We start from the raw sequence: 144,179 nt of genomic DNA, 5'->3' as shown, positions 1-144,179 counted from the left end.
GACAGGGCAGTCCTGCTAATAACAACCAGGTCTAGAGAGAGAGACAGGGCAGTCCTGCTAATAACAACCAGGTCTAGAGAGAGAGACAGGGCAGTCCTGCTCTCTGTACAATACAATCAGTAAAGTATTTAAAAGTCTACTAATTTAACAAAGCAAGATATTCTCTATAAAATAATAAAGGATAGGATTCAATAAATGAATTCAAGACATAACAATGATTGAATTAAACATGAGTAAAAACAACAACAACAACAACAACAACAACAACAACGAATAATGATTCACCATAATCAATATACCCAAACTATGATTTGTTCAACCCAGTGTGTCAAACCTGTATCTTTTGATGAGTCTGTAAACTCTGTTATGAAGTTCTGGCCAAAGGAGATTACCAGGGGATGTTTCCATCCCCCTTTTCCAGTCACTATATTCCTGATACAGCATTGGCTCTTCTACCTTTATTGCTGCATTACAAAGTAAACATCTGCAGTCTATTCAATGTATTGTCATGTGTCTGATGAAAACCATTTTCATTTCTTTTATATGTATATTGGTGGAACATTTCATGACTCTAGGACAACTAAAATGCAAGATACAAGATATCTTCAGTAGTTTTGAAATGTAATGTTTGTTTAATGGGTAAAATATGGCCGTTTTTTTCCCTTCAATATCCTAAAAAGTGTGTTTCAGAGACCAGAGGTTTTCACCCGACAGCGATGATATGTGATACCGTGGCTTTCCTAAATAATATGGGCACATCACCATATCCCTCTATAGCTTACGTCTACAGTTGCAAATAAGCGAAGGGGAAGGCGGGTAGCCTAGAGGTTAGAGTGTTGCAACTGAAAGGTCACTGGTTCAAATACTAAAGGTGCTCCAGGGTGCTGTACTACTATGGCTGACCCTGTAAAACAATCCATTTCACTGCACATATCTGCTGTGTGTGTGACAATAAAAGCATTATTTTTATTTATTTAAATGTCCTAAAGCTGCTTCCCGACACACAGCCGCCCTAACTTCTGTTAAAACACAGCTCAGCATCTCAATCCGATCCTTGATGTACCTACACTTATTTCAATGATCAATTTCTGCATCTCATCTCTTTTACGACTTCGTGATATTGTCTTCCATATTCCGTCAAGGATATCAGAGTATCCAGGCGGCAATGTGGCCGTCACCTCGATGATAAGACGTGCAATGAGCTCAAACAGATGTGGGTTTTCCATGGCAACATCGGTGAATCTTGACAACATTTGAACATCGTTTGTCTCCACCAAGTAGACCAATACGTTTTCTAGAATGGTCCTGAGAGGGATTGCATATTCAATCACACTCTGAGTTTCAAGAGTTTCCTTACATTTGTACAAAAAGCCACCAGTATGCATGGCAATCACCTGGCAGCCATATACTGGGATGCCATTAATTACTTGACAATGACTGGGATTTATAACGGAGACCCAGAGGCTCCATTAAAGCAGAAGGTGTTATAGGTCAGCACATTCAGATTCCCTGCATTATCTGCTCATTAAACTCTTTGTCCAACTCATCACCCAAAATGCTTTCTTTGATTGACATGATGGAGCTCTCGTTCTCTCCTAAATGTTTGATCTCAGCTGCATTTCTTTGTTCCACCTCTATTATGGTCGTGGAGTCCATCTTTTTAACGCCTCCATCTGGATGGCCAACGATGTAGATCCCACCTGTCTGAGGGACTGGGCCATACTTCTGAAGGACACCTGGAGGCAACTTATAGCCTTTTAATGGGGTACTCAACTCCAGTATGGCATAGTCAACCTGACGCCTCCACCTATCAACTCCATATTGGAGGGCAACCACTTCTGGTTTAACATTTACCTTCCACTGACCTGATCCAAGTGGGTTGTCAAAATTAAACGTGACAGTTGTGGGAACCGACAGTCTCTTTCCCTGAAGTACACCTTCATCCTTGAACAAATGACCATTTGTCAGGATGAAGTTATCGAACAGCAGGAAACCTGTTCCTTCGATGAATTCGTGCTCGACCTTACAGACTGAGGTGGTCACTTCTGCCAGCTCTGTTAACCTGTACACTTCAGTAAAACTCTCCGGTTTCTTACCAAATTCCTCCCTCATCAACTCTATCACTTCAGACTCAGATTTCTCCTGTGGATACCTACTCTTCATGTGATCTTGTAAACGTTTAAACTGGTCGCATAAGATCTGATGAATTTCCCTAGAATCTGGCATGGGAATGTATTTTTGTTTCTTATTTGCCTGTATTTCCTGTCGCTCCTGTGTCATATTTCCCACAGAGGGCCCCTCCTCCGATTTTGCACTTGAGTTGGACTGAGAGGGCCCCTCCTCCGATTTTGCACTTGAGTTGGACTGAGAGGGTTGTGTGGTGTCACCCTCAGATTTGAATCTTGTGTCAGAAATCTTTGATTTTGTGGTGCCAAGCACTTCTCTGTTTGTTGGTTCCTTTAGAAAAATTTGAAATCTGCGATCTTTTAGCTTGTTTACTACAGTGGACATAGTAATATTTGTTTGTTTTTGGGGTTCCTCACAAAGTGTACATGTTTCTGCAAACACTATGTCTGAGAAACGCCCATCTGCTTCCAGAGCTGACTTGACTGTATCCCCACATTTTGCATAGATACACAGAGGGCTAAAATGCTTATGTTTTGGGTGTTTAAGTACCTCCTTGCTTGTGATATTTTTCCCACCTGTTACCCCAACACAGAAAGTGACAAATGAGGATTTTTGCTGTTGCTCTTTTCCCTGTGCAAGTTCCCTTTTCTCATCTATGGCCGGTGTTTTAGATTTAGGGAAAGTGAATATAACGAGGAGCTCATCTTTCTTAATTAAGCAACATGGAAAGTGCTCCGCTATGGCCCCTTTTTCATTCACAATGACAACTTCTCTCCCCTTCACCTTTTTCATTAATTTACAGAAGATCTCATTTCTTCTGAGAACTTCTATTATGTTGCCAGGTTCGGTACAGGTGATTTCCCCTTTATCTGTTCGGCCTGAGTCTCCGCTAGAAAAGGACAATCGGTGACAGTGTTCTTCCTGTAGAGAAATTTATAAAGAATGTTAATAATCTTTATAGATATTATGTTTGTCTGGTTAAATTCTAATAAATTGTGCCCCCATAACATATTCAGAGGACTCTTAGGCATGTTAAAGCTTATCAAAACCAGTTAGTCATTATCAATATACTAAATATACTAAACAAATATTTCATGATGGAGTAGAAATGTGTTATCAACATTATCCTGACCTTGGTATTATGAGGTTCAGACATTTTCATTTTTTTGTTATTTGAAGCCATTTGATCTGGCGATGGACCGCTCTGACGATGGACCGCTCTGGCGATGGACCGCTCTGACGATGGACCGCTCTGACGATGGACCGCTCTGACGATGGACCGCTCTGACGATGGACCGCTCTGACGATGGACCGCTCTGACGATGGACCGCTCTGACGATGGACCGCTCTGACGATGGACCGCTCTGACAATGGACCGCTCTGGCAATGGACCGCTCTGACGATGGACCGCTCTGGCGATGGACCGCTCTGGCGATGGACCGCTCTGGCGATGGACCGCTCTGACGATGGACCGCTCTGGCAATGGACCGCTCTGGCAATGGACCGCTCTGACGATGGACCGCTCTGGCGATGGACCGCTCTGGCGATGGACCGCTCTGGCGATGGACCGCTCTGGCGATGGACCGCTCTGACGATGGACCGCTCTGGCGATGGCGATACAGTATGACAGAGTAGATGAAATGGTCAAACTATCTGACGTAAGACAATGGCTCACTGTTTGTTGCTAACAGCTACAAGCCTTCATTGGTAACACTTTAGGATAGTCTATCTGTGGATGTTTGACAAAACACCATTCGTGTTCTGCTGTTGTGTTCACCTGCACATCGTCATGTCCCACCGGGGCGGCAGGGTAGCCTTGTGGTTAGAGCGTTGGACTAGTAACCGAAAGGTTGCAAGTTCATATCTCCGAGCTGACATGGTACAAATCTGTCGTTCTGCCCCTGAACAGGCAGTTAACCCACTGTTCCCAGGCCGTCATTGAAAATAAGAATCTGTTCTTAACTGACTTGCCTGGTTAAATAAAGGTAAAATAAATAACAAATAAACCAACCGGTTTCAGTCTATTCAATTCAAATAGTTTTCTAAACATAGAATAATCATGCTAGATTACATTCCTTTTTTATTTATTTTTATTTAAACTTTATTTAACCAGGTAGGCAAGTGGATCTGCACCACAGATGAAGAACATTCCTTAGCTAAGAATATGTGCACAGGGGTTAAAACAAGAGAGGAGAACCCCCAACAGGATGCAACATTAATTCATGGACTCAACTTAAAGCCCCCCAAACAGGATGCAACATTAATTCATGGACTCAACTTAAAGCCCCCCAACAGGATGCAACATTAATTCATGGACTCAACTTAAAGCCCCCCAACAGGATGCAACATTAATTCATGGACTCAACTTAAAGCCCCCCAACAGGATTCAACATTAATTAATGGACTCAACTTAAAGCCCCCCAACAGGATGCAACATTAATTCATGGACTCAACTTAAAGCCCCCCAAACAGGATTCAACATTAATTCATGGACTCAACTTAAAGCCCCCCAAACAGGATTCAACATTAATTCATGGACTCAACTTAAAGCCCCCAAACAGGATTCAACATTAATTCATGGACTCAACTTAAAGCCCCCAACAGGATTCAACATTAAGTCATGGACTCAACTTAAAGCCCCCCACAACAGGAGTCAACATTAATTCATGCTCGACTAACAGCCCCCCAACATGATTAAACATTAATTCATGGACTCAATTTAACAAAAGTGCTCAGTTTGAACAAAAATAAACATGACACCAAATCAATTATAACATGCGTTCTCACCTCACTAGTTTTCACTTGTCATGATTGGTCCAATGTGATTTGAATGGGGACCACAGTTGGTATTATGTCTTCCTCTTTGTTTAGGAACATTTAATCAAACACACTTTTATCCCTGAACCTGTTTCATATTATCATGGATAGATTATCGCGTCCGAATAGAGCTACTGACTCTTCTGTCTCACCATTCACTCCACCCTGCCTACATCACAACAAGATGGGGGGGGGGGGGCGGAAGAAGAACACCAAGGCGGAAGAAGAACACCAAGGCGGAAGAAGAACACATCACAAGCCCACTACAGATTACCTTCACCGACTCAACTCATTTTACACCCACACTGAAACTACAAATGGACCCGCCAAAAAGGCCAGGATCTTACTCTCCAAAAATGTCCCTCCTACTGGACCAGATACTTCTTTAACATGTCCGTTTATGTGAGGCTCCGGTTCCCGAGCTGCTCACTACACCTCCCACTTCACGTAACTCGTCCTCACTCATTTCCATTTCATTTCCAGCCCTCGACATTGTGTTTCTACTTGACGCCAGTCTCCTCCCCCACCCACTTTCGCAATAACTCGCCTACAAGTCCGGAAAACGAAGCCTTGTTCTATTCGGTTATATTAACCAGTACACACTTCACAACTCCTATACAGACTCGTCTACATTTAGCTAACCTTGTCCAATTACTATTTTGTGACATTGTGTGTTTGTTAATAGTACCAACCTGTAAAACAGGAGACAAGATGCGGCAGGATAACGTTTGCGTCTGTCCCGTTAGGCTTCTCTCAGAAGAATGAGGAAGTTACAGCATTTCATTTTTTTTTAAGTGACCAGGTGTGAAGACAAAACGTACTATTTGCCTCCGACTCCTGGCAACAATAGGTATAAATGCATTTCAATAGGAAACCACTGGGAGATATATTCCTCTTAAAAATGAAAGAAAAACACAAATGTGACCATAGATTTTACTTGTATCAAAAATGCAATTGATATCTGCAATTGTTCTGTGCAGTGTAGGCTACTCTTCACTGATAAACTGTGTTCTGTATAGTGTAGGCTACTCTTCACTGATAAACTGTGTTCTGTATAGTGTAGGCTACTCTCCACTGATAAACTGTGTTCTGTATAGTGTAGGCTACTCTTCACTGATAAACTGTGTTCTGTATAGTGTAGGCTACTCTCCACTGATAAACTGTGTTCTGTATAGTGTAGGCTACTCTTCACTGATAAACTGTGTTCTGTATAGTGTAGGCTACTCTCCACTGATAAACTGTGTTCTGTACAGTGTAGGCTACTCTCCACTGATAAACTGTGTTCTGTATAGTGTAGGCTACTCTTCACTGATAAACTGTGTTCTGTATAGTGTAGGCTACTCTCCACTGATAAACTGTGTTCTGTATAGTGTAGGCTACTCTCCACTGATAAACTGTGTTCTGTATAGTGTAGGCTACTCTTCACTGATAAACTGTGTTCTGTATAGTGTAGGCTACTCTCCACTGATAAACTGTGTTCTGTACAGTGTAGGCTACTCTTCACTGATAAACTGTGTTCTGTATAGTGTAGGCTACCATCCACTGATAAACTGTGTTCTGTATAGTGTAGGCTACTCTTCACTGATAAACTGTGTTCTGTATAGTGTAGGCTACCCTTCACTGATAAACTGTGTTCTGTATAGTGTAGGCTACTCTTCACTGATAAACTGTGTTCTGTATAGTGTAGGCTACCCTTCACTGATAAACTGTGTTCTGTACAGTGTAGGCTACTCTTCACTGATAAACTGTGTTCTGTATAGTGTAGGCTACCCTTCACTGATAAACTGTGTTCTGTATAGTGTAGGCTACTCTTCACTGATAAACTGTGTTCTGTATAGTGTAGGCTACTCTCCACTGATAAACTGTGTTCTGTATAGTGTAGGCTACTCTCCACTGATAAACTATGTTCTGTATAGTGTAGGCTACTCTCCACTGATAAACTATGTTCTGTATAGTGTAGGCTACTCTCCACTGATAAACTATGTTCTGTATAGTGTAGGCTACTCTCCACTGATAAACTGTGTTCTGTATAGTGTAGGCTACTCTCCACTGATATACTGTGTTCTGTATAGTGTAGGCTACTCTTCACTGATAAACTGTGTTCTGTGCAGTGTAGGCTACCCTTCACTGATAAACTGTGTTCTGTACAGTGTAGGCTACCCTTCACTGATAAACTGTGTTCTGTACAGTGTAGGCTACTCTTCATTGATGAACTGTGTTCTGTACAGTGCAGGCTACTCTTCACTGGTTGAAGTGTTTATTGTGTACTAGATCGTATGGGTTGAAGTGTTTATTGTGTACTAGATCATATGGGTTGAAGTGTTTATTGTGTACTAGATCATATGGGTTGAAGTGTTTATTGTGGACTAGATCGTATGGGTTGAAGTGTTTATTGTGTACTAGATCATAAGGGTTGAAGTGTTTATGTACTAGATCATAAGGGTTGAAGTGTTTATTGTGTACTAGATCATATGGGTTGAAGTGTTTATTATGTACTAGATCATAAGGGTTGAAGTGTTTATGTACTAGATCATAAGGGTTGAAGTGTTTATTGTGTACTAGATCGTATGGGTTGAGGTGTTTATGTACTAGATCATAAGGGTTGAAGTGTTTATTGTGTACTAGATCATATGGGTTGAAGTGTTTATTGTGTACTAGATCATATGGGTTGAAGTGTTTATGTACTAGATCATATGGGTTGAAGTGTTTATGTACTAGATCATATGGGTTGAAGTGTTTATGTACTAGATCATAAGGGTTGAAGTGTTTATGTACTAGATCATATGGGTTGAAGTGTTTATTGTGTACTAGATCATAAGGGTTGAAGTGTTTATGTACTAGATCATATGGGTTGAAGTGTTTATGTACTAGATCATATGGGTTGAAGTGTTTATTGTGTACTAGATCATAAGGGTTGAAGTGTTTATGTACTAGATCATAAGGGTTGAAGTGTTTATGTACTAGATCATAAGGGTTGAAGTGTTTATGTACTAGATCATATGGGTTTAAGTGTTTATGTACTAGATCATAAGGGTTGAAGTGTGTTTATTGTGTACTAGATCATATGGGTTGAAGTGTTTATGTACTAGATCATATTGGTTGAAACGTGTTTTATTTCTCAGTGCATTTGGAAAGTATTCAGACCCCTTGACTTTTTACACATTTTGTTACGTTACAAAATGTTTCCCCCCCTCACCAATCTACACACAATACCCCACTTTGACAAAAACGGTTTTTTTGTTGACATTTTTACAAATGTATTAAAACAAAAAACCTCCATAATTCTTCAATGGAAGAAGTTTCAAACCACCATGACTCTTTCTAGAGCTGGCCGCCCGGCCAAGCTGAGCAATCGGGGGAAAGGGGCATGGTCAGGGAGTTGACCAAGAACCCGATGGTCACTGACAGAGCTCCAGAGTTCCTCTGTGGAGATGGGAGAACCTTCCAGAAGGACAACTACCTTTACAGCACTCCACCAATCAGGCCCTTATGGTAGAGTGGCCAGACGGATGCCACGCCTCAGTATAAGGCACATGACAGCCTGCTTGGAGTTTTCCAAAAGGCACCTAAAGGACTAACAGACCATGAGAAACAAGATTATCTGGTCTGATGAAACCAAGATAATACTCTTTGGACTGAATACCAAGCGTCAGTCACATCTGTAGGAAACCTGGCACCATCCCTACAGTGAAGCATGGTGGTGGCAGCATCATGCTGTGGGGATGTTTTTCAGCAGCAGGGCCTGGGAGACTAGTCAGGATCGAGGCAAAGATGAACGGAGCAAAGTACAAAGAGAATCTTGATGAAAACCTGCTCCAGAGCGCTCAGGACCTCAGACTGGGGTGAAGGTTCACCTTCCAACAGGACAACGACCCTAAGCACACAGACAAGACAACACAGGAATGGCTTTGGGACAAGTCTCTGAATGTCCTTGATTGGCCCAGTCAGAGCCCAGACTTCAACCCGACCTAACATCTCTGGAGACACCTGAAAATATCTGTGCAGCTCCCCATCCAACCTGACAGAGCTTGAGAGGATCCGCAGAGAAGAATGTGAGAAACACCCCAAATACAGGTGTGCCAAGCTTGTAGAGTCATACCCAAGAAGACTGGAGGCTGTAATCACTGCCAAAGGTGCTTCAACAAAGTACTGAGTAAAAGGTCTGAATACTTATGTAAATGTGATGTTTCAGTTGATTTATATATATTCTTTTTACCTGTTTTTGCTTTGTCATCATGAGGTATTTTGTGTCGATTGTTGAGGATTTTTGTAATCCATTTTTAAACAAGGCTGTAACGTAACAAAGTGTGGAAAAAGTCAAGTGGTCTGAATACTTCCCGAATGCCCTGTATATGAGTCCTTTTTCAGATAATGCACGTCATAAAGATGTCCTAGCGCTTCAAGCCTCCTCCTCAACCCTCTCTCGCTCTCTCCCCACCCGCAAAATTTCAGTCACATGCCTTCCCAGATATAATTTGTTGACCTCTTGTGTTTTCTTTGGAAAGATGGGCCTAGCTGAGAATAGAACATTCGGTTTTCTGCCTCAGTGTGGCGCTGTTCACCGTAATTTTATGGGTTTTATTGTGACCAGAAGAAAACGACTGATTTTACTCAACTAGAGATTTAAATAAATGGTGTTTCTTTAAAAAAAATATGTGCCTGGCTGACATCAAAGCATCCTTCACTCATGCTGCCAAACATACCCTTGTAAAACTGACCATCCTACCAATCCTCGACTTTGGCGATGTCATTTACAAAATAGTCTCCAATACCCTACTCAACAAATTGGATGCAGTCTATCACAGTGCAATCCGTTTTGTCACCAAAGCCCCATATACTACCCACCATTGCGACCTGTACGCTCTCGTTGGCTGGCCCTCGCTTCATACTCGTCGCCAAACCCACTGGCTCCATGTCATCTACAAGACCCTGCTAGGTAAAGTCCTCCCTTATCTCAGCTCGCTGGTCACCATAGCATCTCCCACCTGTAGCACACGCTCCAGCAGGTATATCTCTCTGGTCACCCCCAAAACCAATTCTTTCTTTGGCCGCCTCTCCTTCCAATTCTCTGCTGCCAATGACTGGAACGAACTGCAAAAATCTCTGAAACTGGAAACACTTATCTCCCTCACTAGCTTTAAGCACCAACTGTCAGAGCATCTTACAGATTACTGCACCTGTACATAGCCCACCTATAATTTAGCCCAAACAACTACCTCTTTCCCAACTGTATTTAATTTATTTATTTATTTTGCTCCTTTGCACCCCATTATTTTTATGTCTACTTTGCACATTCTTCCATTGCAAAACTACCATTCCAGTGTTTTACTTGCTATATTGTATTTACTTTGCCACCATGGCCTTTTTTGCCTTTACCTCCCTTCTCACCTCATTTGCTCACATTGTATATAGACTTGTTTATACTGTATTATTGACTGTATGTTTGTTTTACTCCATGTGTAACTCTGTGTCGTTGTATCTGTCGAACTGCTTTGCTTTATCTTGGCCAGGTCGCAATTGTAAATGAGAACTTGTTCTCAACTTGCCTACCTGGTTAAATAAAGGTGAAATAAAATAAAAATAAAAATAAAAAATACATTAAAGGCACATCTCTTTATTTACAATGTCCGGTTGCCTTGGTTAACACAAACACAGGACAGTATGGCAGACAGACACATCTCTTTATTTACAATGTCCGGTTGCCATGGTTAATACAAACGCAGGACAGTATGGCAGACAGACACATCTCTTTATTTACAATGTCCGGTTGCCTTGGTTAACACAAACACAGGACAGTATGGCAGACAGACACATCTCTTTATTTACAATGTCCGGTTGCCATGGTTAACACAAACACAGGACAGTATGGCAGACAGACACATCTCTTTATTTACAATGTCCGGTTGCCATGGTTAATACAAACGCAGGACAGTATGGCAGACAGACACATCTCTTTATTTACAATGTCCGGTTGCCATGGTTAACACAAACACAGGACAGTATGGCAGACAGACACATCTCTTTATTTACAATGTCCGGTTGCCATGGTTAACACAAACACAGGACAGTATGGCAGCCAGACACATCTCTTTATTTACAATGTCCGGTTGCCATGGTTAACACAAACACAGGACAGTATGGCAGACAGACACATCTCTTTATTTACAATGTCCGGTTGCCATGGTTAACACAAACGCAGGACAGTATGGCAGCCAGACACATCTCTTTATTTACAATGTCCGGTTGCCATGGTTAACACAAACGCAGGACAGTATGGCAGACAGACACATCTCTTTATTTACAATGTCCGGTTGCCATGGTTAACACAAACGCAGGACAGTATGGCAGACAGACACATCTCTTTATTTACAATGTCCGGTTGCCATGGTTAACACAAACACATGACAGTATGGCAGACAGACACATCTCTTTATTTACAATGTCCGGTTGCCATGGTTAACACAAACGCAGGACAGTATGGCAGACAGACACATCTCTTTATTTACAATGTCCGGTTGCCATGGTTAACACAAACGCAGGACAGTATGGCAGACAGACACATCTCTTTATTTACAATGTCCGGTTGCCATGGTAAACACAAACACAGGACAGTATGGCAGCCAGACACATCTCTTTATTTACAATGTCCGGTTGCCATGGTTAACACAAACACAGGACAGTATGGCAGACAAACATATCTCTTTATTTACAATGTCCGGTTGCCATGGTTAACACAAACGCAGGACAGTATGGCAGACAGACACATCTCTTTATTTACAATGTCCGGTTGCCATGGTTAACACAAGAACAGGACAGTATGGCAGACAGACACATCTCTTTATTTACAATGTCCGGTTGCCATGGTTAACACAAACACAGGACAGTATGGCAGACAGACACATCTCTTTATTTACAATGTCCGGTTGCCATGGTTAACACAAACACAGGACAGTATGGCAGACAGACACATCTCTTTATTTACAATGTCCGGTTGCCATGGTTAACACAAACACAGGACAGTATGGCAGACAGACACATCTCTTTATTTACAATGTCCGGTTGCCATGGTTAACACAAACGCAGGACAGTATGGCAGACAGACACATCTCTTTATTTACAATGTCCGGTTGCCATGGTTAACACAAGAACAGGACAGTATGGCAGACAGACACATCTCTTTATTTACAATGTCCGGTTGCCATGGTTAACACAAACACAGGACAGTATGGCAGACAGACACATCTCTTTATTTACAATGTCCGGTTGCCATGGTTAACACAAACACAGGACAGTATGGCAGACAGACACATCTCTTTATTTACAATGTCCGGTTGCCATGGTTAACACAAACACAGGACAGTATGGCAGACAGACACATCTCTTTATTTACAATGTCCGGTTGCCATGGTTAACACAAACGGCAGGACAGTATGGCAGACAGACACATCTCTTTATTTACAATGTACGGTTGCCATGGTTAACACAAACACAGGACAGTATGGCAGACAGACACATCTCTTTATTTACAATGTCCGGTTGCCATGGTTAACACAAACGGCAGGACAGTATGGTAGACAGACACATCTCTTTATTTACAATGTACGGTTGCCATGGTTAACACAAACACAGGACAGTATGGCAGCCAGACACATCTCTTTATTTACAATGTCCGGTTGCCATGGTTAACACAAACACAGGACAGTATGGCAGCCAGACACATCTCTTTATTTACAATGTCCGGTTGCCATGGTTAACACAAACACAGGACAGTATGGCAGACAGACACATCTCTTTATTTACAATGTCCGGTTGCCATGGTTAACACAAACGGCAGGACAGTATGGCAGACAGACACATCTCTTTATTTACAATGTCCGGTTGCCATGGTAAACACAAACGGCAGGACAGTATGGCAGCCAGACACATCTCTTTATTTACAATGTCCGGTTGCCATGGTTAACACAAACACAGGACAGTATGGCAGACAGACACATCTCTTTATTTACAATGTACGGTTGCCATGGTTAACACAAACACAGGACAGTATGGCAGCCAGACACATCTCTTTATTTACAATGTCCGGTTGCCATGGTTAACACAAACACAGGACAGTATGGCAGACAGACACATCTCTTTATTTACAATGTACGGTTGCCATGGTTAACACAAACACAGGACAGTATGGCAGACAGACACATCTCTTTATTTACAATGTACGGTTGCCATGGTTAACACAAACACAGGACAGTATGGCAGACAGACACATCTCTTTATTTACAATGTACGGTTGCCATGGTTAACACAAACACAGGACAGTATGGCAGACAGACACATCTCTTTATTTACAATGTCCGGTTGCCATGGTTAACACAAACGGCAGGACAGTATGGCAGACAGACACATCTCTTTATTTACAATGTCCGGTTGCCATGGTTAACACAAACACAGGACAGTATGGCAGACAGACACATCTCTTTATTTACAATGTCCGGTTGCCATGGTTAACACAAACGGCAGGACAGTATGGCAGACAGACACATCTCTTTATTTACAATTTCCGGTTGCCATGGTTAACACAAACGCAGGACAGTATGGCAGACAGACACATCTCTTTATTTACAATGTCCGGTTGCCATGGTTAACACAAACGCAGGACCGTATGGCAGACAGACACATCTCTTTATTTACAATGTACGGTTGCCATGGTTAACACAAACGCAGGACAGTATGGCAGACAGACACATCTCTTTATTTACAATGTCCGGTTGCCATGGTAAACACAAACGGCAGGACAGTATGGCAGACAGACACATCTCTTTATTTACAATGTCCGGTTGCCATGGTTAACACAAACACAGGACAGTATGGCAGACAGACACATCTCTTTATTTACAATGTCCGGTTGCCATGGTAAACACAAACGGCAGGACAGTATGGCAGCCAGACACATCTCTTTATTTACAATGTCCGGTTGCCATGGTTAACACAAACGGCAGGACAGTATGGCAGACAGACACATCTCTTTATTTACAATGTCCGGTTGCCATGGTTAACACAAACACAGGACAGTATGGCAGACAACATTGTAAATAAAGAGATGTGTCTGTCTGCCATACTGTCCTGTGTTTGTGTTAACCATGGCAACCGGACATTGTAAATAAAGAGATGTCCAGAAAGATAATCAGCCTCTGTGTCTGTGGATCCTTTCCCATTAATGTAGTTGTAATGTCAGTCAGGCACATCTTCTTTAAGAAACACCATTTATTTAAACCTGTAGTTGAGTACGGAGGCTACTGCTTCAGCCCTTGTATAGTTACCTGGTTAATAACCAACAACCATGGGACGACCACATGGAGAATAACGTGAGGAAACAGTCGAGGTCAGTCAGGCACATCTTCTTTAAGAAACACCATTTATTTAAACCTGTAGTTGAGTACGGAGGCTACTGCTTCAGTCCTTGTATTAGTTACCTGGTTAATAACAAACAACCATGGGACGACCACATGGAGAATAACGTGAGGAAACAGTCGAGGTCAATCAGGCACATCTTCTTTAAGAAACACCATTTATTTAAACCTGTAGTTGAGTACGGAGGCTACTGCTTCAGTCCTTGTATTAGTTACCTGGTTAATAACCAACAACCATGGGACGACCACATGGAGAATAACGTGAGGAAACAGTCGAGGTCAGTCAGGCACATCTTCTTTAAGAAACACCATTTATTTAAACCTGTAGTTGAGTACGGAGGCTACTGCTTCAGCCGTTGTATAGTTACCTGGTTAATAACCAACAACCATGGGATGACCACATGGAGAATAACGTGAGGAAACAGTCGAGGTCAGTCAGGCACATCTTTAAGAAACACCATTTATAGGTACAGGTGTCTTCTTCTTCTTTAAGCCCATAACCGTGTGTGTGAGGTGGATACTTTAGTTTAAGTAGATGTGTTTAGGACGACCAAGAATCACTCTGTGTGACCCTGATTTAGCCCAATGTAAAAAATTAACATGGCAGTGTAACGGCTTTCTTCTATCTCTGACGAAGAGGTGTAGCAAGGATCGGGCCAAAATGCAGCGTGGTGGTTACTGATGTTCTTTAATGAAACAATGAACTATACATGAAATAACAAATATACAACACAACAAACGGAAAGTGCAAACCTATACAGCCTCTCTAGTGCAAACCTATACAGCCTCTCTAGTGCAAACCTATACAGCCTATCTAGTGAAAACCTATACAGCCTCTCTAGTGCAAACCTATACAGCCTCTCTAGTGCAAACCAACACTCTAGTGAAAACCTATACAGCCTCTCTAGTGCAAACCTATACAGCCTCTCTAGTGCAAACCTATACAGCCTCTCTAGTGCAAACCTATACAGCCTCTCTAGTGCAAACCTATACAGCCTCTCTAGTGCAAACCTATACAGCCTCTCTAGTGCAAACCTATACAGCCTCTCTAGTGCAAACCTATACAGCCTCTCTAGTGCAAACCTATACAGCCTCTCTAGTGCAAACCTATACAGCCTCTCTAGTGCAAACCTATACAGCCTCTCTAGTGCAAACCTATACAGCCTCTCTAGTGCAAACCTATACAGCCTCTCTAGTGCAAACCTATACAGCCTCTCTAGTGCAAACCTATACAGCCTCTCTAGTGCAAACCTATACAGCCTCTAGTGCAAACCTATACAGCCTCTCTAGTGCAAACCTATACAGCCTCTCTAGTGCAAACCTATACATGAACAAGCCTATCTCTAGTGCAAACCTATACAGCCTATCTAGTGCAAACCTATACAGCCTCTCTAGTGCAAACCTATACAGCCTCTCTAGTGCAAACCTATACAGCCTCTCTAGTGAAAACCTATACAGCCTATCTAGTGAAAACCTATACAGCCTATCTAGTGCAAACCTATACAGCCTCTAGTGCAAACCTATACAGCCTCTAGTGCAAACCTATACAGCCTCTCTAGTGCAAACCTATACAGCCTCTAGTGCAAACCTATACAGCCTCTCTAGTGCAAACCTATACAGCCTCTCTAGTGCAAACCTATACAGCCTCTCTAGTGCAAACCTATACAGCCTATCTAGTGCAAACCTATACAGCCTCTCTAGTGCAAACCTATACAGCCTCTCTAGTGCAAACCTATACAGCCTCTCTAGTGCAAACCTATACAGCCTCTCTAGTGCAAACCTATACAGCCTCTCTAGTGCAAACCTATACAGCCTCTCTAGTGCAAACCTATACAGCCTATCTAGTGCAAACCTATACAGCCTATCTAGTGCAAACCTATACAGCCTATCTAGTGCAAACCTATACAGCCTCTCTAGTGCAAACCTATACAGCCTCTCTAGTGCAAACCTATACAGCCTCTCTAGTGCAAACACAAAGACAGGAACAATCACCCATGAAACACTCAAAGAATATGGCTGCCTAAATATGGTTCCCAATCAGAGACAACGAAAATCACCTGCCTCTGATTAAGAACCGCCTCAAGGCAGCCATAGACTATTCTAGACAACCCTACTCAGTCACAATCCCAATACCTACTAAAAACCCCAATACAAAAACACACCACAAAATAAACCCATGGCACACCCTGGCCTGACCAAATAAATGAAGACAAAACATACATACTTCGACCAGGGCGTGACAGGCAGAGTGCGTTTATAACTGAAAGCAACAACAAAAACAATTTGGAGCTTGAAAAAACTGAAAGCTTTTGAAAAACTAAGAACACGGACAAAAAATGTCAAGTTTCAAGTTATAATAAAGATCCCAAAGTAGTGGATTATATAGTCCCAGAGGACTCTGGTCAAAAGTAGTGGATTATATAGTCCCATAGGGATCTGGTCAAAAGTAGTGGATTATATAGTCCCATAGGGATCTGGTCAAAAGTAGTGGATTATATAGTCCCAGAGGACTCTGGTCAAAAGTAGTGGATTATATAGTCCCATAGGGATCTGGTCAAAAGTAGTGGATTATATAGTCCCATAGGGATCTGGTCAAAAGTAGTGGATTATATAGTCCCATAGGGATCTGATCAAAAGTAGTGGATTATATAGTCCCATAGGGATCTGGTCAAAAGTAGTGGATTATATAGTCCCATAGGGATCTGGTCAAAAGTAGTGGATTATATAGTCCCATAGGGATCTGGTCAAAAGTAGTGGATTATATAGTCTCATAGGGATCTGGTCAAAAGTAGTGGATTATATAGTCCCATAGGGATCTGGTCAAAAGTAGTGGATTATATAGTGCCATAGGGATCTGGTCAAAAGTAGTGGATTATATAGTCCCATAGGGATCTGGTCAAAAGTAGTGGATTATATAGTCCCATAGGGATCTGGTCAAAAGTAGTGGATTATATAGTCCCATAGGGATCTGGTCAAAAGTAGTGGATTATATAGTCCCATAGGGATCTGGTCAAAAGTAGTGGATTATATAGTCCCATAGGGATCTGGTCAAAAGTAGTGGATTATATAGTGCCATAGGGATCTGGTCAAAAGTAGTGGATTATATAGTCCCATAGGGATCTGGTCAAAAGTAGTGGATTATATAGTCCCATAGGGATCTGGTCAAAAGTAGTGGATTATATAGTCCCATAGGGATCTGGTCAAAAGTAGTGGATTATATAGTCCCATAGGGATCTGGTCAAAAGTAGTGGATTATATAGTCCCATAGGACTCTGGTCAAAAGTAGTGGATTATAGGATTATATAGGCCCATAGGGATCTGGTCAAAAGTAGTGGATTATATAGTGCCATAGGGATCTGGTCAAAAGTAGTGGATTATATAGTCCCATAGGGATCTGGTCAAAAGTAGTGGATTATATAGTCCCATAGGGATCTGGTCAAAAGTAGTGGATTATATAGTCCCATAGGGATCTGGTCAAAAGTAGTGGATTATATAGTCCCATAGGGATCTGGTCAAAAGTAGTGGATTATATAGTCCCATAGGACTCTGGTCAAAAGTAGTGGATTATATAGTCCCATAGGGATCTGGTCAAAAGTAGTGGATTATATAGTCCCAGAGGGATCTGGTCAAAAGTAGTGGATTATATAGTCCCATAGGGATCTGGTCAAAAGTAGTGGATTATATAGTCCCATAGGGATCTGGTCAAAAGTAGTGGATTATATAGTCCCATAGGGATCTGGTCAAAAGTAGTGGATTATAGGATTATATAGGCCCATAGGGATCTGGTCAAAAGTAGTGGATTATATAGTGCCATAGGGATCTGGTCAAAAGTAGTGGATTATATAGTCCCATAGGGATCTGGTCAAAAGTAGTGGATTATATAGTCCCATAGGGATCTGGTCAAAAGTAGTGGATTATATAGTCCCATAGGGATCTGGTCAAAAGTAGTGGATTATATAGTCCCAGAGGGATCTGGTCAAAAGTAGTGGATTATATAGTCCCATAGGGATCTGGTCAAAAGTAGTGGATTATATAGTCCCATAGGGATCTGGTCAAAAGTAGTGGATTATATAGTCCCATAGGGATCTGGTCAAAAGTAGTGGATTATATAGTCCCATAGGGATCTGGTCAAAAGTAGTGGATTATAGGATTATATAGGCCCATAGGGTTCTGGTCAAAAGTAGTGGATTATATAGTGCCATAGGGATCTGGTCAAAAGTAGTGGATTATATAGTCCCATAGGGATCTGGTCAAAAGTAGTGGATTATATAGTCCCATAGGGATCTGGTCAAAAGTAGTGGATTATATAGTCCCATAGGGATCTGGTCAAAAGTAGTGGATTATATAGTCCCATAGGGATCTGGTCAAAAGTAGTGGATTATATAGTCCCATAGGGATCTGGTCAAAAGTAGTGGATTATATAGTCCCATAGGTCTCTAGTCAAAAGTAGTGGATTATATAGTGGGTTTCAGACTAGATCAGTAGAGCAGTATGAAGGAGAACAGAGTGATCTGCAGTCTGGGTTTCAGACTAGATCAGTAGAGCAGTGTGAAGGGGAACAGAGTGATGCTCAGGCTAGACCAGTAGAGCAGTATGAAGGGGAACAGAATGATGTGCAGTCTGGGTTTCAGACTAGACCAGTAGAGCAGTGTGAAGGGGAACAGAGTGATGCTCAGGCTAGACCAGTAGAGCAGTGTGAAGGAGAACAGAGTGATGCTCAGGCTAGACCAGTAGAGCAGTGTGAAGGGGAACAGAGTGATGCTCAGTCTGGGTTTCAGACTAGACCAGTAGAGCAGTGTGAAGGGGAACAGAGTGATGCTCAGTCTGGGTTTCAGACTAGACCAGTAGAGCAGTGTGAAGGGGAACAGAGTGATGCTCAGTCTGGGTTTCAGACTAGACCAGTAGAGCAGTGTGAAGGGGAACAGAGTGATGCTCAGTCTGGGTTTCAGACTAGACCAGTAGAGCAGTGTGAAGGGGAACAGAGTGATGCTCAGTCTGGGTTTCAGACTAGACCAGTAGAGCAGTGTGAAGGGGAACAGAGTGATGCTCAGTCTGGGTTTCAGACTAGACCAGTAGAGCAGTGTGAAGGGGAACAGAGTGATGCTCAGTCTGGGTTTCAGGCTAGACCAGTAGAGCAGTGTGAAGGAGAACAGAGTGATGCTCAGACTAGACCAGTAGAGCAGTGTGAAGGGGAACAGAGTGATGTTCAGTCTGGGTTTCAGACTAGACCAGTAGAGCAGTGTGAAGGAGAACAGAGTGATGCTCAGACTAGACCAGTAGAGCAGTGTGAAGGGGAACAGAGTGATGCTCAGTCTGGGTTTCAGACTAGACCAGTAGAGCAGTGTGAAGGGGAACAGAGTGATGCTCAGTCTGGGTTTCAGGCTAGACCAGTAGAGCAGTGTGAAGGAGAACAGAGTGATGCTCAGTCTGGGTTTCAGACTAGACCAGTAGATCAGTATGAAGGAGAACAGAGTGATGCTCAGTCTGGGTTTCAGACTAGACCAGTAGAGCAGTGTGAAGGAGAACAGAGTGATGCTCAGTCTGGGTTTCAGGCTAGACCAGTAGAGCAGTGTGAAGGAGAACAGAGTGATGCTCAGTCTGGGTTTCAGACTAGACCAGTAGAGCAGTGTGAAGGGGAACAGAGTGATGCTCAGTCTGGGTTTCAGACTAGACCAGTAGAGCAGTGTGAAGGGGAACAGAGTGATGCTCAGTCTGGGTTTCAGACTAGACCAGTAGAGCAGTGTGAAGGGGAACAGAGTGATGCTCAGTCTGGGTTTCAGGCTAGACCAGTAGACCTTACAGTGAAATGCTGACTTACAAGCCCTTAACCAACAATGCACTTTTAAGAAAAAAATAAGTGTTAAGTAAGGAATAGATAAGTAAAAAATAAAAGTAACAAATAAGGCAGGAGGAAGGACAACACACACACACACACACACACACACACACACACACACACACACACACACACACACACACACACACACACACACACACACACACACACACACACACACACACACACACACACACACACACTGTCTGTCTCTCTCTCTCTAAGGCACACACACACACACACACACACACACACACACACACACACACACACACACACACACACACACACACACACACACACACACACACACACACACACACACACACACACACACACACACACACACACACACACACACACACACTGTCTGTCTCTCTCTCTACACACACACACACACACACACACACACACACACACACACACACACACACACACACACACACACACACACACACACACACACACACACACACACACACACACACACACACACACACACACACTGTCTGTCTCTCTCTCTACACACACACACACACACACACACACACACACACACACACACACACACACACACACACACACACACACACACACACACACACACACACACACACACACACACACACACACACACACACACACTGTCTGTCTCTCTCTCACTACCACACACACACACACACACACACACACACACACACACACACACACACACACACACACACACACACACACACACACACACACACACACACACACACACACACACACACACACACACACACACACACACACACACACACACACACACACGTCATGGTGCCAATGAAAGAGAAAACACAGGCATGGCATGTGGTCTGGCCTGACGGTAATCCACTGATTAATTACAATGAAAGTTTGCAGAGATTCTGGATCCGGGAAGCAACAGGTATTCTAATGCAGTGGGAGCAATTCTGTCAAAAGCTAGGATTCCATCCAATCGGCGATCAGATTTTCATGCGAATATTCTAAAATCTGCATAAAGACAATATGCCCATTTCCCCACCAGTGGTGTGTCTCTACCAAACTGACTTGTTGTGGATAAACCTCAATGTGTGATGAGGTAATGCACCAAACTGACTTGTTGTGGATAAACCTCAGTGTGTGATGAGGTAATGCACCAAACTGACTTGTTGTGGATAAACCTCAGTGTGTGATGAGGTAATGCACCAAACTGACTTGTTGTGGATAAACCTCAGTGTGTGATGAGGTAATGCACCAAATGGATGGAGCCTGACGTGCTGATAGAGTCTCTCTGTTGTCCGCTTGTGAGACGGAGACATGCTGATCGAGTCTCTCTGTTGTCCGCTTGTGAGACGGAGCCTGACATGCTGATAGAGTCTCTCTGTTGTCCGCTTGTGAGACGGAGACATGCTGATCGAGTCTCTCTGTTGTCCGCTTGTGAGACGGAGACGTGCTGATAGAGTCTCTCTGTTGTCTGCTTGTGAGACGGAGACATGCTGATAGAGTCTCTCTGTTGTCTGCTTGTGAGATGGAGACATGCTGATAGAGTCTCTCTGTTGTCTACTTGTGAGACGGAGATGTGCTGATAGAGTCTCTCTGTTGTCTACTTGTGAGACGGAGCCTGACATGCTGATAGAGTCTCTCTGTTGTCTACTTGTGAGACGGAGCCTGACATGCTGATAGAGTCTCTCTGTTGTCTACTTGTCAGACGGAGCCTGACATGCTGATAGAGTCTCTCTGTTGTCTACTTGTGAGACGGAGACGTGCTGATAGAGTCTCTCTGTTGTCTACTTGTGAGACGGAGCCTGACATGCTGATAGAGTCTCTCTGTTGTCTGCTTGTGAGACGGAGACATGCTGATAGAGTCTCTCTGTTGTTCGCTTGTGAGACGGAGACATGCTGATAGAGTCTCTCTGTTTTCTGCTTGTGAGACGGAGACATGCTGATAGAGTCTCTCTGTTGTCCGCTTGTGAGACGGAGACATGCTGATAGAGTCTCTCTGTTGTCCGCTTGTGAGACGGAGCCTGACATGCTGATAGAGTCTCTCTGTTGTCTGCTTGTGAGACGGAGACATGCTGATAGAGTCTCTCTGTTGTCTGCTTGTGAGACGGAGACATGCTGATAGAGTCTCTCTGTTGTCCGCTTGTGAGACGGAGCCTGACATGCTGATAGAGTCTCTCTGTTGTCTGCTTGTGAGACGGAGACATGCTGATAGAGTCTCTCTGTTGTCCTCTTGTGAGACGGAGCCTGACATGCTGATAGACTCCTGGCTTCAACAATCTCTTTGATGTCAGGATCTTTGTCTTCAGTCTTCTTCTCATTAGTAGTTGTGCAAGCAGAGATACCTACTCCATCCAGGGGTGTTTTTCTGTACTCAAGGAGAGATACCTACTCCATCCAGGGGTGTGTTTCTGTACTCAAGGAGAGCTGTGTTAGGATCTCCGATGCTGTCTCTCGTGCGTTTGTTTTACAACCGGTTCTTCACGGTCTGAACTGCACTCTCAGCTTGGCCGTTTGACTGTGGAAATCTAGGGCTCGACGTGACATGTTTTGAACTCCCAGCTGGTAGAGATCTCTTGACTCAACCAACTGTCTTCCATTGTCGGAGCACAACACGTCGGTCACCCCGTGTTTGCTTGTTGTTCCACTGAGCTTGGAGATTTCTGGGTATTTGTGAGTAGTATATATTCTGTGTCGTTGTAATGGAAGAGGTCCACTCCAACTTTGGCTCAAACTCTCTCTGGGACTGGATGAGATATGAGCGGTTCTCTTTGATTGTTGTTTTTGTGTGTTGCAGACGGCACATTTTGTTACAACATCTTGGATCTGTTTAGCCTTGCCTGGCCAGAACAGATCATCCCTTGCTTGTTCTTTACATTTTTTACGATTCCCATGTGTGCTTCATTATTTCTTCTTCTCTCATTATCTGAGGAACGAGGACGTTTTGAACTTTTGAACAGCAGTCCATCTGAGTTTGTCAAGTCCTCCCTGCAGGTCCAGTAAGTGCTGTATTTTCTTTGCAACTGTTCCCTCTCGTGTCTCGCCATCCAACTGTGACCAGTTTTTAACTCTTTCATCTTCTTCTGTTTGCTGTTCTTGAATTGCTGCAATTCTGTTGCTCTTCTGAAACAGGAAGTTGATGAGCGATGTAGTTTTACATCCAGTTCACCATCCAACATCAGCGATCTGCATCTCGTTTTCTTGGTTTAATATGTCACATATAGACTGTATCTCTGTAGTCTCGTCAGCGATCTGTGCAGTCAGGCTGGTGCCTTCTGGAGCGACTTCTTGACGATTGTTTCCAAGGGTTTGTGGTCTGTGACTCCACCTGGATCTGGTTTCCATGGAAACAGGAAAGTACTGATGAAACTATCTAAACATTATCGCTAGACTAGATCTTTTTCCACTTGAGCGTATCTCTTTCGACGGTCTGTGAGGGATCTTGACTCGTATGCGATTGGCTGACCATCTTGCAGGATCACAGCTCCCAAGCCTTCTGAGCTGGCATCCAGAGAGAGTGGCAGTGTTTCAAGTTTCTGAAGATCTGTTCCTGTGCAAACTTCCAGTGCCACTGAATGTCTCTTTCTAGGGCAGTTGAGTCAGTGGTGTGCTGACATCTGAGAGATACTGCGATTGGCTGACCAATCATCTGAGAGATACTGCGATTGGCTGACCAATCATCTGAGAGATACTGCAACATTCCCATTAATCTCTGAAGCGCTTTGTCCTCTGGCTTGTATTTCTCGGGACCTTCTGGGAGTCTGGTTTCAGGCCTTCTTTGCCTAACACATATCCAATGTAGCGAATTTCTGTCATTCTGATTTTGCACTTGTCCTTATTCAGTTTCAAGTTAATGCTTCTCAGTCTGACTAGTATCTGTCTCAGTCTCCGGTCGTGCTGATCTGTGTCATCACCCCTGACAAGAATGTCATCCATGATGTTCACAGCACCTTCCAGACCTTCCAAATGCTGCGTCGAGGCACCTCTGGAACACCTCTGGAACACCTCTGGAGCACCTCTGGAACACCTCTTTAACACCTCTGGAGCACCTCTGGAACACCTCTGGAACACCTCTGGAACACCTCTGGAGCACCTCTGGAGCACCTCTGGAGCACCTCTGGAACACCTCTGGAGCACCTCTGGAGCACCTCTGGAACACCTCTGGAGCACCTCTGGAACACCTCTGGAGCACCTCTGGAGCACCTCTGGAGCACCTCTGGAGCACCTCTGGAGCACCTCTGGAGCACCTCTGGAACACCTCTGGAACACCTCTGGAGCACCTCTGGAGCACCTCTGGAACACCTCTGGAACACCTCTGGAGCACCTCTGGAACACCTCTGGAGCACCTCTGGAGCACCTCTGGAACACCTCTGGAACACCTCTGGAGCACCTCTGGAGCACCTCTGGAGCACCTCTGGAACACCTCTGGAACACCTCTGGAACACCTCTGGAGCACCTCTGGAACACCTCTGGAACACATCTGGAGCACCTCTGGAACACCCCTGGAACACCTCTGGAGCACCTCTGGAGCACCTCTGGAACACCTCTGGAGCACCTCTGGAGCACCTCTGGAGCACCTCTGGAACACCTCTGGAACACATCTGGAGCACCTCTGGAGCACCTCTGGAACACATCTGGAGCACCTCTGGAGCACCTCTGGAACACATCTGGAGCACCCCTGGAACACCTCTGGAGCACCTCTGGAACACCTCTGGAGCACATCTGGAACACCTCTGGAGCACCTCTGGAGCACCTCTGGAACACCTCTGGAGCACATCTGGAACACCTCTGGAACACCTCTGGAACACCTCTGGAGCACCTCTGGAACACCTCTGGAACACCTCTGGAGCACCTCTGGAGCACCTCTGGAGCACCTCTGGAGCACCTCTGGAACACCTCTGGAGCACATCTGGAACACCTCTGGAACACCTCTGGAACACCTCTGGAACACCTCTGGAGCACCTCTGGAGCACCTCTGGAGCACCTCTGGAGCACCTCTGGAACACCTCTGGAACACCTCTGGAACACCTCTGGAGCACCTCTGGAGCACCTCTGGAGCACCTCTGGAGCACCTCTGGAACACCTCTGGAGCACCTCTGGAGCACCTCTGGAGCACCTCTGGAACACCTCTGGAGCACCTCTGGAGCACCTCTGGAACACCTCTGGAGCACCTCTGGAGCACCTCTGGAGCACCTCTGGAGCACCTCTGGAGCACCTCTGGAACACCTCTGGAGCACCTCTGGAGCACCTCTGGAGCGGGACACGATTCCGAACGGCAGTCTCTTGAAAGAATACCTCCCAGACGGCGTATTGAAAGTGCAGAGTCAGGAGCTCTCTTCATCCAGTTGGATTTGACAGAATCCTTGGTTTGCATCAATTACTTGAAATACCTTGGCGTAAAGTATTTCAGCAACTACCTCTTCAATGGTACGTAAAGGATCATGTTCTCTCTTGATGGCTTTGTTTACATCCGGTGGTTCCATGCATATCCGTATTTTTAAATGTTGAGCTTCCTGATTGTCACCAAGTTGTTTACCCAATCAGGAAGCTCAATCTGCCTGACGACGACACCCATGTTTTTCATTGCGGTTCAGTTCCTTTTCCCAGTTTTTTAATCATTTTTAGTGCTACAGGTACTTTTCATGGGTGAACGAACCGCTGGTGTGACTTCTGGATCTGTTTGTATATGATGAACTCCTGGAGCACATCCAGGTCCACATGTTCATAAATGTCCGTCTCTGTCTTTTGTTCAAGATTGAATATTCTCTCTATTAATCCCGTTTCTTCCGAGGATCTACTGGTGCATCTTGTTCTATCACTTGAAATTCCAGTTCAAAACACTTTCTCTTTGTATCGACGTTTGAGCGTTTTCTTTTGCCTTTTTGGCGCCATCTGGTGGCCAGAATACGTCACTAGCTTTCGGTTGGATTTTTTTTGCATGGAATCGACACTCACTTTCACTTTCAGCGTTTTCAAGTCTCTCAAGGACAAAACGCTACGCTCAGCTCATGTATCCAGCTTAACAGGAAGTTTCTGGTTGTTTATTTTCAGTGTTTCTGTCCACTGCTCTTTCTCAGTGTTTTTTTCTCATTGACTAGCTGAGCTGCACACTTTACCTTCACTCTGTTTCACTACATTTGTCCCAATGTCCCAATGTCCCCATTTCCTGCTGTCCTCTCCCTGTCAAAGCCGTGAACCCTCCGGTTTTCTGTCCGTGTGTGAGGAGCACATTTTGGCATAATGATTTGTTTTCCTGTGCCATGCTTTTGCCGTATGCTGGACACTGTTGTTGATTTGTGTTTGTACCCACAACGTGAGCGTTCTCCCTGTGACCTTTCTTTTACTAGTTTGTTGCAAGGTCTTTGTCTTTTGTTGATTTGTGTTTGTACCCACAACGTGAGCATTCTCCCTGTGACCTTTCTTTTACTAGTTTGTTGCAAGGTCTTTGTCTTTTGTTGATTTGTGTTTGTACCCACAACGTGAGCATTCTCCCTGTGACCTTTCTTTTACTAGTTTGTTGCAAGGTCTTTGTCTTTTTTTTTAACCATTTCTGTGTTGTCTCTTGCTTATGCACCTTGTCAACGGGCACCTCGACTTCCTCATAGCTTAGCAGGAGATCTGGTTCTCTGAGTAATCTGCCTCACACTTGGTCATGTTTTGATTCCACATAGAATTCTGTCCCTTTGTCAATGACTCTGTAGGTTGTTGAAACTCAGTCTTTTGCTTTATGTTTTAAACCACATAAGCATCCATTGTTCTTACACTCTCCTAAAAAGATATGTCTCAGGTGCATCAGATTTCTTTCTTGGCTCAGAGTAAGTTCAGGAAAACATATTTTTTTAATACATCCAAGTCAAACGTATTGAATACCTTGATTAAATCATCTCTGGCTACGTGGCACATTTAACTTTTTCCCGGATTTCTCTGAGATGCCACTGGCTGATGGTATAAAGGGTGCATTTCTGGATCCGATTTCCCTCTAGGTTTCCCTCTAGGTTTCCCTCTAGGTTTCCCTCAAGGTTTCCCTCTCCGATTTCCCTCTAGGTTTCCCTCTAGGTTTCCCTCTAGGTTTCCCTCTCCGGTTTCCCTCTAGGTTTCCCTCTAGGTTTCCCTCTAGGTTTCCCTCTAGCTTCAGAGTAGTTGGTGGTCTCATTTGGGATAGATTTCCCTCTAGCTTCAGAGTAGTTGGTGGTCTCATTTGGGATAGATTTCCCTCTAGGTTTAGAGTAGTTGGTGGTCTCATTTGGGATAGGTTTCCCTCTAGGTTTCCCTCTAGGTTTCCCTCTCCGATTTCCCTCTAGGTTTCCCTCTAGGTTTCCCTCTAGGTTTCCCTCTAGGTTTCCCTCTAGGTTTCCCTCTAGGTTTCCCTCTAGCTTCAGAGTAGTTGGTGGTCTCATTTGGGATAGATTTCCCTCTAGCTTCAGAGTAGTTGGTGGTCTCATTTGGGATAGATTTCCCTCTAGATTCAGAGTAGTTGGTGGTCTCATTTGGGATAGATTTCCCTCTAGCTTCAGAGTAGTTGGTGGTCTCATTTGGGATAGATTTCCCTCTAGGTTTAGAGTAGTTGGTGGTCTCATTTGGGATAGGTTTCCCTCTAGGTTTCCCTCTAGGTTTCCCTCTAGGTTTCCCTCTAGCTTCAGAGTAGTTGGTGGTCTCATTTGGGATAGATTTCCCTCTAGCTTCAGAGTAGTTGGTGGTCTCATTTGGGATAGGTTTCCCTCTAGGTTTCCCTCTAGGTTTCCCTCTAGGTCCAGAGTAGTAGGAGGAGGTCTCAGTTGGGATAGATTTCCCTCTAGGTCCAGAGTAGTTGGTGGTCTCATTTGGGATAGATTTCCCTCTAGGTTTAGAGTAGTTGGTGGTCTCAGTTGGGATAGGTTTCCCTCTAGGTTTAGAGTAGTTGGTGGTCTCATTTGGGATAGATTTCCCTCTAGGTCCAGAGTAGTTGGAGGTCTCATTTCAGCTAGAATTCCCTCTAGGTTCAGAGTAGTTGGTGGTCTCATTTGGGATAGATTTTCTCTAGGTTTAGAGTAGTTGGTGGTCTCATTTGGGATAGATTTCCCTCTAGCTTCAGAGTAGTTGGTGGTCTCATTTGGGCTGCATTTCCCTCTAGGTTTCCCTCTAGGTTCAGAGTAGTTGGTGGTCTCAGTTGGGATAGATTTCCCTCTAGGTCCAGAGTAGTTGGTGGTCTCAGTTGGGCTGCATTTCCCTCTAGGTTTCCCTCTAGGTCCAGAGTAGTTGGTGGTCTCATTTTCGATGCATTTCCCTCTAGGTTTCCCTCTAGCTTCAGAGTAGTTGGTGGTCTCAGTTGGGATAGATTTCCCTCTAGCTTCAGAGTAGTTGGTGGTCTCAGTTGGGATAGATTTCCCTCTAGCTTCAGAGTAGTTGGTGGTCTCATTTGGGATAGATTTCCCTCTAGGTCCAGAGTAGTTGGTGGTCTCATTTGGGATAGATTTCCCTCTAGATTCAGAGTAGTTGGTGGTCTCAGTTGGGATAGATTTCCCCCTAGATTCAGAGTAGTTGGTGGTCTCATTTGGGATAGATTTCCCTCTAGATTCAGAGTAGTTGGTGGTCTCAGTTGGGATAGATTTCCCTCTAGATTCAGAGTAGTTGGTGGTCTCATTTGGGATAGATTTCCCTCTAGGTCCAGAGTAGTTGGTGGTCTCATTTGGGATAGATTTCCTTCTAGGTCCAGAGTAGTTGGTGGTCTCATTTGTTCCATGTTTCGTAATGTTGAGCTGTCCTTGTATAACCTTTTAACATATGACACCATGTAATATAATAGCCTGCTGAGGCAGGAATGCGGGTAGAAGAACCATGTTTATCAGATGTCATGGGTCAAGTGCAAGTACAGATGATCACATAAAGTAATTAGTAAACAGCGCCACCCTCAGGCACTCCAGGTAAGTACATGTACATACATACATACATACATACATACATACATACATACATACATACATACATACATACATACATACATACATACATACATACATACATACATACATACATACATACATACATACATACATACATACATACATACATACATACATACATACATACATACATACATACCATGTCGATGAAAACAGGAAGTAATGACATCACACCTAAAAAAAAATACCTTTTTCTTAAAAACCAACAGTGCAGAGTAAAAATGTATTGGTTGAAGTATTCACCAAAACGCATTTAGACAAATTGTGTATTAATAAATTGGCGACAGCCTGTATGTCCTCCAACCCCTGTTTCATGTCTAAGGTAGCCCTCGAAATATCAGCATTGATAGAATGCAATAATTGACAAGTGTTTGCCATATTGTAATAATTCTCATGTGCCCACGTGTCGCCAAGTTCCGTGGTCGCCATGGTGAAACTTGGACACGTATAGATCTGAAATAATTGGAATGACGAAAACTTTCCAGCCAATCAGAAAAGCAGATCGAAGCAATTCAGGTATTCTTGAAAGTCTGGACAATTCTTGTTCTGCAAATAAACATTATTGTTATAGTTGAAAACATTTATATTGCAAGATGTAGGCATTTAGTATGAAATGTGTAGTGGAGCATTATAGTGCCCCTCTTACCTTTAAAATGATTCCGCAATCATCATTTTAATTTTTTTTTTTTTAGAAAAACACAGTTTCCATCATCATTTGTTGCAATAAAGAAAGTTTGACCAAAGAAAAAATCCCCTCCTGTCAAATGGATCATTTTTGTTGTTGTCAATCCTTAGAAAAATTATGCAAAGTATGCAGAGTAGAAGTAGTTTTCATATACAAACGTCATACGTCCGAACTCAGAAACAAATACGCTTCCCCATAAATAACATGGTCGTTGTGGCAGAACGTTTATTTTGATTGGCTATTTTCTGCATTTACCAGAGTTCCATCAGGAAGCCTGATTTCAGACGTCTCCATGGAAACGAGATTATTAGGGGAGTTGTTATTTTTCAAAGCATGAAAACTGTTTTAATCGAACTATTATATTAATCAGACTATCCACAATAACCGCATTACTGTGTGCATGTAACCCTACTCATTGCTTTTGTCTAATAAACCTGGGTCAACGGTAACCTGCCTGGTGTCTCTGAATAAAAATATAGGATAATTAAATATATAAAAAATGACGTCTGGTAGAATTTGTTAGAATGCACCTATAAAGCTTTTATAGTTGTAGGCTAGATAATGTAGAGGTGTGTTTATTTATTTAGTAAGTGCACGTGATCTGGATAATCATGTTCTGTAGCCTGTTGATCAGCACCTTATCATGGAGAGAAAGGTAATGGTGTCAAAATCACACACCTGCAGGTGAAGCCCTCAGGGATCCCACCTTCTAGTCTCCCAAATGGCACCTTATTCGCAGTGGTAGACTATTTGTATATATATAAATATATGTATATAAAAATGTATATATATATATATATATATATATATATATATATAATAAACATTTTTTAAACCCTATCAAACCTTAACACTTACCTTAACTTCAACATTTGACAACTTCTACATTTGCATTTGGAGTAACTTCCAAATTGTACGTTGGGACAAATATGGATAAACGTCAAAATGGTAAAACCGTGAGATCATGTTGAGTTGAGAACTGCTTAGCTCCGCCTCGCCTCTGCTGGCTACTGTATAAAAACTTGCGGTGTGTGAATATAGTGATAATGCCATTCAGGGCGGTGTGCAGGCAGGCAGGGGACCCGACGGTGTAATGTGGTCGGGGGGAAGGTTGATCTGTCCACTAAGAACCATTCGAGCCATTTGGAACTTATAAACAGTTGTTATGAATGCGGTCGGACAGGCGAGGGTGACGGCGGTGTGACTGACTTCAAGAGACGTCTTCACAGAAGAAGTTGTGCGCACACAGCGAGCTGCAGGAAATATACATTTAGCAATAAGGTAATGTTGAATGTCATGTGAATAGGCTATAAACATTTTTTTTGTGAATTTAGTGTATTTTGATGTATTTTAGACATGTTTATTGATAGCCTAGCTTACACTTCTATAGACACGTTTTTATTCCGGCCTAAAAATAAGAATTGCTTGCAACATGTTGTCATTTAGATGGCTATAATTTGAGAGAAAATGCTAAACCTAGTGTATTGAGAACCGTAACGCCAGGTAACTGCACACTGGCGCTGCTCATTGACATTATTGCTGACTTCAGTGTCAAGTTGTGCGCGTGGCTACTATGTCCTCGTGAGATTTTTGGTTCATATTTGACGGTGTTGTATTTTATTTTAAATCTGCTTAACGTTTTTTTTTTTTCTTAAACTTGGTTTTTGTGGGTTAGGTTGTCACTGTCCCGTACGAGACGATGTTTCTTTTTGCGCTCTGCCTATACCTCGGGAAGTTGGTGTCGTCCGGTGTCAGCTTGGAGTTCCGTTATCACAACACCGTGGAGGTGGAGAGATACCTGCGGGACGTTAACAACACCTTCGACTTCACACACCTGCACAGTATTGGAAAGTCTGTTGAAGGTAAGAAGACCCCTCATATGTTGTCTTGAAATGTAAAATAGGAAATAGAAATTCACTCTTATTTTTCTTTTGTTTAGCCTAGATTTTGTCACAGGTGAGAGAGAGCCTAGGACATTTTCAAATTTGATACGATTTTTTGGGGGCTCTTTGTAAGCAGGTCACCCGTTTTGGAGACTTCTGGTATATCATCAAAATAAATCAATCACATAATTTTGGGGGGGGAATCATTCAGCAGTTTTTACCAGATTAAGTAAAATACGTTGGAAATGAATGTTGTGTCATGCAGGTGAAAGAGGACCCAAAAGCGACTTAACAGAAACAGAGTTTATTTAAGTCCAAACAGGGAATAACAGAAATCCTCTAGTCTGTAGAGGGGAATAACTGGAGAAGCGGCCACAGACTGCAGGTAAAGCCGGGTAGGCGCAGGCCGTAGTAGACAGAGACACCTGCTCACACGCAGCATCTGATGAAGGCAAAAAACACGACAGGACAGGGCGATACACAATCACAGCAAAAACACGACAGGACAGGGCGAAACGCAATCACAGCATGGTGAATACTAAACAAGGAACCGACGGGACAGGAACGGAACACAAAGGAATAAATAGGGACTCTAATCAGGGGAAAGGATCGGGAACAGGTGTGGGAAGACTAAATGATGATTAGGGGAATAGGAACAGCTGGGAGCAGGAACGGAACGATAGAGAGTGAGAGAGGGAGGGGGAGAGAGAGGGATAGAAGGAGGGAAAGAACCAAATAAGACCAGCAGAGGGAAACGAATAGAATGGGGAGCACAGGGACAAGACATGATAATAAATGACAAACATGACAGTACCCCCCCACTCACCGAGCGCCTCCTGGCGCACTCGAGGAGGAATCCTGGCGGCAACGGAGGAAATCATCGATGAGTGAACGGTCCAGCACGTCCCGAGACGGAACCCAACTCCTCTCCTCAGGACCGTAACCCTCCCAATCCACTAAGTATTGGAGACCCCGTCCCGAGAACGCATGTCCATGATCTTATGTACCTTGTAAATAGGTGCGCTCTCGACAAGGACGGGAGGGGGAGGGAAGACGAACGGGGTGCGAAGAAAGGGCTTAACACAGGAGACATGGAAGACAGGATGGACGCGACGAAGATGTCGCGGAAGAAGCAGTCGCACAGCGACAGGATTGACGACCTGGGAGACACGGAACGGACCAATGAACCGCGGAGTCAACTTACGAGAAGCTGTCGTAAGAGGAAGGTTGCGAGTGGAAAGCCACACTCTCTGGCCGCAACAATACCTTGGACTCTTAATCCTGCGTTTATTGGCGGCTCTCACAGTCTTCCCCGCAGACAAAGGCAGACCGGTAATGAAGTCTAAGGCGATGTGAGACCATGGTCGAGAAGGAATGGGGAGCGGTCTGAGACGACCGGCAGGAGGAGAGTTACCCGACTTAGTCTGCGCGCAGTCCGAACAAGCAGCCACGAAACGGCGCGTGTCACGCTCCTGAGTCGGCCACCAAAAGCGCTGGCGAATAGACGCAAGAGTGCCTCGAACACCGGGATGACCAGCTAACTTGGCAGAGTGAGCCCACTGAAGAACAGCCAGACGAGTGGAAACAGGAACGAAAAGGAGGTTACTAGGACAAGCGCGCGGCGACGCAGTGTGCGTGAGTGCTTGCTTAACCTGTCTTTCAATTCCCCAGACTGTTAACCCGACAACACGCCCATAAGGAAGAATCCCCTCGGGATCAGTAGAAGCCACAGAAGAACTAAACAGACGGGATAAGGCATCAGGCTTGGTGTTCTTGCTACCCGGACGGTAAGAAATCACAAACTCGAAACGAGCGAAAAACAACGCCCAACGAGCTTGACGGGCATTAAGTCGTTTGGCAGAACGGATGTACTCAAGGTTCTTATGGTCTGTCCAAACGACAAAAGGAACGGTCGCCCTCCAACCACTGTCGCCATTCGCCTAGGGCTAAGCGGATGGCGAGCAGTTCACGGTTACCCACATCATAGTTGCGCTCAGATGGCGACAGGCGATGAGAAAAATAAGCGCAAGGATGAACCTTATCGTCAGACTGGAAGCGCTGGGATAGAATGGCTCCCACGCCTACCTCTGAAGCGTCAACCTCGACAATGAATTGTCTAGTGACGTCAGGAGTAACAAGGATAGGAGCGGACGTAAACGTTCTTTTAGAAGATCAAAAGCTCCCTGGGCGGAACCGGACCACTTAAAACACGTCTTGACAGAAGTAAGAGCTGTGAGAGGGGCAGCAACTTGACCGAAATTACGAATGAAACGCCGATAGAAATTAGCGAAACCTAAAAAGCGCTGCAACTCGACACGTGACCTTGGAACGGGCCAATCACTGACAGCTTGGACCTTAGCGGAATCCATCTGAATGCCTTCAGCGGAAATAACGGAACCGAGAGAAAAGTAACGGAGGAGACATGAAAAGAGCACTTCTCAGCCTTTACGTAGAGACAATTCTCTAAAAGGCGCTGTAGAACACGTCGAACGTGCTGAACATGAATCTCGAGTGACGGAGAAAAAATCAGGATATCGTCAAGATAGACAAAAACAAAGAAGTTCAGCATGTCTCTCAGAACATCATTAACTAATGCCTGAAAAACAGCTGGCGCATTGGCGAGGCCGAACGGCAGAACCCGGTACTCAAAATGCCCTAACGGAGTGTTAAACGCCGTTTTCCACTCGTCCCCCTCTCTGATGCGCACGAGATGGTAAGCGTTACGAAGGTCCAACTTAGTAAAGCACCTGGCTCCCTGCAGAATCTCGAAGGCTGATGACATAAGGGGAAGCGGATAACGATTCTTAACCGTTATGTCATTCAGCCCTCGATAATCCACGCAGGGGCGCAGAGTACCGTCCTTCTTCTTAACAAAAAAGAACCCCGCCCCGGCCGGAGAGGAAGAAGGCACTATGGTACCGGCGTCAAGAGACACAGACAAATAATCCTCGAGAGCCTTACGTTCGGGAGCCGACAGAGAGTATAGTCTACCTCGAGGGGGAGTGGTCCCCGGAAGGAGATCAATACTACAATCATACGACCGGTGAGGAGGAAGGGAGTTGGCTCGGGACCGACTGAAGACCGTGCGCAGATCATGATATTCCTCCGGCACTCCTGTCAAATCGCCAGGTTCCTCCTGAGAAGTAGGGACAGAAGAAACGGGAGGGATGGCAGACATTAAACACTTCACATGACAAGAAACGTTCCAGGATAGGATAGAATTACTAGACCAATTAATAGAAGGATTATGACATACTAGCCAGGGATGACCCAAAACAACAGGTGTAAACGGTGAACGGAAAATCAAAAAAAGAAATAGTCTCACTGTGGTTACCAGATACTGTGAGAGTTAAAGGTAGTGTCTCAAATTTGATACTGGGAAGATGACTACCATCTAAGGCAAACATGGGCGTAGGCTTGTCTAACGGTCTGAAAGGAATGTTATGTTTCCGAACCCATGCTTCGTCCATGAAACAACCCTCAGCCCCAGAGTCAATCAAGGCACTGCATGTAGCACCCGAACCGGTCCAGCGTAGATGGACCGACATAGTAGTACAAGATCTAGATGAAGAGACCTGAGTAGTAGCGCTCACCAGTAGCCCTCCGCTTACTGATGGGCTCTGGCCTCTTACTGGACATGAATTAACAAAATGTCCAGCAACTCCGCAATAGAGGCACAGGCGGTTGGTGATCCTCCGTTCCCTCTCCTTAGTCGAGATGCGAATCCCTCCCAGCTGCATGGGCTCAGTCTCAAAGCCAGAGGAGGGAGATGGTTGCGATGCGGAGCAGGGAAACACCGTTGATGCGAGCTCTCTTCCACGAGCCCGGTGACGAAGATCTACCCGTCGTTCTATGCGGATGGCGAGAGCAATCAAAGAGTCCACATCTGAAGGAACCTCCCGGGAGAGAATCTCATCCTTAACCACTGCGTGGAGTCCCTCCAGAAAACGAGCGAGCAGCGCCGGCTCGTTCCACTCACTAGAGGCAGCAAGAGTGCGAAACTCAATAGAATAATCCGTTATGGACCGTTCACCTTGGCATAAGGAAGCCAGGGCCCTAGAAGCCTCCTACCAAAAACTGAACGGTCAAAAACCCGAATCATCTCCTCTTTAAAGTTCTGGAACTTGTTAGAGCAATCAGCCCTTGCCTCCCAGATAGCTGTGCCCCATTCTCGAGCCCGGCCAGTAAGGAGTGAAATGACGTAAGCAACCCGAGCTCTCTCTCTAGAGTATGTGTTGGGTTGGAGAGAGAACACAATCTCACACTGCGTGAGAAAGGAGCGGCACTCAGTGGGCTGCCCGGAGTAGCAAGGTGGGTTATTAACCCTAGGTTCTGGAGGCTCGGCAGGCCAGGAAGTAACAGGTGGCACGAGACGTAGACTCTGGAACTGTCCAGAGAGGTCGGAAACCTGAGCGGCCAGGTTCTCCACGGCATGGCGAGCAGCAGACAATTCCTGCTCGTGTCTGCCGAGCATGGCTCCTTGGATCTCGACGGCAGTGTAACGAGCGTCTGAAGTCGCTGGGTCCATTCCTTGGTCGGTTCCTTCTGTCATGCAGGTGAAAGAGGACCCAAAAGCGACTTAACAGAAACAGAGTTTATTTAAGTCCAAACAGGGAATAACAGAAATCCTCTAGTCTGTAGAGGGGAATAACTGGAGAAGCGGCCACAGACTGCAGGTCGCTTCGGGTAGGCGCAGGCCGTAGTAGACAGAGACACCTGCTCACACGCAGCATCTGATGAAGGCAAAAAACACGACAGGACAGGGCGATACACAATCACAGCAAAAACACGACAGGACAGGGCGAAACGCAATCACAGCATGGTGAATACTAAACAAGGAACCGACGGGACAGGAACGGAACACAAAGGAATAAATAGGGACTCTAATCAGGGGGAAAGGATCGGGAACAGGTGTGGGAAGACTAAATGATGATTAGGGGAATAGGAACAGCTGGGAGCAGGAACGGAACGATAGAGAGTGAGAGAGGGAGGGGGAGAGAGAGGGATAGAAGGAGGGAAAGAACCAAATAAGACCAGCAGAGGGAAACGAATAGAATGGGGAGCACAGGGACAAGACATGATAATAAATGACAAACATGACATGTTGGACAATTTTTATATTCCTAAAATGCTGTCGCTGCTTCCAGTTGATCAGACATATTGATAATTAGCCCAATGTCAAGTGTCCAAATCAATAACCAATATGCATAAACGGTTCGTGATATACTGAAAACATAAAATATACTCTCTGCACATACATGTGCAACAATAGTGTCAAGTGTCACTCATTGATTAGGGAGGGATATGCACTGTTGAAACTACCACAACTCAAAAAAACACATGACAACTGGATATATTTTTACATCACTGGTTAGAGGACAACCAGCAGAAGAAGTCAGCTACATTTTGGAAATGTTGCTAATTTAGAAATATGCTAATTAGCAAAAATTGTCTGAGATTTGAACTCCCAATGTTTGGATTGCTAGACGTTCCCGTTATACACTCATCCAGCCATCCTTCTTTTGCTTTAAGTAACCATCTGTCTTATTTAACCATACGAAACGTAACATATCATACTAAATTGACTATCTCAGATTTACATAACAGGAATAATACGAAATGTTCTGAGACCAGGTTGGAAATGTGGAATAGATGAGCGTTAGTAGAAGGCCAATTTGTAAGTCGCTCTGGATAAGAGCGTCTGCTAAATGACTTAAATGTAAATGTACTGTGTATATTTTACGTAACAGAATAATACGAAATGTTCTGAGACCAGGTTGGAAACGTGGTATAACCTGGAATAACCTATATGTGGTTGGTTAGATGAGCCTTAGTAAGGAGGCTTCTATGTATATTTTAGAATGCCAGATGTTGATTTCAGGAGGCTGCCTTCACGGAAAATGGAACAAACAACCTTTTTCTGTTAGTTCCATTTCAATGAATCACGACCCTCCATAGGATATCAACAGTGACAGTTTGACTTTCAAATCTGTGTATTGGTATGAATTTAACAGTACAAAACCAAAGATATTGATCTGTTTTTTTTAAAGCAATTGATCTTGTGTCATCGTGTTGATGAGTATTAACTTTTATACTAATATAACCAATCTGAGGTAAAAAGCTAGTGTAATATCCCCTCTCACTTCGATGTGGTCTTAATGGCAGCTTGTGTTTTTGTAGTAACCCGGTAACATCATGGGAAGTCACGTAATATACATTTAATTAGGTACGGCAAAATATCTTATTTCTGTGATGATAGTGAGCCAGCTCTATCATCTGAAGCAAACACAGATTTGTTCAATATTCACGTGTATTTCTCAATAGTTTAACCATTTTAGAGATATAAAAAAATTGTTCCTAAGCAGAATTTAACCAGACGCTCCACACGCTAAAACACGAGGGTTCCTCAAGGGTTCTTTAGGAAGGCTGATGGATTTTTATGTGGAACAATAATGACTCTGAACTCTTCAATGGTTCTTTACAGTTCACAAAATGATTCTTGGCTGTTTTAGTGATAATTAAAATGTAGGAGGGGTGGGGGTAATATAATATTTCGGGGAATGGTTTAGTCACAGCTCTGTGTATAACCATGAGTGAGGGTTTCATTCCAGTTGATCTAATGTGTTGTGTTGTGACGTTACATGTTATACAGATGTAACTGATTCCGTCTCAGCCTATGAACCCATCTTCCCCTCATCAGAGGACTCTTTGTAAACCGGGTCCCTGCCTGCCAGCCAGTGACTGCAGCTGGCTCATGTGAAGACTAGCCTAAACAGACCGTTAATATATCATCCTGACCACTGCTCTCAGCCTCCCAGCGGCTAATCCTCCTGCTCCCTGCCTCCCACCAGCCAGCCCTACCTCATCCTCCTGCTCCCAGCCTCCCACCAGCCGGCCCTACCTAGTCCTCCTGCTCCCAGCCTCCCACCAGCCGGCCCTACCTAGTCCTCCTGCTCCCAGCCTCCCACCATCCGGCCCTACCTAGTCCTCCTGCTCCCAGCCTCCCACCATCCGGCCCTACCTCGTCCTCCTGCTCCCAGCCTCCCACCAGCCGGCCCTACCTCGTCCCAGCCTCCCACCAGCCGACCCTACCTCGTCCTCCTGCTCCCAGCCCCCCACCAGCCAGCCCTATCTAGTCCTCCTGCTCCCAGCCTCCCACCAGCCGGCCCTACCTAGTCCTCCTGCTCCCAGCCTCCCACCAGCCGGCCCTACCTAGTCCTCCTGCTCTCCAGCCTCCCTCTGGTCCTCCTACTCTCCAGCCTCCCTCTGGTCCTACCTAGTCCTCCTCTGGTCCAACCTAGTCCTCCTACTCTCCAGCCTCCCACTGGTCCTACCTAGTCCTCCTCTGGTCCAACCTAGTCCTCCTACTCTCCAGCCTCCCTCTGGTCCTCCTACTCTCCAGCCTCCCTCTGGTCCTACCTAGTCCTCCTCTGGTCCAACCTAGTCCTCCTACTCTCCAGCCTCCCTCTGGTCCTACCTAGTCCTCCTGCTCTCCAGCCTCCCTCTGGTCCTCCTACTCTCCAGCCTCCCTCTGGTCCTACCTAGTCCTCCTCTGGTCCAACCTAGTCCTCCTACTCTCCAGCCTCCCTCTAGTCCTACCTAGTCCTCCTGCTCTCCAGCCTCCCTCTAGTCCTACCTAGTCCTCCTACTCTCCAGCCTCCCTCTGGTCCTACCTAGTCCTCCTCTGGTCCAACCTAGTCATCCTACTCACCAGCCTCCCTCTGGTCCTACCTAGTCGTCCTACCCAGCCTCCCTCTGGTTAACCCCCCTAGTGCTGCGTGGTTCCCCCCTAGTGCTGCGTGGTTACCCCCCTAGTGCTGCATGGTCCCCCAGTGCTGCGTGGTTCCCCCTAGTGCTGCATGGTTCAGGAGATATTCCTGTCTGTTGGTGTTGTAAAGAGAGATTCAGGAGATATCCCTGCCTGTTGGTGTTTTCAGGAGATATCCCTGCCTGTTGGTGTTGTAATGAGATATCCCTGCCTGTTGGTGTTGTAATGAGATATCCCTGCCTGTTGGTGTTGTAATGAGATATCCCTGCCTGTTGGTGTTGTAATGAGATATCCCTGCCTGTTGGTGTTGTAATGAGATATCCCTGCCTGTTGGTGTTGTAATGAGATATCCCTGCCTGTTGGTGTTGTAATGAGATATCCCTGCCTGTTGGTGTTGTAATGAGATATCCCTGCCTGTTGGTGTTGTAATGAGATATCCCTGCCTGTTGGTGTTGTAATGAGATATCCCTGCCTGTTGGTGTTGTAATGAGATATCCCTGCCTGTTGGTGTTGTAATGAGATATCCCTGCCTGTTGGTGTTGTAATGAGATATCCCTGCCTGTTGGTGTTGTGGTAGATTCAGGAGATATTTACATTTACATTTAAGTCATTTAGCAGACGCTCTTATCCAGAGCGACTGGAGATATCCCTGTCTGTTGGTGTTGTGAGAGATTCAGGAGATATCCCTGTCTGTTGGTGTTGTGAGAGATTCAGGAGATATCCCTGTCTGTTGGTGTTGTGAGAGATTCAGGAGATATCCCTGTCTGTTGGTGTTGTGAGAGATTCAGGAGATATCCCTGTCTGTTGGTGTTGTGAGAGATTCAGGAGATATCCCTGTCTGTTGGTGTTGTGAGAGATTCAGGAGATATCCCTGCCTGTTGGTGTTGTGAGAGGTTCAGGAGATATCCCTGCCTGTTGGTGTTGTAATGAGATATCCCTGCCTGTTGGTGTTGTAATGAGATATCCCTGCCTGTTGGTGTTGTAATGAGATATCCCTGCCTGTTGGTGTTGTGGTAGATTCAGGAGATATTTACATTTACATTTAAGTCATTTAGCAGACGCTCTTATCCAGAGCGACTGGAGATATCCCTGTCTGTTGGTGTTGTGAGAGATTCAGGAGATATCCCTGTCTGTTGGTGTTGTGAGAGATTCAGGAGACATCCCTGTCTGTTGGTGTTGTGAGAGATTCAGGAGATATCCCTGTCTGTTGGTGTTGTGAGAGATTCAGGAGATATCCCTGTCTGTTGGTGTTGTGAGAGATTCAGGAGATATCCCTGTCTGTTGGTGTTGTGAGAGATTCAGGAGATATCCCTGCCTGTTGGTGTTGTGAGAGGTTCAGGAGATATCCCTGCCTGTTGGTGTTGTGAGAGATTCAGGAGATATCCCTGTCTGTTGGTGTTGTGGGAGGTTCAGGAGATATCCCTGCCTGTTGGTGTTGTGAGAGATTCAGGAGATATCCCTGTCTGTTGGTGTTGTGAGAGATTCAGGAGATATCCCTGCCTGTTGGTGTTGTGAGAGGTTCAGGAGATATCCCTGCCTGTTGGTGTTGTGAGAGGTTCAGGAGATATCCCTGTCTGTTGGTGTTGTGAGAGATTCAGGAGATATCCCTGCCTGTTGGTGTTGTGAGAGATTCAGGAGATATCCCTGCCTGTTGGTGTTGTGAGAGATTCAGGAGATATCCCTGTCTGTTGGTGTTGTGAGAGATTCAGGAGATATCCCTGTCTGTTGGTGTTGTGAGAGATTCAGGAGATATCCCTGTCTGTTGGTGTTGTAGATTCAGGAGATATCCCTGCCTGTTGGTGTTATAGATTCAGGAGATATCCCTGCCTGTTGGTGTTGTGAGAGATTCAGGAGATATCCCTGTCTGTTGGTGTTGTGAGAGATTCAGGAGATATCCCTGTCTGTTGGTGTTGTGAGAGATTCAGGAGATATCCCTGTCTGTTGGTGTTGTGAGAGATTCAGGAGATATCCCTGCCTGTTGGTGTTATAGATTCAGAAGATATCCCTGCCTGTTGGTGTTATAGATTCAGGAGATATCCCTGTCTGTTGGTGTTGTGAGAGATTCAGGAGATATCCCTGTCTGTTGGTGTTGTGAGAGATTCAGGAGATATCCCTGTCTGTTGGTGTTGTGAGAGATTCAGGAGATATCCCTGCCTGTTGGTGTTATAGATTCAGGAGATATCCCTGTCTGTTGGTGTTGTAGATTCAGGAGATATCCCTGCCTGTTGGTGTTGTAGATTCAGGAGATATCCCTGTCTGTTGGTGTTGTAGATTCAGGAGATATCCCTGTCTGTTGGTGTTGTGAGAGATTCAGGAGATATCCCTGCCTGTTGGTGTTGTGAGAGATTCAGGAGATATCCCTGTCTGTTGGTGTTGTAGATTCAGGAGATATCCCTGCCTGTTGGTGTTGTAGATTCAGGAGATATCCCTGCCTGTTGGTGTTGTAGATTCAGGAGATATCCCTGTCTGTTAGTGTTGTAGATTCAGGAGATATCCCTGTCTGTTGGTGTTGTGAGAGGTTCAGGAGATATCCCTGCCTGTTGGTGTTGTAGATTCAGGAGATATCCCTGCCTGTTGGTGTTGTAGATTCAGGAGATATCCCTGTCTGTTGGTGTTGTAGATTCAGGAGATATCCCTGCCTGTTGGTGTTGTAGATTCAGGAGATATCCCTGCCTGTTGGTGTTGTAGATTCAGGAGATATCCCTGCCTGTTGGTGTTGTAATGAGATATCCCTGTCTGTTGGTGTTGTAGATTCAGGAGATATCCCTGTCTGTTGGTGTTGTAGATTCAGGAGATATCCCTGTCTGTTGGTGTTGTAGATTCAGGAGATATCCCTGCCTGTTGGTGTTGTAGATTCAGGAGATATCCCTGTCTGTTGGTGTTGTAGATTCAGGAGATATCCCTGTCTGTTGGTGTTGTGAGAGATTCAGGAGATATCCCTGTCTGTTGGTGTTGTGAGAGATTCAGGAGATATCCCTGTCTGTTGGTGTTGTGAGAGATTCAGGAGATATCCCTGTCTGTTGGTGTTGTGAGAGATTCAGGAGATATCCCTGTCTGTTGGTGTTGTGAGAGATTCAGGAGATATCCCTGTCTGTTGGTGTTGTAGATTCAGGAGATATCCCTGCCTGTTGGTGTTGTGAGAGATTCAGGAGATATCCCTGTCTGTTGGTGTTGTGAGAGATTCAGGAGATATCCCTGTCTGTTGGTGTTGTAGATTCAGGAGATATCCCTGCCTGTTGGTGTTATAGATTCAGGAGATATCCCTGTCTGTTGGTGTTGTAGATTCAGGAGATATCCCTGTCTGTTGGTGTTGTAATGAGATATCCCTGTCTGTTGGTGTTGTAATGAGATATCCCTGTCTGTTGGTGTTGTAATGAGATATCCCTGCCTGTTGGTGTTGTAGATTCAGGAGATATCCCTGTCTGTTGGTGTTGTAGATTCAGGAGATATCCCTGCCTGTTGGTGTTATAGATTCAGGAGATATCCCTGCCTGTTGGTGTTGTGAGAGATTCAGGAGATATCCCTGTCTGTTGGTGTTGTGAGAGATTCAGGAGATATCCCTGTCTGTTGGTGTTGTGAGAGATTCAGGAGATATCCCTGTCTGTTGGTGTTGTGAGAGATTCAGGAGATATCCCTGCCTGTTGGTGTTATAGATTCAGGAGATATCCCTGCCTGTTGGTGTTATAGATTCAGGAGATATCCCTGTCTGTTGGTGTTGTGAGAGATTCAGGAGATATCCCTGTCTGTTGGTGTTGTGAGAGATTCAGGAGATATCCCTGTCTGTTGGTGTTGTGAGAGATTCAGGAGATATCCCTGCCTGTTGGTGTTATAGATTCAGGAGATATCCCTGTCTGTTGGTGTTGTAGATTCAGGAGATATCCCTGCCTGTTGGTGTTGTAGATTCAGGAGATATCCCTGTCTGTTGGTGTTGTAGATTCAGGAGATATCCCTGTCTGTTGGTGTTGTGAGAGATTCAGGAGATATCCCTGCCTGTTGGTGTTGTGAGAGATTCAGGAGATATCCCTGTCTGTTGGTGTTGTAGATTCAGGAGATATCCCTGCCTGTTGGTGTTGTAGATTCAGGAGATATCCCTGCCTGTTGGTGTTGTAGATTCAGGAGATATCCCTGTCTGTTAGTGTTGTAGATTCAGGAGATATCCCTGTCTGTTGGTGTTGTGAGAGGTTCAGGAGATATCCCTGCCTGTTGGTGTTGTAGATTCAGGAGATATCCCTGCCTGTTGGTGTTGTAGATTCAGGAGATATCCCTGTCTGTTGGTGTTGTAGATTCAGGAGATATCCCTGCCTGTTGGTGTTGTAGATTCAGGAGATATCCCTGCCTGTTGGTGTTGTAGATTCAGGAGATATCCCTGCCTGTTGGTGTTGTAATGAGATATCCCTGTCTGTTGGTGTTGTAGATTCAGGAGATATCCCTGTCTGTTGGTGTTGTAGATTCAGGAGATATCCCTGTCTGTTGGTGTTGTAGATTCAGGAGATATCCCTGCCTGTTGGTGTTGTAGATTCAGGAGATATCCCTGTCTGTTGGTGTTGTAGATTCAGGAGATATCCCTGTCTGTTGGTGTTGTAGATTCAGGAGATATCCCTGTCTGTTGGTGTTGTGAGAGATTCAGGAGATATCCCTGTCTGTTGGTGTTGTGAGAGATTCAGGAGATATCCCTGTCTGTTGGTGTTGTGAGAGATTCAGGAGATATCCCTGTCTGTTGGTGTTGTAGATTCAGGAGATATCCCTGCCTGTTGGTGTTGTGAGAGATTCAGGAGATATCCCTGTCTGTTGGTGTTGTGAGAGATTCAGGAGATATCCCTGTCTGTTGGTGTTGTGAGAGATTCAGGAGATATCCCTGCCTGTTGGTGTTATAGATTCAGGAGATATCCCTGTCTGTTGGTGTTGTGAGAGATTCAGGAGATATCCCTGTCTGTTGGTGTTGTAATGAGATATCCCTGTCTGTTGGTGTTGTAATGAGATATCCCTGTCTGTTGGTGTTGTAATGAGATATCCCTGCCTGTTGGTGTTGTAGATTCAGGAGATATCCCTGCCTGTTGGTGTTGTAGATTCAGGAGATATCCCTGTCTGTTGGTGTTGTAGATTCAGGAGATATCCCTGCCTGTTGGTGTTGTAGATTCAGGAGATATCCCTGCCTGTTGGTGTTGTAGATTCAGGAGATATCCCTGCCTGTTGGTGTTGTAGATTCAGGAGATATCCCTGTCTGTTGGTGTTGTAGATTCAGGAGATATCCCTGCCTGTTGGTGTTGTAGATTCAGGAGATATCTCTGCCTGTTGGTGTTATAGATTCAGGAGATATCCCTGCCTGTTGGTGTTGTAGATTCAGGAGATATCCCTGCCTGTTGGTGTTGTAGATTCAGGAGATATCCCTGCCTGTTGGTGTTATAGATTCAGGAGATATCCCTGCCTGTTGGTGTTATAGATTCAGGAGATATCCCTGCCTGTTGGTGTTATAGATTCAGGAGATATCCCTGTCTGTTGGTGTTATAGATTCAGGAGATATCCCTGCCTGTTGGTGTTATAGATTCAGGAGATATCCCTGCCTGTTGGTGTTATAGATTCAGGAGATATCCCTGTCTGTTGGTGTTGTAGATTCAGGAGATATCCCTGCCTGTTGGTGTTGTAGATTCAGGAGATATCCCTGCCTGTTGGTGTTATAGATTCAGGAGATATCCCTGTCTGTTGGTGTTATAGATTCAGGAGATATCCCTGTCTGTTGGTGTTATAGATTCAGGAGATATCCCTGCCTGTTGGTGTTATAGATTCAGGAGATATCCCTGCCTGTTGGTGTTATAGATTCAGGAGATATCCCTGCCTGTTGGTGTTATAGATTCAGGAGATATCCCTGCCTGTTGGTGTTATAGATTCAGGAGATATCCCTGCCTGTTGGTGTTATAGATTCAGGAGATATCCCTGCCTGTTGGTGTTATAGATTCAGGAGATATCCCTGCCTGTTGGTGTTATAGATTCAGGAGATATCCCTGCCTGTTGGTGTTATAGATTCAGGAGATATCCCTGCCTGTTGGTGTTATAGATTCAGGAGATATCCCTGCCTGTTGGTGTTATAGATTCAGGAGATATCCCTGCCTGTTGGTGTTATAGATTCAGGAGATATCCCTGCCTGTTGGTGTTATAGATTCAGGAGATATCCCTGCCTGTTGGTGTTATAGATTCAGGAGATATCCCTGCCTGTTGGTGTTATAGATTCAGGAGATATCCCTGCCTGTTGGTGTTATAGATTCAGGAGATATCCCTGCCTGTTGGTGTTATAGATTCAGGAGATATCCCTGCCTGTTGGTGTTATAGATTCAGGAGATATCCCTGCCTGTTGGTGTTGTAGATTCAGGAGATATCCCTGCCTGTTGGTGTTGTAGATTCAGGAGATATCCCTGTCTGTTGGTGTTGTAATGAGATATCCCTGCCTGTTGGTGTTGTAAGGAGATATCCCTGCCTGTTGGTGTTGTAAGGAGATATCCCTGTCTGTTGGTGTTGTAATGAGATATCCCTGTCTGTTGGTGTTGTAATGAGATATCCCTGCCTGTTGGTGTTGTAATGAGATATCCCTGCCTGTTGGTGTTGTAATGAGATATCCCTGCCTGTTGGTGTTGTAATGAGATATCCCTGCCTGTTGGTGTTGTAATGAGATATCCCTGTCTGTTGGTGTTGTAATGAGATATCCCTGCCTGTTGGTGTTGTAATGAGATATCCCTGCCTGTTGGTGTTGTAATGAGATATCCCTGTCTGTTGGTGTTGTAATGAGATATCCCTGTCTGTTGGTGTTGTAATGAGATATCCCTGCCTGTTGGTGTTGTAATGAGATATCCCTGCCTGTTGGTGTTATAGATTCAGGAGATATCCCTGCCTGTTGGTGTTATAGATTCAGGAGATATCCCTGCCTGTTGGTGTTATAGATTCAGGAGATATCCCTGCCTGTTGGTGTTATAGATTCAGGAGATATCCCTGCCTGTTGGTGTTGTAATGAGATATCCCTGCCTGTTGGTGTTGTAGATTCAGGAGATATTCCTGCCTGTTGGTGTTGTAATGAGATATCCCTGCCTGTTGGTGTTGTAATGAGATATCCCTGTCTGTTGGTGTTGTAGATTCAGGAGGCAGGATCAAAGAGGCCTGACACTTTCTTGTCTGGTGAGAAACTCTCTATTTTGTAACATACAGTACGGGCTTTGTCCCAAATGGCACTGTGTTCCCTATATGTCCCGGTCAAAAATTGTGCACTATATAGGGTACCAGTTGGGACTCACACAACAGTTTTGATAAGGATCTTGGATGGAGTTCAGGACTGTCACTGCAGGCTGCTGCCGACCAGAGTAGTCTCTCTCACACACACACACACACACACACACACACACACACACACACACACACACACACACACACACACACACACACACACACACACACACACACACACACACACACACACACACACACACACACACACACACACACACACACAGTCAGTCAGTCATGTGGCTCACAGATCACTGCTGCTGCAGCATGAACACAGAACGGTCTCTTGTTACTTTAAAACAATGAAGGTGGTCTCAACGCCGCGGTCCAACGTGAATTGATGAAATCTAGCCGTCCCCCCCTGGGTTTAAACAAATGGTCTATCAGGACATCCTATCTAAATGGGGATACAGCTGTGTTATCTTACCTTTCCTTACTGTAACAAGCTATGAGCCTCTTGTGTTTTTCTAGTTGTAGGAGTCCCGGAGACTGACGGTTCTCTCAGAGCAGTAAATCTTGAGAGAGAACCCAGCAGTAGTGGTGATGTCCTCCTCCAGCAACCCCTGTCGGAAGGGGGAGAAAAATAAAAACACAAGTCCTTTTTATCCCCAACGACAGATCCCGTTGTCGTGACTACTGTTCCATTTTGTTACTAATGCATCTAGTAGGGGGCTCATAGAGACGGACGGTGTGAGGGATGTTTATTCAGCTCGCGTTGTCATGCAGGGAAGATGGTCCCGGGGTGTGAAAAGAAAAGGACTGTGTGTGTGTGTGTGTTCTCTCATCTCTGATTTGAAAGTGACATCCTCTCTAGTCAGGTCCTTGCTGTCGGCCCGCCTGCCTCAGACTCAATCAGAGAGAAAACAGGAGAGACTAAACTAGAACAATCACTGTTGGGAATGACTGTGATACATGGGAGTCGAGGGAGAGGTGCAATTGGAGTCGAGGGAGAGGTGCAATTGGAGTCGAGGGAGGGGTGGAATTGGAGTCGAGGGAGGGGTGGAATTGGAGTCGAGGGAGGGGTGGAATTGGAGTCGAGGGAGGGGTGGAATTGGAGTCGAGGGAGGGGTGGAATTGGAGTCGAGGGAGGGGTGGAATTGGAGTCGAGGGAGGGGTGGAATTGGAGTCGAGGAGGTGGAATTGGAGTCGAGGGAGGGGTGGAATTGGAGTCGAGGTGGAATTGGAGTCGAGGTGGAATTGGAGTCGAGGTGGAATTGGGGTCGAGGTGGAATTGGGGTCGAGGTGGAATTGGGGTCGAGGTGGAATTGGGGTCGAGGTGGAATTGGGGTCGAGGTGGAATTGGGGTCGAGGTGGAATTGGGGTCGAGGTGGAATTGGGGTCGAGGTGGAATTGGGGTCGAGGTGGAATTGGAGTCGGGGCAGAGGGAGGGTGGAATTGGAGTCGGGGCAGAGGGAGGGGTGGAATTGGAGTCGGGGCAGAGGGAGGGGTGGAATTGGAGTCGGGGCAGAGGGAGGGTGGAATTGGAGTCGGGGCAGAGGGAGGGGTGGAATTGGAGTCGGGGTGGAATTGGAGTCGAGGTGGAATTGGGGTCGAGGGAGGGGTGGAATTGGAGTCGGGGTGGAATTGGGGTCGAGGGAGGGGTGGAATTGGAGTCGGGGTGGAATTGGGGTCGAGGGAGGGGTGGAATTGGAGTCGGGTGGAGGTGGAATTGGGGTCGAGGTGGAATTGGGGTCGAGGTGGAATTGGGGTCGAGGTGGAATTGGGGTCGAGGTGGAATTGGGGTCGAGGTGGAATTGGGGTCGAGGTGGAATTGGGTTCGGGGCAGAGGGAGGGGTGGAATTGGAGTCGGGGCAGAGGGAGGGGTGGAATTGGAGTCGGGGCAGAGGGAGGGGTGGAATTGGAGTCGGGGCAGAGGGAGGGGTGGAATTGGAGTCGGGGTGGAATTGGAGTCGAGGTGGAATTGGGGTCGAGGGAGGGGTGGAATTGGAGTCGGGGTGGAATTGGGGTCGAGGGAGGGGTGGAATTGGAGTCGGGGTGGAATTGGGGTCGAGGGAGGGGTGGAATTGGAGTCGGGGTGGAGGTGGAATTGGGGTCGAGGTGGAATTGGGGTCGAGGTGGAATTGGAGTCGAGGGAGGGGTGGAATTGGAGTCGAGGGAGAGGTGGAATTGGAGTCGAGGGAGGGGTGGTGCAGACAACCCCTGGATTTACAGTTCATTGTATCTGTTCGGTGCTTCACTCTGTTGTTGGGAGATTGAAACATCTCCTTGTCAATCTCCCTGGGTTGCCTTGCCAGTTGGGTGGCATTTCTGTGGCGACTCTTGTCTGTCAGTGCTTTGCATGGCTGGACACAAAGCTGACATTGAGGCACCCTCTTCCAGCTCTCTTTCTCTCTCTCCCTCTCTCGTTTCAGTCAGATTCAGATGCAAATTGAGACTCTCAACCTCTGGAGCAGGAACTGGGCTTGCTTCCCAAATGGCATCCTATTCTCTATATAGTGCACTACTTTTAGACCAGGACCCATATCTCTTAGGTTAAATGTAGTGCACTATGTAGGGAATAGGGTCCGATTTGGGACGTACGCTATGTTCTTACCATAGTTGACTCGCTGCTGCTTCCTGACTCTGAGCCTGTTCCCTTGTGTTTCTGAGAAGACAGACCAGACTATAGGACCTTGTGTTTCTGAGAAGACAGACCAGACTATAGGACCTTTTGTTTCTGAGAAGACGGACCAGACTATAGGACCTTTTGTTTCTGAGAAGACAGACTATAGGAGCTTGTGTTTCTGAGAAGACAGACCAGACTATAGGACCTTGTGTTTCTGAGAAGACAGACCAGACTACAGGACCTTGTGTTTCTGAGAAGACAGACCAGACTATAGGACCTTGTGTTTCTGAGAAGACAGACCAGACTATAGGACCTTGTGTTTCTGAGAAGACAGACCAGACTATAGGACCTTGTGTTTCTGAGAAGACAGACCAGACTATAGGACCTTTTGTTTCTGAGAAGACAGACTATAGGAGCTTGTGTTTCTGAGAAGACAGACCAGACTATAGGACCTTGTGTTTCTGAGAAGACAGACCAGACTACAGGACCTTGTGTTTCTGAGAAGACAGACCAGACTATAGGACCTTGTGTTTCTGAGAAGACAGACCAGACTATAGGACCTTGTGTTTCTGAGAAGACAGACCAGACTATAGGACCTTTTGTTTCTGAGAAGACAGACTATAGGACCTTTTGTTTCTGAGAAGACAGACTATAGGAGCTTGTGTTTCTGAGAAGACAGACTCTAGGACCTTGTGTTTCTGAGAAGACAGACCAGACTATAGGACCTTTTGTTTCTGAGAAGACAGACCAGACTCTAGGACCTTGTGTTTCTGAGAAGACAGACCAGACTCTAGGACCTTGTGTTTCTGAGAAGACAGACTCTAGGACCTTGTGTTTCTGAGAAGACAGACCAGACTATAGGACCTTGTGTTTCTGAGAAGACAGACCAGACTCTAGGACCTTGTGTTTCTGAGAAGACAGACCAGACTCTAGGACCTTGTGTTTCTGAGAAGACAGACTCTAGGACCTTGTGTTTCTGAGAAGACAGACTATAGGACATTGTGTTTCTGAGAAGACAGACCAGACTATAGGACCTTGTGTTTCTGAGAAGACAGACCAGACTATAGGACCTTGTGTTTCTGAGAAGACAGAACAAACTGACTATAGGACCTTTTGTTTCTGAGAAGACAGAACAGACTCTAGGACCTTTTGTTGGCATCGGTCTGTTTGTTTCTGGTCTGGTCTGTCTTCTCAGATTATAGAACCCTGTGATGGCATCTGTTTGTTTCTGGTCTGTCTTCTCAGACTATAGAACCCTGTGATGGCATCTGTTTGTTTCTGGTCTGGTCTGTCTTCTCAGACTCTAGGACCTTCTGATGGCATCGGTCTGTTTGTCTCTGGTCTGGTCTGTCTTCTCAGACTATAGAAACCTGTGATGGCATCTGTCTGTTTGTCTCTGGTCTGTCTTCTCAGACTATAGAACCCTGTGATGGCATCTGTCTGTTTGTCTCTGGTCTGTCTTCTCAGACTATAGAACCCTGTGATGGCATCTGTCTGTTTGTTTCTGGTCTGTCTTCTCAGACTATAGAACCCTGTGATGGCATCTGTCTGTTTGTTTCTGGTCTGTCTTCTCAGACTATAGAACCCTGTGATGTCATCTGTTTGTTTCTGGTCTGGTCTGTCTTCTCAGACTATAGAACCCTGTGATGGCATCTGTTTGTTTCTGGTCTGGTCTGTCTTCTCAGATTATAGAACCCTGTGATGGCATCTGTTTGTTTCTGGTCTGGTCTGTCTTCTCAGATTATAGAACCCTGTGATGGCATCTGTTTGTTTCTGGTCTGTCTTCTCAGACTCTAGAACCCTGTGATGTCATCTGTTTGTTTCTGGTCTGGTCTGTCTTCTCAGACGATAGAACCCTGTGATGACATCTGTCTGTGCTCAGCCATTCACTTTTTTAATTGATTAGAACCTGGCAGGAATTAACTTTAGATTGGAGCCGTACGGATCCTGAGGCCTTAAGGGTTTAAAGTAAAGCAGGTGAAGAGAGGACAGAAGTCCTACAACACTGTGAAGATGACTCTCAAATTGTCCACTATTCCATGGCCTTTATAGTGCCCTACTACTTATGACCAGAGCCCTATGAGGAATAACGTGCCATTTGGGACACAGGCTAAGACAATACCCTCCGATGTAAAACTTCTTCAGCCAGCCATTTTGAATACAGCCACCCTTGCTGATATCCTAGAGTGTGAATGGTACAGACGTAGGATCTTAATTTGAGTCCGTTTGCTACAGCAGGAAAATGATCCTGCAGCAACAGGAAATGTGGATTATAATGTTTGTTTTTGAAAGGGTTGATACATTTTTTTGTTAGGGCAAATCAAATCAAATCAAGTCTGAAACTTCAAAGGGGAAATTGCAAACTGTAGAAGCTTTTAAAAAAAAAACTAAAATACACTACAAGTTTGCAGGAAAATTCCCAGCAACACGAGTGATCAAATGAAGTTCCTACATCTGTAGTTTGTCTTGCACCTGTGGAGAGGTATTTAGGCAGTAGCGTGTTTAGGCAGTATCTTTAAGTAGCGTGTTTAGGCAGTATCTTTAAGTAGCGTGTTTAGGCAGTATCTTTAAGTAGCGTGTTTAGGCAGTATCTTTAAGTAGCGTGTTTAGGCAGTATCTTTAAGTAGCGTGTTTAGGCAGTATCTTTAAGTAGCGCGTTTAGGCAGTATCTTTAAGTAGCGCGTTTAGGCAGTATCTTTAAGTAGCGTGCGTTTAGGCAGTATCTTTAAGTAGCGTGCGTTTAGGCAGTATCTTTAAGTAGCGTGTTTAGGCAGTATCTTTAAGTAGCGTGTTTAGGCAGTATCTTTAAGTAGCGTGTTTAGGCAGTATCTTTAAGTAGCGTGTTTAGGCAGTATCTTTAAGTAGCGTGTTTAGGCAGTATCTTTAAGTAGCGTGTTTAGGCAGTATCTTTAAGTAGCGTGTTTAGGCAGTATCTTTAGTAGCGTGTTTAGGCAGTATCTTTAAGTAGCGTGTTTAGGCAGTATCTTTAAGTAGCGTGTTTAGGCAGTATCTTTAAGTAGCGTGTTTAGGCAGTATCTTTAAGTAGCGTGTTTAGGCAGTATCTTTAAGTAGCGTGTTTAGGCAGTATCTTTAAGTAGCGTTTAGGCAGTATCTTTAAGTAGCGCGTTTAGGCAGTATCTTTAAGTAGCGTGCGTTTAGGCAGTATCTTTAAGTAGCGTGCGTTTAGGCAGTATCTTTAAGTAGCGTGCGTTTAGGCAGTATCTTTAAGTAGCGTGTGTTTAGGCAGTATCTTTAAGTAGCGTGTGTTTAGGCAGTATCCATCAGCATTTTAATTACTTTGCAGATGTGAAACCGACATCATATCAAATTCCCACTTCATAAACAGTTTGAAATATATATTTTACTCAGAATTCCATGACCGACAGTAAGACATTGTTGGCAGAATAGATGGATGAAGTCCTATTCTAATATCATTCACCAATACATTTCTCGGTTGTCCAACAAATATTGTTTTCAGGTTGTAGATCACACCTAGCCTGGTACATTGTTTGCTTCCTCCACCCATTCGCAATGACTCAATATTTTTGGACAAGTCAGTGTGCTGGCAGCAGCCACTCAATGTTAGTGGTGGCTGTTTAACAGTCTGATGGCCCAGAGATAGAAGCTGTTTTTCAGTCTCTCGGTCCCCGCTTTGATGCACCTGTACTGACCTCGCCTTCTGGATGATAGCGGGGTGAACAGGCAGTGGTTCGGGTGGTTGATGTCCTTGATGATCTTTATGGCCTTCCTGTAACATCGGGTGGTGCAGGTGTAGTTTGCCCCCGGTGATGCATTGTGCTCTTTTCTTGTTCTGTGTTAGTTATTGATCTTGTTGATGTGTGTAACTGAGGGAGAGAGATCCTACCTTTTTTTTCTTTCATGGTTGTTTGATCAACAGGACTGTAAAGTTCCCAAATGTAAGAGGACTCCCCTGGTATTTATGTAACGGATGTGAAACGGCTAGCTTAGTTAGCGGTGGTGCTGAGGTAACGGATGTGAAACGGCTAGCTTAGTTAGCGGTGGTGCTGAGGTAACGGATGTGAAACGGCTAGCTTAGTTAGCGGTGGTGCTGAGGTAACGGATGTGAAACGGCTAGCTTAGTTAGCGGTGGTGCTGAGGTAACGGATGTGAAACGACTAGCTTAGTTAGCGGTGGTGCTGAGGTAACGGATGTGAAACGGCTAGCTTAGTTAGCGGTGGTGCTGAGGTAACGGATGTGAAACGGCTAGCTTAGTTAGCGGTGGTGCTGAGGTAACGGGTGTGAAACGGCTAGCTTAGTTAGCGGTGGTGCTGAGGTAACGGATGTGAAACGGCTAGCTTAGTTAGCGGTGGTGCGCGCTAAATAGCGTTTCAATCTGTGACGTCACTTGCTCTGAGACCTTGAAGTAGTGGTTCCCCTTGCTCTGCAAGGGCTGAGGCTTTTGTGGAGCGATGGGTAACGATGCTTCGAGGGGGTTACGTTGTTGACGTGTGCAGAGGGTCCCTGGTTCGCGCCCGGGTCGGGGCGAGGGGACGGTCTAAAGTTGTACTGTTACATTTACATATTTACAGAAATCCATTCAGGTGAATTTTGTGTCTTTTGGCGAATGTTTTCTAATGAGCTAAAGTCGTGTTGCTACTGCCTGTAAACACAGTCCAGTTCATAGTGACTGACAGGCCCTACTGTCTGTAAACACACAGTCCAGTTCATAGTGACTGATGACAGGCCCTACTGTCTGTAAACACACAGTCCAGTTCATAGTGACTAACAGGCCCTACTGTCTGTAAACACACAGTCCAGTTCATAGTGAATGATGCCAGGCCTGTGTACAAATGGCTTGTTTGCATAAAGGTCTACTGTATCTCTGATTGGCTCTGCTGCGCCGGTCTGCGTAGACTCCAGTCCAGGACAAGACAGTTTATTTTTATTTTTATCAGGGTTTTATTTACAACAGTGTCTATTAGTTGTCCAAATGACCGGCAGCTTTCCCAGTTTATTTCTGTAGAATCATAAATGTCTTCTTCTACGTCATTCCCAAACATTCCATGAATTTATGAAACCGGGAAAATAACCAAATCTAAGTGCTCATTGTCAATTTATTTTTAAGTATCTTCCTGGTGTGTGATATTGTTAATAAGATTTCCTGTTGCTAAACACTGTCAGTTCATCTATAAAGTAGCGTACAGTATCTTTTGGCCCTCTGTGTACCTGCAGGCTAAATCTCTGTCAGTTCCACTATAAGTAGCGTACAGTATCTTTAGGCCCTCTGTGTACCTGCAGGCTAAATCTCTGTCAGTTCCACTATAAGTAGCGTACAGTATCTTTAGGCCCTCTGTGTACCTGCAGGCTAAATCTCTGTCAGTTCCACTATAGGTAGCGTACAGTATCTTTAGGCCCTCTGTTTACCTGCCTGGCTCCCTGCCTGCACTAAACACTGTCAGTTCCACTATAGGTAGCGTACAGTATCTTTAGGCCCTCTGTATACCTGCAGGCTAAATCTCTGTCAGTTCCACTATAGGTAGCGTACAGTATCTTTAGGCCCTCTTGTGTACCTGCCTGGCTCCCTGCCTGCACTAAATCTCTGTCAGATTGTGAGGTCATCGTGTTTCAAGGCCTGTCGCCCGTCCTGGGCCCGTTAATTGAACCTCCCTCCTAATCTTCTGGTGATCCCCCGTGCCGCTCGAGGTGAGACTCTTGGCTAATTACTGTTTTAAATCTAGTACACCACCTGCCTCGTCCCTTCTCCTCCGCTGACTCCCTCTGTGATCATTCCTCTACTGCTGCCCCCCCTCCCCCCTTCCTACTTGACCCCTCCCCCTCATACTTGACCCCTCCCCTCATACTTGACCCCTCCCCTTCCTACGTGACCCCTCCCCTTCCTACTTGACCCCTCCCTTCCTACTTGACCCCTCCCCTTCCTACTTGACCCCTCCCGTGCGTCTTTGTGTCCTGTAGACACTTTGAGGGGTTTCGTCTTTAAGCCCCTGGACAGAAACAGCTGTGCTGAGATGACAGGCTTCTATGTTCAACCTTTCAGACATAATTGGTCAGAAGTTTAAGTGGGGGGTTTGAGGGTGGGGGTGTGGAGGGGTGGGGGGTGGAGGGGTGGGGGTTGTGCTTGCATGCATGTGTGTGATTTGTGTGGAGGATTTGGTTCCATTATAGACTTGTCTTAGAGCCATAAGAGGGTGAACAAAATCACTAGTTATGATGAAAGGAGAACAGAGATTCTATCCTGTAGTCTGTTACTATAGTTGTTGTGATTAAAGGAGAACAGAGATTATATCCTGTAGTCTGTTACTATAGTTGTTGTTATGATGAAAGGATACCAGAGATTATATCCTGTAGTCTGTTACTCTAGTTGTTGTTATGATGAAAGGAGAACAGAGATTATATCCTGTAGTCTGTTACTATAGTTGTTATGAAAGGAGAACAGAGATTATATCCTGTAGTCTGTTACTATAGTTGTTATGAAAGGAGAACAGAGATTATATCCTGTAGTCTGTTACTCTAGTTGTTGTTATGATGAAAGGAGACCAGAGATTATATCCTGTAGTCTGTTACTCTAGTTGTTGTTATGATGAAAGGAGAACAGAGATTATATCCTGTAGTCTGTTACTATAGTTGTTGTTATGAAAGGAGAACAGAGATTATATCCTGTAGTCTGTTACTCTAGTTGTTGTTATGATGAAAGGAGACCAGAGATTATATCCTGTAGTCTGTTACTCTAGTTGTTGTTATGATGAAAGGAGAACAGATATTATATCCTGTAGTCTGCTACTATAGTTATGATGAAAGGAGAACAGAGATTCTATCCTGTAGTCTGTTACTATAGTTGTTGTGATTAAAGGAGAACAGAGATTATATCCTGTAGTCTGTTACTATAGTTGTTGTTATGATGAAAGGAGAACAGAGATTATATCCTGTAGTCTGTTACTATAGTTGTTGTTATGATGAAAGGAGAACAGATATTATATCCTGTAGTCTGCTACTATAGTTATGATGAAAGGAGAACAGAGATTCTATCCTGTAGTCTGTTACTATAGTTGTTGTGATTAAAGGAGAACAGAGATTATATCCTGTAGTCTGTTACTATAGTTGTTGTTATGATGAAAGGAGAACAGAGATTATATCCTGTAGTCTGTTACTATAGTTGTTATGAAAGGAGAACAGAGATTATATCCTGTAGTCTGTTACTCTAGTTGTTGTTATGATGAAAGGAGAACAGAGATTATATCCTGTAGTCTGTTACTATAGTTGTTATGAAAGGAGAACAGAGATTATATCCTGTAGTCTGTTACTATAGTTGTTATGAAAGGAGAACAGAGATTATATCCTGTAGTCTGTTACTCTAGTTGTTGTTATGATGAAAGGAGACCAGAGATTATATCCTGTAGTCTGTTACTCTAGTTGTTGTTATGATGAAAGGAGAACAGATATTATATCCTGTAGTCTGCTACTATAGTTATGATGAAAGGAGAACAGAGATTCTATCCTGTAGTCTGTTACTCTAGTTGTTGTTATGATGAAAGGAGAACAGAGATTATATCCTGTAGTCTGTTACTATAGTTGTGATTAAAGGAGAACAGAGATTATATCCTGTAGTCTGTTACTCTAGTTGTTGTTATGATGAAAGGAGAACAGAGATTATATCCTGTAGTCTGTTACTATAGTTGTTATGAAAGGAGAACAGAGATTATATCCTGTAGTCTGTTACTCTAGTTGTTGTTATGATGAAAGGAGACCAGAGATTATATCCTGTAGTCTGTTACTCTAGTTGTTGTTATGATGAAAGGAGAACAGATATTATATCCTGTAGTCTGCTACTATAGTTATGATGAAAGGAGAACAGAGATTCTATCCTGTAGTCTGTTACTATAGTTGTTATGAAAGGAGAACAGAGATTCTATCCTGTAGTCTGTTACTATAGTTGTTGTTATGAAAGGAGAACAGAGATTCTATCCTGTAGTCTGTTACTATAGTTGTTGTGATGAAAGGAGAACAGAGATTCTATCCTGTAGTCTGTTACTATAGTTGTTGTGATGAAAGGAGAACAGAGATTCTATCCTGTAGTCTGTTACTATAGTTGTTATGAAAGGAGAACAGAGATTCTATCCTGTAGTCTGTTACTATAGTTGTTATGAAAGGAGAACAGAGATTCTATCCTGTAGTCTGTTACTATAGTTGTTATGAAAGGAGAACAGAGATTCTATCCTGCGGCCAGAAGCAGCTCGTCTTGAGGATGACTCACTGCTGCCTGACGTACTGGCCACGGAGCAGGTTCAGACGTGTTGTGTGGTAGAGCTCTGACAAATGCTGGAACACAGGAAGTCTCTCTCATACAGGACAATAATCTATACTACCTCCTTGAAGTGTACATTCCTTCACTATATATCCCACAAAATGTAAAAGCGTTGGATTGGTTGAGCTGGGATTGAGGGAGTTTCATTCTCTTCCTATTGAACACTATTTGAGGTTATTGAGACGTTTGGGGGGGGGGGCAGGGGAGGAGAGGGGGCAGGGGAGGAGAGGAGACTGGGCGGAGGAGGAGACTGGGCGGAGGAGGAGACTGGGCGGAGGAGGAGACTGGGCGGAGGAGGAGACTGGGCGGAGGAGGAGACTGGGCGGAGGGAGGAGACTGGGCGGAGGAGGAGGGGGGCAGGGGGAGGAGGGGGGCAGGGGAGGAGGGGGGCAGGGGGAGGAGGGGGGCAGGGGAGGAGAGGGGGCAGGGGAGGAGAGGGGGCAGAGGAGGAGAGGGGGCAGAGGAGAGGGGGCTGTGAGCTGATGTTGAGTTGCCAGGTGCCATTCCACGAAATCAAAAACACTCTGAATAATGTTCTGTCCTGCTCTAGGGGCTGGTGGGGAAAAAACAGGCCGTCCCACGAACACACTGGGTTGAATTGATTTGATGAGTAAATATCTTGGTGATTCCTCTGTATAATGGTGCTGTTGTTTGTTGGCAGGGAGAGACCTCTGGGTGCTCATTCTGGGAAAGAATCCGGCTGAGCACCGGATGGGAATTCCTGAATTCAAATATGTTGGGAATATGCATGGAAATGAGGTAAGCTCATCACGGAAACACAGACACACACGGATACACACACGGATACACACACGGATACACACACAGATACACACACAGACAGAAGATATTTGGCGTAGTAGCATTAAGTCATTTTATAAATGTGTTCCTAGTCAGCTGTCCAATCCAGGTCCAAGCCATCACCATTCCTGTTCCCTAAAGCCCCCCCCCCCAGAGGAGAGAGATATAGAGGTGATACTGTTCTCTAAAGCCCCCCCACCCAGAGGAGAGAGATATAGAGGTGATACTGTTCTCTAAAGCCCCCCCACCCAGAGGAGAGGGATGATACTGTTCTCTAAACCCCCCCCCCCAGAGAGGATATAGAGCTGATACTGTTCACTAAACCCCCCCCCTCAGAGGAGAGAGATGATACTGTTCACTAAAGCCCCCCTCAGAGGGGAGAGGATATAGAGATGATACTGTTCACTAAAGCCCCCCCCCCCAGAGGAGAGAGGATATAGAGATGATACTGTTTACTAAAGCCCCCCCCCAGAGGGGAGAGGATATAGAGATGATACTGTTCCTAAAGCCCCCCCCCAGAGGGGAGAGGATGTAGAGATGATACTGTTCTCTAAAGCTCCCCCCCCAGAGGAGAGAGGATATAGAGATGATACTGTTCACTAAAGCCCCCCCAGAGGAGAGAGGATATAGAGATGATACTGTTCACTAAAGCCCCCCCCAGAGGAGAGAGGATATAGAGATGATACTGTTCTCTAAAGCCCCCCCCAGAGGAGAGAGGATATAGAGATGATACTGTTCACTAAAGCCCCCCCAGAGGAGAGAGGATATAGAGATGATACTGTTCACTAAAGCCCCCCCAGAGGGGAGAGGATATAGAGATGATACTGTTCACTAAAGCCCCCCCCCCCCAGAGGAGAGAGGATATAGAGATGATACTGTTTACTAAAGCCCCCCCAGAGGGGAGAGGATATAGAGATGATACTGTTCCCTAAAGCCCCCCCCCAGAGGGGAGAGGATGTAGAGATGATACTGTTCTCTAAAGCCCCCCCCCCAGAGGAGAGAGGATATAGAGATGATACTGTTCACTAAAGCCCCCCCAGAGGAGAGAGGATATAGAGATGATACTGTTCACTAAAGCCCCCCAGAGGAGAGAGGATATAGAGATGATACTGTTCTCTAAAGCCCCCCCCAGAGGAGAGAGGATATAGAGATGATACTGTTCACTAAAGCCCCCCCCCCCCAGAGGAGAGAGGATATAGAGATGATACTGTTCACTAAAGCCCCCCCAGAGGGGAGAGGATATAGAGATGATACTGTTCACTAAAGCCCCCCCCCAGAGAGAGAGGATATAGAGATGATACTGTTTACTAAAGCCCCCCCCCCCAGAGGGGAGAGGATATAGAGATGATACTGTTCCCTAAAGCCCCCCCCAGAGGGGAGAGGATGTAGAGATGATACTGTTCTCTAAAGCCCCCAGAGGAGAGAGGATATAGAGATGATACTGTTCACTAAAGCCCCCCCAGAGGAGAGAGGATATAGAGATGATACTGTTCACTATAGCCCCCCCAGAGGAGAGAGGATATAGAGATGATACTGTTCTCTAAAGCCCCCCCCCAGAGGAGAGAGGATATAGAGATGATACTGTTCACTAAAGCCCCCCCCCAGAGGGGAGAGGATATAGAGATGATACTGTTCACTAAAGCCCCCCCCCAGAGGGGAGAGGATATAGAGATGATACTGTTCCCTAAAGCCCCCCCCAGAGGGGAGAGGATGTAGAGATGATACTGTTCTCTAAAGCCCCCCCCCCCCCAGAGGAGAGAGGATATAGAGATGATACTGTTCACTAAAGCCCCCCCAGAGGGGAGAGGATATAGAGATGATACTGTTCACTAAAGCTCCCCCCCCCCAGAGGGGAGAGGATATAGAGATGATACTGTTCACTAAAGCCCCCCCCCAGAGGGGAGAGGATATAGAGATGATACTGTTCACTAAAGCCCCCCCCCAGAGGAGAGAGGATATAGAGATGATACTGTTCCCTAAAGCCCCCCCCAGAGGAGAGAGGATATAGAGATGATACTGTTCAATAAAGCCCCCCCCCAGAGGAGAGAGGATATAGAGATGATACTGTTCCCTAAAGCCCCCCCAGAGGAGAGAGGATATAGAGATGATACTGTTTACTAAAGCCCCCCCCCCAGAGGGGAGAGGATATAGAGATGATACTGTTCCCTAAAGCCCCCCAGAGGAGAGAGGATATAGAGATGATACTGTTCCCTAAAGCCCCCCCAGAGGAGAGAGGATATAGAGATGATACTGTTCCCTAAAGCCCCCCCCAGAGGAGAGAGGATATAGAGATGATACTGTTCACTAAAGCCCCCCCCCCAGAGGGGAGAGGATATAGAGATGATACTGTTCCCTAAAGCCCCCCCCCAGAGGGGAGAGGATGTATGATGATACTGTTCTCTAAAGCCCCCCAGAGGAGAGAGGATATAGAGATGATACTGTTCACTAAAGCCCCCCCAGAGGGGAGAGGATATAGAGATGATACTGTTCACTAAAGCCCCCCCCCCCAGAGGGGGAGAGGATATAGAGATGATACTGTTCACTAAAGCCCCCCCAGAGGGGAGAGGATATAGAGATGATACTGTTCACTAAAGCCCCCCCCCAGAGGAGAGAGGATATAGAGATGATACTGTTCCCTAAAGCCCCCCCCCAGAGGGGAGAGGATATAGAGGTGATACTGTTCTCTAAAGCCCCCCACCCAGAGGAGAGGGATGATACTGTTCTCTAAACCCCCCCCCAGAGAGGATATAGAGCTGATACTGTTCACTAAACCCCCCCCCTCAGAGGAGAGAGATGATACTGTTCACTAAAGCCCCCCCTCAGAGGGGAGAGGATATAGAGATGATACTGTTCACTAAAGCCCCCCCCCAGAGAGAGAGGATATAGAGATGATACTGTTTACTAAAGCCCCCCCCAGAGGGAGAGGATATAGAGATGATACTGTTCCCTAAAGCCCCCCCAGAGGGGAGAGGATGTAGAGATGATACTGTTCTCTAAAGCTCCCCCAGAGGAGAGAGGATATAGAGATGATACTGTTCACTAAAGCCCCCCAGAGGAGAGAGGATATAGAGATGATACTGTTCACTAAAGCCCCCCCCAGAGGAGAGAGGATATAGAGATGATACTGTTCTCTAAAGCCCCCCCCAGAGGAGAGAGGATATAGAGATGATACTGTTCACTAGGATATAGAGATGATACTGTTCACTAAAGCCCCCCCCCAGAGGGGAGAGGATATAGAGATGATACTGTTCACTAAAGCCCCCCCCCAGAGGAGAGAGGATATAGAGATGATACTGTTTACTAAAGCCCCCCCAGAGGAGGATATAGAGATGATACTGTTCCCTAAAGCCCCCCCCCAGAGGGGAGAGGATGTAGAGATGATACTGTTCTCTAAAGCCCCCCCAGAGGAGAGAGGATATAGAGATGATACTGTTCACTAAAGCCCCCCCCCAGAGGAGAGAGGATATAGAGATGATACTGTTCACCCCCCCCAGAGGAGAGAGGATATAGAGATGATACTGTTCTCTAAAGCCCCCCCCAGAGGAGAGAGGATATAGAGATGATACTGTTCACTAAAGCCCCCCCCCAGAGGAGAGAGGATATAGAGATGATACTGTTCACTAAAGCCCCCCCCCCAGAGGGGAGAGGATATAGAGATGATACTGTTCACTAAAGCCCCCCCAGAGGAGAGAGGATATAGAGATGATACTGTTTACTAAAGCCCCCCCCCAGAGGGGAGAGGATATAGAGATGATACTGTTCCCTAAAGCCCCCCCCCCCAGAGGGGAGAGGATGTAGAGATGATACTGTTCTCTAAAGCCCCCCCAGAGGAGAGAGGATATAGAGATGATACTGTTCACTAAAGCCCCCCCAGAGGAGAGAGGATATAGAGATGATACTGTTCACTATAGCCCCCAGAGGAGAGAGGATATAGAGATGATACTGTTCTCTAAAGCCCCCCCCCCAGAGGAGAGAGGATATAGAGATGATACTGTTCACTAAAGCCCCCCCAGAGGGGAGAGGATATAGAGATGATACTGTTCACTAAAGCCCCCCCCCCAGAGGGGAGAGGATATAGAGATGATACTGTTCCCTAAAGCCCCCCCAGAGGGGAGAGGATGTAGAGATGATACTGTTCTCTAAAGCCCCCCCAGAGGAGAGAGGATATAGAGATGATACTGTTCACTAAAGCCCCCCCCCAGAGGGGAGAGGATATAGAGATGATACTGTTCACTAAAGCCCCCCCCCCCAGAGGGAGAGGATATAGAGATGATACTGTTCACTAAAGCCCCCCCCCAGAGGGGAGAGGATATAGAGATGATACTGTTCACTAAAGCCCCCCCCCCCCCCCCCAGAGGAGAGAGGATATAGAGATGATACTGTTCCCTAAAGCCCCCCCCCAGAGGAGAGAGGATATAGAGATGATACTGTTCAATAAAGCCCCCCCAGAGGAGAGAGGATATAGAGATGATACTGTTCCCTAAAGCCCCCCCAGAGGAGAGAGGATATAGAGATGATACTGTTTACTAAAGCCCCCCCCCAGAGGGGAGAGGATATAGAGATGATACTGTTCCTAAAGCCCCCCCCAGAGGAGAGAGGATATAGAGATGATACTGTTCCCTAAAGCCCCCCCCCAGAGGAGAGAGGATATAGAGATGATACTGTTCCTAAAGCCCCCCCAGAGGAGAGAGGATATAGAGATGATACTGTTCACTAAAGCCCCCAGAGGGGAGAGGATATAGAGATGATACTGTTCCTAAAGCCCCCCCAGAGGGGAGAGGATGTAGAGATGATACTGTTCTCTAAAGCCCCCCCAGAGGAGAGAGGATATAGAGATGATACTGTTCACTAAAGCCCCCCCCCAGAGGGAGAGGATATAGAGATGATACTGTTCACTAAAGCCCCCCCAGAGGGGAGAGGATATAGAGATGATACTGTTCACTAAAGCCCCCCAGAGGGGAGAGGATATAGAGATGATACTGTTCACTAAAGCCCCCCCCCAGAGGAGAGAGGATATAGAGATGATACTGTTCCCTAAAGCCCCCCCCAGAGGGGAGAGGATATAGAGATGATACTGTTTACTAAAGCCCTCCCCCAGAGGGGAGAGGATATAGAGATGATACTGTTCCCTAAAGCCCCCCCAGAGGAGAGAGGATATAGAGATGATACTGTTCCCTAAAGCCCCCCCAGAGGAGAGAGGATATAGAGATGATACTGTTCCCTAAAGCCCCCCCAGAGGAGAGAGGATATAGAGATGATACTGTTCACTAAAGCCCCCCCAGAGGAGAGAGGATATAGAGATGATACTGTTCCCTAAAGCCCCCCCCCAGAGAGAGGATATAGAGATGATACTGTTTACTAAAGCCCCCCCCAGAGGGGAGAGGATATAGAGATGATACTGTTCCCTAAAGCCCCCCCCCCCCCAGAGGAGAGAGGATATAGAGATGATACTGTTCACTAAAGCCCCCCCCCAGAGGAGAGAGGATATAGAGATGATACTGTTCACTAAAGCCCCCCCCAGAGGAGAGAGGATATAGAGATGATACTGTTCACTAAAGCCCCCCCAGAGAGAGAGGATATAGAGATGATACTGTTCACTAAAGCCCCCAGAGGAGAGAGGATATAGAGATGATACTGTTCACTAAAGCCCCCCAGAGGAGAGAGGATATAGAGATGATACTGTTCTCTAAAGCCCCCCCCAGAGGGGAGAGGATATAGAGATGATACTGTTCTCTAAAGCCCCCCCCCCCAGAGGGGAGAGGATATAGAGATGATACTGTTTCTAAAGCCCCCCCCCAGAGGAGAGAGGATATAGAGATGATACTGTTCTCTAAAGCCCCCCCCAGAGGAGAGAGGATATAGAGATGATACTGTTCACTAAAGCCCCCAGAGGAGAGAGGATATAGAGATGATACTGTTCACTAAAGCCCCCCCCCCCAGAGGGGAGAGGATATAGAGATGATACTGTTCACTAAAGCCCCCCCCCCAGAGGAGAGAGGATATAGAGATGATACTGTTTACTAAAGCCCCCCCCCAGAGGGGAGAGGATATAGAGATGATACTGTTCCCTAAAGCCCCCCCCAGAGGGGAGAGGATGTAGAGATGATACTGTTCTCTAAAGCCCCCCCCAGAGGAGAGAGGATATAGAGATGATACTGTTCACTAAAGCCCCCCCAGAGGAGAGAGGATATAGAGATGATACTGTTCACTATAGCCCCCCCCAGAGGAGAGAGGATATAGAGATGATACTGTTCTCTAAAGCCCCCCCCCAGAGGAGAGAGGATATAGAGATGATACTGTTCACTAAAGCCCCCCCAGAGGGGAGAGGATATAGAGATGATACTGTTCACTAAAGCCCCCCCCCAGAGGGGAGAGGATATAGAGATGATACTGTTCCCTAAAGCCCCCCCAGAGGGGAGAGGATATAGAGATGATACTGTTCTCTAAAGCCCCCCAGAGGAGAGAGGATATAGAGATGATACTGTTCACTAAAGCCCCCCCAGAGGGGAGAGGATATAGAGATGATACTGTTCACTAAAGCCCCCCCCCAGAGGGGAGAGGATATAGAGATGATACTGTTCACTAAAGCCCCCCCCCAGAGGGGAGAGGATATAGAGATGATACTGTTCACTAAAGCCCCCCCCCCCCCAGAGGAGAGAGGATATAGAGATGATACTGTTCCCTAAAGCCCCCCAGAGGAGAGAGGATATAGAGATGATACTGTTCAATAAAGCCCCCCCCCAGAGGAGAGAGGATATAGAGATGATACTGTTCCTAAAGCCCCCCCCCAGAGGAGAGAGGATATAGAGATGATACTGTTTACTAAAGCCCCCCCCCAGAGGGGAGAGGATATAGAGATGATACTGTTCCCTAAAGCCCCCCCCCAGAGGAGAGAGGATATAGAGATGATACTGTTCCCTAAAGCCCCCCCAGAGGAGAGAGGATATAGAGATGATACTGTTCCCTAAAGCCCCCCCAGAGGAGAGAGGATATAGAGATGATACTGTTCACTAAAGCCCCCCCCCCCCCAGAGGGGAGAGGATATAGAGATGATACTGTTCCCTAAAGCCCCCCCAGAGGGGAGAGGATGTAGAGATGATACTGTTCTCTAAAGCTCCCCCCCCCCCCCCCCCCCCCCCCCCAGAGGAGAGAGGATATAGAGATGATACTGTTCACTAAAGCCCCCCCCCAGAGGGGAGAGGATATAGAGATGATACTGTTCACTAAAGCCCCCCCAGAGGGGAGAGGATATAGAGATGATACTGTTCACTAAAGCCCCCCCCAGAGGGGAGAGGATATAGAGATGATACTGTTCACTAAAGCCCCCCCCCAGAGGAGAGAGGATATAGAGATGATACTGTTCCTAAAGCCCCCCCCCAGAGGGGAGAGGATATAGAGATGATACTGTTTACTAAAGCCCCCCCCCCAGAGGGGAGAGGATATAGAGATGATACTGTTCCCTAAAGCCCCCCCCCAGAGGAGAGAGGATATAGAGATGATACTGTTCCCTAAAGCCCCCCCAGAGGAGAGAGGATATAGAGATGATACTGTTCCCTAAAGCCCCCCCCCAGAGGAGAGAGGATATAGAGATGATACTGTTCACTAAAGCCCCCCCCAGAGGAGAGAGGATATAGAGATGATACTGTTCCCTAAAGCCCCCCCAGAGAGAGGATATAGAGATGATACTGTTTACTAAAGCCCCCCCCAGAGGGGAGAGGATATAGAGATGATACTGTTCCCTAAAGCCCCCCCAGAGGAGAGAGGATATAGAGATGATACTGTTCACTAAAGCCCCCCCAGAGGAGAGAGGATATAGAGATGATACTGTTCACTAAAGCCCCCCCCCCCCCAGAGGAGAGAGGATATAGAGATGATACTGTTCACTAAAGCCCCCCCCCCCCAGAGGAGAGAGGATATAGAGATGATACTGTTCACTAAAGCCCCCCCCCCCAGAGGAGAGAGGATATAGAGATGATACTGTTCACTAAAGCCCCCCCCCCAGAGGAGAGAGGATATAGAGATGATACTGTTCTCTAAAGCCCCCCCCCAGAGGGGAGAGGATATAGAGATGATACTGTTCTCTAAAGCCCCCCCAGAGGGGAGAGGATATAGAGATGATACTGTTCTCTAAAGCCCCCCCAGAGGAGAGAGGATATAGAGATGATACTGTTCACTAAAGCCCCCCCAGAGGAGAGGATATAGAGATGATACTGTTCACTAAAGCCCCCCCCCAGAGGGGAGAGGATATAGAGATGATACTGTTCCCTAAAACCCCCCCCCAGAGGAGAGAGGATATAGAGATGATACTGTTCACTAAAGCCCCCCCAGAGGGGAGAGGATATAGAGATGATACTGTTTACTAAAGCCCCCCCCCAGAGGGGAGAGGATATAGAGATGATACTGTTTACTAAAGCCCCCCCAGAGGGGAGAGGATATAGAGATGATACTGTTCCCTAAAGCCCCCCCCAGAGGGAGAGGATATAGAGATGATGCTGTTCACTAAAGCCCCCCCCCAGAGGAGAGAGGATATAAAGATGATACTGTTCACTAAAGCCCCCCCCCAGAGGGGAGAGGATATAGAGATGATACTGTTCACTAAAGCCCCCCCCAGAGGAGAGAGGATATAGAGATGATACTGTTCACTAAAGCCCCCCCCCCAGAGGAGAGAGGATATAGAGATGATACTGTTCACTAAAGCCCCCCCAGAGGAGAGAGGATATAGAGATGATACTGTTCACTAAAGCCCCCCCCCAGAGGAGAGAGGATATAGAGATGATACTGTTCACTAAAGCCCCCCCCAGAGGGGAGAGGATATAGAGATGATACTGTTCACTAAAGCCCCCCCCCCCCCCCAGAGGAGAGAGGATATAGAGATGATACTGTTCACTAAAGCCCCCCCAGAGGGAGAGGATATAGAGATGATACTGTTCACTAAAGCCCCCCCCCCCCCCCCCCCCCCCCCCCCCCCCCCCAGAGGGGAGAGGATATAGAGATGATACTGTTCACTAAAGCCCCCCCAGAGGGGAGAGGATATAGAGATGATACTGTTCACTAAAGCCCCCCCCCAGAGGAGAGAGGATATAGAGATGATACTGTTCACTAAAGCCCCCCCCCCCCCAGAGGAGAGAGGATATAGAGATGATACTGTTCACTAAAGCCCCCCCCCAGAGGAGAGAGGATATAGAGATGATACTGTTCACTAAAGCCCCCCCCCAGAGGAGAGAGGATATAGAGATGATACTGTTCACTAAAGCCCCCAGAGGAGAGAGGATATAGAGATGATACTGTTCACTAAAGCCCCCCCCCCCCCCCCAGAGGAGAGAGGATATAGAGATGATACTGTTCACTAAAGCCCCCCCCAGAGGAGAGAGGATATAGAGATGATACTGTTCACTAAAGCCCCCCCAGAGGAGAGAGGATATAGAGATGATACTGTTCACTAAAGCCCCCCCCCCCCAGAGGAGAGAGGATATAGAGATGATACTGTTCACTAAAGCCCCCCCCCCCAGAGGAGAGAGGATATAGAGATGATACTGTTTACTAAAGCCCCCCCCAGAGGAGAGAGGATATAGAGATGATACTGTTCACTAAAGCCCCCCAGAGGAGAGAGGATATAGAGATGATACTGTTCACTAAAGCCCCCCAGAGGAGAGAGGATATAGAGATGATACTGTTCACTAAAGCCCCCCCCCCCAGAGGAGAGAGGATATAGAGATGATACTGTTCCTAAAGCCCCCCCCCCCAGGAGAGAGGATATAGAGATGATACTGTTCACTAAAGCCCCCCCAGAGGAGAGAGGATATAGAGATGATACTGTTCACTAAAGCCCCCAGAGGAGAGAGGATATAGAGATGATACTGTTCCTAAAGCCCCCCCCCAGAGGAGAGAGGATATAGAGATGATACTGTTCCTAAAGCCCCCCCCCAGAGGAGAGAGGATATAGAGATGATACTGTTCCCTAAAGCCCCCCAGAGGAGAGAGGATATAGAGATGATACTGTTCCTAAAGCCCCCCCCAGAGGAGAGAGGATATAGAGATGATACTGTTCACTAAAGCCCCCCCCCCAGAGGAGAGAGGATATAGAGATGATACTGTTTACTAAAGCCCCCCCCCAGAGGGGAGAGGATATAGAGATGATACTGTTTACTAAAGCCCCCCCAGAGGGGAGAGGATATAGAGATGATACTGTTTACTAAAGCCCCCCCAGAGGGGAGAGGATATAGAGATGATACTGTTTACTAAAGCCCCCCCAGAGAGGGGAGAGGATATAGAGATGATACTGTTCACTAAAGCCCCCCCAGAGGAGAGAGGATATAGAGATGATACTGTTTACTAAAGCCCCCCCAGAGGGGAGAGGATATAGAGATGATACTGTTCACTAAAGCCCCCCCCCAGAGGAGAGAGGATATAGAGATGATACTGTTCACTAAATACTGTTCCCCCCCAGAGGGGAGAGGATATAGAGATGATACTGTTCACTAAAGCCCCCCCCCCCAGAGGAGAGAGGATATAGAGATGATACTGTTCACTAAAGCCCCCCCCCCCCAGAGGAGAGAGGATATAGAGATGATACTGTTCACTAAAGCCCCCCCCCCAGAGGGGAGAGGATATAGAGATGATACTGTTCACTAAAGCCCCCCCAGAGGGGAGAGGATATAGAGATGATACTGTTCACTAAAGCCCCCCCAGAGGAGAGAGGATATAGAGATGATACTGTTCACTAAAGCCCCCCCCCCAGAGGAGAGAGGATATAGAGATGATACTGTTCACTAAAGCCCCCCCCAGAGGGGAGAGGATATAGAGATGATACTGTTCACTAAAGCCCCCCCCCCCAGAGGGGAGAGGATATAGAGATGATACTGTTCACTAAAGCCCCCCAGAGGGGAGAGGATATAGAGATGATACTGTTCACTAAAGCCCCCCCCCAGAGGGGAGAGGATATAGAGATGATACTGTTCACTAAAGCCCCCCCCCCAGAGGGGAGAGGATATAGAGATGATACTGTTCACTAAAGCCCCCCCAGAGGAGAGAGGATATAGAGATGATACTGTTCACTAAAGCCCCCCCCCCAGAGGAGAGAGGATATAGAGATGATACTGTTCACTAAAGCCCCCCCCCCAGAGGAGAGAGGATATAGAGATGATACTGTTCCCTAAAGCCCCCCCCCCCCCCAGAGGAGGAGAGGATATAGAGATGATACTGTTCCTAAAGCCCCCCCCAGAGGAGAGAGGATATAGAGATGATACTGTTCCCTAAAGCCCCCCCAGAGGAGAGAGGATATAGAGATGATACTGTTCACTAAAGCCCCCCCCCAGAGGAGAGAGGATATAGAGATGATACTGTTTACTAAAGCCCCCCCCCCCAGAGGGGAGAGGATATAGAGATGATACTGTTTACTAAAGCCCCCCCCAGAGGGGAGAGGATATAGAGATGATACTGTTTACTAAAGCCCCCCCCCAGAGGGGAGAGGATATAGAGATGATACTGTTTACTAAAGCCCCCCCCCCAGAGGGGAGAGGATATAGAGATGATACTGTTCACTAAAGCCCCCCCAGAGGAGAGAGGATATAGAGATGATACTGTTTACTAAAGCCCCCCCCCCAGAGGGGAGAGGATATAGAGATGATACTGTTCACTAAAGCCCCCCCCCCCCCAGAGGAGAGAGGATATAGAGATGATACTGTTCACTAAAGCCCCCCCAGAGGGGAGAGGATATAGAGATGATACTGTTCACTAAAGCCCCCCCCCCCCCAGAGGAGAGAGGATATAGAGATGATACTGTTCACTAAAGCCCCCCCCAGAGGAGAGAGGATATAGAGATGATACTGTTCACTAAAGCCCCCCCCAGAGGGGAGAGGATATAGAGATGATACTGTTCACTAAAGCCCCCCCAGAGGGGAGAGGATATAGAGATGATACTGTTCACTAAAGCCCCCCCCCAGAGGAGAGAGGATATAGAGATGATACTGTTCACTAAAGCCCCCCAGAGGAGAGAGGATATAGAGATGATACTGTTCACTCCTCTTTCCCCCCCAGAGGGGAGAGGATATAGAGATGATACTGTTCACTAAAGCCCCCCCAGAGGGGAGAGGATATAGAGATGATACTGTTCACTAAAGTCCCCCCCAGAGGGGAGAGGATATAGAGATGATACTGTTCACTAAAGCCCCCCCAGAGGGGAGAGGATATAGAGATGATACTGTTCACTAAAGCCCCCCCAGAGGGGAGAGGATATAGAGATGATACTGTTCACTAAAGCCCCCCCAGAGGGGAGAGGATAGAGATGATACTGTTCACTAAAGCCCCCCAGAGGAGAGAGGATATAGAGATGATACTGTTCACTAAAGCCCCCCCCAGAGGAGAGAGGATATAGAGATGATACTGTTCACTAAAGCCCCCCCCCAGAGGGGAGAGGATATAGAGATGATACTGTTCACTAAAGCCCCCCCAGAGGGGAGAGGATATAGAGATGATACTGTTCACTAAAGCCCCCCCCAGAGGGGAGAGGATATAGAGATGATACTGTTCACTAAAGCCCCCCCCCAGAGGGGAGAGGATATAGAGATGATACTGTTTACTAAAGCCCCCCCCCCAGAGGAGAGAGGATATAGAGATGATACTGTTCACTAAAGCCCCCCCAGAGGGGAGAGGATATAGAGATGATACTGTTTACTAAAGCCCCCCCCAGAGGAGAGAGGATATAGAGATGATACTGTTCACTGGTTCCCCCCCCCCAGAGGGGAGAGGATATAGAGATGATACTGTTTACTAAAGCCCCCCCCCCAGAGGAGAGAGGATATAGAGATGATACTGTTCACTAAAGCCCCCCCAGAGGAGAGAGGATATAGAGATGATACTGTTTACTAAAGCCCCCCCCCCAGAGGAGAGAGGATATAGAGATGATACTGTTTACTAAAGCCCCCCCAGAGGGGAGAGGATATAGAGATGATACTGTTTACTAAAGCCCCCCCAGAGGAGAGAGGATATAGAGATGATACTGTTTACTAAAGCCCCCCCCAGAGGAGAGAGGATATAGAGATGATACTGTTCACTAAAGCCCCCCCCAGAGGGGAGAGGATATAGAGATGATACTGTTCACTAAAGCCCCCCCCCCCCCCCCCCCAGAGAGGGGAGAGGATACTAGTCAGTGGTTTACTCTTGCTTTACCAAACAGGAAATGAAATGAATGTAGACGAGGGGGCCTCCTCTCATATCAAACAAAACCAGCTCAGCCTTGCATGTCCTCCTCTTTCCGTTGGCCTTGCTAAATGTGGAAGCAGGGGTGGACTGCTGCAGACACACACACTGTGTGATTAGGGTTGTGTGGAGATGGATGGAGAGGTCCTTACATAGAGATGTTTCATCGTTATGTCTGGAGGGACATGCCGTGTGTGTGTGTGTGTGTCCGTCCTTCAGTCCGTGGCCTGTGGGAAAGAGAGGGCGGGGGCTGGGACCACAAAGAGTTGTAGAAGCTGAGGGCTCTGGGGCCTGGAGGACCACAGAGGAGGAGCAGCTGACTGTGACCCCAGCAGGAGGAGGTTGAAGAGGGGCTGTTTTCACACTGCCCCCCCCCCCCCTTCTTGATCTCCAGTCTTTCTCCCATCCCCTCCCTATCGCCCTCCGTTCCTCCACTCTGGTTCCCTCGGGTCTCCTCCACTCTGGTTCCCTCGGGTCTCCTCCTGTCTGGTTTGCCTCGGGTCTCCTCCTGTCTGGTTTGCCTCGGGTCTCCTCCTGTCTGGTTTGCCTCGGGTCTCCTCCTGTCTGGTTTGCCTCGGGTCTCCTCCTGTCTGGTTTCCCTCGGGTCTCCTCCTGTCTGGTTTGCCTCGGGTCTCCTCCTGTCTGGTTTGCCTCGGGTCTCCTCCTGTCTGGTTCCCTCGGGTCTCCTCCTGTCTGGTTTGCCTCGGGTCTCCTCCTGTCTGGTTCCCTCGGGTCTCCTCCTGTCTGGTTTGCCTCGGGTCTCCTCCTGTCTGGTTCCCTCGGGTCTCCTCCTGTCTGGTTTGCCTCGGGTCTCCTCCTGTCTGGTTTGCCTCGGGTCTCCTCCTGTCTGGTTTGCCTCGGGTCTCCTCCTGTCTGGTTTGCCTCGGGTCTCCTCCTGTCTGGTTCCCCGGGTCTCCTCCTGTCTGGTTTGCCTCGGGTCTCCTCCTGTCTGGTTTGCCTCGGGTCTCCTCCTGTCTGGTTTGCCTCGGGTCTCCTCCTGTCTGGTTTGCCTCGGGTCTCCTCCTGTCTGGTTTGCCTCGGGTCTCCTCCTGTCTGGTTCCCTCGGGTCTCCTCCTGTCTGGTTTGCCTCGGGTCTCCTCCTGTCTGGTTTGCCTCGGGTCTCCTCCTGTCTGGTTCCCTCGGGTCTCCTCCTGTCTGGTTTCCTCGGGTCTCCTCCTGTCTGGTTGCCCCGGGTCTCCTCCTGTCTGGTTTGCCCCGGGTCTCCTCCTGTCTGGTTCCCTCGGGTCTCCTCCTGTCTGGTTTCCCCCGGGGCTCCATTGTAAGTGCCAGTCCTCCTCCAGGGGTCTGAATTAAACCCTCTTTGCAAGAGATAGCGACACCACTCTACTCTCGGACCGGGAAATCTGATGAAGAAAAATGAGGTTGAGAAGACTCCGGCCAACGCACAGCAGATACGCACAGAGAGAGAGAGAGAGCTGCTCTTCAGCATTACTGTAGTAAACAAACACTATCAGGCTTTATTAGTAATAAGATAAACAACTATGTATCATTTTTTTTCTTTTTTACTAAAACGTGTTCATAATTTACTTCATTGTCCCCATAGTGATAAATGTGTTTTTACGGTCAATTTATATACAGAACCAGTCAAAGGTTTGGACACTTACTCATTCCAGGGTTTTTCTTTATTTTTACAGTTTTCTTCATTGTAGAATAATAGTGAAGACATCGAGACTATGAAATAACACACATAGTTGAGAGAATGCCAAGAATGTGACGACTTTGAAGAATCTGGAACAAAAAAATGATATATTTGGATTTGTTTAATCAAAAATTTATTCCAAATTCTTCAAAGTCGCTACTCGTTGCCTTGACAGCTTTGCACATTCTTGGCATTCTATCAACTATCTGTGTTATTTCATAGTTTTGATGTCTTCACTATTATTCTACAATGTAGAAAAGGGTTCAAAAAGAAAGGATCACACAGAGGGATTCTGGGTAGTCTGAAACAAATCTACTTTGAAACTAAAGTGTACATCTCACACACATGGTTATGGGCTTAAAGGAGGAGACACCAGTACCATGTCAGATACAGAGTTGACATGTATTACATTTAGAGTTTGCTTCCCAATATTACACTTTATATACATCACAGAAGACTGAAATATAACAACTGTTTGAAATAGAAACACCAGATTTTCAACATTTTAATAAAATTGTTTATGAGTTATGAAAAATATGAATGATGTTCTCGGTAGTCTAGAGGACAATGTGGTCATTTGATTGGAGGAAAGGGTTTTAAAAGGTTTGTACCGGTTTCCTGTTTGGCAGCTTGAAAGACGCCATCTTGAAATGTGTCAGTTGGAAGTGAATGAACAGTTTAACTGTGTTGCATCATCCTGCAGTTCTACCTGTTGAACGCCCAGTCAGACGCTTTCTGTCTGTTGAACGCCCAGTCAGACGCTTTATGTCTGTTGAACGCCCAGTCAGGCGCTTTATGTCTGTTGAACGCCCAGTCAGGTGCTTTCTGTCTGTTGAACGCCCAGTCAGACGCTTTATGTCTGTTGAACGCCCAGTCAGATGCTTTCTGTCTGTTGAACGCCCAGTCAGGCGCTTTATGTCTGTTGAACGCCCAGTCAGGTGCTTTCTGTCTGTTGAACGCCCAGTCAGACGCTTTATGTCTGTTGAACGCCCAGTCAGATGCTTTCTGTCTGTTGAACGCCCAGTCAGGCGCTTTATGTCTGTTGAACGCCCAGTCAGGCGCTTTCTGTCTGTTGAACGCCCAGTCAGACGCTTTATGTCTGAACGCCCAGTCAGATGCTTTCTGTCTGTTGAACGCCCAGTCAGGCGCTTTATGTCTGTTGAACGCCCAGTCAGGCGCTTTATGTCTGTTGAACGCCCAGTCAGGCGCTTTATGTCTGTTGAACGCCCAGTCAGGCGCTTTATGTCTGTTGAACGCCCAGTCAGGCGCTTTATGTCTGTTGAACGCCCAGTCAGGCGCTTTATGTCTGTTGAACGCCCAGTCAGGCGCTTTCTGTCTGTTGAACGCCCAGTCAGACGCTTTATGTCTGTTGAACGCCCAGTCAGATGCTTTCTGTCTGTTGAACGCCCAGTCAGGCGCTTTATGTCTGTTGAACGCCCAGTCAGGCGCTTTATGTCTGTTGAACGCCCAGTCAGACGCTTTATGTCTGTTGAACGCCCAGTCAGACGCTTTATGTCTGTTGAACGCCCAGTCAGACGCTTTATGTCTGTTGAACGCCCAGTCAGACGCTTTATGTCTGTTGAACGCCCAGTCAGACGCTTTATGTCTGTTGAACGCCCAGTCAGACGCTTTATGTCTGTTGAACGCCCAGTCAGACGCTTTATGTCTGTTGAACGCCCAGTCAGACGCTTTATGTCTGTTGAACGCCCAGTCAGACGCTTTATGTCTGTTGAACGCCCAGTCAGGCGCTTTATGTCTGTTGAACGCCCAGTCAGACGCTTTATGTCTGTTGAACGCCCAGTCAGACGCTTCCTTCAGAACAGTGACCGCAAAGAGACACTATGGGTGTACGTCTGTGATCCAGCCCAGCAGTAACACACCTCGTTCAGATTATTGGCTTATCCTAGTCTTTTAATTAAAGGGATACTTCGGGATTTTGGCATTGAGGCCCTTTTTATCTACTTTCCCCAGAGTCAGATGAACTTGTGGATAACATTTGTCTCATCGTGTAGTTTGAAGAAGCAAGTTGCAAACGAGTGCAGTTTGCTAGCAGTTAGCGCTAGTGCAGTTGCTAGCTAGCGCTAGTGCTAGCTAGTGCAGTTGTAACGCTAGTGCAGTTGCTAGCTAGCGCTAGTGCAGTTGCTAGCTAGCGCTAGTTTTAGTTAGCGTTTGCTTGCGAAACTACATCGAACTTCTTTAATACTGGACATCGACAAGTTCATCTGACTCTGGGGAAGTAGACAAAGGGCCTCGTTGCTAAAATGCCGACGTATCCCTTTAAGACTGATTAGTTCAATCAGGTCAGGTGTGTTACTGCTTGGTTGGGACAAAAGCCTGCACCCACACCACGACGCCTGCAGATAGAAATGGTTTGACCCCTACTTTAGTGAGATGGAATGGACTTGTGAGAAAATGGAGGGTGTGGACTTGTGAGAAAATGGAGGGTGTGGACTTGTGAGAAAATGTAGGGTGTATAATAAGTGGAAATAAGACTTACTGTAAATAGACGTGACTCTGAGGAGTCTGCTGCTAGAAGACTTAAAGGCCCTAAGACGGGTAACAGTACTATGACTCAGACTGAGAGGCCCCAAGACAGCTAGTGGTGGTAGTAGACTGAGGGGCCCCAAGACAGCTAGTGGTGGTAGTAGTAGACTGAGAGGCCCCAAGTCAGCTAGTGGTGGTAGTAGTAGACTGAGAGGCCCCAAGTCAGCTAGTAGTGGTGGTAGTAGTAGACTGAGAGGCCCCAAGACAGCTAGTGGTGGTAGTAGACTGAGGGGCCCCAAGACAGCTAGTGGTGGTAGTAGTAGACTGAGAGGCCCCAAGTCAGCTAGTAGTGGTGGTAGTAGTAGACTGAGAGGCCCCAAGTCAGCTAGTGGTGGTAGTAGTAGACTGAGAGGCCCCAAGTCAGCTAGTAGTGGTGGTAGTAGTAGACTGAGAGGCCCCAAGTCAGCTAGTGGTGGTAGTAGTAGACTGAGAGGCCCCAAGTCAGCTAGTAGTGGTGGTGGTAGTAGACTGAGAGGCCCCAAGACAGCTAGTAGTGGTGGTAGTAGTAGACTGAGAGGCCCTAAGACAGCTAGTGGTGGTAGTAGTAGACTGAGGCCCCAAGACAGCTAGTGGTGGTGGTAGTAGTAGTAGACTGAGAGGCCCCAAGACAGCTAGTAGTGGTGGTAGTAGTAGACTGAGAGGCCCCAATACAGCTAGTAGTGGTGGTAGTAGTAGACTGAGAGGCCCCAATACAGCTAGTGGTGGTGGTGGTAGTAGACTGAGGCCCCAATACAGCTAGTGGTGGTGGTGGTGGTGGTAGTAGACTGAGAGGCCCCAATACAGCTAGTGGTAGTAGTAGACTGAGAGGCCCCAATACAGCTAGTGGTGGTGGTGGTAGTAGACTGAGGCCCCAATACAGCTAGTGGTGGTGGTGGTGGTGGTAGTAGACTGAGAGGCCCCAAGACAGCTAGTAGTGGTGGTGGTAGACTGAGAGGCCCCAATACAGCTAGTGGTGGTGGTGGTGGTAGTAGACTGAGGCCCCAATACAGCTAGTGGTGGTGGTGGTGGTGGTAGTAGACTGAGAGGCCCCAAGACAGCTAGTGATGGTGGTAGTAGACTGAGAGGCCCCAAGACAGCTAGTGGTGGTGGTAGTAGTAGACTGAGAGGCCCCAATACAGCTAGTGATGGTGGTAGTAGACTGAGAGGCCCCAAGACAGCTAGTGGTGGTGGTAGACTGAGGGGCCCCAAGACAGGTAGTGGTGGTGGTGGTAGTAGACTGAGGCCCCAAGACAGCTAGTGGTGGTGGTAGTAGACTGAGAGGCCCCAATACAGCTAGTGGTGGTGGTAGTAGACTGAGAGGCCCCAAGACAGCTAGTGGTGGAAGAAGGGTCGTACTCTACAGATGTTGTAGAGAATGAACCTGAAGGAGCGAGTCGCTGCTTTGATGTTTGCAGAGGTTGACTGGGTTGTTGTCCAGGGTCACGCTAAGGTTGTTTATGCTCTGGGAGGGGGACGCCGTGGAGTTGTCATCCGGGATGAAGGGGGACGCCGTGGAGTTGTCATCCGGGATGGAGAGGTCATCCGGGATGGAGAGGTCTTGGACTGAACAGGCGCTTCCCCCGGGAGGAAGAGCAGCTCTGTGTTGTTGTGCTTGAGGTAGCGGACCGATGTCCAAGCTGAGATGTCTGTCTGGCACGCAGAGATACCTGTCGCCACCTGGGTGTCAGAAGGAGAAGAGTAGCTGAGTGTCATCCTCGTAGCAGTGATGGGAGAGACCATGTGAGGATATGAGGGAGCAGAGTGACTTGGTGTATAGAGAGAAGAGGAGAGGGCCTAGAACTAAACTTAAACCTAGAACAAATTACACCCTATTTCTCTTTTATAGTGCACTATTATTATTTGATTTTGTACCTGATCCCTATCAAAAGAAGTGCACTAAATAGGGAATGGTGTGCTATTTGGGACCCATGAAGCCAGTAGACACATTTCCACCTCCATTTGACCATTTGACTTCCGTCTTAAATTATGTCGCTTCACGTCTGGCTGAGGGGAAAACACGGCTGTCAGAACGAGCTGTCAGAACGAGCTGTCAGAACGAGCTGTCAGAACGAGCTGTCAGAACGAGCTGTCAGAACGAGCTGTCAGAACGAGCTGTCAGAACGAGCTGTCAGAACGAGCTGTCAGAACGAGCTGTCAGAACGAGCTGTCAGAACGAGCTGTCAGAACGAGCTGTCAGAACGAGCTGTCAGAACGAGCTGTCAGCGAGGTATAAAGACTGATGGGAATATTCTCTCTCTCAGTAGTAGTGGTGTTAGAACGAGGTATAAAGACTGATGGGAATATTCTCTCTCTCAGTAGTAGTGGTGTTAGAACGAGGTATAAAGACTGATGGGAATATTCTCTCTCTCAGTAGTAGTGGTGTTAGAACGAGGTATAAAGACTGATGGGAATATTCTCTCTCTCAGTAGTAGTGGTGTTAGAACGAGGTATAAAGACTGATGGGAATATTCTCTCTCTCAGTAGTAGTGGTGTCAGCGAGGTATAAAGACTGATGGGAATATTCTCTCTCTCAGTAGTAGTGGTGTTAGCGAGGTATAAAGACTGATGGGAATATTTCTCTCTCAGTAGTAGTGGTGTTAGAACGAGGTATAAAGACTGATGGGAATATTCTCTCTCTCAGTAGTAGTGGTGTTAGAACGAGGTATAAAGACTGATGGGAATATTCTCCTCTCTCAGTAGTAGTGGTGTTAGAACGAGGTATAAAGACTGATGGGAATATTCTCTCTCTCAGTAGTAGTGGTGTCAGCGAGTTATAAAGACTGATGGGAATATTCTCTCTCTCAGTAGTAGTGGTGTTAGAACGAGGTATAAAGACTGATGGGAATATTCTCTCTCTCAGTAGTAGTGGTGTTAGAACGAGGTATAAAGACTGATGGGAATATTCTCTCTCTCAGTAGTAGTGGTGTTAGAACGAGGTATAAAGACTGATGGGAATATTCTCTCTCTCAGTAGTAGTGGTGTCAGCGAGGTATAAAGACTGATGGGAATATTCTCTCTCTCAGTAGTAGTGGTGTTAGAACGAGGTATAAAGACTGATGGGAATATTCTCTCTCTCAGTAGTAGTGGTGTCAGCGAGTTATAAAGACTGATGGGAATATTCTCTCTCTCAGTAGTAGTGGTGTTAGAACGAGGTATAAAGACTGATGGGAATATTCTCTCTCTCAGTAGTAGTGGTGTTAGAACGAGGTATAAAGACTGATGGGAATATTCTCTCTCTCAGTAGTAGTGCTGTTAGCGAGGTATAAAGACTGATGGGAATATTCTCTCTCTCAGTAGTAGTGGTGTTAGCGAGGTATAAAGACTGATGTGAATATTCTCTCTCTCTCAGTAGTAATGGTGTTAGAACGAGGTATAAAGACTGATGGGAATATTCTCTCTCTCAGTAGTAGTGGTGTTAGAGCGAGGTATAAAGACTGATGGGAATATTCTCCTCTCTCAGTAGTAGTGGTGTTAGAACGAGGTATAAAGACTGATGGGAATATTCTCCTCTCTCAGTAGTAGTGGTGTTAGAGCGAGGTATAAAGACTGATGGGAATATTCTCTCTCTCAGTAGTAGTGGTGTCAGCGAGGTATAAAGACTGATGGGAATATTCTCTCTCTCAGTAGTAGTGGTGTTAGAACGAGGTATAAAGACTGATGGGAATATTCTCTCTCTCAGTAGTAGTGGTGTTAGAACGAGGTATAAAGACTGATGGGAATATTCTCTCTCTCAGTAGTAGTGGTGTCAGCGAGTTATAAAGACTGATGGGAATATTCTCTCTCTCAGTAGTAGTGGTGTTAGAACGAGGTATAAAGACTGATGGGAATATTCTCTCTCTCAGTAGTAGTGCTGTTAGCGAGGTATAAAGACTGATGGGAATATTCTCTCTCTCAGTAGTAGTGGTGTTAGCGAGGTATAAAGACTGATGGGAATATTCTCTCTCAGTAGTAGTGGTGTTAGAACGAGGTATAAAGACTGATGGGAATATTCTCTCTCTCAGTAGTAGTGGTGTTAGAACGAGGTATAAAGACTGATGGGAATATTCTCTCTCTCAGTAGTAGTGGTGTCAGCGAGGTATAAAGACTGATGGGAATATTCTCTCTCTCAGTAGTAATGGTGTTAGAACGAGGTATAAAGACTGATGGGAATATTCTCCTCTCTCAGTAGTAGTGGTGTTAGAACGAGGTATAAAGACTGATGGGAATATTCTCCTCTCTCAGTAGTAGTGGTGTTAGAACGAGGTATAAAGACTGATGGGAATATTCTCTCTCTCAGTAGTAGTGGTGTCAGCGAGGTATAAAGACTGATGGGAATATTCTCTCTCTCAGTAGTAGTTTCTATTTTTATTCTCAACTTTGCAACTTTATGAGGCGAGTCGGCTCATGGTTTGGTTTCTGATGGTTTTATGAGGAGAGGAGCGTTGCTGTGTGGTTAGAGCCACCCTAGGGTTGTCAACAGGGGAGGGGTGGTTAGAGCCACCCTAGGGTTGTCAACAGGGGAGGGGTGGTTAGAGCCACCCTAGGGTTGTCAACAGGGGAGGGGTGGTTAGAGCCACCCTAGGGTTGTCAACAGTTTAGGGGAGGGGTGGTTGGAGCCACCCTAGAGTTGTCAATAGTTTAGGGGAGGGGTGGTTAGAGCCACCCTAGGGTTGTCAACAGATTAGGGGACGGGTGGTTAGAGCCACCCTAGGGTTGTCAACAGTTTAGAGGAGGGGTGGTTAGAGCGACCCTAGGGCTGTCAACAGGGGAGGGGTGGTTAGAGCCACCCTAGGGCTGTCAACAGGGGAGGGGTGGTTAGAGCCACCCTAGGGTTGTCAACAGTTTAGGGGAGGGGTGGTTAGCCACCCTAGGGTTGTCAACAGTTTAGAGGAGGGGTGGTTAGAGCGACCCTAGGGCTGTCAACAGGGGAGGGGTGGTTAGAGCCACCCTAGGGTTGTCAACAGTTTAGGGGAGGGATGGTTAGCCACCCTAGGTTTGTCAACAGTTTAGGGGAGGGATGGTTAGCCACCCTAGGGTTGTCAACAGTTTAGGGGAGGGGTGGTTAGCCACCCTAGGGTTGTCAACAGTTTAGGGGAGGGGTGGTTAGCCACCCTAGGGTTGTCAACAGTTTAGGGGAGGGGTGGTTAGCCACCCTAGGGTTGTCAACAGTTTAGGGGAGGGGTGGTTAGCCACCCTAGGGTTGTCAACAGTTTAGGGGAGGGGTGGTTAGCCACCCTAGGGTTGTCAACAGTTTAGGGGAGGGGTGGTTAGAGGCACCCTAGGGTTGTCAACAGGGGAGGGGTTAGGCACCCTAGGGTTGTCAACAGGGGAGGGGTGGTTAGAGCCACCCCAGGGTTGTCAACAGGGGAGGGGTGGTTAGAGCCACCCTAGGGCTGTCAACAGGGGAGGGGTGGTTAGAGCCACCCTAGGGCTGTCAACAGGGGAGGGGTGGTTAGAGCCACCCTAGGGTTGTCAACAGTTTAGGGGAGGGGTGGTTAGAGCCACCCTAGGGTTGTCAACAGTTTAGGGGAGGGGTGGTTAGAGCCACCCTAGGGTTGTCAACAGTTTAGGGGAGGGGTGGTTAGAGCCACCCTAGGGTTGTCAACAGTTTAGGGGTGGGGTGGTTAGAGCCACCCTAGGGTTGTCAACAGTTTAGGGGAGGGGTGGTTAGAGCCACCCTAGGGTTGTCAACAGTTTAGGGGAGGGGTTGTTAGCCACCCTAGGGTTGTCAACAGTTTAGGGGAGGGGTTGTTAGCCACCCTAGGGTTGTCAACAGTTTAGGGGAGGGGTGGTTAGCCACCCTAGGGTTGTCAACAGTTTAGGGGAGGGGTGGAGGGTATGCTTCTGTTTGTAGAGTCCACTGTTGTACAGCTGAACTACCCCTGAAGGCGTACAGCACGACTCTGTCCCAAATGGCGCTCTATTCCCTATGTCGTGCACTATTTCTGACCGGGCTCTTGTCAAAATGAATGCATTACATAGGGTCTGATTTGGGACCCATCCCACATCTGTAATGTAACACTCTCCAACCCTCTCCTACTGTGAACAATTCAACTAATTCATGTTATTCAATGCACTACAAAAACATCCATTTATTAACTAACAGCACTGTTTCCCTGTTTCCCTGTGCAGCTATCAGACAGGGCCAGCATTACTCCTATCAGACAGGGCCAGCATTACTCCTATCAGACAGGGCCAGCATTACTCCTATCAGACAGGGCCAGCATTACTCCTATCAGACAGGGCCAGGATTACTCCTATCAGACAGGGCCAGCATTACTCCTATCAGACAGGGCCAGCGTTACTCCTCCTATCAGACAGGGCCAGCATTACTCCTCCTATCAGACAGGGCCAGCGTTACTCCTCCTATCAGACGGGGCCAGCGTTACTCCTCCTATCAGACAGGGCCAGCATTACTCCTCCTATCAGACAGGGCCAGCCTTACTCCTATCAGACAGGGCCAGCATTACTCCTATCAGACAGGGCCAGCATTACTCCTATCAGACAGGGCCAGCATTACTCCTATCAGACAGGGCCAGCATTACTCCTATCAGACAGGGCCAGCATTACTCCTATCAGACAGGGCCAGCATTACTCCTATCAGACAGGGCCAGCGTTACTCCTCCTATCAGACAGGGCCAGCGTTACTCCTCCTATCAGACAGGGCCAGCATTACTCCTCCTATCAGACAGGGCCAGCATTACTCCTCCTATCAGACAGGGCCAGCATTACTCCTCCTATCAGACAGGGCCAGCATTACTCCTCCTATCAGACAGGGCCAGCATTACTCCTCCTATCAGACAGGGCCAGCATTACTCCTATCAGACAGGGCCAGCATTACTCCTATCAGACGGGGCCAGCGTTACTCCTCCTATCAGACGGGGCCAGCGTTACTCCTCCTATCAGACGGGGCCAGCGTTACTCCTCCTATCAGACGGGGCCAGCACTTGGGACTGAGGGACCTAAACCCCCCCTCCTCCATCCCCTCCAGGCTTCACTGTAACTAGACTTCCAAATCCCAGCATGGATCAGTAGTCAGTCAGTCCCCTGGAGAAGCCTTGAGGACCGTCACAAATAGCACCCTATCCACTATGTAGGGCACTACTGACCAGGACCCTGGGCTCCCCTGTAAAGTAGTGCCCTGTATAGGGAATAGGATGTAATATTACCATCGCTCCTTCCTCTAAGCTGAATGGACATGGTTAAGAGATACCAGATGAGGCCTTTCCTCTCATTTCCCCCCAGCTGGGATGTAGCAGAGCGATGTCACGGCGATGTCACACTGCCTCTACTTCACCTGGGGGCACACAGGACATGTTCTGCTGCTCTGAGGGGTACACACACACACACACTCATTCATTTTTCTCTCTCTGACTATCCATTCAGAAGACTAGGCCTCAGGGCTAGCCGTGCTCCACTGTTGTGGCCTGAATAGAATGGAGCATTCTAGAATACCACAGTGCTCAGTGGACGGAGACACAATGGAACGACAATGTGCTGTTGCTTAGGGATGGAACCATATGAATTCCGTCAGCTCCCTGATTCTAGTTCCGGAAGCTCTGGAGTTCTAGCCAGGGTTTTCTATTTGTGTTAATCATTACTAACGGGAGTTAACCAATCTGTGTGTTTGATCTTTGGACCAGGAGGTGAACTACTTTCCTTCTCCTCGGCAGATTGAGTAGAAATTAAATAAACTAATCGTGCTCCTTTCTTCAAATGTTATTCAGCCTCTTCAAAACAGGTGACACTGCCCCCAAAAAACTGACATGTTTGGCACAGAATCATTTGACTTATAGACTCATTTGAATATAGAGATGGGACTTGGCAAACAAAATCTTCTAAAATGATGATGACTCCTCTTCAATCACACATACAGAGCTTCCAGTAATGGTGGTCCAGCCACAATGTCTTAGCAAACCAAGAACAACTTGTATCGTGGCATTTTTAACCTTGATCCAATGCCTGACCTGAGACTGTACCAAACTATTCACGTCTCAGCTGTCTTCTAATGAGTTGTTTCTCTGTTTTGAAGTTTGCCCCATGTATGGGGCTCTGGGGCCTCCCGGGTGGCGCAGTGGTTCAGGGCGCTGTACTGCAGCGCCAGCTGTGCCACCAGAGCCTCTGGGTTCGCGCCCAGGCTCTGTCGTAACCGGCCGCCACCTGGAGGTCCGTGGGGCGATGCACAATTGGCCTAGCGTCGTCCGGGTTAGGGAGGGTTTGGCCGGTAGGGATGTCCTTGTCTCATCGTGAACCAGCGACTCCTGTGGCGGGCCGGGCGCAGGGCGCGCTGACCAAGGTTACCAGGTTGGACACCACGAAATTGGGGAGAAAAAAAAGAAGAGAAAAAAAAAAAGGAATGAGGCCCTGTCACAGTAACTCTCTGAGGCTCCTTTAAACTGTCTATTGCACGTGTAATGACGGTTTACTGCGTGTAATGACGGTTTACTGCGTGTAATGACGGTTTACTGCGTGTAATGACTGTTTACTGCGTGTAATGACTGTTTACTGCGTGTAATGACTGTTTACTGCGTGTAATGACGGTTTACTGCGTGTAATGACTGTTTACTGCGTGTAATGACGGTTTACTGCGTGTAATGACGGTTTACTGCGTGTAATGACGGTTTACTGCGTGTAATGACTGTTTACTGCGTGTAATGACTGTTTACTGCGTGTAATGACGGTTTACTGCGTGTAATGACGGTTTACTGCGTGTAATGACTGTTTACTGCGTGTAATGACGGTTTACTGCGTGTAATGACGGTTTACTGCGTGTAATGACGGTTTACTGCGGTTTACTGCGTGTAAAGACTGTTTACTGCGTGTAATGACGGTTTACTGCGTGTAATGACGGTTTACTGCGTGTAATGACGGTTTACTGCGGTTTACTGCGTGTAATGACGGTTTACTGCGTGTCATGACGGTTTACTGCGTGTCATGACGGTTTACTGCGTGTCATGACGGTTTACTGTATCTATGGCGATTATGCTAATGATATAGAACAAACTGCACCCTATGATTGGAACTGTACTCTTGGTTAACAGAAGGACCACATTAACCATGTAGAGGATTAGTTTAGCTGGTTGGTTAACAGAAGGACCACATTAACCATGTAGAGGATTAGTTTAGCTGGATGGTTAACCATGTAGAGGATTAGTTTAGCTGGTTGGTTAACAGAAGGACCACATTAACCATGTAGAGGATTAGTTTAGCTGGTTGGTTAACAGCAGGACCACATTAACCATGTAGAGGATTAGTTTAGCTGGTTGGTTAACAGAAGGACCACATTAACCATGTAGAGGATTAGTTTAGCTGGTTGGTTAACAGAAGGACCACATTAACCATGTAGAGGATTAGTTTAGCTGGTTGGTTAACAGCAGGACCACATTAACCATGTAGAGGATTAGTTTAGCTGGTTGGTTAACAGAAGGACCACATTAACCATGTAGAGGATTAGTTTAGCTGGTTGGTTAACAGCAGGACCACATTAACCATGTAGAGGATTAGTTTAGCTGGTTGGTTAACAGAAGGACCACATTAACCATGTAGAGGATTAGTTTAGCTGGTTGGTTAACAGCAGGACCACATTAACCATGCAGAGGATTAGTTTAGCTGGTTGGTTAACAGAAGGACCACATTAACCATGTTATCGGATTAGTTTAGCTGGTTGGTTAACAGCAGGACCACATTAACCATGTAGAGGATTAGTTTAGCTGGTTGGTTAACAGCAGGACCACATTAACCATGTAGAGGATTAGTTTAGCTGGTTGGTTAACAGAAGGACCACATTAACCATGTAGAGGATTAGTTTAGCTGGTTGGTTAACAGCAGGACCACATTAACCATGTAGAGGATTAGTTTAGCTGGTTGGTTAACAGCAGGACCACATTAACCATGTAGAGGATTAGTTTAGCTGGTTGGTTAACAGCAGGACCACATTAACCATGTAGAGGATTAGTTTAGCTGGTTGGTTAACAGAAGGACCACATTAACCATGTAGAGGATTAGTTTAGCTGGTTGGTTAACAGAAGGACCACATTAACCATGTAGAGGATTAGTTTAGCTGGTTGGTTAACAGCAGGACCACATTAACCATGTAGAGGATTAGTTTAGCTGGTTGGTTAACAGAAGGACCACATTAACCATGTAGAGGATTAGTTTAGCTGGTTGGTTAACAGCAGGACCACATTAACCATGCAGAGGATTAGTTTAGCTGGTTGGTTAACAGAAGGACCACATTAACCATGTAGAGGATTAGTTTAGCTGGTTGGTTAACAGCAGGACCACATTAACCATGTAGAGGATTAGTTTAGCTGGTTGGTTAACAGCAGGACCACATTAACCATGTAGAGGATTAGTTTAGCTGGTTGGTTAACAGCAGGACCACATTAACCATGTAGAGGATTAGTTTAGCTGGTTGGTTAACAGCAGGACCACATTAACCATGTAGAGGATTAGTTTAGCTGGTTGGTTAACAGCAGGACCACATTAACCATGTAGAGGATTAGTTTAGCTGGTTGGTTAACAGAAGGACCACATTAACCATGTAGAGGATTAGTTTAGCTGGTTGGTTAACAGAAGGACCACATTAACCATGTAGAGGATTAGTTTAGCTGGTTGGTTAACAGCAGGACCACATTAACCATGTTATCGGATTAGTTTAGCTGGTTGGTTAACAGCAGGACCACATTAACCATGTAGAGGATTAGTTTAGCTGGTTGGTTAACAGAAGGACCACATTAACCATGTTATCGGATTAGTTTAGCTGGTTGGTTAACAGAAGGACCACATTAACCATGTAGAGGATTAGTTTAGCTGGTTGGTTAACAGAAGGACCACATTAACCATGTAGAGGATTAGTTTAGCTGGTTGGTTAACAGAAGGACCACATTAACCATGTTATCGGATTAGTTTAGCTGGTTGGTTAACAGCAGGACCACATTAACCATGTAGAGGATTAGTTTAGCTGGTTGGTTAACAGAAGGACCACATTAACCATGCAGAGGATTAGTTTAGCTGGTTGGTTAACAGAAGGACCACATTAACCATGTTATCGGATTAGTTTAGCTGGTTGGTTAACAGAAGGACCACATTAACCATGTTATCGGATTAGTTTAGCTGGTTGGTTAACAGAAGGACCACATTAACCATGTAGAGGATTAGTTTAGCTGGTTGGTTAACAGCAGGACCACATTAACCATGTAGAGGATTAGTTTAGCTGGTTGGTTAACAGCAGGACCACATTAACCATGTAGAGGATTAGTTTAGCTGGTTGGTTAACAGAAGGACCACATTAACCATGTAGAGGATTAGTTTAGCTGGTTGGTTAACAGCAGGACCACATTAACCATGTTATCGGATTAGTTTAGCTGGTTGGTTAACAGAAGGACCACATTAACCATGTAGAGGATTAGTTTAGCTGGTTGGTTAACAGCAGGACCACATTAACCATGTTATCGGATTAGTTTAGCTGGTTGGTTAACAGAAGGACCACATTAACCATGTAGAGGATTAGTTTAGCTGGTTGGTTAACAGAAGGACCACATTAACCATGTAGAGGATTAGTTTAGCTGGTTGGTTAACAGAAGGACCACATTAACCATGTAGAGGATTAGTTTAGCTGGTTGGTTAACAGAAGGACCACATTAACCATGTAGAGGATTAGTTTAGCTGGTTGGTTAACAGAAGGACCACATTAACCATGTTATCGGATTAGTTTAGCTGGTTGGTTAACAGCAGGACCACATTAACCATGTTATCGGATTAGTTTAGCTGGTTGGTTAACAGAAGGACCACATTAACCATGTAGAGGATTAGTTTAGCTGGTTGGTTAACAGCAGGACCACATTAACCATGTAGAGGATTAGTTTAGCTGGTTGGTTAACAGAAGGACCACATTAACCATGTAGAGGATTAGTTTAGCTGGTTGGTTAACAGAAGGACCACATTAACCATGTTATCGGATTAGTTTAGCTGGTTGGTTAACAGCAGGACCACATTAACCATGTTATCGGATTAGTTTAGCTGGTTGGTTAACAGCAGGACCACATTAACCATGTTATCGGATTAGTTTAGCTGGTTGGTTAACCATGTAGATTAGTTTAGCTGGTTGGTTAACAGAAGGACCACATTAACCATGTTATCGGATTAGTTTAGCTGGTTGGTTAACAGAAGGACCACATTAACCATGTTATCGGATTAGTTTAGCTGGTTGGTTAACAGAAGGACCACATTAACCATGTTATCGGATTAGTTTAGCTGGTTGGTTAACAGCAGGACCACATTAACCATGTAGATTAGTTTAGCTGGTTGGTTAACAGCAGGACCACATTAACCATGTAGATTAGTTTAGCTGGTTGGTTAACAGAAGGACCACATTAACCATGTAGAGGATTAGTTTAGCTGGTTGGTTAACAGCAGGACCACATTAACCATGTAGATTAGTTTAGCTGGTTGGTTAACAGAAGGACCACATTAACCATGTTATCGGATTAGTTTAGCTGGTTGGTTAACAGCAGGACCACATTAACCATGTTATCGGATTAGTTTAGCTGGTTGGTTAACAGCAGGACCACATTAACCATGTTATCGGATTAGTTTAGCTGGTTGGTTAACCATGTAGAGGATTAGTTTAGCTGGTTGGTTAACCATGTTATCGGATTAGTTTAGCTGGTTGGTTAACCATGTTATCGGATTAGTTTAGCTGGTTGGTTAACCATGTTATCGGATTAGTTTAGCTGGTTGGTTAACCATGTTATCGGATTAGTTTAGCTGGTTGGTTAACCATGTTATCGGATTAGTTTAGCTGGTTGTTTAGTAAGTAGCAGATCTTTTGAGAGGGCAGATTTGATCAATCTCAGACTAAATGGAAATACGTGCTGGTCTTAAGGTCAACGAGGATTAGTCATGCTAAGATCCAATCTGAGGGACGGAGGGAGGGGTGGATGGTGGGAGGGAAGGATGGCGGGGTCTCAAGGGTTTTTAAGAGCCTACATTTCTCAGACAGTATAATGTGGGATCACCAGTAGGGGGGGGGGGGTCTCTGACGTTCTGACAACGTGTCTCCGTTTATTCAGTGTTTTATCTGCTGCAGTCGATCAGCAGACGGACGTTCTGGCAGTGTCTCTTTCAGTGTGTCCAGGGTTCGTTGAATACATTTTCTCAGAAGGCATAAAGTATACCATTTACCTAAAACACTGTTGTAACCATTGAATTAGAACACTAGAATCTTATCACAGCATTTAAAGGTCAGATTGTCTACGTTTTACGGTCTGTTTACATATATTTTTATAGACTAATTATACAGACAATTGGTATAAAACCTGTATAAAATGTATTTATAATCATATGACAATATTTTAGGTTGACTATAATTCTATTATAGAATTTCCGATATCGCATGCCTTTTTATTTTCTTCCCGTATAAAATGTATTGATAATTATATGACAATATTTTAGGTTGACTATGATTCTATTATAGAATTTCCGATATCGCATGCCTTTTTATTTTCTTCCCGTTCTAGAACGTTGAAGGTTTATGATATGGCCCTCTACTAAGTCAATAGGATCTCTATGTAGGTTGTAACTGTATCAATGCATCTCTTTTTTTTTTTAGGTGGTGGGCAGAGTTCTCCTGCTCCAGCTGATCGATCACCTGACCCGTGGTTACCTTAGCGACCCGCTGGTGACCCGCCTCCTGAACAGCACCGCGTCCACATCCTGGTTTCCATGAACCCAGACGGCTTCGAGTCCTCCAGCAGAGACTGCATGTACTCCCAGGGGAGGTGAGATAGTGAGGGACATCATGGGTTGAGTCTTAGTCACCGTGGATGGAGAGACATTGTGGGTTGTCTTTTAGTCACCGTGGATGGAGGGACATCGTGGGTTGTGTCTTAGTCACCGTGGATAGAGGGACATCGTGGGTTGTGTATTAGTCACCGTGGATGGAGGGACATCGTGGGTTGTGTCTTAGTCACCGTGGATGGAGGGACATCGTGGGTTGTGTCTTAGTCACCGTGGATGGAGGGACATCGTGGGTTGTGTCTTAGTCACCGTGGGATGGAGGGACATCATGGGTTGTCTCTTAGTCACCGTGGATGGAGGGACATCATGGGTTGTCTGTTAGTCACAGTGGATGGAGGGACATCGTGGGTTGTCTGTTAGTCACCGTGGATGGAGAGACATCGTGGGTTGTGTCATAGTCACCGTGGATGGAGGGACATCGTGGGTTGTGTCTTAGTCACCGTGGATGGAGGGACATCGTGGGTTATGTCTTAGTCACCGTGGATGGAGGGACATCGTGGGTTGTCTCTTAAAGTCAATAAGATCCATCTGTCCCTGTAACTCACAGCCTTGGTCCAGTCTGACTTGGTGTTGTAGAGCTTTCCAATGTGTTTAGGTGTGTTTGAGTGAATACATCTGACCGTCCGACTATGTGGTGTCGCTCATCCAGACAAAGTGCCTCAGTGTCGGTTTCACAGTATCGTGTTGATCTCCTAGACTCTAGGACCTAGAGGGTCGGTCAGCATCTATAGCGCTGTCCAAGTGGCGGGGTGGACGCTGTTGTTGTTTTTTTTTCAAATCCCAGATTGCCCCTTTTAAATGTAGTTTCAGAGTTCTACTGTGTCTGGATATAGTTGTGGCAGTGAGACTTTAGAGGATCGATGGATGGATGGAGTGGCTGGATGGATGGAGTGGCTGGGTGGATGGAGTGGCTGAATGGATGGAGTGGCTGGATGGATGGAGTGGCTGGATGGATGGAGTGGCTGGATGGATGGAGTGGCTGGATGGATGGAGTGGCTGGATGGATGGAGTGGCTGGATGGATGGAGTGGCTGGATGGATGGAGTGGCTGGATGGATGGATGGATGGAGTGGCTGGATGGATGGAGTGGCTGGATGGATGGAGTGGCTGAATGGATGGAGTGGCTGGATGGATGGAGTGGCTGGATGGATGGAGTGGCTGGATGGATGGAGTGGCTGGATGGATGGAGTGGCTGGATGGATGGAGTGGCTGGATGGATGGAGTGGCTGGATGGATGGAGTGGCTGGATGGATGGATGGATGGAGTGGCTGGATGGATGGAGTGGCTGGATGGATGGAGTGGCTGAATGGATGGAGTGGCTGAATGGATGGAGTGGCTGGATGGATGGAGTGGCTGGATGGATGGAGTGGATGGATGGATGGATGGAGTGGCTGGATGGATGGATGGAGTGGCTGGATGGATGGATGGAGTGGCTGGATGGATGGATGGATGGAGTGGCTGGCTGGGTGGATGGAGTGGCTGGCTGGGTGGATGGAGTGGCTGGAGTGGCTGGATGGATGGAGTGGCTGGGTGGCTGGAGTGGCTGGAGTGGCTGGATGGATGGATGGATGGAGTGGCTGGATGGATGGAGTGGCTGGATGGATGGATGGATGGATGGATGGAGTGGCTGGATGGATGGATGGATGGAGTGGCTGGATGGATGGAGTGGCTGGATGGATGGATGGATGGAGTGGCTGGATGGATGGAGTGGCTGGATGGATGGAGTGGCTGGATGGATGGAGTGGCTGGATGGATGGATGGAGTGGCTGGATGGATGGATGGAGTGGCTGGATGGATGGATGGAGTGGCTGGATGGATGGATGGATGGATGGAGTGGCTGGCTGGGTGGATGGAGTGGCTGGCTGGATGGATGGAGTGGCTGGAGTGGCTGGCTGGATGGATGGAGTGGCTGGATGGATGGATGGATGGAGTGGCTGGATGGATGGATGGATGGAGTGGCTGGATGGATGGATGGATGGATGGAGTGACTGGCTGGCTGGATGGATGGATGGAGTGACTGGCTGGGTGGTCCCGTTGGCCCCCCTACATAGGGAATAGGGTTCCGTTGGCCCCCCTACATAGGGAATAGGGTTCCGTTGGCCCCCCTACATTTAACCAGGTAAGCTAGTTGAGAACAAGTTCTCATTTGCAACTGCGACCTGGCCAAAATAAAGCATAGCAGTGTGAACAGACAACACAGAGTTACACATGGAGTAAACAATTAACAGGTCAATAACACAGTAGAAAAAAAAATGGGCAGTCTATATACAATGTGTGCAAAAGGCATGAGGAGGTAGGCGAATAATACAATTTTGCAGATTAACACTGGAGTGATAAATGATAAGATGGTCATGTACAGGTAGAGATATTGGTGTGCAAAAGAGCAGAAAAGTAAATAAATAAAAAACAGTATAAAAACAGTATGGGAATGAGGTAGGTGAAAATGGGTGGGCTATTTACCAATAGACTATGTACAGCTGCAGCGATCGGTTAGCTGCTCGGATAGCTGATGTTTGAAGTTGGTGAGGGAGATAAAAGTCTCCAACTTCAGCGATTTAGGGAATAGGGTTCCGTTGGCCCCCTACATAGGGAATAGGGTTCCGTTGGCCCCCCTACATAGGGAATAGGGTTCCCGTTGGCCCCCCTACATAGGGAATAGGGTTCCGTTGGCCCCCTACATAGGGAATAGGGTTTCATTTGGAAGGGAGGCAGTGACAGTCACACCCATTAACAGATCCTGGAGTTTTATCTGAGATGTTTGTAGACACAACACCTCTACAGCGCTCACCCACAACACTCTGATGTGGGCGAGTGGCAGGAAGCCACGCCTGAAAACAGACTCTCTCTCTCGCTCTGTCTCTCTTCTCTCTGACACACACACTCTCTTTCACTCACAAATACTTGCATTTACACACACACACACACACACACACACACACACACACACACACATACACATACACATACACATACACAGATCCCATTCCCTGGCAGTGAATTCCTACCCCCCCGGGTGGGACAGGACACACACACCCAGCCCCAAACAGTGACACACTCACATCGACTCACACAGATGTTATTCCCATTCCCTGGCAGTGGATCCCCCCCCCCCCCCCCCCCCCGGATGGGACAGGACACACACAGATCCTGTTCCCTGGCAGTGGATTCCCCCCCCTGGATGGGACAGGACACACACAGATCCCATTCCCTGGCAGTGGAGTCCTACCCCCCCCGGATGGGACAGGACACACACAGATCCCATTGCCTGGCAGTGGAGTCCTCCCCGGATGGGACAGGACACTGACACCCACCCACACACTCTGACTCTGACACAGTCATCCCAGCCCCAGACAGTGGAAAAAACCTCTCACCTACTCGTTACCATAACAACTTGGAACAGGGAATGGTTCTTAGAACAACAGAGACGTCTTCCTTCCGGGGGAAAAAATATTATTAATAAGCAACAATACAATAACGCAGCAAGTTGGGTTTCCAAAAGTTTCAGTGATTGGAGGAGATGACTGCAATGACTTCCTGGATCTAAATGACTTCCTGGATCTAAATGACTCGTCATGTTTTTATTGTAATAGGGCTTAGATCAGTGGTCATCAGTTTAACTGAAACCACTGGCAATGAACACAACCTGTTCTGTTTTGGTGGTAAATATCTGATATTTGTCTGCACTGAGCTGATTGGTAGATCTGATTTGTCTGCACTGAGCTGATTGGTAGATCTGATTTGTCTGCACTGAGCTGATTGGTAGATCTGATTTGTCTGCACTGAGCTGATTGGTAGATCTGATATGTCTGCACTGAGCTGATTGGTAGATCTGATATGTCTGCACTGAGCTGATTGGTAGATCTGATTTGTCTGCACTGAGCTGATTGGCGGTTATTTAGAAGACCCAATAGAAGTGAACCATTTGTACATTTCACTCTGCCTGTAACCCGGCACTTTGCTGTCCCTTGTGTTTTACCATAAATACAGAGGCTGGAACAAAGCCTGTCAACCACAATTACTGACCCTTTAGTCTTTTATTTGACTGTCTGGAAACAGGAAGACTTCCCGAAGTCTCCAATTAGCCAGAGATGGGCCTGGAAAGTTCTGGTTTAAGTTAAAAATGGCACACTATTCCCTATGGGCCCTGGTCAAAAGTAGTGCACTACATAGGGAGTAGGGTGCCGTTTTGGGACGTAGGTCCGGTCTTGACTCCAACTCTGTAATTAGCAGTGTTCAACTGGAGAGTCTTTGGCGCGCAGCCTCATAGGAGGAAATGGGAACATTTCTGAACTTCTCCTTTACCACACACACACACACACACACACACACACACACACACACACACACACACACACACACACACACACACACACACACACACACACACACACACACACACACACACACACACACACACACACACACACAGGCTTCTTGATGAGGTTGTGGTTCTTGGAAGTGGCAGGAAGTCCCTAGGAATAGATTGTGTTTCAAGAGACTACACATATACACACACTGGCACGCATATAGATCTAAGCAATAAGGCACGAAGGAGTGTGGTGTGAAGCTGGTTGAGAGAATGCCAATCACCCTTTGTGATTGGAGGATAGCTATGAGGGTTATCGAATCAGGATCAATTCATTTGATCTCCTCCAGCTTGTTAATGATACAATGTTCATATTTAAAGAGAAAATGTCTAGTGTCTTTGGTAAATGACAGGAGTGGAATGTTAATCTGGGTACCAGTCTTCAGCTATCACATCCCCTCTTCCTTACTGATATCCTGGACGCTGCTCTGGGCCTGGACGCTGCTCTGGGCCTGGACGCTGCTCTGGGCCTGGACGCTGCTCTGGGGCCTGGACGCTGCTCTGGGGCCTGGACGCTGCTCTGGGGCCTGGACGCTGCTCTGGGGCCTGGACGCTGCTCTGGGGCCTGGACGCTGCTCTGGGGCCTGGATGCTGCTCTGGGCCTGCTCTGGGCCTGGACGCTGCTCTGGGGCCTGGACACTGCTCTGGGCCTGCTCTGGGCCTGAACGCTGCTCTGGGGCCTGGACGCTGCTCTGGGGCCTGGACGCTGCTCTGGGGCCTGGACACTGCTCTGGGCCTGCTCTGGGCCTGGACGCTGCTCTGGGCCTGCTCTGGGGCCTGGACGCTGCTCTGGGCCTGCTCTGGGCCTGGACGCTGCTCTGGGCCTGCTCTGGGCCTGGACGCTGCTCGGGGCCTGGACGCTGCTCTGGGGCCTGGACACTGCTCTTTATGGTGTTCCTGGATGCGTCTTTACAACTGATATTATTATTATTATTATTATTATATATGATATTATTCAGCATTGAAGAAAAGTTATTAAAGTCTCCAACACTGCCACATCTGACGAGGGCAGTTTATTTTACAACTAAAACAGATGCCTTTCCTTGGCCTTTTTAAGGCTTTTCATCTTTTGAAGCCAAAGTTTGTTGAAGTCTCTAATTAACACCTCCGTCCAACTCGGACCCATCCCATCTCGTGCTCCAACTGGGCCACAGTGGGATGAAACATCACACCTCAGACCAGATCAGACCAGACCAAGTCATCCACAAGTTGCCGTTCTGTTACGCAATAAATCTGGATCCAATATGTCTGTCTGTGGGTCAACAGAGTTATTTTCTACACACTGAGTTACATTCCAAATGGCACCCTATTCCCTATATCGTGCACTACTTTTGATAGAGTGCCCTGGTTAAAAGTAGTGCACTACATAACAAAAAGAGGCCAATAGGGCTCTGGACAAAAGTAGTGCACTACATAGGAAATGGAGTTCCATTTGGGACTCAACTGAATGACAGCGTGGTGGTGCACCGTAAACTACTGTGGTATAGCTACAGGAGGTTCCCTCCCTTCTAGTCTGTGGTATCACTACAGGAGGTTACCTCCCTTCTAGTCTGTGGTATAGCTACAGGAGGTTCCCTCCTTCTAGTCTGTGGTATAGCTACAGGAGGTTAGCTCCCTTCTAGTCTGTGGTATAGCTACAGGAGGTTCCCTCCCTTCTAGTCTGTGGTATAGCTACAGGAGGTTCCCTCCCTTCTAGTCTGTGGTATAGCTACAGGAGGTTCCCTTCCTTCTAGTCTGTGGTATAGCTACAGGAGGTTAGCTCCCTTCTAGTCTGTGGTATAGCTACAGGAGGTTCCCTCCCTTCTAGTCTGGTATAACTACAGGAGGTTACCTTCCTTCTAGTCTGTGGTATAGCTACAGGAGGTTCCCTCCCTTCTAGTCTGTGGTATAGCTACAGGAGGTTAGCTCCCTTCTAGTCTGTGGTATAGCTACAGGAGGTTACCTCCCTTCTAGTCTGGTATAACTACAGGAGGTTACCTTCCTTCTAGTCTGGTATAGCTACAGGAGGTTCCCTCCCTTCTAGTCTGTGGTATCGCTACAGGAGGTTACCTCCCTTCTAGTCTGTGGTATAACTACAGGAGGTTACCTCCCTTCTAGTCTGTGGTATAACTACAGGAGGTTACCTTCCTTCTAGTCTGTGGTATAGCTGTTCTCTCTCTCTGTCTCTCTCTCTCTCTCTGTCTCTCTCTCTCTCTCTGGCTCTCTCTCTCTCTGGCTCTCTCAATGTAGCTTTATTGGCATGGGTAACATGTTTAACATTGGCAAAGCAAGTGAAAAGAATAAACAAAAGTGAAATAAACAGTAAAAAGTGAACAGTAAACATTACTCTCACAAGTTCCATGTGTTGTAGCGCCGTGCAAATAGTTAAAGTACGAAACAACACACATGGGTTGTATTTACAATGGGGTTTTTGTTCTCCACTGGTTGCCCTTTTCGTGTGGCAACAGGTCATAAGTATTGCTGCTGTGATGGAACACTGTGGTATTTCACCCAGTAGATATGGGAGTCTATCAAAATGTAGATTTGTTTTCAAATTCTTTGTGGGTCTGTGTAATCTGAGGGGAAATGTGTCTTTTCAACACAAACTCACTTAGTTGACAACAGCTCTGCTCTGCGACGCTCCAGAAGTACCACTTCCCTGACGTCTGCTGAGGCCGTGTCAACGTAAGTGTTGTACCACCAATGCAGACGTCGGGTTAACCACACAGCCCAGATGCACAGTACACCTCTCTCTCCAGAAGTACCACTTCCCTGACGTCTGCTGAGGCCGTGTCAACGTAGGTGTTGTACCACCAATGCAGACGTCGGGTTAACCACACAGCCCAGATGCACAGTACACCTCTCTCCCCAGAATGCACTGCTCTCTACTGCCAATTTGTACACATTCACTGTTTCATAACTTTTATGGTGTGAATTGTTTGTGTTTTTGTTGTGTTAGTGTCTATCAATGACCCCCATTACATCACCAGTGGTGTATATTTATCATTCATTTATATCATTTCTAATCAAATCTAATGTTTAATGCATTGGCATAATAATATTGAGTCTTCCCGTTTTGATCATTGTCTGATTGGACAGATTGTTTGCTGAGCACACAACCTATGCTACACTTGTGAGAAGCAACTTTTGGTTTATTTCATACTTTTTAAAATACTTTTTTTTGTCATTGTCTTTTGTTTGGAGGGATCCTGTCAATGTTGAGGAAGGACACATACGCATTGAAGTAGGCCTATAGGCTACCTGGCCTGATTTACACATAGAAGTAGGCCTATAGGCAACCTGGCCTGATTTACACATAGAAGTAGGCCTATAGGCTACCTGGCCTGATTTACACATAGAAGTAGGCCTATAGGCTACCTGGCCTGATTTACACATAGAAGTAGGCCTATAGGCTACCTGGCCTGATTTACACATAGAAGTAGGCCTATAGGCTACCTGGCCTGATTTACACATAGAAGTAGGCCTATAGGCTACCTGGCCTGATTTACACATAGAAGTAGGCCTATGGGCTACCTGGCCTGATTTACACATAGAAGTAGGCCTATGGGCTACCTGGCCTGATTTACACATAGAAGTAGGCCTATGGGCTACCTGGCCTGATTTACACATAGAAGTAGGCCTATGGGCTACCTGGCCTGATTTACACATAGAAGTAGGCCTATGGGCTACCTGGCCTGATTTACACATAGAAGTAGGCCTATGGGTTACCTGGCCTGATTTACACATAGAAGTAGGCCTATGGGCTACCTGGCCTGATTTACACATAGAAGTAGGCCTATGGGCTACCTGGCCTGATTTACACATAGAAGTAGGCCTATGAGCTACCTGGCCTGATTTACACATAGAAGTAGGCCTATGAGCTACCTGGCCTGATTTACACATAGAAGTAGGCCTATGAGCTACCTGGCCTGATTTACACATAGAAGTAGGCCTATGAGCTACCTGGCCTGATTTACACATAGAAGTAGGCCTATGAGCTACCTGGCCTGATTTACACATAGAAGTAGGCCTATGAGCTACCTGGCCTGATTTACACATAGAAGTAGGCCTATGAGCTACCTGGCCTGATTTACACATAGAAGTAGGCCTATGAGCTACCTGGCCTGATTTACACATAGAAGTAGGCCTATAGGCTACCTGGCCTGATTTACACATAGAAGTAGGCTTATAGGCTACCTGGCCTGATTTACACATAGAAGTAGGCTTATAGGCTACCTGGCCTGATTTACACATATAAGTAGGCTTATAGGCTACCTGGCCTGATTTACACATATAAGTAGGCTTATAGGCTACCTGGCCTGATTTACACATAGAAGTAGGCCTATGGGCTACCTGGCCTGATTTACACATAGAAGTAGGCCTATGGGCTACCTGGCCTGTGCGCAAATGTAGGCAAATAAATGTGCCCCTTTTGTGGATCTGATAGTGTTTCTGATTGGCTTAACACGCCACCACTAATGACCTGTGGAGCTTCTCAAAATAATGTTTTCTTCACCTCCAAAGAGCAAGCAAATCATCCATTGAGAATTACAATAGTTCCTAAAAACTAAACTCCAAAAAAAAAAAAAATCTGATTACTTCTTATCAGTGATTGACATGGACTGAAATAGGTTCCGGAACTCATTTTGGGTGCCGGAACTCCTCAATACTTCTGATCTAATATTCTATAAGAAGAACCGGAGCTCAAGCAATAGAACGTGTGAGGTGTCAGTACTCAGCTCCTGCTTCTTATCCCTTGTGCAAATAGTCTACAGCTGTGTCTGTCCCGAGCTCACTGGTGGGGAAACTCTCTCTGAGGGCCCAGAATATTTTACACAATGTTGGAAGTTCGCTAGTGCAAGCTTCTGGCCTGACCCAAGTTAATAGTTGAGACAAGGTTTCAAGTTTGGCTACACGTGGCCTGTCTGCAACAATGTGATTTTATAGGATATTTTCGAGTTGCGTACTGCAATGTTTTTATTTGTTGGCTTTGTGTAGACTATTTTGACATAGAAGTTACTTTTTAGGTTTTGTAATTTTGATTAACTATATATATATATATATATATATATATATATATATATATAGTTAATTATTTTGCCAGGTAAGTTGACTGAGAACACATTCTCATGTACAGCAACAACCTGGGGAATAGGTTGGTGAGAGGAGGGGGATGAATGAGCCAATTGTTAACTGGGGATTATTAGGTGACTGTGATGGTTTGAGGGCCAGATTGGGAATTTAGCCACAACACCGGGATTAACACCCCTACTCTTCCAATAAGTGCCATGGGATCTTTAACAACCTAGAGTCAGGACACCCATTTTAACATCCCATTTGAAAGACAGCACCCTGAGAGTGGCTCCTACTGGCAACACCACTTCCAGCAGCATCTGGTCTCCCATCCAGGGACTGACCAGGACCAACCCTGCTTAGCTTCAGAAGCAAGGCAGCAGTGGGATGCAGGATGGTATGCTGCTGGATCTAAATAATTGAGATTATTATCAATTAAACCTTCACGGAAATGTGAATATAAAAACCATAACTGGCACCTAGATGGGTAGAGATGGTAAGATATATTCAACCATAAAACCATAACTGGCACCTAGATGGGTAGAGATGGTAAGATGTATTCAACCATAAAACCATAACTGGCACCTAGATGGGTAGAGATGGTAAGATGTATTCAACCATAACTGGCACCTAGATGGGTAGAGATGGTAAGATATATTCAACATGAGAAAGGTTGTTGATGTAGCCTGTTACAGCAACTTCAGGAGAGCAACGTCAGAATCTGAGAGCCAGCAGGAGCAGGAGGTGAATAGTTGGGTCAGGTTGTTTTTTTGTTTATCTAGATTTCTGGCGCCCTCTTGAGGCATTTGTCACATTTCGTCAAACCTTAAACTTAAAGCATCAGACAAGCTCACATACATAGGTATGGAACAATACACTTTGATCAATCGATTGGTCCAAAGAACAGACTACTTTTGGTCGACCAAGATTATTATTTTTTGGGTCGGGGACAGCCCTACTTTTCCCACAGTCACGATACCATAGCTGTTGAAACACCTCAGAGAGGCTCTGAGGCTGGGGGTGAGGAGGATATGGGCAGGGGTGAGGAAGGGTTGGGGAGGGGGTTAGTGAGCAAGGTAAGACTCTCAAGCACCTGGAGGATACCCATTCACTTCACAGACAGAGACAGACAGACGGGCCTGCTTTCTCCCCTGCCTAAATCACCAATTTTATGTGTTGTCAGGTCTGGTATACGTCTGTTTATGTCTGGGTATAAACAGTACGCTGCCCCGGTCCATTTACCGGGCCATCCATCTCCCTCCATAGTACCCCCACCGGACCGGTGATGGCACCCCAGAGAGGGCACTCAGACAGGGGACCCATGACCCCTGCTGGGGTATGAGAGCATCATGGAGTGTTTTAACAGGGGTTAACTGCAGGGACATCTCTTCAAGGAGTATTCCTGGGTTGTTTTAAGGAATCTGTTTATAGTAACTGAAAGTGAGACGCTGTCTCTCGCCCACGTTCTCTCTTTCTCTTTCCCTCTATCTACCCCCCCTCTCTTTTCTTCTCTCTCTCTCCTTTACTCTCTCTCTCTCTCTCTCTCTCTCTCTCTCTCTCTCTCTCTCTCTCTCTCTCTCTCTCTCTCTCTCTCTCTCTCTCTCTCTCTCTCTCTCTCTCTCTCTCTCTCTCTCTCTCTCTCTCTCTCTCTCTCTCTCTCTCTCTCTCTCTCTCTCTCTCTCTCTCTCTCAATTCAATTTAAGATATTTATTGGCATGGGAAACATATACTGTATGTAGATAATAAACAAAAGTGAAATAAACAAAGATTAACAGTTCCAAAATAATAAATTAATTTCAAATGTGAAAATAAGTACAAAAGGGACAATGTCTGTCTCTCTCTCTGTCTCTCTCTCTGTTTCTCTGTCTCTCTCTGTCTCTCTGTCTCTCTGTCTCTCTCTGTCTGTCTCTGTCTGTCTCTGTCTGTCTCTGTCTCTCTCTCTGTCTCTCTCTGTCTCTCTCTCTGTCTCTCTCTCTGTCTCTCTCTCTGTCTCTCTCTCTGTCTCTCTCTCTGTCTCTCTCTCTGTCTCTCTCTCTGTCTCTCTCTCTGTCTCTCTCTCTGTCTCTCTCTCTGTCTCTCTCTCTGTCTCTCTCTCTGTCTCTCTCTGTCTCTCTCTGTCTCTCTCTGTCTCTCTCTGTCTCTCTCTGTCTCTCTCTCTGTCTGTCTCTCTGTCTGTCTCTCTCTCTGTCTCTCTCTCTGCCCTGAGAATGGACGGAATAGTATTTTATAAACACTATAAATGTCACATAGCTAGACAGGAAACATCCTCATGTCTTCTCATATATCTCTGTGTGCCTCCCAAATGGAAGTTTATTCAAATCAAATGTATTTATAAAGCCCTTCGTACATCAGCTGATATCTCAAAGTGCTGTACAGAAACCCAGCCTAAAACCCCAAACAGCAAGCAATGCAGGTGTAGAAGCACGGTGGCTAGGAAAAACTCCCTAGAAAGGCCAGAACCTAGGAAGAAACCTAGAGAGGAACCAGGCTATGAGGGGTGGCCAGTCCTCTTCTGCCTGTGCCGGGTGGAGATTATATCAGAACATGGCCAAGATGTTCAAATGTTCATAAATGACCAGCATGGTCAAATAATAATAATCACAGTAGTTGTCGAGGGTGCAGCAAGTCAGCATCTCCGGAGTAAATGTCAGTTGGCTTTTCATAGCTGATCATTGAGAGTATCTCTACCGCTCCTGCTGTCTCTAGAGAGATGAAAACAGCAGGTCTGGGACAGGTAGCACGTCCGGCGAACAGGTCAGGGTTTCATAGCCGCAGGCAGAACAGTTGAAACTGGAGCAGCAGCACAGCCAGGTGGACTGGGGACAGCAAGGAGTCATCATGCCAGGTGGTCCTATTCCCTACAGTATAGAGCAGGACTCTAGTTCACTATACAGTAGGGACCTGTCCCCTCTATAGTACACTAGAGTCCTGCTCTATACAGTAGGGACCTGTCCCCTCTATAGGACACTAGACTGTGGTAACAAAGAGAACAACATTATGATGTCATCATTATTATCATATGTGATTGGCTATGATTATACATGCTAATAAGACAATTAGAATATTCCACCAGACTGGTTTAGGATCAGCTGGGTAGTATTTTCCAACTGACTACTACGCTGGTTGAATCCCTATCCAGACACACTGTAGTGATTGTCGATGCGGATGATTCTCAACTTCCTGTGTACAACATCGAGGCTAATTCCTGGCAACGTTTCTTAATGGCAATAGTTTTTTTTCTGATCTATATATACTGTCAAGTTGTCAGTAAAACAAGGTGACAGCAGAAAGAGTCTAGTCTTCCATTAGGAAAGTTGTTTTCTTCTTATTGCCTAATGAGGATCAGCTGTATTGTGAGAGTCATAAACTGTTTGTGTTCCCTAAAAACAAACGATTGCAGCGAGTGGTATTGTAACGGCTCTCGTTGGTGGTATAATGAGTAGACCAAGGAGCAGCGTGGAAAGGGTTCATGATTTTAATATTTTTAAAAAAACACTCAAACAAAATTACAAAAAGTGGAAAAAACCCGAAAGCGCACAGTTCTGTCAGGCTACAGAAAACAAGATCCCACAAACTCAGGTGGAAAACAGGCTGCCTAAGTATGATTCCCAATCAGAGACAACGATAGACAGCTGTCCCTGATGGGGAACCAATAACCGGCCAACAAAAGAAATGGAAAACACAGAATTTCCCACCCGAGTCACACCCTGACCGAACCAAACATATAGAATAATAAGGATCTCTAAGGTCAGGGCGTGACAGGTATGGTACCGTTAAGACACAGTGACAGGCAGCCAGCGATATGGTACCGTTAAGACACAGTGACAGATTTAACCATGCAGCCAGCGATATGGTACCATTAAAACACAGTGACAGATTTAACCAGGCAGCCAGCGATATGGCACCATTAAAACACAGTGACAGATTTAACCAGGCATCCAGCGATATGGTACCATTAAGACACAGTGACAGATTTAACCAGGCATCCAGCGATATGGTACCATTAAGACACAGTGACAGATTTAACCAGGCATCCAGCCAGCGATATGGCACCATTAAAACACAGTGACAGATTTAACCAGGCATCCAGCCAGCGATATGGTACCATTAAAACACAGTGACAGATTTAACCAGGCATCCAGCCAGCGATATGGTACCGTTAAAACACAGTGACAGATTTAACCAGGCAGCCAGCGATATGGTACCATTAAGACACAGTGACAGATTTAACCAGGCAGCCAGCGATATGGTACCATTAAGACACAGTGACAGATTTAACCAGGCATCCAGCCAGCGATATGGCACCATTAAAACACAGTGACAGATTTAACCAGGCATCCAGCCAGCGATATGGTACCATTAAGACACAGTGACAGATTTAACCAGGCATCCAGCCAGCGATATGGCACCATTAAAACACAGTGACAGATTTAACCAGGCATCCAGCCAGCGATATGGTACCATTAAGACACAGTGACAGATTTAACCATGCAGCCAGCCAGCGATATGGTACCATTAAGACACAGTGACAGATTTAACCAGGCATCCAGCCAGCGATATGGTACCATTAAGACACAGTGACAGATTTAACCAGGCATCCAGCCAGCGATATGGTACCATTAAAACACAGTGACAGATTTAACCAGGCATCCAGCCAGCGATATGGTACCATTAAGACACAGTGACAGATTTAACCAGGCATCCAGCCAGCGATATGGTACCATTAAAACACAGTGACAGATTTAACCAGGCATCCAGCCAGCGATATGGTACCATTAAGACACAGTGACAGATTTAACCAAGCAGCCAGCGATATGGTACCATTAAGACACAGTGACAGATTTAACCAGGCAGCCAGCGATATCGTACCATTAAAACACAGTGACAGATTTAACCAGGCATCCAGCCAGCGATATGGCACCATTAAAACACAGTGACAGATTTAACCAGGCATCCAGCCAGCGATATGGTACCATTAAGACACAGTGACAGATTTAACCAGGCAGCCAGCGATATGGTACCATTAAGACACAGTGACAGATTTAACCAGGCAGCCAGCGATATGGTACCATTAAGACACAGTGACAGATTTAACCAGGCAGCCAGCGATATGGTACCATTAAGACACAGTGACAGATTTAACCAGGCATCCAGCGATATGGTACCATTAAGACACAGTGACAGATTTAACCAGGCAGCCAGCGATATGGTACCATTAAAACACAGTGACAGATTTAACCAGGCATCCAGCCAGCGATATGGTACCATTAAGACACAGTGACAGATTTAACCATGCAGCCAGCCAGCGATATGGTACCATTAAGACACAGTGACAGATTTAACCAGGCATCCAGCCAGCGATATGGTACCATTAAGACACAGTGACAGATTTAACCAGGCATCCAGCCAGCGATATGGTACCATTAAAACACAGTGACAGATTTAACCAGGCATCCAGCCAGCGATATGGCACCATTAAAACACAGTGACAGATTTAACCAGGCATCCAGCCAGCGATATGGTACCATTAAAACACAGTGACAGATTTAACCAGGCATCCAGCCAGCAATATGGTACCATTAAAACACAGTGACAGATTTAACCAGGCAGCCAGCGATATGGTACCATTAAGACACAGTGACAGATTTAACCAGGCAGCCAGCGATATGGTACCATTAAGACACAGTGACAGATTTAACCAGGCATCCAGCGATATGGTACCATTAAGACACAGTGACAGATTTAACCAGGCAGCCAGCGATATGGTACCATTAAGACACAGTGACAGATTTAACCAGGCAGCCAGCGATATGGCACCATTAAGACACAGTGACAGATTTAACCAGGCATCCAGCGATATGGTACCATTAAAACACAGTGACAGATTTAACCAGGCATCCAGCGATATGGTACCATTAAAACACAGTGACAGATTTAACCAGGCAGCCAGCGATATGGCACCATTAAAACACAGTGACAGATTTAACCAGGCATCCAGCCAGCGATATGGTACCATTAAAACACAGTGACAGATTTAACCAGGCATCCAGCCAGCAATATGGTACCATTAAAACACAGTGACAGATTTAACCAGGCAGCCAGCGATATGGTACCATTAAGACACAGTGACAGATTTAACCAGGCAGCCAGCGATATGGTACCATTAAGACACAGTGACAGATTTAACCAGGCAGCCAGCGATATGGTACCATTAAAACACAGTGACAGATTTAACCAGGCATCCTGGTGGTTTCTTAACTGTTGAGTTTTTCAAACCTTCGACCACCCAGAGATACGTATGTTTTTCCTAAATTCTAATTCTTGGAAGTTAAAAGCCATGGTAGTGAGCCCCCCGTAATGAAGATGCTGTTGAAGATGCGTTGATGATATAAAGATGTCTGTGTAGTGGATGACGAGCATTAGCAGACCACAAACTCTCCACATCAAAGAGTTGTAAACATCTAAAGCTCATCGGAATTCCTGCAGGGGATCATTTGTTTCTCTGTGGTCTGGGGTAAACAGACCTGATCTCGTGTGTGTGTGTGTGTGACCTGGTCGTGCTGTGTTTTTAAGCACTGTTAAAGGCACAATCTGGGATATTTCCTACTGGTCATTTGCTGAAAGGTCAGGGAGACAGATCCTGACCCGCTAAGGGAGACAGATCCTGACCCCCTAATGGAGACAGATCCTGACCCCTAATGGAGACAGATCCTGACCCCTAATGGAGACAGATCCTGACCCCTAATGGAGACAGATCCTGACCCCTAATGGAGACAGATCCTGACCCCTAATGGAGACAGATCCTGACCCCCTAATGGAGACAGATCCTGACCCCTAATGGAGACAGATCCTGACCCCTAATGGAGACAGATCCTGACCCCCTAATGGAGACAGATCCTGACCCCCTAATGGAGACAGATCCTCAGCCACACCGGCAAAACAGCTAAACCAGGCAGTGAGCCACACAGGCCAGACAGCTAAACCAGGCAGTGAGCCACACAGGCCAGACAGCTAAACCAGGCAGTCAGCCACACCGGCCAGACAGATAAACCAGGCAGTCAGCCACACCGGCCAGACAGATAAACCAGGCAGTCAGCCACACCGGCCAGACAGATAAACCAGGCAGTCAGCCACACCGGCCAGACAGATAAACCAGGCAGTCAGCCACACCGGCCAGACAGATAAACCAGGCAGTCAGCCACACCGGCCAGACCGTTAAACCAGGCAGTCAGCCACACCGGCCAGACAGATAAACCAGGCAGTCAGCCACACCGGCCAGACAGCTAAACCAAGCAGTCAGCCACACCGGCAAAACAGCTAAACCAGGCAGTGAGCCACACAGGCCAGACAGCTAAACCAGGCAGTGAGCCACACAGGCCAGACAGCTAAACCAGGCAGTCAGCCACACCGGCCAGACAGATAAACCAGGCAGTCAGCCTCACCGGCCAGACAGATAAACCAGGCAGTCAGCCACACCGGCCAGACAGCTAAACCAGGCAGTGAGCCACACCGGCCAGACAGCTAAACCAAGCAGTCAGCCATACCGGCAAAACAGCTAAACCAGGCAGTGAGCCACACAGGCCAGACAGCTAAACCAGGCAGTGAGCCACACAGGCCAGACAGCTAAACCAGGCAGTCAGCCACACCGGCCAGACAGATAAACCAGGCAGTCAGCCTCACCGGCCAGACAGATAAACCAGGCAGTCAGCCACACCGGCCAGACAGATAAACCAGGCAGTCAGCCACACCGGCCAGACAGATAAACCAGGCAGTCAGCCACACCGGCCAGACAGATAAACCAGGCAGTCAGCCACACCGGCCAGACAGATAAACCAGGCAGTCAGCCACACCGGCCAGACAGATAAACCAGGCAGTCAGCCTCACCGGCCAGACAGATAAACCAGGCAGTGAGCCACACCGGCCAGACAGCTAAACCAGGCAGTCAGCCACACCTGCCAGACCGTTAAACCAGGCAGTCAGCCACACCTGCCAGACCGTTAAACCAGGCAGTCAGCCACACCTGCCAGACCGTTAAACCAGGCAGTCAGCCACACCTGCCAGACCGTTAAACCAGGCAGTCAGCCACACCTGCCAGACCGTTAAACCAGGCAGTCAGCCACACCTGCCAGACCGTTAAACCAGGCAGTCAGCCACACCTGCCAGACCGTTAAACCAGGCAGTCAGCCACACCTGCCAGACCGTTAAACCAGGCAGTCAGCCACACCTGCCAGACAGCTAAACCAGGCAGTCAGCCACACCGGCCAGACCGTTAAACCAGGCAGTCAGCCACACCTGCCAGACCGTTAAACCAGGCAGTCAGCCACACCTGCCAGACCGTTAAACCAGGCAGTCAGCCACACCTGCCAGACCGTTAAACCAGGCAGTCAGCCACACCTGCCAGACCGTTAAACCAGGCAGTCAGCCACACCTGCCAGACCGTTAAACCAGGCAGTCAGCCACACCTGCCAGACAGCTAAACCAGGCAGTCAGCCACACCGGCCAGACCGTTAAACCAGGCAGTCAGCCACACCTGCCAGACAGCTAAACCAGGCAGTCAGCCACACCGGCCAGACAGATAAACCAGGCAGTCAGCCACACCGGCCAGACCGTTAAACCAGGCAAAAACCACCTTTCTGCCTTGAATCAGTTTCTTGGTCAGCCCTTTTTCATGGTTTTTCTCATTGCCTTCCAGCACCCCTCCTTTCCAGCGTTTTGCTGAAGCCAAGGTCCACCTGAACTCTTATCTACCAAAACAGATTCATTATATAACGTTGATTTAATTCTCCACCACATTGTCATTCACCTGATAAGACGAGATGTGAAGAAAAATAATAATAACTTAGTTAACGTATGATAGGGGCCCCTGGGTCGGACGTTTTCCTGGAAGGGGGTCCCTGGTCAAAAGAGTTGAAGCTCCCTGATGTAGAGACACGGCCTGGGAGTGAATCATGTCTTCTCCCCTGATGTAGAGACACGGCCTGGGAGTGAATCATGTCTTCTCCCCTGATGTAGAGACACGGCCTGGGAGTGAATCATGTCTTCTTCTCCCCTGATGTAGAGACACGGCCTGGGAGTGAATCATGTCTTCTTCTTCCCTGATGTAGAGACACGGCCTGGGAGTGAATCATGTCTTCTTCTTCTTCCCTAATGTAGAGACACGGCCTGGGAGTGAATCATGTCTTCTTCTTCCCTGATGTAGAGACACGGCCTGGGATTGAATCATGTCTTCTTCTCCCCTGATGTAGAGACACGGCCTGGGAGTGAATCATGTCTTCTTCTCCCTGATGTAGAGACACGGCCTGGGAGTGAATCATGTCTTCTTCTTCCCTGATGTAGAGACACGGCCTGGGAGTGAATCATGTCTTCTTCTTCCCTGATGTAGAGACACGGCCTGGGAGTGAATCATGTCTTCTCCTTCCCTGATGTAGAGACACGGCCTGGGAGTGAATCATGTCTTCTTCTCCCCTGATGTAGAGACACGGCCTGGGAGTGAATCATGTCTTCTTCTCCCCTGATGTAGAGACACGGCCTGGGAGTGAATCATGTCTTCTTCTCCCCTGATGTAGAGACACGGCCTGGGAGTGAATCATGTCTTCTCCTTCCCTGATGTAGAGACACGGCCTGGGAGTGAATCATGTCTTCTTCTCCCCTGATGTAGAGACACGGCCTGGGAGTGAATCATGTCTTCTTCTCCCCTGATGTAGAGACACGGCCTGGGAGTGAATCACGTCTTCTTCTTCCCTGATGTAGAGACACGGCCTGGGAGTGAATCACGTCTTCTTCTTCCCTGATGTAGAGACACGGCCTGGGAGTGAATCACGTCTTCTTCTCCCCTGATGTAGAGACACGGCCTGGGAGTGAATCACGTCTTCTTCTCCCCTGATGTAGAGACACGGCCTGGGAGTGAATCATGTCTTCTTCTCCCCTGATGTAGAGACACGGCCTGGGAGTGAATCATGTCTTCTCCCCTGATGTAGAGACACGGCCTGGGAGTGAATCATGTCTTCTCCCCTTGACACTAGCAGAGCTGTGTTCCCCTCCTTGAGAGGCAGAGTGGGGATAAAGAGCTCTCTGTGCTCTGGGGAGAGGTGGTGTAGAGTAGAGGGGAGGGGGGGATAGATAGCCTTATAATGTTTACCTAATTCCCCACGCATCCCGGCCTGGTCACACACTGACGAGTTCAGCAAACATCCTGGCACTTCCTCCTCCGCTCGGAGCCTCCTTCCTTCTCCTTCCTCCTCCTCCTCTATCGCTCGGAGCCTCCTTCCTTCTCCTTTTACCCCCTGGCTTGTGTCACAAGTGGCCCCCTATTCCTGCCACGTCGACTCCTCCTGCTCCTCCCCTCCGGCGTTCGACGTCGCCGGATTACTAACCACCGGGCCTTGGATTCTTCATTACGTACACCTGTAGATCTTCATTACGCACACCTGTAGATCATCATGATTCACACCTGTAGATCTTCATTACGCACACCTGTAGATCATCATGATTCACACCTGTAGATCATCATGATTCACACCTGTAGATCATCATTACTCACACCTGTAGATCATCAGGATTCACACCTGTAGATCATCATTACGCACACCTGTAGATCATCATTACGCACACCTGTAGATCATCATTACGCACACCTGTAGATCATCATTACGCACACCTGTAGATCATCAGGATTCACACCTGTAGATCATCAGGATTCACACCTGTAGATCATCATGATTCACACCTGTAGATCATCATGATTCACACCTGTAGATCATCATGATTCACACCTGTAGATCATCATTACTCACACCTGTAGATCATCAGGATTCACACCTGTAGATCATAGGATTCACACCTGTAGATCATCAGGATTCACACCTGGACCAAATTACCTCCCCTTTATCTGTCGCTCCACGACCTCCCCTTTATCTGTCCCTCCCTCACGTTCACTCCTCAGTAAGTATTGTCCCTGTGTTAATACCTATACCTCCACTGTTACGCTGTCTCGTTTGTTCTATTCAACGTTTTCACCTGCTTCTCGACTCACAGCGTCACATTTCCCTATATAGTAGCTATGCGCTGGTCAAGAGTAGTGCACTATATAGGGAATAGTGTGTTATTTGGGACGCAGAGATAAACAGTAGGAATTTGAATCGACTGGCCCTGAACCTCATGAATGGGACCGACATTTGATTTATGTATCTGAAGACGCTCGAACGATGTTACTGGATGGTGTTGGAGGTGTGAAGTCACTGTGAATGTCATCACAGAGCAGAGAGAGAGAGAGAGAGAACAGTAGCATGACAGTGGTTTGGTATAGGGCCACCTTAGTCTGTACGGTGAGTGACTGTTTGGTATAGGGCCACCTTAGTCTGTACGGTGAGTGACTGTTTGGTATAGGGCCACCTTAGTCTGTACGGTGAGTGACTGTTTGGTATAGGGCCACCTTAGTCTGTACGGTGAGTGACTGTTTGGTATAGGGCCACCTTAGTCTGTACGGTGAGTGACTGTTTGGTACAGGGCCACCTTAGTCTGTACGGTGAGTGACTGTTTGGTATAGGGCCACCTTAGTCTGTACGGTGAGTGACTGTTTGGTATAGGGCCACCTTAGTCTGTACGGTGAGTGACTGTTTGGTATAGGGCCACCTTAGTCTGTACGGTGAGTGACTGTTTGGTACAGGGCCACCTTAGTCTGTACGGTGAGTGACTGTTTGGTATAGGGCCACCTTAGTCTGTACGGTGAGTGACTGTTTGGTATAGGGCCACCTTAGTCTGTACGGTGAGTGACTGTTTGGTATAGGGCCACCTTAGTCTGTACGGTGAGTGACTGTTTGGTATAGGGCCACCTTAGTCTGTACGGTGAGTGACTGTTTGGTATAGGGCCAACTTAGTCTGTACGGTGAGTGACTGTTTGGTATAGGGCCACCTTAGTCTGTACGGTGAGTGACTGTTTGGTACAGGGCCACCTTAGTCTGTACGGTGAGTGACTGTTTGGTATAGGGCCACCTTAGTCTGTACGGTGAGTGACTGTTTGGTATAGGGCCACCTTAGTCTGTACGGTGAGTGACTGTTTGGTATAGGGCCACCTTAGTCTGTACGGTGAGTGACTGTTTGGTACAGGGCCACCTTAGTCTGTACGGTGAGTGACTGTTTGGTATAGGGCCACCTTAGTCTGTACGGTGAGTGACTGTTTGGTATAGGGCCACCTTAGTCTGTACGGTGAGTGACTGTTTCGTATAGGGCCACCTTAGTCTGTACGGTGAGTGACTGTTTGGTATAGGGCCACCTTAGTCTGTACGGTGAGTGACTGTTTCGTATAGGGCCACCTTAGTCTGTACGGTGAGTGACTGTTTGGTATAGGGCCACCTTAGTCTGTACGGTGAGTGACTGTTTGGTATAGGGCCACCTTAGTCTGTACGGTGAGTGACTGTTTGGTATAGGGCCACCTTAGTCTGTACGGTGAGTGACTGTTTGGTATAGGGCCACCTTAGTCTGTACGGTGAGTGACTGTTTGGTACAGGGCCACCTTAGTCTGTACGGTGAGTGACTGTTTGGTATAGGGCCACCTTAGTCTGTACGGTGAGTGACTGTTTCGTATAGGGCCACTTTAGTCTGTACGGTGAGTGACTGTTTGGTATAGGGCCACCTTAGTCTGTACGGTGAGTGACTGTTTCGTATAGGGCCACTTTAGTCTGTACGGTGAGTGACTGTTTGGTATAGGGCCACCTTAGTCTGTACGGTGAGTGACTGTTTGGTATAGGGCCACCTTAGTCTGTACGGTGAGTGACTGTTTGGTATAGGGCCACTTTAGTCTGTACGGTGAGTGACTGTTTGGTATAGGGCCACCTTAGTCTGTACGGTGAGTGACTGTTTGGTATAGGGCCACCTTAGTCTGTACGGTGAGTGACTGTTTGGTATAGGGCCACCTTAGTCTGTACGGTGAGTGACTGTTTCGTATAGGGCCACTTTAGTCTGTACGGTGAGTGACTGTTTGGTATAGGGCCACCTTAGTCTGTACGGTGAGTGACTGTTTCGTATAGGGCCACTTTAGTCTGTACGGTGAGTGACTGTTTGGTATAGGGCCACCTTAGTCTGTACGGTGAGTGACTGTTTGGTATAGGGCCACCTTAGTCTGTACGGTGAGTGACTGTTTGGTATAGGGCCAACTTAGTCTGTACGGTGAGTGACTGTTTGGTATAGGGCCACCTTAGTCTGTACGGTGAGTGACTGTTTGGTATAGGGCCACCTTAGTCTGTACGGTGAGTGACTGTTTGGTACAGGGCCACCTTAGTCTGTACGGTGAGTGACTGTTTGGTATAGGGCCACCTTAGTCTGTACGGTGAGTGACTGTTTCGTATAGGGCCACTTTAGTCTGTACGGTGAGTGACTGTTTGGTATAGGGCCACCTTAGTCTGTACGGTGAGTGACTGTTTCGTATAGGGCCACTTTAGTCTGTACGGTGAGTGACTGTTTGGTATAGGGCCACCTTAGTCTGTACGGTGAGTGACTGTTTGGTATAGGGCCACCTTAGTCTGTACGGTGAGTGACTGTTTCGTATAGGGCCACTTTAGTCTGTACGGTGAGTGACTGTTTGGTATAGGGCCACCTTAGTCTGTACGGTGAGTGACTGTTTGGTATAGGGCCACCTTAGTCTGTACGGTGAGTGACTGTTTGGTATAGGGCCACCTTAGTCTGTACGGTGAGTGACTGTTTCGTATAGGGCCACTTTAGTCTGTACGGTGAGTGACTGTTTGGTATAGGGCCACCTTAGTCTGTACGGTGAGTGACTGTTTCGTATAGGGCCACTTTAGTCTGTACGGTGAGTGACTGTTTGGTATAGGGCCACCTTAGTCTGTACGGTGAGTGACTGTTTGGTATAGGGCCACCTTAGTCTGTACGGTGAGTGACTGTTTGGTATCCTCGCTCGTCACTGGGTAAACAGCGACACCAGAATTTCAATTGGAGCTCTCTGCCTGAATCTTATGAATGGACCAATGACTGTTTTTAAATAAGGAACGGTCTGATCACACTGAATGGGATATCAGTGCTCTGAATGTCTTTTCAGATCAAAGAGAGGGCGAGAGAGGGGGGGCGAGAGAGAGAGAGACGGGTGTTGGCTCTGTGGGGGGGAATAAACCATGTCCCATGGATCTCAGTTTGTACTGATGGCTCTGTGGGGGGATGAACCATGTCCCATGGATCTCAGTTTGTACTGATGGCTCTGTGGGGGGGAATAAACTTGGGGGGGGGGGGGAATAAACCTGAACTTGAACTAAAACATTCCAACTCTGAAACAATACAACCCTTAACGAGATCCATGTCTGAACGACGGCATTACCATACAGCTGGCGGGTTATACACTGTATCGTCAGGACAGGACAGCAGCCTCTTTTAAGACACGCGGCCGGGGCCTATGCATTTACGTAAACAACAGCTGGTGCACGATATCTAAGGACGTCTCGAGGTTTTGCTCGCCTGAGGAAGAGTATCTCATGATAAGCTGTAGACCACACTATCTACCGTGAGAGTTTTCATCTGTATTTTTCGTAGCTGTCTATATACCACCACAGACTGATGCTGGCACTAAACCCACACTCAATGAGCTGTAATCCGCCATGAGCAAAAAGGAAAACGCTCATCCAGAGGCGGCGCTCCTAGTGGCCGGGGACTTTAATGCAGGGAAACTTAAATCCATTTTACCAAATTTCTATCAGCATGTTAAATGTGCAACCAGAGGGGAAACAATTCTAGACCACCTTTACTCCACACACAGAGACGGATACAAAGCTCTCCCTCGCCCTCCATTTGGTAAATCTGACCATACTTCTATCCTGCTTACAAGCGAAAATTAAAGCAGGAAGCACCAGTGACTCTGTCTATAAAAAAAAGTGGTCAGATGAAGCAGATGCTAAACTACAGGACTGCTTTGCTAGCACAGACTGGAATATGTTCCAGGATTCTTCTGATGGCATTGAGGAGTACACCACATCAGTCACTGGCTTCATCAAAAAGGTCATCGAGGATGTCGTTCCCACAGGGACTGTACGTACATACCCCAACCAGAAACCATGAATTACAGGCAACATTCGCACTGAGCTAAAGGGTAGAGCTGCCGCTTTCAAGGAGCGGAACTCTAACCCAGAAGCTTATAAGAAATCCCGCTATGCCCTCCGATGAACCATCAAACAGGCAAAGCCTCAATACAGGACTAAGATTGAATCATACTACACCGGCTCCAACGCTCGTCAGATGTGGCAGGGCCTGCAAACTATTACAGACTACAAAGGGAAGCACAGCCAAGAGCTGCCCAGTGACACAATCCTACCAGACAAGCTAAATAACTTCTATGCTCGCTTCGAGGCAAGTAACATGCATGAGAGCATCAGCTGTTCCGGATGACTGTATGATCATGCTCTCTGGCATCCGATGTGATTAAGACCTTTTCAACAGGTCAACATTCAAGACCGCAGTTCCAGATGGATTACCAGGACGTGTACTCCGAGCATGCGCTGACCAACTGGCTAGGGTCTTCACTGACATTTTCAACCTCTCCCTGTCTGTAATACCAACGTGTTTCAAGCAGACCACCATAGTCCCTGTGCCCAAGAACACTAAGGTAACCTGCCTTAATGACTACCGATCCGTAGCACTCACGTCTGTAGCCATGAAATGCTTTGAAAGGCTGGTCATGGCTCACATCACCATTATCCCAGAAACCCTAGACCCACTCCAATTTGCATACTGCACCAACAGATCCACAGATGATGCAATCTCTATTGCACGTCACACTGCCCATTCCCACCTGGACAAAAGGAACACCTATCTGAGAATGCTATTGATTGACTACAGCTCAGCGTTCAACACCATAGTGCCCTCAAAGCTCATCACTAAGATAAGGACCCTGGGACTAAACACCTCCCTCTGCAACTGGATCCTGGACTTCCTGACGGGCCACCCCCAGGTGGTAAGGGTAGGTAACGACACATCCGCCACGCTGGTCCTCAACACTGGAGCCCCTCAGGGGTGCGTGCTCAGTCCCCTTCTGTACTCCCTGTTCACTCGTGACTGCACAGCTAGGCATGACTCCAACACCATCATTAAGTTTGCTGATGACACAACAGTGGTAGGCCTGATCACCAACAGCTATGAGACAGCCTATTGGGAGGAGGTCAGAGACCTGACCGTGTGGTGCCAGGACAACAACCTCTCCCTCAACGTGATCAAGACAAAGGAGATGATTGTGGACTACAGGAAAAGGTGGGCCGAGCACGCCTCCATTCTCATCGACGGGGCTGCAATGGAGCAGGTTGAGAGTTTCAAGTTCCTTGGTGTCCACATCACCAACAAACTAACATGGTCCAAGCACACCAAGACAGTCGTGAAGAGGGCAGGACAAAATCTATTCCCCCTCAGGAGACTAAAATGATTTGGCATGGGTCCTCAGATCCTCAAAAGGTTTTACAGCTGCACCATCAAGAGCATCCTGACAGGTTGCATCACTGCCTGGTCTGGCAACTGCTTGGCATCCGACCGCAAGGCACTACAGAGGGTACTGAATACGGTCCAGTACATCACTGGGGCCAAGCTTCCTGCCATCCAGGACCTCTATACCAGGTGGTGTCAGAGGAAGGACCTGAAAATGGTCAGACTCCAGCCACCCTTGTCATAGACTGTTCTCTCTGCTACCGCACTGCAAGTGGTACCTGAGCGCCAAGTCTAGGTCCAAGAGGCTTCTAAACAGCTTCTACCCCCAAGCCATAAGACTCCTGAACATCTAATCAAATTGCGACCCAGACTATTTGCATTGCCCCTCCATTTTACACCGCTGCTACTCTCTTATTATCGATGCATAGTCACTTTAATAACTCTACCTATATGTACATATTACCTCAATACCGGTGCCCCAGCACATTGACTCTGTACCGGTACCCCCTGTATATAGCCTCCACATTGACTCTGTACCGGTACCCCCTGTATATAGCCTCCACATTGACTCTGTACTGGTACCCCCTGTATATAGCCTCCACATTGACTCTGTACCGGTACCCCCTGTATATAGCCTCCACATTGACTCTGTACCGGTACCCCCTGTATATAGCCTCCACATTGACTCTGTACCGGTACCCCCTGTATATAGCCTCCACATTGACTCGGTACCGGTATCCCCTGTATATAGCCTCCACATTGACTCTGTACCGGTACCCCCTGTATATAGCCTCCACACTGACTCTGTACCGGTACCCCTTGTATATAGCCTCCACACTGACTCTGTACCGGTACCCCCTGTATATAGCCTCCACACTGACTCTGTACCGGTACCCCCTGTATATAGCCTCCACATTGACTCTGTACCGGTACCCCTGTATATAGCCTCCACACTGACTCTGTACCGGTACCCCCTGTATATAGCCTCCACACTGACTCTGTACCGGTACCCCCTGTATATAGCCTCCACACTGACTCTGTACCGGTACCCCCTGTATATAGCCTCCACATTGACTCTGTACCGGTACCCCCTGTATATAGCCTCCACATTGACTCTGTACCGGTACCCCCTGTATATAGCCTCCACATTGACTCTGTACCGGTACCCCCTGTATATAGCCTCCACATTGACTCTGTATCGGTACCCCCTGTATATAGCCTCCACATTGACTCTGTATCGGTACCCCCTGCATATAGCCTCCACATTGACTCTGTACCGGTACCCCCTGTATATAGCCTCCACATTGACTCTGTACCGGTACCCCCTGTATAAAGCCCCGCTATTGTTATTTACTGCTGCTATTTAATTATTTGTTATCTCTTACTTTTTTTGTTGGTATTTTCTTAACTGCATTGTTGGTTAAGGGCTTGTAAGGAAGCATTTCACTAAGGTCTACCTACACCTGTTGTATTCAGCATTTCACTAAGGTCTACCTACACCTGTTGTATTCAGCATTTCACTGTAAGGTCTACCTACACCTGTTGTATTCAGCATTTCATTGTAAGGTCTACCTACACCTGTTGTATTCAGCATTTCACTGTAAGGTCTACCTACACCTGTTGTATTCAGCATTTCACTAAGGTCTACCTACACCTGTTGTATTCAGCACTTCACTAAGGTCTACCTACACCTGTTGTATTCAGCATTTCACTAAGGTCTACCTACACCTGTTGTATTCAGCATTTCACTAAGGTCTACCTACACCTGTTGTATTCGGCGCATGTGACAAATTAAAATGGTATTTTATTTGGTCGGTACCTAGTGAACTTAATATTCTGTATTTTGTCATATGGTTCCCTGACAGGTTCAATAAGAACGGCATCGATCTGAACAGGAACTTTCCAGATGCCTTCTCTAAGAAGGAGAGTGGAATGACAGAGATGGAGGTGAGAGCCATTATGGACTGGCTGAAGACTGAGAGCTTCGTCCTGTCGGCCAACCTGCACGGTGGGGCTGTGGTGGCCAGCTACCCCTACGACAACAGCAACGGAGGTACTTTACACCATCACACACAGAGAGAGAGGCTGTGGTGGCCAGCTACCCTTACGACAACAGCAACGGAGGTACTTTACACCATCACACAGAGAGAGAGGCTGTGGTGGCCAGCTACCCTTACGACAACAGCAACGGAGGTACTTTACACCATCACACACAGAGAGAGAGGCTGTGGTGGCCAGCTACCCTTACGACAACAGCAACGGAGGTACTACACACACACAGAGAGAGAGAGAGAGGCTGACTGATCCCAATTCATTTATTTTACCTTTATTTAACTAGGAAAGTCAGTTAAGAACAAATTCTTATTTTCAATGACGGCCTAGGAACAGTGGGTTAACTGCCTGTTCAGGGGCAGAACGACAGATTTGTAGGATATGAACTTGGGGATATGAACTTGCAACCTTTCGGTTACTAGTCCAACGCTCTGACCACTAGGATACCCTGCCGCCCCAATATATATATATCCCAATATAGAGACTACTAGAATGACTACAGAGTAGAGTAACAATATAGAGACTACTAGAATGACTACAGAGTAACAACAGGTGTCTAATATAGAGACTACTAGAATGACTACAGAGTAAGAACAGGTGTCTAATATAGAGACTACTAGAATGACTACAGAGTAGAGTAACAATATAGAGACTACTAGAATGACTACAGAGTAACAACAGGTGTCTAATATAGAGACTACTAGACTGACTACAGAGTAACAACAGGTGTCTAGTATAGAGACTACTGGAATGACTACAGAGTAACAACAGGTGTCTAGTATAGAGACTACTAGAATGACTACAGAGTAGAGTAACAACAGGTGTCTAATATAGAGACTACTAGAATGACTACAGAGTAGAGTAACAACAGGTGTCTAATATAGAGACTACTAGAATGACTACAGAGTAACAACAGGTGTCTAATATAGAGACTACTAGAATGACTACAGAGTAACAACAGGTGTCTAATATAGAGACTACTAGAATGACTACAGAGAGAGTAACAATATAGAGACTACTAGAATGACTACAGAGTAACAACAGGTGTCTAATATAGAGACTACTAGACTGACTACAGAGTAACAACAGGTGTCTAGTATAGAGACTACTGGAATGACTACAGAGTAACAACAGGTGTCTAGTATAGAGACTACTAGAATGACTACAGAGTAGAGTAACAACAGGTGTCTAATATAGAGACTACTAGACTGACTACAGAGTAGAGTACCAACGTGTCTAATATAGAGACTACTAGAATGACTACAGAGTAGAGTAACAACAGGTGTCTAATATAGAGACTACTAGAATGACTACAGAGTAACAACAGGTGTCTAATATAGAGACTACTAGAATGACTACAGAGTAAGAACAGGTGTCTAATATAGAGACTACTAGAATGACTACAGAGTAGAGTAACAATATAGAGACTACTAGAATGACTACAGAGTAACAACAGGTGTCTAATATAGAGACTACTAGACTGACTACAGAGTAACAACAGGTGTCTAGTATAGAGACTACTGGAATGACTACAGAGTAACAACAGGTGTCTAGTATAGAGACTACTAGAATGACTACAGAGTAGAGTAACAACAGGTGTCTAATATAGAGACTACTAGAATGACTACAGAGTAGAGTAACAACAGGTGTCTAATATAGAGACTACTAGAATGACTACAGAGTAACAACAGGTGTCTAATATAGAGACTACTAGAATGACTACAGAGTAACAACAGGTGTCTAATATAGAGACTACTAGAATGACTACAGAGTAGAGTAACAATATAGAGACTACTAGAATGACTACAGAGTAACAACAGGTGTCTAATATAGAGACTACTAGACTGACTACAGAGTAACAACAGGTGTCTAGTATAGAGACTACTGGAATGACTACAGAGTAACAACAGGTGTCTAGTATAGAGACTACTAGAATGACTACAGAGTAGAGTAACAACAGGTGTCTAATATAGAGACTACTAGACTGACTACAGAGTAGAGTACCAACATGTCTAATATAGAGACTACTAGAATGACTACAGAGTAGAGTAACAACAGGTGTCTAATATAGAGACTACTAGAATGACTACAGAGTAACAACAGGTGTCTAATATAGAGACTACTAGAATGACTACAGAGTAGAGTAACAATATAGAGACTACTAGAATGACTACAGAGTAAGAACAGGTGTCTAATATAGAGACTACTAGAATGACTACAGAGTAGAGTAACAATATAGAGACTACTAGAATGACTACAGAGTAACAACAGGTGTCTAATATAGAGACTACTAGACTGACTACAGAGTAACAACAGGTGTCTAGTATAGAGACTACTGGAATGACTACAGAGTAACAACAGGTGTCTAGTATAGAGACTACTAGAATGACTACAGAGTAGAGTAACAACAGGTGTCTAATATAGAGACTACTAGAATGACTACAGAGTAGAGTAACAACAGGTGTCTAATATAGAGACTACTAGAATGACTACAGAGTAACAACAGGTGTCTAATATAGAGACTACTAGAATGACTACAGAGTAACAACAGGTGTCTAATATAGAGACTACTAGAATGACTACAGAGTAGAGTAACAATATAGAGACTACTAGAATGACTACAGAGTAACAACAGGTGTCTAATATAGAGACTACTAGACTGACTACAGAGTAACAACAGGTGTCTAGTATAGAGACTACTGGAATGACTACAGAGTAACAACAGGTGTCTAGTATAGAGACTACTAGAATGACTACAGAGTAGAGTAACAACAGGTGTCTAATATAGAGACTACTAGACTGACTACAGAGTAGAGTACCAACATGTCTAATATAGAGACTACTAGAATGACTACAGAGTAGAGTAACAACAGGTGTCTAATATAGAGACTACTAGAATGACTACAGAGTAACAACAGGTGTCTAATATAGAGACTACTAGAATGACTACAGAGTAGAGTAACAATATAGAGACTACTAGAATGACTACAGAGTAGAGTAACAATATAGAGACTACTAGACTGAATACAGAGTAACAACAGGTGTCTAATATAGAGACTACTAGAATGACTACAGAGTAGAGTAACAACAGGTGTCTAATATAGAGACTACTAGACTGACTACAGAGTAGAGTAACAACAGGTGTCTAATATAGAGACTACTAGAATGACTACAGAGTAACAACAGGTGTCTAGTATAGAGACTACTGGAATGACTACAGAGTAACAACAGGTGCCTAGTATAGAGACTACTGGAATGACTACAGAGTAGAGTAACAACAGGTGTCTAATATAGAGACTACTAGACTGACTACAGAGTAGAGTACCAACGTGTCTAATATAGAGACTACTAGAATGACTACAGAGTAGAGTAACAACAGGTGTCTAATATAGAGACTACTAGAATGACTACAGAGTAGAGTAACAATATAGAGACTACTAGAATGACTACAGAGTAGAGTAACAATATAGAGACTACTAGACTGAATACAGAGTAACAACAGGTGTCTAATATAGAGACTACTAGAATGACTACAGAGTAGAGTAACAACAGGTGTCTAATATAGAGACTACTAGACTGACTACAGAGTAGAGTAACAACAGGTGTCTAATATAGAGACTACTAGAATGACTACAGAGTAACAACAGGTGTCTAGTATAGAGACTACTAGAATGACTACAGAGTAACAACAGGTGTCTAATATAGAGACTACTAGAATGACTACAGAGTAGAGTAACAACAGGTGTCTAATATAGAGACTACTAGAATGACTACAGAGTAGAGTAACAATATAGAGACTACTAGACTGACTACAGAGTAGAGTAACAATATAGAGACTACTAGAATGACTACAGAGTAGAGTAACAATATAGAGACTACTAGACTGACTACAGAGTAGAGTAACAACATGGGTTTAATATAGAGACTACTATAATGACTACAGAGTAACAACAGGTTTCTAGTATAGAGACTACTGGAATGACTACAGAGTAACAACAGGTGTCTAGTATAGAGACTACTAGAATGACTACAGAGTAGAGTAACAACAGGTGTCTAATATAGAGACTACTAGAATGACTACAGAGTAGAGTAACAACAGGTGTCTAATATAGAGACTACTAGAATGACTACAGAGTAACAACAGGTGTCTAATATAGACTACTAGAATGACTACAGAGTAGAGTAACAACAGGTGTCTAATATAGAGACTACTAGAATGACTACAGAGTAGAGTAACAATATAGAGACTACTAGAATGACTACAGAGTAACAACAGGTGTCTAATATAGAGACTACTAGAATGACTACAGAGTAGAGTAACAACATAGAGACTACTAGACTGAATACAGAGTAACAACAGGTGTCTAATATAGAGACTACTATAATGACTACAGAGTAGAGTAACAACAGGTGTCTAATATAGAGACTACTAGAATGAATACAGAGTAACAACAGGTGTCTAATATAGAGACTACTAGAATGACTACAGAGTAGAGTAACAATATAGAGACTACTAGAATGACTACAGAGTAGAGTAACAATATAGAGACTACTAGAATGACTACAGAGTAGAGTAACAACAGGTGTCTAATATAGAGACTACTAGAATGACTACAGAGTAGAGTAACAATATAGAGACTACTAGACTGACTACAGAGTAGAGTAACAATATAGAGACTACTAGAATGACTACAGAGTAGAGTAACAATATAGAGACTACTAGACTGACTACAGAGTAGAGTAACAACAGGTGTCTAATATAGAGACTACTGGAATGACTACAGAGTAACAACAGGTGTCTAGTATAGAGACTACTAGAATGACTACAGAGTAGAGTAACAACAGGTGTCTAGTATAGAGACTACTAGAATGACTACAGAGTAACAACATGGGTTTAATATAGAGACTACTATAATGACTACAGAGTAACAACAGGTTTCTAGTATAGAGACTACTGGAATGACTACAGAGTAACAACAGGTGTCTAGTATAGAGACTACTAGAATGACTACAGAGTAGAGTAACAACAGGTGTCTAATATAGAGACTACTAGAATGACTACAGAGTAGAGTAACAACAGGTGTCTAATATAGAGACTACTAGAATGACTACAGAGTAACAACAGGTGTCTAATATAGAGACTACTAGAATGACTACAGAGTAACAACAGGTGTCTAATATAGAGACTACTAGAATGACTACAGAGTAACAACAGGTGTCTAATATAGACTACTAGAATGAATACAGAGTAACAACAGGTGTCTAATATAGAGACTACTAGAATGACTACAGAGTAACAACAGGTGTCTAATATAGAGACTACTAGAATGACTACAGAGTAGAGTAACAATATAGAGACTACTAGAATGACTACAGAGTAGAGTAACAATATAGAGACTACTAGAATGACTACAGAGTAGAGTAACAACAGGTGTCTAATATAGAGACTACTAGAATGACTACAGAGTAGAGTAACAATATAGAGACTACTAGAATGACTACAGAGTAGAGTAACAACAGGTGTCTAATAGAGACTACTAGAATGACTACAGAGTAGAGTAACAACAGGTGTCTAATATAGAGACTACTAGAATGACTACAGAGTAGAGTAACAACAGGTGTCTAATATAGAGACTACTAGAATGACTACAGAGTAACAACAGGTGTCTAATATAGACTACTAGAATGACTACAGAGTAACAGGTGTCCCTGTCAAGAGATCAATAGATCAAGCAATCAGTCAATCACATCAATATTGGTTATGTCTCCACTGTGTCCCAAATAGCCCAGGGTCCTGGTCTAAAGTAGTACACTATATAGGGAATAGGGCTCTGGTCTAAAGTAGTACACTATATAGGGAATAGGGCTCTGGTCTATAGTAGTGTACTATATAGGGAATAGGGTTCTGGTCTAAAGTAGTACACTATATAGGGAATAGGGCTCTGGTCTAAAGTAGTGTACTATATAGGGAATAGGGCCCTGGTCTAAAGTAGTGTACTATATAGGGAATAGGGCTCTGGTCTAAAGTAGTGTACTATATAGGGAATAGGGCTCTGGTCTATAGTAGTGCATTATATAGGGAATAGGGCTCTGGTCTAAAGTAGTACACTATATAGGGAATAGGGCTCTGGTCTAAAGTAGTACACTATATAGGGAATAGGGCTCTGGTCTAAAGTAGTGTACTATATAGGGAATAGGGCTCTGGTCTATAGTAGTGTACTATATAGGGAATAGGGCTCTGGTCTAAAGTAGTGTACTATATAGGGAATAGGGCTCTGGTCTATAGTAGTGCATTATATAGGGAATAGGGCTCTGGTCTAAAGTAGTACACTATATAGGGAATAGGGCTCTGGTCTAAAGTAGTACACTATATAGGGAATAGGGCTCTGGTCTAAAGTAGTGTACTATATAGGGAATAGGGCCCTGGTCTAAAGTAGTGTACTATATAGGGAATAGGGCTCTGGTCTAAAGTAGTGTACTATATAGGGAATAGGGCTCTGGTCTATAGTAGTGCATTATATAGGGAATAGGGCTCTGGTCTAAAGTAGTACACTATATAGGGAATAGGGCTCTGGTCTAAAGTAGTGTACTATATAGGGAATAGGGCTCTGGTCTATAGTAGTGTACTATATAGGGAATAGGGCTCTGGTCTAAAGTAGTGTACTATATAGGGAATAGGGCTCTGGTCTATAGTAGTGCATTATATAGGGAATAGGGCTCTGGTCTAAAGTAGTACACTATATAGGGAATAGGGCTCTGGTCTAAAGTAGTACACTATATAGGGAATAGGGCTCTGGTCTAAAGTAGTGTACTATATAGGGAATAGGGCTCTGGTCTATAGTAGTGTACTATATAGGGAATAGGGCTCTGGTCTAAAGTAGTGTACTATATAGGGAATAGGACTCTGGTCTATAGTAGTGCATTATATAGGGAATAGGGCTCTGGTCTAAAGTAGTACACTATATAGGGAATAGGGCTCTGGTCTAAAGTAGTACACTATATAGGGAATAGGGCTCTGGTCTAAAGTAGTGTACTATATAGGGAATAGGGCTCTGGTCTATAGTAGTGTATTATATAGGGAATAGGGCTCTGGTCTAAAGTAGTGTACTATATAGGGAATAGGGCTCTGGTCTATAGTAGTGCATTATATAGGGAATAGGGCTCTGGTCTAAAGTAGTACACTATATAGGGAATAGGGCTCTGGTCTAAAGTAGTACACTATATAGGGAATAGGGCTCTGGTCTAAAGTAGTGTACTATATAGGGAATAGGGCTCTGGTCTATAGTAGTGTACTATATAGGGAATAGGGCTCTGGTCTAAAGTAGTGTACTATATAGGGAATAGGGCTCTGGTCTATAGTAGTGTACTATATAGGGAATAGGGCTCTGGTCTAAAGTAGTGTACTATATAGGGAATAGGACTCTGGTCTATAGTAGTGTACTATATAGGGAATAGGGCCCTGGTCTAAAGTAGTACACTATATTGGGAATAGGGCCCTGGTCTATAGTAGTGTACTATATAGGGAATAGGGCTCTGGTCTATAGTAGTGTACTATATAGGGAATAGGGCTCTGGTCTAAAGTAGTGTACTATATAGGGAATAGGACTCTGGTCTATAGTAGTGCATTATATAGGGAATAGGGCTCTGGTCTAAAGTAGTACACTATATAGGGAATAGGGCTCTGGTCTAAAGTAGTACACTATATAGGGAATATGGCTCTGGTCTAAAGTAGTGTACTATATAGGGAATAGGGCTCTGGTCTATAGTAGTGTATTATATAGGGAATAGGGCTCTGGTCTAAAGTAGTGTACTATATAGGGAATAGGGCTCTGGTCTATAGTAGTGCATTATATAGGGAATAGGGCTCTGGTCTAAAGTAGTACACTATATAGGGAATAGGGCTCTGGTCTAAAGTAGTACACTATATAGGGAATAGGGCTCTGGTCTAAAGTAGTGTACTATATAGGGAATAGGGCTCTGGTCTATAGTAGTGTACTATATAGGGAATAGGGCTCTGGTCTAAAGTAGTGTACTATATAGGGAATAGGGCTCTGGTCTATAGTAGTGTACTATATAGGGAATAGGGCTCTGGTCTAAAGTAGTGTACTATATAGGGAATAGGACTCTGGTCTATAGTAGTGTACTATATAGGGAATAGGGCCCTGGTCTAAAGTAGTACACTATATTGGGAATAGGGCCCTGGTCTATAGTAGTGTACTATATAGGGAATAGGGCTCTGGTCTAAAGTAGTACACTATATAGGGAATAGGGCTCTGGTCTAAAGTAGTGTACTATATAGGGAATAGGGCCCTGGTCTATAGTAGTGTACTATATAGGGAATAGGGCTCTGGTCTAAAGTAGTACACTATATAGGGAATAGGGCTCTGGTCTATAGTAGTGTACTATATAGGGAATAGGGCCCTGGTCTATAGTAGTGTACTATATAGGGAATAGGGCCCTGGTCTATAGTAGTGTACTATATAGGGAATAGGGCCCTGGTCTAAAGTAGTGTACTATATAGGGAATAGGGCTCTGGTCTAAAGTAGTACACTATATAGGGAATAGGGCTCTGGTCTATAGTAGTGTACTATATAGGGAATAGGGCCCTGGTCTATAGTAGTGTACTATATAGGGAATAGGGCCCTGGTCTATAGTAGTGTACTATATAGGGAATAGGGCCCTGGTCTAAAGTAGTGTACTATATAGGGAATAGGGCCCTGGTCTATAGTAGTGTACTATATAGGGAATAGGGCCCTGGTCTATAGTAGTGTACTATATAGGGAATAGGGCTCTGGTCTAAAGTAGTGCACTATATAGGGAATAGGGCCCTGGTCTATAGTAGTGTACTATATAGGGAATAGGGCTCTGGTCTAAAGTAGTGCACTATATAGGAATAGGGCCCTGGTCTATAGTAGTGTACTATATAGGGAATAGGGCTCTGGTCTAAAGTAGTGCACTATATAGGGAATAGGGCCCTGGTCTATAGTAGTGCATTATATAGGGAATAGGGCTCTGGTCTAAAGTAGTACACTATATAGGGAATAGGGCTCTGGTCTAAAGTAGTACACTATATAGGGAATATGGCTCTGGTCTAAAGTAGTGTACTATATAGGGAATAGGGCTCTGGTCTATAGTAGTGTATTATATAGGGAATAGGGCTCTGGTCTAAAGTAGTGTACTATATAGGGAATAGGGCTCTGGTCTATAGTAGTGCATTATATAGGGAATAGGGCTCTGGTCTAAAGTAGTACACTATATAGGGAATAGGGCTCTGGTCTAAAGTAGTACACTATATAGGGAATAGGGCTCTGGTCTAAAGTAGTGTACTATATAGGGAATAGGGCTCTGGTCTATAGTAGTGTACTATATAGGGAATAGGGCTCTGGTCTAAAGTAGTGTACTATATAGGGAATAGGGCTCTGGTCTATAGTAGTGTACTATATAGGGAATAGGGCTCTGGTCTAAAGTAGTGTACTATATAGGGAATAGGACTCTGGTCTATAGTAGTGCATTATATAGGGAATAGGGCTCTGGTCTAAAGTAGTACACTATATAGGGAATAGGGCTCTGGTCTAAAGTAGTACACTATATAGGGAATATGGCTCTGGTCTAAAGTAGTGTACTATATAGGGAATAGGACTCTGGTCTATAGTAGTGCATTATATAGGGAATAGGGCTCTGGTCTAAAGTAGTACACTATATAGGGAATAGGGCTCTGGTCTAAAGTAGTACACTATATAGGGAATATGGCTCTGGTCTAAAGTAGTGTACTATATAGGGAATAGGGCTCTGGTCTATAGTAGTGTATTATATAGGGAATAGGGCTCTGGTCTAAAGTAGTGTACTATATAGGGAATAGGGCTCTGGTCTATAGTAGTGCATTATATAGGGAATAGGGCTCTGGTCTAAAGTAGTACACTATATAGGGAATAGGGCTCTGGTCTAAAGTAGTACACTATATAGGGAATAGGGCTCTGGTCTAAAGTAGTGTACTATATAGGGAATAGGGCTCTGGTCTATAGTAGTGTACTATATAGGGAATAGGGCTCTGGTCTAAAGTAGTGTACTATATAGGGAATAGGGCTCTGGTCTATAGTAGTGTACTATATAGGGAATAGGGCTCTGGTCTAAAGTAGTGTACTATATAGGGAATAGGACTCTGGTCTATAGTAGTGTACTATATAGGGAATAGGGCCCTGGTCTAAAGTAGTACACTATATTGGGAATAGGGCCCTGGTCTATAGTAGTGTACTATATAGGGAATAGGGCTCTGGTCTAAAGTAGTACACTATATAGGGAATAGGGCTCTGGTCTAAAGTAGTGTACTATATAGGGAATAGGGCCCTGGTCTATAGTAGTGTACTATATAGGGAATAGGGCTCTGGTCTAAAGTAGTACACTATATAGGGAATAGGGCTCTGGTCTATAGTAGTGTACTATATAGGGAATAGGGCCCTGGTCTATAGTAGTGTACTATATAGGGAATAGGGCCCTGGTCTATAGTAGTGTACTATATAGGGAATAGGGCCCTGGTCTAAAGTAGTGTACTATATAGGGAATAGGGCTCTGGTCTAAAGTAGTACACTATATAGGGAATAGGGCTCTGGTCTATAGTAGTGTACTATATAGGGAATAGGGCCCTGGTCTATAGTAGTGTACTATATAGGGAATAGGGCCCTGGTCTATAGTAGTGTACTATATAGGGAATAGGGCCCTGGTCTAAAGTAGTGTACTATATAGGGAATAGGGCCCTGGTCTATAGTAGTGTACTATATAGGGAATAGGGCCCTGGTCTATAGTAGTGTACTATATAGGGAATAGGGCTCTGGTCTAAAGTAGTGCACTATATAGGGAATAGGGCCCTGGTCTATAGTAGTGTACTATATAGGGAATAGGGCTCTGGTCTAAAGTAGTGCACTATATAGGGAATAGGGCCCTGGTCTATAGTAGTGTACTATATAGGGAATAGGGCTCTGGTCTAAAGTAGTGCACTATATAGGGAATAGGGCCCTGGTCTATAGTAGTGCATTATATAGGGAATAGGGCTCTGGTCTAAAGTAGTACACTATATAGGGAATAGGGCTCTGGTCTAAAGTAGTACACTATATAGGGAATATGGCTCTGGTCTAAAGTAGTGTACTATATAGGGAATAGGGCTCTGGTCTATAGTAGTGTATTATATAGGGAATAGGGCTCTGGTCTAAAGTAGTGTACTATATAGGGAATAGGGCTCTGGTCTATAGTAGTGCATTATATAGGGAATAGGGCTCTGGTCTAAAGTAGTACACTATATAGGGAATAGGGCTCTGGTCTAAAGTAGTACACTATATAGGGAATAGGGCTCTGGTCTAAAGTAGTGTACTATATAGGGAATAGGGCTCTGGTCTATAGTAGTGTACTATATAGGGAATAGGGCTCTGGTCTAAAGTAGTGTACTATATAGGGAATAGGGCTCTGGTCTATAGTAGTGTACTATATAGGGAATAGGGCTCTGGTCTAAAGTAGTGTACTATATAGGGAATAGGACTCTGGTCTATAGTAGTGTACTATATAGGGAATAGGGCCCTGGTCTAAAGTAGTACACTATATTGGGAATAGGGCCCTGGTCTATAGTAGTGTACTATATAGGGAATAGGGCTCTGGTCTAAAGTAGTACACTATATAGGGAATAGGGCTCTGGTCTAAAGTAGTGTACTATATAGGGAATAGGGCCCTGGTCTATAGTAGTGTACTATATAGGGAATAGGGCTCTGGTCTAAAGTAGTACACTATATAGGGAATAGGGCTCTGGTCTATAGTAGTGTACTATATAGGGAATAGGGCCCTGGTCTATAGTAGTGTACTATATAGGGAATAGGGCCCTGGTCTATAGTAGTGTACTATATAGGGAATAGGGCCCTGGTCTAAAGTAGTGTACTATATAGGGAATAGGGCTCTGGTCTAAAGTAGTACACTATATAGGGAATAGGGCTCTGGTCTATAGTAGTGTACTATATAGGGAATAGGGCCCTGGTCTATAGTAGTGTACTATATAGGGAATAGGGCCCTGGTCTATAGTAGTGTACTATATAGGGAATAGGGCCCTGGTCTAAAGTAGTGTACTATATAGGGAATAGGGCTCTGGTCTATAGTAGTGTACTATATAGGGAATAGGGCCCTGGTCTATAGTAGTGTACTATATAGGGAATAGGGCTCTGGTCTAAAGTAGTGCACTATATAGGGAATAGGGCCCTGGTCTATAGTAGTGTACTATATAGGGAATAGGGCTCTGGTCTAAAGTAGTGCACTATATAGGGAATAGGGCCCTGGTCTATAGTAGTGTACTATATAGGGAATAGGGCTCTGGTCTAAAGTAGTGCACTATATAGGGAATAGGGCCCTGGTCTATAGTAGTGTACTATATAGGGAATAGGGCCCTGGTCTATAGTAGTGTACTATATAGGGAATAGGGCTCTGGTCTATAGTAGTGTACTATATAGGGAACAGGGCTCTGGTCTATAGTAGTGTACTATATAGGGAATAGGGCTCTGGTCTATAGTAGTGTACTATATAGGGAATAGGGCTCTGGTCTATAGTAGTGTACTATATAGGGAATAGGGCCCTGGTCTATAGTAGTACACTATATAGGGAATAGGGCTCTGGTCTAAAGTAGTGTACTATATAGGGAATAGGGCTCTGGTCTAAAGTAGTACACTATATAGGGAATAGGGCTCTGGTCTAAAGTAGTACACTATATAGGGAATAGGGCTCTGGTCTAAAGTAGTACACTATATAGGGAATAGGGCTCTGGTCTAAAGTAGTACACTATATAGGGAATAGGGCTCTGGTCTAAAGTAGTACACTATATAGGGAACAGGTTGACGTGTTGTGTTGTCACACAGGTAGTGAGCTGCAGAGTGGATCCAGTGTTGCCCCCGACAACGACGTGTTGATCCAGCTGGCTAAGACCTACTCCTACACCCACAGCCAGATGCACAAGGGAGACCACTGTTACGACTCCAAGGACTTTATGGAAGGCATCACCAATGGCTACTACTGGTACCCTCTACCAGGTCAGTCAGTAAAACCAACGGCTACTACTGGTACCCTCTACCAGGTCAGTCAGTAAAACCAACGGCTACTACTGGTACCCTCTACCAGGTCAGTCAGTAAAACCAACGGCTACTACTGGTACCCTCTACCAGGTCAGTCAGTAAAACCAACGGCTACTACTGGTACCCTCTACCAGGTCAGTCAGTAAAACCAACGGCTACTACTGGTACCCTCTACCAGGTCAGTCAGTAAAACCAACGGCTACTACTGGTACCCTCTACCAGGTCAGTCGGTAAATCTATCAGTTTACAGATCTGGGGTAATAGTTAAGGGTGTTGGGTTGATAGTCGCTAGCCCCCCCCCTCCCCCCGCCAGGTTCAAAGTTCAAACCACGGGATAAATTCGCTACAGTACTAATACTAGAGGTCACGTGTACGTACAGTCGTGTTGTGAAAATGAATGTTTGTGTCATTCTCAAAACTTTTGACCACGCCTGTACATACATGACCTTTCGCTGGGTCAACTTGTCCGTGTTGTCATCAACCCCGGAGATATTGGGTTAAGATTTAGCAGAGTTGCTAAGACATCCGATCATTGATGTCTATGGGAGATTTATGTAAATGTTCCGGAGTGTTCCGCATCATCTCAGTGTAGAATACATATAGAACTGCACATGTACGTTCAGTCATTATGTCCCTTCATCCTATAGAAACTGGTCTAATAGACTACAGTGACTGGTGCAGTGACGAGCACCATTATGGCTCCAGTCTGGCTCAGTTTCATGTTTTTCTATCCGTTTCCTAGGATACTGGTCTAATAGACGACAGTGACTGGTGCAGTGACGAGCACCATTATGGCTCTAGTCTGGCTCAGTTTCATGTTTTTCTATCCGTTTCCTAGGATACTGGTCTAATAGACTACACTGACGAGCACCATTATGGCTCCAGTCTGGCTCAGTTTCATGTTTTTCTATCCGTTTCCTAGGATACTGGTCTAATAGACTACAGTGACTGGTGCAGTGACGAGCACCATTATGGCTCTAGTCTGGCTCAGTTTCATGTTTTTCTATCCGTTTCCTAGGATACTGGTCTAATAGACTACAGTGACTGGTGCAGGGACGAGCACCATTATGGCTCCAGTCTGGCTCAGTTTCATGTTTTTCTATCCGTTTCCTAGGATACTGGTCTAATAGACTACAGTGATGAGCACCATTATGGCTCCAGTCTGGCTCAGTTTCATGTTTTTCTATCCGTTTCCTAGGATACTGGTCTAATAGACTACACTGACGAGCACCATTATGGCTCTAGTCTGGCTCAGTTTCATGTTTTTCTATCTGTTTCCTAGGATACTGGTCTAATAGACTACACTGACGAGCACATTTACATTTACATTTAAGTCATTTAGCAGACGCTCTTATCCAGAGCGACTTACAAATTGGTGCATTCACCTTATGACATCCAGTGGGACAGTCACTTAACAATAGTGCATCTAAAACTTAGGGGGGGTGGGGTGAGAGGGATTACTTAACCTATCCTAGGTATTCCTTAAAGAGGTGGGGTTTCAGGTGTCTCCGGAAGGTGGTGATTGACTCCGCTGTCCTGGCGTCGTGAGGGAGTTTGTTCCACCATTGGGGGGCCAGGGCAGCGAACAGTTTTGACTGGGCTGAGCGGGAGCTGTACTTCCTCAGTGGTAGGGAGGCGAGCAGGCCAGAGGTTGGCTCTAGTCTGGCTCAGTTTCATGTTTTTCTATCCGTTTCCTAGGATACTGGTCTAATAGACTACACTGACGAGCACCATTATGGCTCTAGTCTGGCTCAGTTTCATGTTTTTCTATCTGTTTCCTAGGATACTGGTCTAATAGACTACACTGACGAGCACCATTATGGCTCTAGTCTGGCTCAGTTTCATGTTTTTCTATCCGTTTCCTAGGATACTGGTCTAATAGACTACAGTGACTGGTGCAGTGATGAGCACCATTATGGCTCCAGTCTGGCTCAGTTTCATGTTTTTCTAGGATACTGGTCTAATAGACTACACTGACGAGCACCATTATGGCTCTAGTCTGGCTCAGTTTCATGTTTTTCTATCTGTTTCCTAGGATACTGGTCTAATAGACTACACTGACGAGCACCATTATGGCTCTAGTCTGGCTCAGTTTCATGTTTTTCTATCCGTTTCCTAGGATACTGGTCTAATAGACTACACTGACGAGCACCATTATGGCTCTAGTCTGGCTCAGTTTCATGTTTTTCTATCTGTTTCCTAGGATACTGGTCTAATAGACTACACTGACGAGCACCATTATGGCTCTAGTCTGGCTCAGTTTCATGTTTTTCTATCCGTTTCCTAGGATACTGGTCTAATAGACTACACTGACGAGCACCATTATGGCTCTAGTCTGGCTCAGTTTCATGTTTTTCTATCCGTTTCCTAGGATACTGGTCTAATAGACTACACTGACGAGCACCATTATGGCTCCAGTCTGGCTCAGTTTCATGTTTTTCTATCCGTTTCCTAGGAGGGATGCAGGACTATAACTACGTGTGGGGCCAGTGTCTAGAGATCACCTTGGAGCTGTCCTGTTGTAAATACCCTCCAGAGAGTGATCTGCCTGGGCTCTGGGACGCCAACCGGGCCGCTCTGCTGGCATACATGCAACAGGTCCATCTGGGTCAGTACCACTCTGTCTGTCGTGGGTCAGTACCATACTGTCTATCGTGGGTTAGTACCATACTGTCTATCATGGGTTAGTACCATACTGTCTATCGTGGGTTAGTACCATACTGTCTGTCGTGGGTTAGTACCATGCTGTCTATCGTGGGTTAGTACCACGCTGTCTATCGTGGTTTAGTACCATGCTGTCTGTCGTGGGTTAGTACCATGCTGTCTGTCGTGGGTTAGTACCATACTGTCTATCGTGGGTCAGTACCACGCTGTCTATCGTGGTTTAGTACCATGCTGTCTGTCGTGGGTTAGTACCATGCTGTCTGTCGTGGGTCAGTACCACACTGTCTGTCATAAATACAATCAAATCAATCAATACTTCTGTACAGTGTTTCACTACCAAGTGGTGGCTTGATCATGTCAATGGTAGAATGATTCATTTAGGTAAGAATCGGTAAGGTTAAACGATTCATTCAAGATATGTGGATATTGAATGTAAGCATAAGATAATTCTGTAAAAAAAAAAAATCCCAATGTTATGTCACATGCTGAAAAGCCCCCAGGGACTAAAATAGATCTACAGATCAGATCTCACAACAATGGTCTACCCTGGGACGACTCCTGGTCCGGGTCAGTCATCACGGTCTACCCTGGGATGACTCCTGGTCCAGGTCAGTCATCATGGTCTACCCTGGGATGACTCCTGGTCCGGGTCAGTCATCACGGTCTACCCTGGGATGACTCCTGGTCCAGGTCAGTCATCACAGTCTACCCTGGGATGACTCCTGGTCCGGGTCAGTCATCACAGTCTACCCTGGGACGACTCCTGGTCCGGGTCAGTCATCACAGTCTACCCTGGGATGACTCCTGGTCCGGGTCAGTCATCACAGTCTACCCTGGGACGACTCCTGGTCCGGGTCAGTCATCACAGTCTACCCTGGGACGACTCCTGGTCCAGGTCAGTCATCACGGTCTACCCTGGGATGACTCCTGGTCCAGGTCAGTCATCACAGTCTACCCTGGGATGACTCCTGGTCCAGGTCAGTCATCACGGTCTACCCTGGGATGACTCCTGGTCCAGGTCAGTCATCACGGTCTACCCTGGGATGACTCCTGGTCCAGGTCAGTCATCACGGTCTACCCTGGGATGACTCCTGGTCCAGGTCAGTCATCACGGTCTACCCTGGGATGACTCCTGGTCCAGGTCAGTCATCACGGTCTACCCTGGGATGACTCCTGGTCCAGGTCAGTCATCACGGTCTACCCTGGGATGACTCCTGGTCCGGGTCAGTCATCACGGTCTTCTACCCTGGGACGACTCCTGGTCCAGGTCAGTCATCACAGTCTACCCTGGGACGACTCCTGGTCCAGGTCAGTCATCACGGTCTACCCTGGGATGACTCCTGGTCCAGGTCAGTCATCACGGTCTACCCTGGGACGACTCCTAGTCCAGGTCAGTCATCACGGTCTACCCTGGGACGACTCCTAGTCCAGGTCAGTCATCACGGTCTACCCTGGGACGACTCCTAGTCCGGGTCAGTCATCACGGTCTACCCTGGGACGACTCCTAGTCCAGGTCAGTCGTCACGGTGTAAAGTAGTGCACTATATAGGGAATAGGGTGCCATTTGGGATGGGGAGAGTCCGGGAGAGTCCGTGTGATGCTTGGTGCCTCAACTGACATCACAACAATCACCACTATAATGTGACCCTGGCTAAAAGATCATATTAATTAACCAACAGAAGCTCCCCCTGTAGTCCAGTCAAAAGCTTTTCTAAAATAGTCTGACTGTTCTCCTGTGTTGTGTCGAGGTAAACGCAGAATGGTCTGACTGTTCTCCTGTGTTGTGTCGAGGTAAACGCAGAATGGTCTGACTGTTCTCCTGTGTTGTGTCGAGGTAAACACAGAATAGTCTGACTGTTCTCCTGTGTTGTGTCGAGGTAAACGCAGAATAGGGTGACGAAAGCTTCATTCATTCCAGTAAAGTTAAGAAGGGGGAAACTCCGCCCCTTTCTGAATAGTTAATGGAGTATCGTCTAACTAACAGCCGGACAATTGGAGTAGCAGCGCTTAAATCTCCCTGGATTGATTACGTTCATTTTACTCCTGTGAATCTTTCATGGTCTTTGCTTGTGTCTGTCGTTTTTTTAATGTTTACAAATTAGATGCGCTGAAATGAAAGCAACTTCCTGAAAATGAACACTGGGATGACAGTGATATTATGTCTGTTTAGATAGATGTGATCTAGAGCCAAGCCTGTTGATCTTTAATCTGAGGCTATCCTGCTAGTGACGCAACATGTTGAATTATGCAACAGAACTTGACAACAGTAATGAATGAGGCTGCCTAGACAGAGCAGGTAGGTCTAGACAGAGCTAGTGGTTGCAGGCCAGTTCCACCTACGTTAATTTAGTAATATATGCAAATTGCCTCGTGTGTTTATGCAAATGAGGCATATATACTTTTATTTTATTTTAACACATATTGTTTTAAATACCAGATACCATTACAAAATGTGCATATGAGTGAATTCTAAGAAAATAAAAGTGAAATTTGACAAATTGAGTACCAAAATACCAGGTGTTTATTTGTCTGTTCCAGTAAAATGTTTTATGTGGTATAATCCAGTCGATACCTGATGGAGTTTTGGAGGAATTGCATCCGTTGTTCAACTGTTTCATTTATTAAAATGTTTTTTTTTTAAACCTTTTTAACAATTTGGATGACCGTTGCTAAATTGAGAACCAATTGGCTTGGCTGGTGTTGATTGTCTTTCTCTCCTTCCGTCCCGCTGTGTGTGTGTCTCTAGGTGTGAAAGGGCAGGTGTTGGACGCGGAGGGAAACCCATCGCAGAATGCTCTGGTGGAGGTGGAGGGGAGACAGAACCTCTGTCCCTTCAGAACCGACCGCCATGGAGAATACTACAGACTGCTGCTGCCAGGCAACTACACCTTTAGGGTGAGACAGCACCCTCTGGTGGTAGTACTGATAGTTTAGGTTTATTCAACTACTGCTGCTGCCAGGCAACTACACCTTTAGGGTGAGACAGCACCCTCTGGTGGTAGTACTGATAGTTTAGGTTTATTCAACTACTGCTGCTGCCAGGCAACTACACCTTTAGGGTGAGACAGCACCCTCTGGTGGTAGTACTGATAGTTTAGGTTTATTCAACTACTGCTGCTGCCAGGCAACTACACCTTTAGGGTGAGACAGCACCCTCTGGTGGTAGTACTGATAGTTTAGGTTTATTCAACTACTGCTGCTGCCAGGCAACTACACCTTTAGGGTGAGACAGCACCCTCTGGTGGTAGTACTGATAGTTTAGGTTTATTCAACTACTGCTGCTGCCAGGCAACTACACCTTTAGGGTGAGACAGCACCCTCTGGTGGTAGTACTGATAGTTTAGGTTTATTCAACTACTGCTGCTGTCTCAAATGGCACCCTATTCCCTATGTAGTGCACTACTTTTGACCAGAGCCCTATTCCCTATATAGTACACTACTTTTGACCAGAGCCCTATTCCACTATATAGCAAATAGGGTGCCATTTGGGACCGGTCTGTATATCTGGGTGGTAGTTATTTATTTGGACGGTGAAGCTAAAATGTTTAATTTGGCTCTATTACTCCCAGCATTTTGGATTTGAGATTTAAAAAATGTTTCATATGAGGCGAATGTACAAAATGTCACCTTTTTTATTTGAGGGTATTTTCATACATGTTTGTTTTAACGTTTAGAAAAGAAAGCACTTTTTATTAGGGTCCGATTTCAAAATCTGTGATGCGAAGACCGCTGAATCTAGACAATAAAACGGAATTCAACACTATTCAAAAATATATATGGAATATAGTAGGAAATCAACTAAAATGTATTAATTTGTCCAAGTTTATAATAAGACGAGAACAGAATGCGTCAGTGACTCGTATTTCTTTCAAGTTTCTGAACCGGCATCGAGAATCCCCCCGGTCTGCGTGTGTTCCCGGCTACCACTCGGTGTAGCTGTTAGCGATGATGCTAATAAAACGACAACAGTCTTCTGGTAGATGGAAAGGCTTTCACAGAAAAACCTTCTCAATTAAAATGTTAACTACAAAGTAGCCTATTGCGTTTCCTGGCAGAATTAGATCATGATTATTTGATTCAGTGCGGTGGGTGTTAGAGTTGCGTCAATTCGAATCTGGTATCAGGATAAATATAACAATGAGTCACCGATTGTATACTATGTATTTTTTATTAGCTAAGCAATAAATGGTAATTGCAATTTTCGTATATACGGGCTCTCTGTCCCACCTCGCAGGGCAGAACAGAGAACTGACAGGACGTATGTAAAACAGTATTCTTTATACTGTGATAGACAGTTCCAACCCGTCTGTTGGCCTATCACAGTAGAGACTGGGCGTGGTTTAAACTTGCTCAGCCTATTGCAGGCGTTCAGACGGGTCCCCGCCTCTTGGCGCTTCTGTTGATAGATGTAAATGTTGCTTGTGAAGAACATCCAGGCTCTCATGCTCCATACCGTTGTCTCGCACCTGGCTCCTGTTATCTAACAAAAGACCGCTTGTTCTCGCAACACCCTGCTCTGAATGTGCCCCCCTCCCAACTCATTGAACAGTTCCAGTCTTCATGCTACTCTGTATTTTTCCATCATGAGAAAATCCCATGGCCCTGAAACTATTAACAATGTTTCAAGTCAGCTATGTTGCATAACACATACATACATCCACACAAGCCAACAGCAGATAATATTCAATCATATATATGGTAATGGCTATAATGGCTATCCAACACTAAAATCGGCTAACAGCAACACTAACAGTAGCCTCGGCTAACAGCAACAGTGTGTTTCAGCTAACAGCAACAGTGTTTGGCTAACAGTAGCCTAGGCTAACAGCAACAGTGTTTGGGCTAACAGTAGCCTAGGCTAACAGCAGCAGTGTTTGTCTAACAGTAGCCTCGGCTAACAGTAACAGTGTTTAGGCTAACAGTAGCCTAGGCTAACAGCAACAGTGTTTGGGCTAACAGTAGCCTAGGCTAACAGCAGCAGTGTTTGGGCTAACAGTAGCCTAGGCTAACAGCAGCAGTGTTTGGGCTAACAGTAGCCTAGGCTAACAGCAGCAGTGTTTGGCTACCAGTAGCCTAGGCTAACAGCAGCAGTGTTTGGGCTAACAGTAGCCTAGGCTAACAGCAGCAGTGTTTGGCTAACAGTAGCCTAGGCTAACAGCAGCAGTGTTTGGGCTAACAGTAGCCTAGGCTAACAGCAGCAGTGTTTGGGCTAACAGTAGCCTAGGCTAACAGCAGCAGTGTTTGGGCTAACAGTAGCCTAGGCTAACAGCAGCAGTGTTTGGGCTAACAGTAGCCTAGGCTAACAGCAGCAGTGTTTGGCTAACAGTAGCCTAGGCTAACAGCAGATAATATTCAATCACATATATGGTAACGGGCTATAGTGCAAAACACAGAAACCTCATATGGGTCATTTGTTTAGCCAACTCTACCATCACACGTGTGCTAGAAAAACACCATTAAACAGCAGCCTCGTTGGGGTGCACAGGGGAATTAAAGGGGAACGATACCCCAAAACTTAACATTTCCTAAACATTTCCCAGACCTCAAAAGTGGTCTCCTGATGTGGTTGCAGCATTGTTGTGGTTTTAGAAAATCCAATTTATGTTTTAAAAATAAAAATAATGGATTTTATAGGGCTCCGCTTTGTTTCCTTTGAAGGTCTCATAAGCATTTGGACAAATGTACCTCCTATGTGTATTAAAGTAGTCAAAAGTGGAGTATTTGGTCCCATATTCCTAGCAAGCAATGACTTCATCAAACTTGTGACTCTACAAACTTGTTGGATGCATGTTTGGTGTTTGACCCCCCCCCCCTCCCTAAAACAACACTGAGATTAGACTGGGACCGGTAGGAATTATTTAACTGCTCTCAAATCAACCAAAGAGGGTGGAGGGTCAACTGTCTCTAAGTGGCATGGAGAGGACATGGAGCTTTGGTCAAACTAGTGCACTATATAGGGATTAGGGTGCCGTTTGGGATACAGTCTAGAGTGAGACAATCCTATGGGCTCTAAATCCAAAAGTAGTGCACTCTAAATAGGGATTAGGGTGCTGTTTAGGACAGTCTAGAGTGAGACAATCCTATGGGCTCTAAGTCCAAAAGTAGTGCACTCTAAATAAGGATTAGGGTGCTGTTTTGGACACGGACTCAATGAGTGTTTCTCAGTGTTTTTATTTTGAGCCGGCTCATACAAAGCCACGTGGGTGGTCCTCCCGGGTGGTGTGGTGCAGTAGCACGTATGAGCTCCCACAGTCTCCAGTAAACATCTGATCAACGGACAGATAACAACCGTTCCTCCGACAGACGGCTCAGAGAAAGCACCAGAACATTTAACAACAACAGAGACATTTAACAACAACAGAGATATTTAACAACAACAGAGATAATTAACAACAACAAGAGATATTTAACAACAACAGAGATAATTAACAACAACAAGAGATATTTAACAACAACAGAGATATTGTGAAACCATGAGAACATTTTTTTTTAACCTTTAATTATATTCATCCCATCTGTTCAGACGGAATAGACACTTGATCTACAGTACAATACTGTATCTTTGATTCATACCCAGCTGTATACTAACTAAAGATACAGTATTGTACTGTAGATTGATTCATACCCAGCTGTATACTAACTAATCTACAGTACAATATTGTATCTTTAGTTAGTATACAACTGGGTATGAATCAATCTACAGTACAATACTATATATTTAGTTAGTATACAGCTGGGTATGAATCAATCTACAGTACAATACTGTATCTTTAGTTAGTATACAGCTGGGTATGAATCAATCTACAGTACAATACTGTATCTTTAGTTAGTATACAGCTGGTTATGAATCAATCTACAGTACAATACTGTATCTTTAGTTAGTATACAGCTGGGTATGAATCAATCTACAGTACAATACTGTATCTTTAGTTAATATACAGCTGGTTATGAATCAATCTACAGTACAATACTGTATCTTGAGTTACTATACAGCTGGGTATGAATCAATCTACAGTACAATACTGTATCTTTAGTTAGTATACAGCTGGGTATGAATCAATCTACAGTACAATACTGTATCTTTAGTTAGTATACAACTGGGTATGAATCAATCTACAGTACAATACTGTATATTTTGTGGGTATACAACTGGGTATGAATGAATCAATCAATCGTATCAAATCAATCAATGTGATTGACATATTTGCCTGTGTGTGAAGTTGACTCAACATTGTAATAATTGATCAATACATGAACTAATCGATCGATGTGATCGACAGGTGACGTTCCCGGGCCACCAGGTGTTGACGGAGACGTTGACAGTCCCGTACGGTCCCGACTCATTCTCGGCCCTCATCCACAACTTCCAGCTGCAGAGGTCCGCAGCCGCCACCCCTGGTCCCAGCCGCCCCACCCAGTCCTGCACCCCACCCCAGGTCTGGAGGCCCCTGGGTGGCCACTCTCCCAGCCTGGGCCCCTCGGGCGGCACCATCCTCCTGGTTCTCCTGGTTCTCCGGGATACCATGTTACTGTGACCGAGAGACGGGCCACGTCCCAAATGGCACCTTATTTCCTGTGTAGTGGAGGACTCTGGTCGAAAGTAGTGCACTATATAGGGCATAGGGCTCTGGTCTAAAGTAGTGCACTATATAGGGAATAGGGCTCTGGTCTATAGTAGTGCACTATATAGGGCATAGGGCTCTGGTCTATAGTAGTGCACTATATAGGGAATAGGGCTCTGGTCTATAGTAGTGCACTATATAGGGCATAGGATTCCATTTGGGACGTATCCATGGAGACGGACAGACAGACTGACTGAGATGGGATCTCCCAGTCCAGAGACATTCTCTTTTTTTTTCTCAGTATTTTTGTACAAACAAAGAAAATCCTATATATATTTTCTTGTAACACTTTGCATTGCTCTACCTTGCACAAACACGTGAGCCATTTTGTGTTTTAAAAAATTGTATGTTTTGTATTGATGCTTTTTAGTTTTTTTTAAATATTGTGCTGAAAGAAAGCAATTACTGCCAGCCAGCAATCTGCCAGCCAGCAATCTGCCAGCCAGCAATCTGCCAGCCAGCAATCTGCCAGCCAGCAATCTGCCATGCCAAGCTAAGAAGAAGAGACTAAAGTCAAGGGGTAAGGGAGGGAGGGGTGTTGAGGGCAGGGGGTAAGGAAGGGAGGGAGGGAGGGAGGTTGTTGAGGACAGGGGGTAAGGGAGGGAGGGGTGTTGAGGACAGGGGGTAAGGGAGGGAGGGGTGTTGAGGACAGGGGTAAGGGAGGGGTGTTGTTGAGGACAGGGGGTAAGGGAGGGAGGTTGTTGAAGACAGGGGGTATTGGAGGGGTGTTGTTGAGGACAGGGGGTAAGAGAAGGGTGTTGTTGAGGACAGGGGGTAATGGAGGGGTGTTGTTGAGGACAGGGGGTAAGGGAGGGAGGTTGTTGAGGACAGGGGGTAAGGGAAGGAAGGTTGTTGAGGACAGGGGGTAAGGGAAGGAAGGTTGTTGAGGACAGGGGGTAAGGGAGGGAGGGGTGTTGAGAAGGACAAGGGGTAAGGGAGGGAGGGAGGGGTGTTGAGAAGGACAGGGGGTAAGGGAGGGAGGGAGGGGTGTTGAGAAGGACAAGGGGTAAGGGAGGGAGGGAGGGGTGTTGAGAAGGTCTAGAAGTGCCTCTAAGATCCTACCAGTCCACCTGCAAACACCTGGAATCACACCTCTACCTACAAACATGACAAAACTTTTAGACAGAGACGACCTGCCTGAGCTCACTGCACAGACAGAGACGACCTGCCTGAGTTCACTGCACAGCACAGAGACGACCTGCCTGAGCTCACTGCACAGCACAGCAGAGACGACCTGCCTGAGCTCACTGCACAGACAGCAGAGACGACCTGCCTGAGCTCACTGCACAGCACAGAGATGACCTGCCTGAGCTCACTGCACAGACAGCAGAGAACACACTGCACAGACAGCAGAGAACACTATATTCCTAGGTAAAAAAAACAACAACATAAATTGAAACATATCCTCTCTGCAGACCGTATCACAATACCTGTACTGGTGGACTGTATCACAATACCTGTACTAGTGGACTGTATCACAATACCTGTACTAGTGGACTGTATCACAATACCTGTACTGGTGGACTGGAGACGATCACAATACCTGTACTGGTGGACTGTATCACAATACCTGTACTAGTGGACTGTATCACAATACCTGTACTGGTGGACCGTATCACAATACCTGTACTGGTGGACTGTATCACAATACCTGTACTAGTGGACTGTATCACAATACCTGTACTGGTGGACTGTATCACAATACCTGTACTGGTGGACTGGAGACGATCACAATACCTGTACTGGTGGACTGTATCACAATACCTGTACTGGTGGACTGTATCACAATACCTGTACTGGTGGACTGTATCACAATACCTGTACTGGTGGACTGTATCACAATACCTGTACTGGTGGACTGTATCACAATACCTGTACTAGTGGACTGTATCACAATACCTGTACTGGTGGACTGTATCACAATACCTGTACTGGTGGACTGTATCACAATACCTGTACTAGTGGACTGTATCACAATACCTGTACTAGTGGACTGGAGACGATCACAATACCTGTACTGGTGGACTGTATCACAATACCTGTACTGGTGGACTGGAGACGATCACAATACCTGTACTGGTGGACTGTATCACAATACCTGTACTGGTGGACTGTATCACAATACCTGTACTGGTGGACCGTATCACAATACCTGTACTGGTGGACTGTATCACAATACCTGTACTAGTGGACTGTATCACAATACCTGTACTGGTGGACTGGAGACGATCACAATACCTGTACTGGTGGACTGGAGACGATCACAATACCTGTACTGGTGGACTGGAGACGATCACAATACCTGTACTAGTGGACTGTATCACAATACCTGTACTGGTGGACTGTATCACAATACCTGTACTGGTGGACTGTATCACAATACCTGTACTGGTGGACTGTATCACAATACCTGTACTGGTGGACTGGAGACGATCACAATACCTGTACTGGTGGACCGTATCACAATACCTGTACTGGTGGACTGTATCACAATACCTGTACTGGTGGACTGTATCACAATACCTGTACTGGTGGACTGTATCACAATACCTGTACTGGTGGACTGTATCACAATACCTGTACTAGTGGACTGTATCACAATACCTGTACTAGTGGACTGTATCACAATACCTGTACTAGTGGACTGTATCACAATACCTGTACTGGTGGACTGGAGACGATCACAATACCTGTACTGGTGGACTGTATCACAATACCTGTACTGGTGGACTGGAGACGATCACAATACCTGTACTGGTGGACTGTATCACAATACCTGTACTAGTGGACTGTATCACAATACCTGTACTGGTGGACAGGAGACGATCACAATACCTGTACTGGTGGACTGTATCACAATACCTGTACTGGTGGACAGGAGACGATCACAATACCTGTACTGGTGGACTGTATCACAATACCTGTACTAGTGGAACGTATCACAATACCTGTACTAGTGGACTGGAGACTGTATCATTATAGTTATTGTCAAAAACAGAACCTTCCTGAAGCATTATGGGTAATGATGGATGGTAGACCCATAAATGCCACCCTATTCCCTACCTAGTTCACTACATTTTACCAAAGCCCTAAAGGCCCTGGTTAAAAGTAGTGCACTATATAGGCGATATTGACGATATTGTCCATATAGATGCCTCTCATGTTGTTCTACCTCATCTATCAACTGACCTTTTGACCTTTCAGCTGACAATGATTGTTGTGCCTTGATGATTAAATGTGTCAATTTATGTTTTAGGATCAGTCTTTTTTTTTCCCCCTCCACATCTGTGGTTACATTGTTCATGTGTGGGCTATGTCTTAAAGTGTTAAAGTTAACCAATATAATGTAGTGATTCATGTGTGGGCTTGATAGTCGCTGGAC

General features: G+C 45.9%; 1 protein-coding gene and 1 pseudogene across 1 annotated transcript; one reads left to right on the top strand and one right to left on the bottom strand.

The window, feature by feature from the left end:
- Nucleotides 1-1,500: 1,500 nt before the first annotated feature.
- On the bottom strand, nt 1,501-3,933 carry LOC124021905 (serine protease FAM111A-like). Its single transcript, XM_046337035.1, has 3 exons — nt 3,905-3,933; nt 3,260-3,731; nt 1,501-3,048 (listed from the first exon to the last, which is right to left on the bottom strand). The coding sequence occupies exons 1-3, from the start codon at nt 3,916-3,918 to the stop codon at nt 1,501-1,503; spliced, it is 2,034 nt and encodes a 677-aa protein (XP_046192991.1). The 5' UTR covers nt 3,919-3,933.
- A 26,903-nt stretch (nt 3,934-30,836) lies between these two features.
- LOC124021902 lies at nt 30,837-140,850 on the top strand (annotated as a pseudogene).
- The last annotated feature ends 3,329 nt before the right edge of the window (nt 140,851-144,179 follow it).

Source organism: Oncorhynchus gorbuscha, unplaced genomic scaffold (assembly GCF_021184085.1).
Source record: "Oncorhynchus gorbuscha isolate QuinsamMale2020 ecotype Even-year unplaced genomic scaffold, OgorEven_v1.0 Un_scaffold_1248, whole genome shotgun sequence".
In the NCBI taxonomy this organism is placed as follows: Eukaryota; Metazoa; Chordata; class Actinopteri; order Salmoniformes; family Salmonidae; genus Oncorhynchus; species Oncorhynchus gorbuscha.
This window is presented reverse-complemented; position numbering and strand designations above follow the sequence as displayed.

Coding starts and splice junctions, on each gene's coding strand:
- LOC124021905 (XM_046337035.1), bottom strand. Junction 3,049..3,259: donor CTGAACCTCATAATACCAAG/GTCAGGATAATG, acceptor ATTTCTCTACAG/GAAGAACACTGTCACCGATT.